Below are 144,179 nucleotides of genomic sequence, written 5' to 3'. Positions count from 1 at the left end.
AGACTTTGAACTCCCAACCCAAGAGAGACTCATATATATCAATATTTCTAGAAGGGTTGCTGGACAAACACCTCAAGAAGGATGTTTACTTAAAGAGATGTACCACACTAGAGCAATGCATCCTTGAAGTGGTCAACTTAGGGAGAGGTCATTATTAATTATTTTTTAAAACAATTGTCCTCATGCAAGGTCACACATGCACCAATTATTTGTCTTAGGCAGTGGTCACATGATGCATAGTTATCAATCACTTTTTGAAATAATTGTGCCTTTGCAGGGTCATGCATGCAACATATATTTGTCTTATATGAAACTATGTAAGTGTTTTTGTAACCATGTTGATCTTGGCATAGTTGCATCAAAAACATATAGCTGATAACTAATCCATGCATGATCACATGGTTATATGAAACATGCAAGGACTCTTCAAACTATGCCAATTTTGGCATGGTTGCATTGGTAACATCTTATTGATAGCTATGCTTTTCACAACCACATCTTTAATAGTAGATATTTTGACATATGCAAGGACACTAATTTGGGTCTTGATACTAAGTATGCATGCTCAAAAAGCAAGTTAATGCGAAAGCAAACCAATCTTTAGGACATTTGATCATAAGAAAGATGATTGATTTAGTCACACTCTCAACACAACACGATCAACCACAAGCAAGATCCCAGGGGTATGAGATTGAACCTACTGATGGACGTTTAGTTATCTAGCACTAACATAATGTCAATACTCAGGGAAGTGACTTGGAGGGGGCACAAAGACTCTTTGAGGGTGTCAACCTCAAAAAGTGAACGTAGCAAGCAATCACATCAATACAACAAGCAACTCATCACTCACTGATCTGAAAACCTGCCTATGTCCTACCTCACTGCTCTAGGTCATCATGCCATTTCGTCGACTTATCGAACTTGGATTGTCACAAAACTTTAAGAGAAGTTGTATTACGTCTAAGAACACTAATCCACAAAGTTTGAGTTCCAGATAGGTCGCCTAAAGGTCTAATAACACTCTTCTATGGTCAAAATAACAAAAAGCAATCATTTAAGCACTCAAATCTACGAATAAGACTCACTGACACGTAGTCGCAAACCACAACAAAACTAGAAATGATTATACTTAATTGAAAGAGCAAGAGACAAGGAACACAATGCAACTTTTGGAATTGAATTTGGATTGCCAGATCTTGAGAAAAATTAATTACAAGTTGAAGCTCAGTAGCCACTCACAATTTACGTACGAAAGCTCTTCCTAAAATCAGTTAATATTACAATGATGTTTAAACTAAGGGTTTTGTCACAATTATGGAAGCGTGAACTAATAACTTTAGAATTAACATATGAAATTCCAGATGGATAAAGCACTAGGGACCAGAAGATGGGCCGGTACCCCCCCTTGAAGGAGTTTTTAAATTACTTCCAAACAATTATAAGCACATAAATTTGAGACAGCAAATGCTATTTGTATCCCAAGTATTATTATGATGTAGAAGAATGCATGAAATTCATAAGCCTATTGGCTGAAATTTTTCATACTTATAGCCGTGAACGGCTAAATCTGCTTTGTACTGAGAATTGCTACATGGGAGTGGCTTCTTCAGGTATCTGCACGTAGGGGATGCCCACACGAATTCCCCTTGGCTAAATTCTACTTTTGGATAAGCACTGACATCCAAGGGAGATATGCAAGATATTGAAGAGAAAAAAGAATCTACAGATGCTAGGGATGAGCACAAGAGATGGATAGAAGACATTCGAGAGGGCTCTCACAAAGAGTACATGAAATATGAGCTAAAAGTGCTAGAATCAGTAGCCCTCTTGATGCTCAAGTTTGACGAGCATGTCAAGAATTTTGGACATGAAATGGTGGCACTCCCTTTAACAAAGCAAGAAGCGTTGTTATGGAAAACTTGAGCCAAATGCCAAAGGAAAGTACTATTAAGTATGGAGCCTGATTTACCCTTGTAATTTTCTGTGGTAAAAGCGCACATTTGTAAGGCCCCCATTATGAGGAGAAGCCATCGTGCGTGAAGGAAAATCACTCACTGGAAACCAAAATTTTCACGGACAAGAATCAGGGGCAACTTTAAAGGCCTCGGGGGCGGAGGCCCTCGAGACTTTTTTTTTCGCCGGAATATTCTTTTTCGCCGGAATATTATGGCCGGACGGCGGCCGGAAAGTGGTCGGAAAACAACCGGTCGGTTGGCCGGTGGCCGGTAGTCAATGGCCGATGGCCGGTGGTCGGAAGTCAATGGCCGGTGGCCTGTGGTCGGAAGTCAATGGCCGGTGGCCAAATTCAAAAGCGGACTTGTCTTCTCAAGGGCGGCCACACATGGGCGGATTGGAGGGTCCGATTTGGACTTATTCACACAAGGGCGGCTACACATGGCTGTCTCTCATAAGAGAAGGCAACCCTTTTGGCCTATAAAAGGAGGCCATTTCTACACACATTTCAGAGTGTGAAGTTGATGCAACAAGGTGAGTGTGAGGTGGTGAGAGTGAAGCAAGGCGGGAGCTCCATTAAGGGTATAATCCCTTTGTAAACTACTTCTTGTTTTGAAGTACTAAAGCCATTGAGTGGCTGCTTTCCCGTGGACGTAGCCCACATTGGGTGAACCACGTATATCGTGTGTACTCTCTCTCTCTCTCTCTCTCTCTCTCTCTCTCTACTCTATAATCTCTTGTGTGTGAAATCTATCTCTCTCCATTAAGTAATCTACTCAAAAATCTATTTAGCTACGTCTTATTTCCTAACAACTGGTATCAGAGCAAGGTTTGCTCGTAGCTAAATTATCTCAAGGAAAGGATTCCTTGAATTGAGTGGGTGTTATGGAGGAGGAAGGGAAGCTCAAGATTGAGAAGTTCAACGGCAAAAACTACCAACATTGGAAGATGCAAATTGAAGACTATCTCTACCAGAAGGACCTCTATTTGCCACTAGGCGGTCTTGCGAAGAAGCCCGCAACAATGGCAGATGAAGCATGGATTGTCCTTGATCGAAAGGCACTGGGAACAATCCGGTTAAGCTTGGCGTCAACGGTGGCCTTCAATGTTTCGGAGATGAAGACCACGCAGGACTTGATGAAGTCACTTGACGACTTCTACGAGAAACCATCAGCATCCAATAAGGTATTTCTTATGAAGCGCTTGTTCAATCTAAAGATGGCAGAGAATGGTTCAATTGCAGAACACCTAAATGACTTTAACACAAACATAAGTCAACTTCGATAAGTGAAAATCAATTTCGATGACGAAGTGCGAGCTCTCCTTATACTATCATCTCTACCGGATAGTTGGGACAGCCTTGTGATGGCTGTAAGTAATTCTATCTCTGGCACAAATACTCTTAAGTTTGATGATGTTGTGGGTGTTCTCCTAAGCGAGGAAATGCGAAGGAGAAGCACAGGAGAATCATCAAGTGTTGCACTATCAGTGGAAACAAGAGGAAGGCTTAAGGAGAGGTTCAAAAACCAAAAGGGTCGTGATCGGTCAAGGCGGAGCAAGTCACACACAAAGTCAGTTCTTGAATGTTGGAACTGCGGCAAGAAGGGCCACGTCAAGAAGGATTGCTGGTCCAAGAAGAAGAAGGAGACAGAGTCTCAAGACAACAAGCCAACATCGGAGGCCGATGTGGCAGATAAAGTAGAGCAAGATTCTCTAATTCTCTCATTAGACAATGTGTCTAATTCTTGGATAGTAGATTCCGGGGCTTCATTCCATGCGACACCACACAAGCAACATTTCCAAGACTACACCAAAGGTAATTTTGGATATGTATACTTGGGAGATGATGAAGCTTGTGAGATTGTCGGCAAAGGTACAGTTTCTGTCAAAACTGCTAACGAAAATGAATGGAAGCTTAAAGATGTTAGGCATGTTCCTTCTCTTTGCAAAAATTTGATCTCTACACGACAATTGGACGATGAAGGTCACAACATTGCATTCGGAAACAAAAGGTGGAAGATCTCAAAGGGATCTTTGGTGGTTGCCAAGGGTGAAAAAGTCGGTACACTTTACTTGTGTACTGTTAGCACGCAACCTTCAGCTTGTGCAGCAACTACAGAAGTCGACAGTGCGGTGTGGCACTACCGACTTGGGCATATGAGTGCCAAAGGAATGCAAATCCTTCAAACAAAGAAGCTTCTACCAAGTTTGAAAGAAGTGTACTTAGAGTTCTGTGAAGATTGTGTTTATGGTAAACAAAAGAGGGTAAAATTTCAAAAATCAGGAAATGAAAGAAAAAATAAAAAACTTGAGTTGGTTTATTCTGATGTTTGGGGTCCTGCAAGTACACCATCACTTGGTGGCTCATTGTACTATGTAACATTCATAGACGATGCGACTAGAAAAACATGGGTTTATGTCATGAAGAATAAATCCGATGTATTTTCCATATTTCAAAGGTGGAAAGCCTTTGTGGAGAATGAAACAGGTACCAAGGTTAAATGCCTCAGATCCGACAATGGAGGCGAATATTGCAGCCAAGCTTTTGAAAGCTTTTGTGCTAGCAATGGCATTCGGAGGCAAAGGACAACCCCAAGGACACCTCAACAAAATGGGATTTCGGAAAGGATGAGCAGGACAATCATGGAACGAGCACGAAGCATGCGGCTACATGCAGGCCTACCGCTTGAGCTTTGGGCGGAAGCTGTAAGTACGTCTGTGTACTTAATCAATCGGTCACCCTCAACGACATTGGATGGGGGAGTTCCAGAAGAGGCATGGACAGGTAAACCGGTGAATTATGCATTTCTCAAAGTGTTTGGGTGTGAGTCTTTCATGCACATAGATAGAAGCCTAAGATCAAAGCTAGATGCAAAGTCCAAAAAGTGTTTCTTCATTGGCTATGGAGAAGGAGACTTTGGGTATCGCCTATGGAATCCTGAAGATGGTAAAATCTTAAGGAGTAGGGATGTAATTTTTAACGAACAAAATATGTACAAAGATTACTTGGAAAGAAAACAAACAAAAGAAACAGGTGATGAGTACATGGAGCTTGAGGACGGTGAAGACTCAAGGACTGCAAACGGTGACAATGTGCAACAACGTCAACCAAATGAGGAGCCTCAACCTATTCCCCGAAGATCTACAAGAGCAAGTAGACCTCTAGAAAGGTTTGTTCCTTCCTTCAACCATCTCTTGATCTCAGATTCTGGAGAGCCGGAATCATATGAAGAAGCTATGCAACATGAATCCAAAGAAGAATGGACGAAGAGCATGCAAGTGGAGATGGACTCACTACATCGCAACCAAACATGGGAGTTGGTTGAGTTGCCTAAAGATAAGCGGGCACTTCAAAACAAATGGGTGTACAAGCTAAAGGATGAAGAAGGTGGGAAGAAAAGGTACAAGTCTAGGCTTGTGGTAAAAGGTTTTTCTCAAAAGAAAGGTATTGACTTCAATGAAATATTTTCTCCTGTTGTAAAAATGAACTCAATTAGGCTTGTCTTAAGCCTTGTGGCTGCTCATGATCTAAATCTCGATCAAATGGATGTAAATACGGCATTCCCTCACGCTGACTTAGAGGAGGAAATCTACATGCTTCAACCAAAGGGGTATGAAGTAAAGGTAAGGAGAAAATGGTTTGCAGATTAAAGAAGAGCTTGTATGGTTTAAAGCAAGCATCAAGACAATGGTACTTGAAGTTTGATCGATGGATGTTGGATCATGGATTCACAAGATGCAACTCGGATCACTGCGTCTACACGGAGAATTTGGGAGATGGGAAATTCATCATCCTAATGTTGTATGTTGATGACATGTTGATTGCAAGTGCTAACATGCAGGACATCAAAGACCTAAAAGAGGAGCTATCCAAATCTTTTTCAATGAAAGATTTAGGTGCTGCAAAGAGGATACCTGGTATGAAAATATCAAGGGACAGGACGAAGAAGACAATAAAGCTATCTCAAGAAGATTACATCAAGAAGGTACTAGAAAGGTTTGCAATGCAAAATGCAAAACCAGTTTCTACACCTTTGGCTGGTCATTTTAAACTAACGAAGGATATGTGTCCAAAGACACAAGAGGAGATAGCCTATATGTCTAAAGTTCCATATGATGCAGCGGTAGGTTCTCTAATGTATGCTATGGTCTGGACAAGGCCAGACATTGTACATGCAGTGGGAGTTGTGAGTAGGTTCATGGACAACCCAGGTAAAGAGCATTGGCAAGCTGTGAAGTGGATACTTAGGTATCTAAAAGGGACAACAACAAATGCTTTGTATTTTGGAGGAACTGATATTTTTCTAGAAGGGTATGCTGATGCAGATATGGCAGGTGACAAAGATACTCGAAGGAGCACTACTGGCTATGTGTTCACGGTTGGAGGCACAACCGTAAGCTGGGCTTCAAAGCTGCAGAAAGTGGTTTCACTTTCTACCATGGAAGCAGAGTATGTAGCAATGACGGAGGCAAGCAAAGAAATTCTGTGGCTTCACAGATTCTTAGAAGAGCTTGGATTCAAACAAGACAATTGTGTCTTGTACAGTGATAGCCAAAGCGCTATCCATCTTGCGAAGAACTCAGCCTTTCATTCAAGGACAAAGCACATTGAGGTGAGATATCACTTCATACGCACTCTTTTGGAAGAGGGACAACTAAAGCTAGGAAAGGTGCATACAAGTGAAAATCCTGCAGACATGTTTACAAAGGTGGTCAACAAGGAGAAGTTGAGCTTTTGCTCATCTTCAATCAACATTCAAGGATAAGAAGCTAGAATGGAAAGTAGTCACAGGTTTGGTTTGGAGATTAGTCTCCAAGTGGGAGATTGTTAAGTATGGAGCCTGATTTACCCTTGTAATTTTCTGTGGTAAAAGCGCACATTTGTAAGGCCCACATTATGAGGAGAAGCCATCGTGCGTGAAGGAAAATCACTCACCGGAAACCAAAATTTTCACGGACAAGAATCAGGGGCAACTTTAAAGGCCTCGGGGGCGGAGGCCCTCGAGACTTTTTTTTCGCCAGAATATTATGGCCGGACGGCGGTCGGAAAGTGGTCGGAAAACAACCGATTGGTTGGCCGGTGGCCGGTAGTCAATGGCCGATGGCCGGTGGTCGGAAGTCAATGGCCGGTGGCCTGTGGTCGGAAGTCAATGGCCGGTGGCGGGTGGCTGAATTCAATGGCCGGTGACCGAATTCAAAAGCGGACTTGTCTTCTCAAGGGCGGCCACAAATGGGCGGATTGGAGGGTCCGATTTGGACTTATTCGCACAAGGGCGGCTACACATGGCTGTCTCTCATAAGAGAGGGCAGCCCTTTTGGCCTATAAAAGGAGGTCATTTCTACACACATTTCAGAGTGTGAAGTTGATGCAACAAGGTGAGTGTGAGGTGGTGAGAGTGAAGCAAGGCGGGAGCTCCATTAAGGGTATAATCCCTTTGTAAACTACTTCTTGTTTTGAAGTACTAAAGCCATTGAGTGGCTGCTTTCCCGTGGACGTAGCCCACATTGGGTGAACCCCGTATATCGTGTGTACTCTCTCTCTCTCTCTCTCTCTCTCTCTCTCTCTCTCTCTCTCTCTCTCTCTCTCTCTCTCTCTCTCTCTCTACTCTATAATCTCTTGTGTGTGAAATCTATCTCTCTCCATTAAGTAATCTACTCAAAAATCTATTTAGCTACGTCTTATTTCCTAACAAGTACGAAGATGTTTCAATCATGGCTGAATGAGTACTCCTCATCCTTAAGAATTAAAAAAAAGAACTCCCAGCATGAGATTTAGAAAACGCCAGTGCTGGCAGTTTTAGAGCAAATTCTCTCTCTCTCTCTCTCTCTCTCTCTCTCTCTCTCTCTCTCTCTCTCTCTCTCTCTCTCTCTCTCTCTCTCTCTCTCTCTCTCTCTCTCTCTCTCTCTCTCTCACACACACACACACACACACACACACACACTTTGTGTGGCGATATCTGGCAGGCAAAATCCCACTGCTAGGCATCAGAGGAGGAAACGCTACACATTAAGCACTCTTTGTAGCATTTCTCATCCATGGTAGTGAGATTAACTTTAGCCTTTGCCAATTGCTCTTGGAGGTCTTTGATCTCTTTTTCTCTTTGGGAGTTGGTGGTGAGAAATTTGGCCATGACTAGTTGTCGTTTGCTCCAACTCTGCCTTCGAGGCTTCAATCTCTTCCGCAATTGTAGTAGGTGCTAGAGAGGCTGATGCATGTGCAGGTACTTCTTGGATTTCTAAGAGGGTGGAGAGTGTGTGCTTCACTAAGTTGTAATACTCGACAACTTTGAATATAGTTTTTTTCTCCGACCTTTGTAGAGCCTCTTTTAGGGTCAGTTGTTGCACTTGAACCTCCGAGTTAGCTTCAATCTATCTTTCCAAGTCTAAGTAAATGATGGTAGCATCTTCTTTCTCTCTTTTTATGGTGGCTTGAAGCTGCTCTTTGTCTTCTTATAGATTGCATACATGCTACTTTAGTCTCTCTATGTCTTGGTTGGCCTTTAGAGTTGTCACATTGGCATTCTCAACATCTTCAAAGCATGACATCACCTTTTGGCACTTGAATTGAAGCTCAATTATTTTGAGGTGCTCTTTAAGATGAAATTCTTTAAGGACTCTTTCCGCTATAGCTACATCCTCTTATTTGAGAGGTGGTACCTCCCTCTTGCTTGTGTTTACCGTTGTTGTGAAGTACCAGCAACTTGATTCGTCTTTGGATGATCCTTTTTGCTTTGCTCTTCAGGTTGTCTTTGCTCTCTTTCAATGCGGTCTTGATCCTTCTTTTCCATCTTAGACTCTTTCTTTTCATTGGATCTTCAATTTTCTCTTGATTTTGATCTGCAAGAGGAGGGGATGGTGGTTTAGGAGAGACATGTTGCTCATTTTCCCTAGTGTTCTCCTCATCTTTTGTTGTTGTGGCCGTGTTCTTAGCAGTTTCTTCATGGATAGACTGTTGGCTTCTTGGAGAGTCCATGGGAGATTCCAAATCCATCATCTTCTATTTTTTGAGTCCTCCTCCTCCCTTTGATCAGCTTTCCTTTTTAGAGCATCGTGGATTTTCTGACAAAAGGACTCTGCTAGCCTAACATCTGCTTTAGCCTTTTGGCATCTTTTCTCTTTAATCTTCTCAAGATTTTTGTCACGCTTGTCATCACCTTCTTCATCATCAGAGGGTGGTGGATCTTCCTCGGCTTCCTCCATCTTCATTTTTTCTTCAGCTAGCTTTGCCAGTCTTTCTTCTCAAAGCCATTGTGCTTCCTCCATTGATCGTTGTGCTTGAGATTTAGGGTCTGATCAACTGGCTATGTTCTTTTTCTAATCAAAGTCACCTCCACTTCTTCTTCTTCTTCAATTGATTGATATTCCAATGGGATATCTTGCTTTCTTTTGATTTCTCCACCCAATTCAAATTTTGATTCGGTGGCCTCACTATTAGGTGTGCATGTTCTTGAGCTCTGACCCCTTATTCTTCTTTTTAGAAGTGGTGGATGAGCTTCCCATTGTTCTCATTGCATGATTGGCTTTGTGTATAATATTTAGCTAAGAATCAGCTTTAGGTAGATCATCAATCATCCCCAGGGCTTGATAGGCTATTTTGGTTAGCATCGGCCCTGCGTTCATGTATGTCTTGTTTCTAGCAGTGCCCTTCATATTTGCTTCCACTAGGTTTTCCAAGATGTAATTTCCCAAGTCGCACTTGATCACTCTTCTTTTAGCCAACCCGATGGCCCATCACCACTTCCACATGAAGAGTGGGCTCTGTGTACCGAGGTGGTTTTTAAACCTTTAAATGCTATGAAATCAACCTCAGGAGCAATTCCATTTTTTTAGTAAATGAGGTCTTTGTAGGTGAGTTTGTGCCCCTGCTACTTTACAAATGCCTTGTCATTGTCTATAGCCTTTGTCTTGTGTAGCAAGTTGTGGCTTCCTGCATGCAAATGGAAAGTTTCACAGATGAGCTCATTGGTGATTTTGATTCTGATAGTAGCTCCATATTTTTCAATCAATGTGGCCTCTTTGTTGTACTCGATGAGCTCATAAGTTCGTGGGCTCTTTGGAAATTTGTCCCCCATGATGGAGGTAGCTTGAAGAAGCTATCCAGTTGAAGGCATCTTGCACTCTCCAAGACCAAGTTTCTAATGTAGCATCCATAGCTCTTTAGGAAAAATTGTTGCTACAATGGCCGCTTGCAACTTATCGATAAAGATGTTGGTTGGTATTTGGGCAAGCTCTTCATTTGTTATGTGGGCTTTCTCGTTAGAGGAGATATCTATAACCTTGTACGGTGCTGCCTCCCACTCCTCCTAAAATTTTCTGCACGGCATCTTGCTACCCAAAATTCAATAGTTTAGGGCCTAGAAGTTGATTCAAAAGTTGAAATAAAACTTGACCATAAAATGAAAAATGAGCCTAACTTGAGCAAAACAGCTCCAAATTCAACCAAACTTCACCAATGTGACTATGACAACTAAAGACACTATGTGGTACTCGTTCAAGTCAACAGAGGCACATGGATCACAATCCATGTTGGAACACATTTTGAGGTGTCATTTTCACCATTTGATTTAGCAAGCTTAAGAGATTCTATGGGTGAAATCTTTTTTGATTTGGATCACTAGTTTGTTTTCTAAGCTAGATTTTGGAAATTTCTCGCATACTTATAGATTTTTGGCATTTTCACAAGGGTTGGATATTCAAATGACTTGAAACTTCAGGGTTAGGCTTAAAATAGCATATGGACCTGATGGCTTGATTTTGGTCTAGAAAAATGAAAAAAGTACATGGATCGTGGTGCATGTTTGGTCACAGTTTGAGATGAAACTTGGTGAGCATGTTCCTATAGCCTATCCTAGCACATTGGTGGAATATTTTCAAATTTGGATCTATTTTTTTAAAATTTATCCAATTTCTTAGGTATGGCCCAGTTTTTTCCAAATTTGACCATGTTAGATATTTGGAGCCCAATTTGATTGATCCCAGTATGGCTAGTGGATGGGATGCTTTTAGCTGATATGATACTTGGAGATTGGCTAGCATCCCCATTTCTACATGTCTATCAAGTTTCACTTTAATTTGAGTCTAACTAACCTTCTTGACAGAGCTGACAAAATTTTCATTTTTTGCAGCATTTCTAACTTCCTTTTGAAACTTTCAAGTGTATCACACGTTCACTTTTTCAACATAATTTTCTTTACCATTTGATGACACTTAGCTGCACATACTTTGGACACTCAATTTTGCCAAATATGTCGTTGGGGTACATGGATCGCAATCCGTGTTTTGGGCCCAAATTGTACCAAATATGAGGGAAAGTTTATAGACAAGTCCCCTAAGATGTTGGTCATTAACTTTTAGTGTTTGGATAAAATTTGCATGTCATGGGTCAAAAGGACCATTTAAGAATTCAATCTCAAGATTATGGGGTTTTTGGGATACCCAGAGACTACTTGGGTGCCATGTGCCGCACATACTTCTAATTTGCTATTAAAAGACAATGGTAAAATGACCGTCATAAAACAAACGCTACTAGATGCACATCATGTGGTAAAATTCATTAGAAAGCATCAATTTTTGTATGCTCTTTTTCAAATAAAATCACCCAACAATACTTTACAGATATTTTGTGCGGCAAGGTTTGCAACCGCATACTATGTTATTGCCACCTTGCAAGAAGTGAAGCCTGCTTTGATTGAAATGGTAGCCGATAGACGATGGGATGCTTGGCTGAGCAACTATCTAGCTACCAAGAGGCAGCTACAAGATGTGCACAGCTTGTCAACTCGCATGTTTTTTGGTGCAATGTAGAGAGAATTGTCACCCTGGCCAAACCATTTGTAGATCTTTTGCGAATAGTCAACAAAGACTCTTTTGTCGTTGGTCAAGTTTATTGGTATGTCAGAGGCATTACGCAAAGTAAGAGAGCATCTTGGATTTGGTGCAAAGGACAAATCTTCCATAACCATGGCTGCCAGCAAGCGATGGGTGCAATTGCATACTCTGTTGCATGGTGCTGCATTTGTATTGGATCCAAATTTCAAATGCACCAAAAATCGGCCAATAAAGAAGTCATGATTCACTTCAAAAAAGTGTGTTGGGACAAGAGGATGGGAAAACTGCTTTTCATCATTGAGTTGATTATGCTAGCATGTTCCAAGATCCATGGCATATAGATGCCATTGCACACACAAGTGCGCCTCTATGGTGGAAGGAGTATGGTGGGGGAAAAGTGGAGCTGCAACATATTGCAGTTAGGGTTATATCTGTTACAACATCAAGTGGAAGCTGTGAGAGAAATTGGTCGGCTTTTGACTCTATGCATACCAAGAAACGAAACCGACTTTACCCTAAACAGGCTGCTAATTTGGTTTATGTTTTCTACAACATGAGACTTATCCATAAGCCAGTGAACATTGCATCAAGAGCAGCACAAAAGCACTACGGTGTCTTTCAAACCCATCAAGCTATAGATGTGAAAGTAGACGATGACGATAATATGGAATGGGAGATAGCTTCAAAATTCTTTGATATAGGATGAAATAGATGGTATGATTGGTGTGTTTGATGGAGATGAAGACTTATGATTAAACGTCTATAAGTTTTGCTCAGTGTGATAACGTGAAAATTATAACACATCGTCATGTTACACTACTTAACGTTCATCTCTCTCTCTCTCTCTCTCTCTCTCTCTCTCTCTCTCTCTCTCTCTCTCTCTCTCTCTCTCTCTCTCTCTCTCTCTCTCTCTTTACTTTTGCAATAAGATTCATAATTACAATTAGATACGATACATTTTGTTTGATCGAGAATACAAAAATGGACAGCTGAGAGGATAAATGATAAGATGTGATTACAAAAACTATAGCACTTTGCAAAAGCCAAAGATTGAGTCAGCTCGTTGAGTAGTTCATCTATGTTGAAATCAGTAATTCAGACACGGGAGATGGGCCAGCAGGTTCTTGTTGTGAAGGACCAGTCTGATCTAGAAATGGTTTGTATAGTGATTGCGTGTTGTTGCAGCTTGGCTTGGGCCTCTGATAGCTCTATCTCAAGCTCAAGGATTCTGTCGTGCACAATGTTAGGTGTCTCTCCTTGGCTTGCAATATCTTGCCCTTGGCTTGCTAATGCAACGGGCATCTCTGATTCTTTGGGAAGCAGAACTATGGGACGTTTGGGTGCAGGCATTATATTATAAGCGAGACTTGCTACCACTTTCTCTGCAATCCTACCATGCCCAACGCCACAATTCTTGGGGCGGTCTGACCAATCTACACGTCTCCCAAGGATGTCATAAACAGAGCACTATTGTATAAAGTAGAGTGCCGTTTGGTTATTGTTTGGCATAACTCTCTCGTTGTATGAATCATCGTAGAAATACTCGTGCGAGTCTTTTGTGCTACAAATCTGATAGCTTTACGGCAGCTGATTCCTTTGCATTGCCGCTGATTCAAAATAGTTGATGGTGCACACTATGGTTTGGACATAGCTTCCTGCACTCCTTAAGGCTGAGAGGCTCGCCTTACAATCCGGACTCGTCCTCTTTGATTCTATCAATAGCTTCGAGGTATTTCTCTTGGCCATAATGCTCTCTCTCTTCTTTGTAGATGACCTGTATTTCAGCGTGGTTAAGTTCTTCTTCCATATCTGCCAATCAAGCAAATATGTCATCATTAAAAAGACTTATCGTGAAGTTAACAAATCACTTTTAAATCATGAAAGAAAAAGACAGGATAACTTAATCATGTTGCAAGAAAGAGACATAATATTTATCACATGTCGTTGGAAAGAAGCAAGATTGAAGGAGTACGAGCGGAAGTGCGATGTGAGAGAGAGTGCGAGAAGAAGAGCGCAACGATATGGTGAACTCGCTCTACTGTAATGTGTAGAGCATAGTGAGTTCTTATTAGGTTTTTACAAACGAATATGTGTACATACCTGGCGGCCCGCCCACTTACCTGGGCGACCACATTGGGCTTTATACCCCAACAACCTCCCACTTAAAGTCCAATGTGGTACTTTAAGTGTGAGAGAAGCTACTATACAAGCTAATATACAAGAGATGTAGAGAAGTGATGTACTACCCTACACCTAACTGCTTGCGAAAATGCGCAAAGCTCTCTGAGGGAAGTCCTTTTGTAAGTAGATCAGCAGGATTTTCTGTGGTGTGAACTTTGACAAGCTGAAGTTGCTTATCCTCGAGCATTTCCCTGATGAAATGATACTTCACATCCACATGCTTTGTCTTTGAGTGATAAACTGGATTGCGAGCCAATTGTATAGCACTTTGACTATCACAATATAACACAGGCATCTCTTCTTTGATTCCCAAATCTGCTACTAGTCGATTAAGCCAAATTGATTCTTTGCATGCCTCTGATGGTACAACATATTCAGCCTCTGTAGTAGACTGAGTAAAACAATCTTGTAATCTAGAACACCATGATACTGCTCCACCAGCCAATGTAAAGACATACCCTGACGTAGACCTTCGGTTGTCTAAGTCACCTGCATAATCTGAGTCTGTAAAACCCTTTACACTTAGCTCCTGACTCCCATAGCATATACGCATACTCTTTGTAGCTTTCAGGTATCTCAATATTCCTTTCACTGCCTCCCAATGTTTCTTGCCTGGGTTTGACATGTATCGACTTACTACTCCCACTGCAAATGCAATGTCTGGGCGAGTAGCAATCATTGCATACATCAAACTACCCACTGCAGAAGCATATGGAATCTTATCCATTTCAGCCTGTTCTTCCTCAGACACAGGACAATCTTGTTTGCTAAGTTTCACATATGGTGGCAATGGAACACTCAATGCCTTTCCCTTCTCCATATTGAAACATTGCAAAACCTTGTCAATATACTCTGTTTGAGATAACCAAATCAACTTCTTTGATCTGTCTCTCTCAATGCACATACCAAGTATATGACTTGCCTCACCCATGTCTTTCATGTCAAACGATTTTGCCATCTTTGACTTCAAAGCTGAAATTTCTTCCAAGTGCTTGCCAGTAATCAACATGTCATCCACATACAAAATAAGGATCAGCCAACTACTGATAGCCGTTTTTCGGCTCTTTGTAATTGCCACAGTGAGTTACCTCACCCTACCAAAATCACCCAAACACTGTGGCTATCCCTACCATTTCACTGTACATAGGCGTGCGTGAGTCACGGGACTTTTCCCATATCTCCTTACTGAAATAAAAAACCCTCGATTAGCTAGTCATTGGGTTAGTTGAGCCAAAAATATAAAAAATATAAAAAATATAAGTATATTATGGCCCATGCGTATGTAAATATTTTTTTGTATATAGGGCCTAAATAAAAGATTTTTTCATAATTATTTTGGTATTTATTTAAATATTTTTACCTAGGTGTGTGTTATTTATGCTCTGTACATTGCCTCACCATTACCACAATTTTTCTTACCATTTTTCATACTCTTTATTCCATATAGAAATATTTTCATGTAAGCTTCTCTTATATTTGGTGTAACTCCACCCCAACAAAAATCCAAAAAAACTAGTTTTATTTATGTGTATATTTTTTCACTATTGTGATTTTTCCCTTCCTACATCTATTTTGTTTTTTTTTCTAAAACATTAGAACACCAAAAATATTTATCTTTTTATGGTAGCTCATAATGAGAGAGATTTCTTTTGACCCCTTTATATTTTTTTCCACTTATATTATTTATATTTGACATGTACATATTTTTTAGACCCCTCAATATTTGATTTTCTTAGTTGTACTATTCACTTATATCATAATCTCAACAATATCTTCAATTATAGACCTACCAAATAAGGTCAAGGGTAGGTGGCATGCATACATGCACTATGGAGGGCTCACTCTTGGAGGTATTCAAAAGAATCATCCAAAGAAGGACCCCACAAGGACCTTGTGCAGTGGAAAAAAACGATCGGTTTTGCTGAATTTTTAAAGTTCACTTGCTCTCCCAATTTGAAAAGGTGATACAGACAAAAGTTGTAGCTCGTGGGCTGAACTTTTGCCTCAAATTTTTTCATATTTTTTTGAGCTACGAGCTGTGAGCTATGATTTTATTAGTGGACCCCAGTTTTCCCATGCTATGCAGCCACACTCTCTCTTCCACTTTATCATTTTCCTCTTTCACACACACTTCTCCACTCATCATCCCCACCTCTCTCACCACTCCTCTCTGCACCCTACTCACCTTCTCCTCAACCTTGAAGAATAAGAGAAACCATGGTGAACTCATACCTCCCACACACAATTCCATTCCAAAATTGACCACCTAGTCTCATTTTTCCTCCTCCAATTTACCCATATCTATCAAAAAAACCACAAAATTCAGCCTCTTCTCTTAAAAGACAGCATCATGGTGGTTGATTACTCAGCTTCAATTACCTTGTCTCTCAAGGAAGGTCAAGAGTGGAGAAAAAATGTACCGTCAAAGCTAGTGGACCGTCAACAAGCGTCAAGATTGGCCCTACTCAAGACACTTGGAGCATCAACCTTGTAAGAAATCCACCTTTTCTTACCTCTTAAGAGTTTTTCTTCCTTATTTGTATCCTACATGGATACTCCCATTGTAAATATCCAATTCCATTTGTAAATTAATACTAACTCTACTAACACTAACCCACTATGAAAAGTCCTATCACCTCCATTTCTCTCCTCTCTCTTTCCCCACCAACTTCTTGATAATTCCAAGCAAAAGAAATTAGATAAATGGCTGAAAATCTAACCCAACCATGGTTAGAGGAGTAACCCTAGCCTTCAAAATTGCTATAAAAGGAGGGTGTGGCTAGCACAAAAGGGGGAGCCATAAGCAAGAGCACTATGCTATAGCTTGAGAAGCCAAGCTCAACCTCTCTAGAAGGAGCTCTGAGTGGAAGCTCATTGTCTTATGCATGTGCATGTGTTGTAATAGGGGATTAGCAAGGGAACTCTATGCCATTGTAAGAGAGAGAGTGATCATTCAATTGAGAGTAGGAAATCTATCATTTCTCCTACTAGTGTAAGCCCAACATTTGTTGAATCAAGGAGGGTGGATTTGGACTAATCTTGGATACTTTGTCTCCCTTCCAACGTGAAGTAATGGAAAACAATGATGCGTAGGTGTCTTGGTGTTTTTTGTTAAGTTCTTGATAGCTTGTTTTTGGTGTTGTCATCAATCTAGCCATAAATCCCACATACTGTAAGAGGGCGACAGGGTGGAGAGGACTCCCCTGGCTTTAAGACAGTGATTGGGGTGGCTTTTCTTGTGATGTGTTGTGGTGAAATTTACGCAAGCTATGTTGAACAAATACTAATCTCACTTTGATTTGTCATGATAGATTTGTAAGAAGGTATTAATGCAACAAGCACCCCCTCCCCCTTTCTCTCTCTTTCTTAAATATATAATTTTGTTTGCTTGATCATTGCCGATACGTTTCAAAGCAGCCCGAGCACTATCTCTCTCCCTCTCTCTCTCTCTCTCTCTCTCTCTCTCTCTCTCTCTCTCTCTCTCTCTCTCGTGTTTTAGTATGTGAGAGTGTTCCATTGGTGTTAGGGTTAGTGTAAATTCCTTGCTTGTTTGTGGGTTGCTCTAACGATTCTCCTCTTTTGCGTCCTAGTTCGCTCTTAAACTAGGTGGTGCCCCTTGTGTAGTTGGGATTTGGCTGTGGGTTTGTTGTTTTGGTTTGTGTTGTGTTGTGCCCCAGCCCCATTGAGCAGCACGGGAGCCTTGAAGGGTGTCTAGAGGTTGCTCTTCTTGTTGCCCGCCCCGGACCGCCTCAAATTGGTGCCCCCACTTAGAACGGCTTGTGTATTTTGTGTAGAATCAACCTTTAGCATAGTCAAGTAGTTTGCATGAATCACGAAAATTTGTATGATCCCTTCATTCCCATTGCAAGGCAAAAGGTACACATAATCGTTAGTACTAAGTTGCAATTTCAACGTGTCATTCGTAGAATTTTAGGTCCTCTTAGGTTGGCCGAGATAAACGCTTCAGTAAATCCTTTTATTTTGCCTCTCATTAGGTACGACCTTAATTTGGACGTCTATATTTTTGTTTTGTTTTAAGCATTAGGTCATGCATAGACCATGGATAATGGCCCAGGAATAGAGGTTTTCCCCTTCCATTTCACTCCACACATTAGAATAAACATTGCAATTAGTAGGAAAATCCATTTTCAACAACGTATGGTGTTCATGTTTGGTGCCCAAAAAGTAGGAGAAATTCTCGCATCACCAAACCCTGTCATCCTACCTCTTATTGATTATCATAGGTCGTTTGATGTGAATATCTTTATTTTGTTGTAGAATAGATTGCAAGCTAGAAAACATTATTGTGTAAATCTTTTTAAGAAAGAAAAACAAAAACGGGTGTCACTTTGAAATCAATTCAATGGAAAGCCAACGCCAAATGTTTGGGTATCCTCTTTTCTTTGGAGAGCCTGGAGAGGATGCAGAATTATTTTTAGCGAATTTCAAAATGTCTTGCCGTATCAAGAGGATAATAACTGATCAAGAATGTATAGAAATGTTTGAGGTGGTCCTTAGGAAAGATGCTAGCACTTGGTTTGACTCTTTGCCTGAGGAAGTTAAGGGGAATTACACAGAAGTTTTGAATCGTTTTAAGAGATACTTCTTTGATCCCCAAAACACTCAAAAACTATGGCAAGACATTGTTTCTCATAAGCAAAAAGACTTAGATGACTACTACTTGTACAAGCAAGAGTTTCTACGTCTTTGGGCTCTATGGATACGAAATGTTGCTAACCCTGGTGATGGTGCAGAATTTCTAAAGAAGGAGAGGTTCATAGCCGGACTCTTTCCTAACCTTAAGGTAAAAGTTGAGGCGGGTGCACCTGCTACCTTTGATGCAGCTGAAACTAGGGCTGCTGAGAAATATAGGAAACTCAAGTGCTTAAGGGGAGAGGTTCCAATAGAAGGTCTTAGACCCAAAGGTAAGTCACAAGCATCAACATCGAGGGAGCTTCCTGAGGTAACGACGGAAGTAATTGAGAAGTTAAACGAATCTTTAAGCAGCCTGTCAATTCACCTTGCACAAGCTGTAGGTCCAAAGGGACAAGCAAAGAAGTCTGAAGAGCGAGATCCACGACCTAGGAGAGTCTTGCAATGTTGGAATTGCGGAGAGTTTGGACATGGGATGTATAATTGTCCTTGGCCCCGTGGGGAGCCAGGGAGACCTAACTTGAATTACCCAGTGATGAATGCAGGTGAAGGAACTGGTCAACAACCAAGGCTTCTACAAAGACCAAATGGACCAAGACCACCTCCACAAGGGGTAGAAGGAGTTCCATCTTTGCCAGATCCAAATGTGCATGTGGTAGAGGTGACAAACTCAAATGAGGTTGACATGGAAGCAAATGGCATTAAGCGTGGCCGAGGAAAAGGTAAAGAGAAAGAGGGTGTCCCATCACAGAGTGACCATGGACAAGGCAAGAAGGCAAAGGAGACCAAGGAAGCTAAGAGGACTCGACGTCGTATCAATCTCCAAGACTTCCCTCTTGGACATGGTATGGCTCCATACAACCTGTTGGAAGACATGCGAGGTAAGGGTCCTGATATCTCATGGCCTCAGTTTCTTGCATTATGCCCACAAGTTAGGAGGGATTTAACAAAGGCAGTTAGCACTAGGAGAAAGGTAAAAGAGAGTTTTCCTGTTGTAAAAATTGCACATGCTGAAATGAACGAGGATATTACACCTGTGCTAGATTGTTACATAAAAGGAAGATTGGTTAGGAAAGGTCTAGTGGATGGGGGTGCACAAATTTGCATCATGACAGAAGGGCTCATGCAAAGACTAGGCATGCACATCCATGAGACACCTGAAATCAAAGTGAAAATGGCAAACAATAGCAAGGCTAGGTGCGTAGGCATTTGTAAAAATGTTTTTGTGGAGGCCTTTGGCATTAAGAAGGCAGTGGATTTCTATGTCCTGTCTACCAAGGGAAATGGTTACCCATTTATCCTAGGAAGACCATGGCTAATGAAAATGCGAGCTTTGCAGGATTGGGAGAGTGGAAAGCTAATTTGCAGGAATGACAATCACAAGAAGGTTGTCTTTGACATGAAGGAGCAACGCCAAGAGGAGCTCCATGAAGAATCATCTCAAAGTGAGACGGAAGAAGGTTGGACCGATAGCACTTCAGAAGAAGAAAGTAGCGGCAGCATTACTGAAGAGGAGTCTTCCATCGAAGTCATGGGGGTAAGGTTTAAGCCAAGCAACCAAGAGACCTCTTGTCAAGGCTTGGAGGAGGTAGGTCCTCAAGAGAACCAAAAGGTGGAAGATGAAGGAATGTTAGAAGGTATGTTGTCTACAACACTTACAAAGGATGAAAGAGAGGAGTTCAAATGTGTGCTAAGGAAATTTCCGAGGCTTTTTGCTAAAGACTACACCGATGTGCGTGGAGTAGATGTTGTTCAACACAAGATTGAGTTGAAGCCAGAGGCCACACCTAAGGCTCAGAAGCTACGAAGGCTAGGAGTCATCAAGGAGCAGGCTTTACTCAAGGAGGTAAGAAAGCTTCTAGCAGCAGGTTTCATTTATCCAGTGGAGAATTCGGAGTGGGTCTCTCCCGTTGTTGTCACTCCTAAGAAGAACGGCAAGTGGAGGGTGTGTGTGGATTACCGTCCACTCAATGAGGCAACAAAAAGAGATCACTTTCCCCTCCCATTTCAGGATGAGATACTAAATGAGGTAGCTGGTCATGAGAAGTACACTGTGTGTGATGGCTACTCAGGCTACTTTCAAATAGGTATCGCATTGGAAGATCAATTGAAAACAACCTTTATCACTCCTTGGGGTTGTTATGCTTTTAGAGTCATGCCATTTGGTCTGACAAATGCTCCTACAACATTCCAACGTTTCATGAACATGGTGTTTCAAGCATTCTTTGGAAAGTCAATTAGGGTGTTCATTGATGATTTCTGCATTTATAGCTCAAAATCATTGCATCTACAAAGGGTAGAAGAAGGTTTAAAGAAGCTCTACGACATGGGAGGTCAACTCAACCCCGACAAGTGCCACATAGGTGAGGATGAAGTGATCTTGCTCGGTCACAACGTTTCCTATAAAGGCATTGAGGTGGATCCTTCAAAGGCAAAGGCTCTTATTGAGCTCCCATCACCGAAGAGTCTTAAGGAGGTCATCTCTTTCATTCAGAAGGTGAAGTATATGTCACGCTTCATTCACTTAGCCTCGGAGTTGCTTCATCCCTTGCAAAAGTTGACACAACAAGTAGAATTTGCATGGTCTGATGAGCTTGAAGAGTATTTTTGTAACATTAAAGTCATTTTGTCAGAGCTACCAACACTCATGCCTCCTTGTTGGGAGTACACATTCTTTGTTAGCTCTAGTGTTGGGAAGGAAACAATTGGTGCAGTTTTATTACAACAAGATCCCCACAGTACCAGGATGCGACCCATCTACTTTTCTAGTAGGGTCATGAATGCTTTGGAGAGAGGCTACATGGAGGCAGAACTCATGATGCTTTCTCTCATGTTTGCGATAAGGAAGTTTAGATCCTACTTGCTCCCAAAACCTTTTGTAATTCTCACTGCAGAAAATTTGTTCCCTTGGGTGTCATCTCAAATGAATCTTAGTACTAGGATCTCAAAGTGGATTATGGAGTTGCAAGAGTTTCAATACTCTTTCAAGGTAGAAGATAGTGTGCGTGCACAATTGGCAGGGATTCTCACTTATAGGGTGCATGAAAAGGAGATTAAGGTGCCTGAAGTAAAGACCCTACCATTGCCACCACCAAAAACTATTCCTAATGCTTTTACCTTGTTCTTTGATGGAGCTTTTCGTCGAGCCACAGGAAAAGCAGGGGGAGGGCTAGTGTTGCTCAACCCAAGTGGAGAGGTGATCATGAAAGAGAAGTTCAATCTACCAAGTTCAGCTAGCAACAATGAGGCAGAATATGACACACTACTTCATGGTTTGAAGATGTGCATTGGCCAAGGGATACAACGCCTCATGGTAAAGGGAGATGCACTTCTCATTGTTAAACAGATTTTAGGCATTTGGGCATGCAAGAATGAAAGCTTACGGACAAAAGTTCATGCCATTCGTAGATTGTTTAATCAATTTGAAGAAGTGCAACTATATCATATTCCTAGGAAACAGAATGAAGATGCCGATTTACTTGCACAGCAAGTAGTTACATGTGTTGAGAAAGAAGTGCAGGTCATCATGGTGGCAGCAACTGTCAAGCAACCGAGATACCAGGGATTGGAGTCATTGACTCCCATTATTAGCTACATTTTGGAGGGCGAGTTTCCACAAGACTTCACGAAGGCTCAGAAGAGGAGACTCATGAAGAAGGCAAGCGCATATCTCTTCCTAGAAGGCTCCCTCTATCAAAGAGGGAGGGATCAAGTATGCAGAAGAGTACCAACTATTGAGGAAATTCCAGCCATTCTAAAAGGTTTGCATGAAGAAGCATGTGGTGGTCATTTTGCCCAAGAATTAACTGTGAAGAAGATTTTGCTTGCGGGGTATGTTTGGCCAAGTCTGCATGTGGATGTCCAACATTGGTGTAAAAGTTGTCACAATTGTCAGGTAAATGGGAATAGAAGATTGGTTAATGGTCCAAGGCAAATCGTGCTTGCAAATGGACCCTTTGAAAAGTGGGGCATTGATGCTATGGGTCCTCTGCCTAGGACAAAAAATGGTAAACTCTACATTCTAGTGGCTGTAGACTATATGACTAGGTGGGTGGAAGCACAAAGTGTGGCAAAGGTAAATGAGAGGACAGTGAGCAAATTCGTCTACACTCACATTTGTTGTAGATTTGGCACACCTTTGGAGATTGTTTCTGATAATGATCTAGGGTTTAGAAAGGGATTGCTCACAGAAGTCTGTGAAGAACTTCACATTCTACATCGTCACAGTACACCCTACTATCCCCAATCAAATGGTTTGGTAGAAAAAGCTAATGGTGTCATTGCAGGCATCATTAGAAAGATGGTGAAAAACAAGACAAAGTTGTGGGATGACTTCTTGGATGGTGCCTTGTGGGCGTATCGAACCACATATAGGGAAGCCACGGAGTTCACACCATTTCACTTGGTCTATGGTCAAGAGGCTTTACAACCAATTGAGCTCAACATTCCAACAATGCGACTTCATGGCAAAGTAGCACAAGATGATCAAGAAGCATGGATGGATCGACTTCTTACCTTAGCTGAGCTTGAGTGGAAAAGAGAAGCAGCATACGAGTGCTACAAGAGGAAAGCTACGCAGGCGAAGGAGAAGCTTGACAAGAAACTGAAGGACAAAGGCATCAATGAAGGAGATCTTGTGCTAAGGTATGACAATCGACTCGATAATCGTTTTGATGCCAAATTTGAAACAAGATGGCAAGGGCCATACATAGTCAAGAAGGCTTTCAATTCAAGTTACTATCAGCTTATGGACTTGAATGGTGAAGAGCACTCCAGGAAAGTAAACGGGTATCACTTGAAGCCCTATTTGAGTCGCCTTCTACCAAAGGATCTACCAAAGATTTGTCAAAAGGCCACTGTCTCATGTAAGTATTGTTACATGAAGCATGAGTGTAACTCTAGCCAAAATTCCGAGGGGCCAAACAATGAAGATCTTGTCAAGGACTCTGAAGCACTCTCTTTGGAAAAGATGCTCTATGATGGTACATGAATATACCATCATCCAGGGGGAGGGCTAATGATAGCCGTTTTTCGGCTCTTTGTAATTGCCACAGTGAGTTACTTCACCCTACCAAAATCACCCAAACACTGTGGCTATCCCTACCATTTCACTGTACATAGGCGTGCGTGAGTCACGGGACTTTTCCCATATCTCCTTACTGAAATAAAAAACCCTCGATTAGCTAGTCATTGGGTTAGTTGAGCCAAAAATATAAAAAATATAAAAAATATAAGTATATTATGGCCCATGCGTATGTAAATATTTTTTTGTATATAGGGCCTAAATAAAAAAAAATTTCATAATTATTTTGGTATTTATTTAAATATTTTTACCTAGGTGTGTGTTATTTATGCTCTGTACATTGCCTCACCATTACCACAATTTTTCTTACCATTTTTCATACTCTTTATTCCATATAGAAATATTTTCATGTAAGCTTCTCTTATATTTGGTGTAACTCCACCCCAACAAAAATCCAAAAAAACTAGTTTTATTTATGTGTATATTTTTTCACTATTGTGATTTTTCCCTTCCTACATCTATTTTGTTTTTTTTTCTAAAACATTAGAACACCAAAAATATTTATCTTTTTATGGTAGCTCATAATGAGAGAGATTTCTTTTGACCCCTTTATATTTTTTTCCACTTATATTATTTATATTTGACATGTACATATTTTTTAGACCCCTCAATATTTGATTTTCTTAGTTGTACTATTCACTTATATCATAATCTCAACAATATCTTCAATTATAGACCTACCAAATAAGGTCAAGGGTAGGTGGCATGCATACATGCACTATGGAGGGCTCACTCTTGGAGGTATTCAAAAGAATCATCCAAAGAAGGACCCCACAAGGACCTTGTGCAGTGGAAAAAAACGGTCGGTTTTGCTGAATTTTTAAAGTTCACTTGCTCTCCCAATTTGAAAAGGTGATACAGACAAAAGTTGTAGCTCGTGGGCTGAACTTTTGCCTCAAATTTTTTCATATTTTTTTGAGCTACGAGCTGTGAGCTATGATTTTATTAGTGGACCCCAATTTTCCCATGCTATGCAGCCACACTCTCTCTTCCACTTTATCATTTTCCTCTTTCACACACACTTCTCCACTCATCATCCCCACCTCTCTCACCACTCCTCTCTGCACCCTACTCACCTTCTCCTCAACCTTGAAGAATAAGAGAAACCATGGTGAACTCATACCTCCCACACACAATTCCATTCCAAAATTGACCACCTAGTCTCATTTTTCCTCCTCCAATTTACCCATATCTATCAAAAAAACCACAAAATTCAGCCTCTTCTCTTAAAAGACAGCATCATGGTGGTTGATTACTCAGCTTCAATTACCTTGTCTCTCAAGGAAGGTCAAGAGTGGAGAAAAAATGTACCGTCAAAGCTAGTGGACCGTCAACAAGCGTCAAAATTGGCCCTACTCAAGACACTTGGAGCATCAACCTTGTAAGAAATCCACCTTTTCTTACCTCTTAAGAGTTTTTCTTCCTTATTTGTATCCTACATGGATACTCCCATTGTAAATATCCAATTCCATTTGTAAATTAATACTAACTCTACTAACACTAACCCACTATGAAAAGTCCTATCACCTCCATTTCTCTCCTCTCTCTTTCCCCACCAACTTCTTGATAATTCCAAGCAAAAGAAATTAGATAAATGGCTGAAAATCTAACCCAACCATGGTTAGAGGAGTAACCCTAGCCTTCAAAATTGCTATAAAAGGAGGGTGTGGCTAGCACAAAAGGGGGAGCCATAAGCAAGAGCACTATGCTATAGCTTGAGAAGCCAAGCTCAACCTCTCTAGAAGGAGCTCTTGAGTGGAAGCTCATTGTCTTATGCATGTGCATGTGTTGTAATAGGGGATTAGCAAGGGAACTCTATGCCATTGTAAGAGAGAGAGTGATCATTCAATTGAGAGTAGGAAATCTATCATTTCTCCTACTAGTGTAAGCCCAACATTTGCTGAATCAAGGAGGGTGGATTTGGACTAAGCTTGGATACTTTGTCTCCCTTCCAACGTGAAGTAATGGACAACAATGATGCGTAGGTGTCTTGGTGTTTTTTGTTAAGTTCTTGATAGCTTGTTTTTGGTGTTGTCATCAATCTAGCCATAAATCCCACATACTGTAAGAGGGCGACAGGGTGGAGAGGACTCCCCTGGCTTTAAGACAGTGATTGGGGTGGCTTTTCTTGTGATGTGTTGTGGTGAAATTTACGCAAGCTATGTTGAACAAATACTAATCTCACTTTGATTTGTCATGACAGATTTGTAAGAAGGTATTAATGCAACAAGCACCCCCTCCCCCTTTCTCTCTCTTTCTTAAATATATAATTGTGTTTGCTTGATCATTGCCGATACGTTTCAAAGCAGCCCGAGCACTATCTCTCTCCCTCTCTCTCTCTCTCTCTCGTGTTTTAGTGTGTGAGAGTGTTCCATTGGTGTTAGGGTTAGTGTAAATTCCTTGCTTGTTTGTGGGTTGCTCTAACAATTCTCCTCTTTTGCGTCCTAGTTCGCTCTTAAACTAGGTGGTGCCCCTTGTGTAGTTGGGATTTGGCTGTGGGTTTGTTGTTTTGGTTTGTGTTGTGTTGTGCCCCAGCCCCATTGAGCAGCACGGGAGCCTTGAAGGGTGTCTAGAGGTTGCTCTTCTTGTTGCCCGCCCCGAACCGCCTCACTACCATCCTTAGCCTTCTTTGTATATAGACAGTGATCGAACTCACTACGTTTGTAGCCTTGAGAAAGCATAAACTAGTGGAATTTATGGTACCATGCCCTCGGTGATTGTTTTAAGCCATAAAGACTCTTTAACAACTGGCATACCAAATCTTCCTTGGCTTTCTCAACAAACCCTTCTGGCTACTGCATGTAAATTTCCACATCTAAATCACCATGCAAGAACGCTGTCTTGACATCCATTTGGTGCAACACCAAATCTAATATGGCAACCAATGCAAGAAAGCATCTCAATGTAGTCATCTTGACCACCGGAGAGAAGACTTCATCAAAGTCAATGCCTTGTTTTTGCTTAAAGCCCTTGGCAACAAGCCTTTCTTTGTACTTTGGCTGACTATCATGAGGGGTGATCTTATACCTGTAAACCCATTTACAAGGTAGAGCCTTTTTGCCCTGTGGTAATTTAACTAGCTTCCATGTCTGGTTTTTATGCAGAGTTGTCATCTCTAACTACATGGCCAATTGCCAATTCTCGGAGTCCTTCATTTGCACTGCTTCCTTGTAACATGAAGGCTCATTGCAATCAGTCAACATGACATAGTTCATAGATGGAACAAATCGATCAGGAGGTCGCGTGATACGTCCAGATCTACGCACAATAGGTGGCTCAGGCTCAGCCACAACCTGTGGTTCCAATCTATCCTGTCCTTGCTCCTCTTGAGCCCTGACATTTTGTCTTGCACGTGCAGGTCCATCTTCTTGGAAGACAACTCTTCTAATCTCCTCAACCCTCTCTGGTTTAGAATGATATTTCGCTTCATTAAAGTGAACATCATTGCTACGGATAACCTTTCTGGATTCGGGATCCCAAAGTCTATACCCCATCTCACCAGAATTACCATAGCCTAGAAAGATGCACTTTCTACTCTTTGGCTCAAGTTTGTTCCTAAATTCCTTTGCAACGTGAGTATATGCCTCATAGCCAAAGACTCTGAGATGCTTGTATGAGGGCACCTTGCCTGACCATACCATCTCTGCCACTAAATCCTTCTGCAAAACCTTGCTAGGAGATCTATTTATAAGATGAACAGCTATTGATACAGCTTCAGCCCAAAACCCATTTGGCAGTTGTGCATTAGACAACATACTTCTGACCTTCTCTTGTATGGTCCTATTCATCCTCTCAGCAACACCATTTTAAGGAGGATTGTAAGGAGCAGTAAGTTCACGTTTTATACCTTTTGACTCACAAAAGTCCTGAAAGGCCTTTGAAACATACTCTCCACCATTGTCAGTACGTAAGCATTTAAGCTTCTTGCCACTCTGATTCTCCACAAGTGTCACAAACGTTTTGAAAACACTAAACGTTTCATCCTTGTGCTTGAGAAAGTAAACCCATACTTTCCTCGAGTAATCATCTATAAATGTCATAAAGTAAGAAGCTCCCCCTAGAGATAGGTTAGGCATAGGTCCACACAAATCACTATGAACAAGTGCCAACTGTGTATCTCTTCTACTGCTTCTATGCTTATGTGGCTGTTGTGTTTGCTTACCATATAGACAATGTTCACAGAATTCAAAATCATTAAATGACAAGCCAGGCAAATAACCAGAACGAGACAAGATTTCCATTCCCTTCTTGGACATATGTCCTAACCGGCTATGCCACAAAGAAACGTTCGGCTACTCGGTTACATTGATTACTTTTTTAGAGACATTTGATACATAAATCATGTAAAGTCCTCCAGACTTTACTCCATGTGCTACTGTCATAGAACCCTTGGATATCTTCCACATGTTATGTCCAAAAGTGGTGACGTAGCCAGCATCATCAAGTAAACCTGTGTTGATCAAGCTCTTTGTAATTGCGGGAACATGTCTCACATTCTTCAGCGTGAAAGAAGAGCCATTCTGAAACTTCAATTGAACATCTCCAACACCTAAGATCTCACATGTCTGCCCATTGCCTAGCCGAACATGATCTTTAGTGGTCACATAAGAGGTAAACCACTCCTTGTTTGGAGACACATGAAGTGAAGCCCCTGAGTCTATAATCCAGTCACTCAGTGCATTTCCATCAGATGCTGGAAGAAGACCTAAGTCCGTTGTATTTTTCAAGAAGTAGATGTCTCCTGACACTAGACTGTCATCCTCTGCAACAGTGTTTGTCACATTTATTTCTTGAATCTTCACTGAGGACTTGTTCTTCTCACCATGGTCTTCATCTTTCTCTTTGCCTTTTTCTGCTTTCCATTCTCTGCCGTCTCTTTTCATGTGACCCTTCTTGCCACAATGGTAGCATTCTATGTCACTCTTGCCTTTAGCACTACGAGACTTGCTACGAGACTAATTCCTCTTTCCACCTTTGTACTTTTCTTTGGTCCTTCCTCTGACAACTAAGGCTGTTCGTTTGCCTTTGTCCATTGTCTTTCTATTGGTTTCTTCAGTAAGCAGACTTCCTTCTACACCTGCTATGTTCAAACCATCTGGAGGTGCAGAATTACTCAAAGCTGTGCGAAAAGTGTCCCAACTTTCCTGCAATGTGATCAACAGAAACATAGCTCTAACAGGTTCATCAAACTTGACACCTTGAGCTGACAACTGACTGTAGATTGTGTTGAATTCATTCAGATGATTGGACATAGGTGTCCCTTCTTTCATCTTCAAGTCAACAAGCTTCTTAAGCTAGTATACCTGTGAAGCTGCACTCTGCTTCTCATAAAGATCACTCAGCTTTAACCATGCTTGATAAGCCGATAGCTTGTCTGCTACATTGAAGTAAACGATTTCTACCAAAGTCAGCATAATGGTAGAAAGTGCCAATTCATCCATTTCGCTCCATTCATCTTCGTCCATATCTTCTGGTTTTATCCCCTTGAGCTTTATAGGTTTTATCTGCTTCTTTTGTACCAACACGTTGTCGAGAAATTTGCGGTCTTGCCAGGAAAGCACCGGGCTTATGGCTGTGAGAGTTTGTGAGAGAACTCAACAAAAACTATATGAAGGAGTTAAACCATAGATGCCATGAAGACTAGGGTTTGGAAAGAAGTGCAATCAAAGAAGACTCACTCTTTCTCTCTTGCACTCACACACACACAAAGAAAGAACGCAAAAGAGAATGTCAAAACAATACGAAGATGAAAACATCAAGGCTATGGTCATATCGTATCATGGGTAATATGAAAGGGTTAATGGATGAGTTAATGGCATTCAATCTTGAATGACCAAATAGGCTACGAATTGTTCTTTGGAATTGTAGTTTTGTGCTTACCATAATATAGATATTTTGTCTAGTGATTGGGATTAATTGTGTGTACAAATCCTCTTGGTTCATAGCAAGAGTACAATTAGGCATTACTACTCACTCCCTCGAGAATTCCTCTCATCAATGGCTTGAATGCTTGAGTTCCTTCCAAGGAAGAAGAGGTCCCCTTTTATAGGTGAAGGGAACCCCCAAGGGTTTACACAAGAAGAGAGGAGCCAGTGTGAACAGGAATTGGAAAAGTTGGAAATGAGCTGCCCTGCATGATGTGGGCAGACTGGGGTCCAGTATTTTGATCATATCTCCTCAACCGTGGCTCCAAATAAAAAAGTAAAAATATGGGCAAAAACTTCAGCTCATTAGCTACGATTCTCACTTTAAAATCGTTTTCCAATTCGGATTGGAACCTTGTGTAAAAAATTCATCAAAATAGGGTCCATTTATGGCAGCAAAAGTCTTCATGTGGTCTCCTTAGCTTAGACTTTCATTTAATTCCAAAGGACACCTCATGCCATATGAAAGCATGACATTGCTCCTTGACAAAGTTTTGTAATCATGCTTGCAATAATGCATTAAAATAAGTGTATCTTTGAAATCATGCCACCTAGTGTCCCACTAGGATTTGATTCTCTCCTAGTAGTTATTTTTAAAAAAATATAAGAAAAGTATAAAAAATACATAGAATATATATATATTGGAGTTTACCCTAGATATAGGATCTAGCTAGGGTGTGAGATGATATGAAATAGTAGAAATAAAGAATCAATGCTTTTTGCCCCAAGTTAAAGAGGCGGAGCTATTGATGCTTTTCCCATAGTATTTTCTGATGGTAAAGTAAGGATATGTTACCCTTGAGAAAAATAATAGGATGAGATAGAAGGCTTATTATTATACTTAAATATGCATATGTACACTATAGGAAATATAATTATGTATCTAAAAAAATACAAGATAGATCTTGTAGCATGCGTTCCCACTATGTACATGTCACAGCACGACAACGTGCCAAATCTGCTTCTTCCACAATGGGAAATTGGTTCCATCTAGCTTCTTGATATTGTAAAGAGCAGTGTCCTGTGATCCAGCCATAGCTATGCTTCACAGTAGTTTACTTTCCTGGGAAAAATTCGGTAGAGTTTCCCCTGTAAACTGACCTCTGAACCAATATCAACCTATCAAATGAACCAAGAAAGCTTCAGATTCTGCAGAAATTTCGGCAGAGTCTCCTTTGTAAAATGGCTCTAGTGTACTCAAAAACAGACCAAAAACAGCTCAAAAAACCATTGTCTCTCTAACACTGTAAGCTGTGGGTAAACCTGTCCTGCACCTGTACTGTCTCTCACTGTCTTGTCACTGTCCTGTAAGCATAGACTGCGGCAATGCCTCAACGGCAGTAAAGCAAAGATGCAATTCCAACTGTCTAACTCACAGTCAATACATCCTAGTTGCCTATCTAAGGGTGCTCGAGGGATCGCTCCAAGACCTGTATCACCGAAAGGATCTCAACATTCGAGAATCCCCCAGCTCAATAAAACCTCACTAGACCCTCAACAAAGGCTGCAGTAAATTTGACAGTACATAGACTTCCCACAAAGTCATACATCCACAAATTTCCCAATGTATGTTGTAACCGCTGCAGCGGTTGTTTGCTACGTGACTCACAGCCAGCAAACCCTCAACAGACATACATCATCTCTGACAATAGATCCCATGTGGAAGTACCTGCAATGTCATGATGAAATCTGGAATATCAAGCAGCAAACACAAGCTACCTGATGAACTAGTGGATGTCGCCTGCAATCTGTGTGTAGATGCGTCCGTGTCGTATGTGACACGCCTCCAAGAACTGTGAGCCATCCTTTGTTGTGTAGACAACCACAAATCAGCACTCTGGAAGTGCAGATATCCTCAGCACTTGCAGTCGTAGGCCGAAACCCCAAATTTGCAGAGTCAGATATGCTCCCACTGAGACCACGTAGTCAAAAATGGCCTGCGCAGAACTTTGTCGAAGCCGAACGGTGGCCGAGATGACCTCAGAATGGCCGTGTCTTTGCCTGTCGAATCTCACTCCAATCTGAGCAGGTGACTCTAGCTTCCTGCAGTGCTGCCCCGAGCCTCGAATGAGCTCTGATACCAGTTGAAGGAGTACGAGCGGAAGTGCGATGCGAGAGAGAGTGCGAGAAGAAGAGCACGACGATATGGTGAACTCTCTCTACTGTAATGTGTAGAGCATAGTGAGTTCTTATTAGGTTTTTACAAAAGAATATGTGTACATACCTGGTGGCCCGCCCACATACCTGGGCGACCACATTGGGCTTTATACCCCAACAAAGATAACTTGATCAATTATATAATTTACAAGCGCAACTAAAGAGGACAATAATCAAATCATCACTTTAATCATCAGTTGGTCGTAGACCAAAAATCATAACAATGTCATAGCCCACTCTATGGGCATCGTTTAAATAGAGAGAAAGATCAAATGCGTTAGGTCGGGTTGAGGGATTGTTTCGCGTGCCACTCTCAAGGTAGGTAAGTACATTGTTAAAAAATTCCATTTTGTTTTGCTCTTGTGGCACTGACATGTACTTCAAGAGTCGTTTACAAGTATGACACATGGAGAAGATGTCCATGGCTTTATTCCAGGGAGCGGGATTAGTAGATATGCATTCTGGGGTAGCCCATGGAAAATCTCTCTCGGTTTTCTTTCTAGTTTCTCTTTGCAAGTCGCGGAGAGGAGGAAAGCATGTCATTGTTTTGGTCTTTGTACATGACCCCCCATTCCACAATGCCTGCATAGACCCCCTTCTGTCCAAAATGAAGCATCATGTTGCGGCAGTGAAGTTCATTGTGGAGATAGTCGGGCGCATGTCGATACTTCAGGGTCTGAAGAAGAGTGTTTATTATCTATAAAATGTCATTTTTGAAATAGCTCTATTGTTCCGTCAATGGTTACATAACCGCGAATGGCAGATTGACTGCCATCTGTAGTGCACTGTTTTATCCACTGCTCTACATGGCCGCCATTCCAAAATCGTGAAATGAGCATTGGACGCTCTATGTGGTGGACCATGGAAAGTGGATAAATAATGATACGATGAGCAATGTCCAAAATCGTGGCTTCGTCTTTAACGTGTTGATCCACTGTGGGTCCATGCAAGTGGACTTTGAAGATCTTCCCCCCAATATATTGGATCTTTAAATGCAGGAGGTGTGACACCTACAGGCTTCACGTATGTCCATCTCCCTTCTCCCAATTGTGGAGCCTGTATATTGAAGATTGCAATTTCCTGGTAAAAGATGCAATACAGGGGGGAGTTGAGACTGATTGAGAGCGAGAGTGTGGCACTAGAAGTAGATGTTACCATATACATGTGGTAGTGATGTGTGTGAACACACTAGGACCGCCGGGGCATTTTTTTCCCTCTTTAGGAGGTTTTTTCCCCCGAGCATTGTATATATGCCCATCACTCTAGGGCTATCTATCTTTTCATTGCACACTAAGTAACACACTCTCTATTGTGTGGCTTGAGCTTCCTTTATCTTCTCCAAATTGTGTGCGTTTCTTTGCAACCCTAATTCCAACAATTGGTATCAAAGCAGGTTACATCCTCCCGGGCTTAGTCACCAACTGCTCCAACACACGCCTGCTCACTTTCTCCAATTACAATGAGGTTTGGCGAGCGTTCTATCACTCGAGGGCTATCTATCTTTCCATTGTACATTAAGTAACACACTCTCTATTGTTTGCCTTGAGCTTCCTTCATCTTCTCCAAGCTGTGTGCATTTCTCTGCAACCCTAATTCCAACAATTGGTATCACCGCAGGTTACGTCCTCCGGGCTTAGTCGCCAGCTGCTCTAGCACACGCTTGCTCACTTTCTCCAATTTCAATGAGGTTTGGCGAGTGTTCGCAGGTCAACAAATATTTCAGGAGAAATCATAGAGCTTAGTTTTCTCAAATTTTTGATTCGGGCTCAAACTTATTTCTGCAGGTGAAGTCATTTCGGACAGTTCCCTTGTGCAGACTGTTCTTGATGCCTTACCAGATTCTTACCAGACTTTTGCTAGTACTTGGAGACTTATGAGTCAAGTTTGATACATTATGCACATTGCTGTTGCAAGAGTCACTTTTCAGAAAAAACAGGATTAGATAGTGTGCTTCTCAAACAAAGGGTGGTAACAGCAATGCAGCCACTTCTTATGGTTCTACTGTGAGTGACAAAACTTCTGTTCCTAATGCTTCTGCTGGCAAAAATTCTTCTGGAAATTATGGTGATAAGGGCAAAAAGAAAATGTATTGCCATTATTGTAAAGCTAATGATCACTTGATCAAGCAGTATCCTAAGTTGAAGGCCAAAGAGGCTAAGAAGAAAAAGGGTGGTTCCACTACAAATGCTGGTTCCACTACAAATGCATCCATTGTTGAGTCCTCTGTGAAAGGAGACTGTGTTGCTGATGTTGATGCAGAATGGGCTTTTAATGCAGAGTGCACTTACAATCGTGATGTCCATGATGCATGCTTGTCAATTGCTATGGATTCACATGTGTGGTATTTCGACAGTGGTGCTACAAAGCACATTACCTCATATCGTGAATTGTTCACCTCTCTCGAGTTTGTCCCTCATGGGAATTCAGTCACTTGTGCCAACAATGCCTCTTATCCGGTTCAGGGAGTTGGAAAGATTGTGCTTACTGCTGCTAATGGTAGTTCTTTCACACTTGTTGATGCACTTTATGTACCTGCGATCAAGAAGAATATTTTTTCTGTATCTGCACTTGCTAGACTTGGACTTGTAGTCAAATGTGTGGATAACAGATGTACAGTTCATGATCTCAGTTTTGGTGATGAAATCGTTGCATCTGGACTTTTGTGCCGTGGGCTGTATAAGCTCACTTTGTATGACAAGTGCGGACAAGACTTTGAAAATGCAGTTGCAAATTCAAGGGCTATTTCAGATGCAAAACTTTGGCGTTTCTTCTTTGCCGCCTCTTGAAGCACCTGTCAAACATGTTTGTGAAGGTTGTATTTTGGGTAAGATGCAGCGTTCTAAGTTTCCAAAGGATGATTCAGTTCGGGCCACATGCATGTTGCAACTTGTGCATAGTGATGTTTTTGGGCCCATGCAAACTCCATCCTTGGGCAATTACCTTTACTTTTTGGCTTTCATTGATGATTACTACAGGCATGCATGGGTATTTCCGCTTAAAGCGAACTCCGAAGTTTTTATGTGCTTCAACAATTTCTAGCTATGGCTGAAAATGTCTCAAAATGTACTATGGGCACCCTCCATTCCGATCGAGGGGGGGAATATATGTCTCATGAATTCAATGCATTTCTGGCTAGTCGTGGGATAAAACATCAATGTACAGTGCCTTATACACCTCAGCAAAATGGTGTTGCTGAAAGGAAAAACAGGTCACTTACGGAAATGGCTCACGGGACATTTATGAAACTTTGTTGCCTCTTTCAGTGGTGGAAATACGAATGTGAGTTCCAATGAGGCAAATGTACAGCCTATGGGGGTTTCTGAAAATGTTACAAATCAGCCTATTATTGATGCAGATGTACATGATGTACTTGATGAGGAAAGGGCTGAAAATGAGCAGGCTAGAGGTATGCCAAAATGGCTCGTGCACACTTTGCGTGACAGTAAATTGAATGCACCTTTGTCTTGTCGTACTCGTTTAGGCTCTCACCATGCATCTTATGCATCAGATTGTTATGCTTTGACTGTGTCGAGCTTACATGATGTTGAGGAACCTCTGTCTTTTGATGAAGCACATAATTCAAAAAATTGGATGGCTGCCATGCAATCAGAATATGATGCACGTATAGAAAATGATACATGGACTTCATGTGATTTGCCTCCTGGCAAAAAGGCCATTGGTACGAAGTGGGTTTACAAGTTGAAACGCAAGCCGGATGGTGAGATCGATTGCCAAAAGGCTCGACTTGTTGCAAAGGGTTATGCACAGCAAAAAGGCATAGATTATGAAGAGACCTTTGCTCCCACTTGTCGTATGACTACTATGCATTTTCTATGTGCATTGGCAGCTCATTTTGGCTGGGACGTACATCAATCAGACATTGTTACTGTTTTCTTGAATGGTGACATATTTGAGGAAGTTTATGTAACGCGTCCTCGCGATTTTGTCAAGAAAGGACAAGAGGACAAAGTGTGCAAATGTAACAAGGCTTTGTATGGGTTGAATCCATCTCCTCGTGCTTGATATGAGAAAATTGACACTCATTTAGTCAAACAAGGCTTTCGTAACACTCCAACAGAAAGCACATTGTATGTAAAGCGTGAGGGTGATGTACTTGTCATTGTGGTTCTTTATGTAGATGATTTGATGATCACTGGACCAAATGAGAGACATATTGCTGAATTTAAGGCTAATTTGAATGCTACAGTTTGGGCATACAGTTTAAGTAGTGTGATGGTGGTATTGCCTTGTGTCAAAAAAGTTACATAGAGACATTGCTATGTAAGTTTGGACTTGAGGATTGCAAAACTTATTGCCACTCCCATGGAAATAGGTTTAAAGTTGAGTCTACATGATGCTGGCGATCCTGCTGATGTCACTCTTTACCAAACTGTTGTTGGCTGCCTCATTTATGTATGCAACACAAGGCCAGATATTCAGTTTGCAGTCTCACAGGTCAGCAGATTTATGCATAGCCTAGAGTCTAAGCATTGGTAGGTTGTCAAGAGGATTTTTTGCTACCTTAGTGGAGCTTTACATCTTGGCTTGTATTATCCCAAGGGGGGATCATTGCCGCCAGATTTACATGCTTTTTCATACTCGGATATTGGGCTAGTTGTTTTGACATGCGAGTGTCCACGAGTGGTTTTTGTTTCATACTTGGCAGTTCATGTATATCATGGTTGAGCAAGAAGAAACCTAATGTGGCTAGTTCGAGTTGTGAGGCTGAGTACAAGGTAGTCTTACAGCTACAATTGAGTGTGTATGGCTCAGACGCCTTATGGCTGATTTGGGTGTTGGACAGGACACTGCCAACACTATCTACACTGACAGTCAGAGCGCATTGGCAGTTGCGAGAAACCCAGTTTTTCATGCTTGCACAAAGCACATTGAGGTGCATTACCACTATGTCAGGGAGACGCTCTCAACAAGAGAGATCAGCTTGGCTTATGTGCCAACACAGGAAAACCTTGGAGATCTTTTCACAAAGGCATTGTCTCATGAGAAGCTCAAAGCTTTCCGCAAAGCTTTGGGATTACTCCCCTTTGTGGACTGATCATGTCCTCAGCGCATGACACTTCCCTTTACTCATGTGCCAGCTCTTGTTCACCGCATCACTCCAGGGGGAATTTGTTACCATATACATGTGGTAGTGACGTGTGTGAACACACTAGGACCACCGGGGAATTTGTTCCCTCTTTAAGAGGTTTTTTCCCCCGTGCATTGTATATATGCCCATCACTCTAGGGCTATCTATCTTTCCATTGCACACTAAGTAGCACACTCTCTATTGTGTGCCTTGAGCTTCCTTCATCTTCTCCAAGATGTGTGTGTTTCTCTGCAACCCTAATTCCAACAGTAAGACCTCCCAAATTATCATTTTTTTGTTCTCAAGTCCCTTTTTTGTTATCACTTCTCATGAGGTTACTGGGTACACCTTAAACCCAAGGTTTGGCAGTGGACCAAACACTCCATTTTGGTAGCTTTTTTTTTTACCTTCACCCTATCTCTTCAAGGGGGGGCTCTACTATCATAGCACCAGGTTATGGATACACCAGAAATCCTTGGTTGTGAGAGAACCTAAAACTCACGGTTATTGAGCATACCAAAAACTCGAGGTATCATGAGAGGGTCTGTCTAGTTCGGGCTTGAGGGGGGGATTGTTAGGTTCTTCAAGCCCAATAATGTCCATGGGAAATGCCTCTTAAAGGCATGCAAATCACTTCTAGTTTGCATGGACAAGCTATATATGTTGTAAGGTTTTTAGAAAGAACATATCAATCAAAAAATAGTTTTTTTTCCTCTCTCTCTCTCTCTCTCGCTCTCGTCCAGCACCTCGCCTTGCTAGCCATGAGCTCTACAGAGTGTCAACCACCATAGCCGGCATAAGCCTATGCCTCGACAGCGTGTATGATGCACCACTGGGCAATGACAAACAAACATCTCCTGGACCCTCTATATGCCAAACGCCAAACCATCGGCCAAGTGCACACAACCAAGTCTCTCACTAGAAAATGTGTTGAACCACTCACAACATGGTGTGATGTGGAAAGCAATATCACTATCTAGTAAACACTGTGGAGAATGTGTGCTATCTATAGACATATTGGCAAGAGGTATACTCGAGACAAGCATGACATCACCATCATTGGCATAGACTGCCACTGTGACTGCCTCTCTAACATGTGTCAAAGTCGTATGTGCATCACACATACATCTCCGATGTTGTCTCATACATCTGAAACAATAGCGCCTAATGTGTCTTGTGTGACCACAATGCCAACAATGCATGTATCGGCAAGAACTAGACGGCCGTCTCTCATGAATTTTCATTGTCGACTCATTGTCACACATGATGTCAAATCAATGAAGAAATCGCATATATGTCAAAGTGGGAGATCACTCGACCACTATGCTAATCAACCATGAAAAACTGCATCTATCGGATGCTTGCATATGCAAAATCGTAGCTCAATCAAGCTCTTGAGCATACAACAAGTATCAAGTGATAACATAGACCCAAACTGGGATTAACAACTCTTAATTGAGTAGAAAGCGCATGACCATATATGCAAATAGTGAGCAGACACCGTGCTCAAAATGCATCCCAAAGATATTGTTGCGAAGCTGCACTTGTAAGCACATCAAACCTGTATTCAATGACTACCTGTAAGTTGTATGCAAAAGACATACTATCCAAATTGTCATTGATGTGAGACTTTGCATACGAGAAATCTACCTATAGCCACTATGATCATATTATAAACGCACTCCTGTGAGAGTGGATACAAGAACACTAAACCTATGTCCAAGTGAGAGTAAACACTCAATCACTGTCAAAGTGGGAATATATCGACCACTGTACAAGATGGCATAACACTACAAACTTTAAGGCGAGAAGAAGGGGAAAAATGGACACAGTTTCCTTTGTAAAATGAGCCAAAACTCAATGCAAACTTCAAGCCAGAAAACTGCAGATAACTATCAAAGTGGGAGTAAACTCGACCACTAAACCATCATAGAGCAAACCGAGGATATGCATAAACTATGGCAAGAATCTGGGAAAAATCCAACAATTTTTTCCTTGTAAACAGAGTAAAAACTCAAAAAAATCTCACCAAATTGCACGAAAAACAGACACTCAGTGTCTCAGTAAGCAGATCCACTAATGGTCTACATGTACTGCCAAAAGCTTGGCAAACTGGCTCACTCCGGAATGAGTGGCTCTTTGGATGTGTACCTATCCAAAAATGCTCCAAACTTATAAACCCACTCTCTGCAAGATACACCTAGCTCAAGCGGTATCCGCAAAATTCATACATAGCATGAAACTGCGCTAAAACAGCTCTCTGGAATGTCCCACACAGTCAACAATGCACATAAAAATGCATGTGGATGTGTAAAGATTCAAAAGTCACATCCCAAAGCATCACTCGCATATGCAAAAACAAGGTGAATTTTCTCTCAAATAGCGCCACATTGTGCCATACATAGCCAAAGATGCAAACCGCATCAATCTCTACAATGTAGGAATCAAACTGCAAAACTTTGATATGTCAAGATGGCTGATAGGCTGCTGCAAAAAAAATTAGGGCTCAAAATTTCAAAATTTTGATATGACCAGCACATCCGGAATGTGCCAGAACCCCAGGGTAGACTCTTGGATTACATATATCCGAGTCGGGGTGTGAGAGATGTGCCAAAAACATTTGTTTTCAATCCAAAAACACATCATAAACTTTTTGCTATTGCACCTACTATAATTTTGATCAAAATTACTAAAACTTTACATCACCATCGCATCCGGAATGTGCAAAAACCCGAACCTAGGCTCTTGGATTATATCCATTCGACTCCGTGTGACGGAGATATGCAAAAATTACTGTTTTGGAAGCCAAAAACAGCAAAAACAAGCTGCAACACTTCTTGTTCCTGTTGTTTCTCTGCAAAATTCAGCATTAGCTTGCTACACAATCTCTATACAAGCTGAATATACATGCCTAAGATGAGATCTAACACCGTCGAGCTTGATACACTACCGCCGAGCTTAAGCCGCCATAGCCGAGCTCCGTTGCTTTCGTCTCGCCGGGAAGCCATCGCGCACGCATCGCAAAGCTCTGATACCAATTGAAGAGTGCATGTGCATGGATGAGTGTGTGCACGATGTGGTGTGCATGTGGGAGGGAGAGAAGGAGAGCGTACACAGTGTGTGGGTGGAGCAAGACTCTGGTATGAGCTGCCCCTTATTCTTGTATATGTGCACAAGAATAAAGTGTCAGTGGGCGGGTACCCATAGCTTGGGCGGTCGGGCAAGGCATAAACGCCTGTACCCCTTAAAAAAATTCACTATGTTGGAATCCATGAGAAGGAAAAATACATTGAGCACATGAAATTAAAAGAAGATGCTTGGAAGTAGTCTATGTAGCTATTAGACTAATGCAAGTGAAAGTTCTGCAAATTTACAATACCGCCATTTTTGTGACCTCAACACATGCAAGCTGTATGGCATATTAGGACAAGGAAAAATGGTTTGCACAATGATGTCATTGTTTTAAGAATACAACTAGTTTCAAACGCAATGGTTTGTTTCACATATACCTCAAGTGTGATGTTGTGTTGAGGTGCCACACAAAAAGTTAAGGTTCTTATTTGGAGTGTCGCTTGGAGGCATTGTAGATGGATATTTGAGAAGCTACTTGAAGATATTTCAAGTTAATTATTGGGGTTATGATGATGATCTTACAGAGAACTATCCACATGAGAATGCAAAATACGCACGTCTATTTTGATCTTTTGGGCCATTTCTCTGAATGGGTTGTTATTGAGAGTATTCCAATATGCAATGTGGTGCATAGACAGTTCCCTCATCATGGGGTTGAATATTGACGAGTAGGTTCAAAGAATCCTGTCATGAATGCCTCTTCAAAAGTTTGCATGTACTGTGAAGGGAAAAACATGACTCGTGCATACAACCCCATGATTATGTTTCTGCTTGGGACTTCAGTTTCCAAATTCCAGCACAACCCTTTGGTTCCTTCCACAAAGACTTTCCCGGGGTGGTCAACTGGTTTGATATCTTCAAACACTGTGATGCAAGTAACTAGCATTTTGGAAATCTTTACAAGCATCTAGCATGCAAGATCCGGAACCTCCTTCATTTGGTTGATGACTCCATTGAGAGTGTGGATCATATATTTCTCTGAGGATGGGAAGTTTTTAGCTAGATTTTTTAGTACAGGGTAGTTGAGCAGCACTGGTCTTTTGTGCTGCCATGAATAGAAACTATACGAGGATCACCTTCTATTGATGGGACAATAGGTTGGGTCGATCCTGAGATGCTGTGGGACATTTTTGTAATATGTTTCATCTATCACATGCTTTTAAAACCAATTTTTTCTCCATAGGGGTTTGGTTATCAATGATGGTTTGAACTTGTGTAGCAGTTACAAGAACATTCCTGTAATCCCCTTTGTGATTTGGCTCTAGGGTAGGTAGCATTTTCCTTTTCCATAAGAGAGCTTCATGTCTCATCAATGGAAGTGCAATCATTTCATGCCCTAGATTTTTCACATCCTCATCAGGTGTAGTCATGAGAAGAGCATCTAATTCTAACACCTTGAGTTCCTATTGCAGATATTATTTGTGTGAAGGATCATGCACTTTCAAGATCCACCGTTGAATTTCTAGTTTCAAAAACTTGCGCATCGGTTGGATTTTCAAACTCAGGCAATTCTATTTTTGTGCTAATATTGGGCATCTTGATATGTGAAAAATCCTATGCCATCTGTCCTTGTCATGTTGTGTGAGAGACTTCTACAAGAGCTGGTTGGACATGAATGGCCTTAATGGCTAGAAATTTTTGTTGTAGTGCCGCTTGATGTGATGCACTTTGAGCGGCCATGTCCTCCTTTGCTTTGGCCAATTGTTCTTGGAGCTATTCAATCTCCTCATCTTTGGCTTTTTGTATTGCTCTATGCCTTGCTATTAAGATTTGCGTGTCATACTGCTCTAGAGCTAGGGCAGCCTTTAGATCCTTTAGCTCTTGTGTCAGCAAATATGGTTGTGCTGATGTACTTGCCAATGTTGGTATCTATTGCATGGCTAAGAGATGTGTAAGTGTTTTGCTCACCACTGCATATGATTCTCCAAGTTTGGCGTTCTTTGCTTTTCTTTAGCTAACTCTTCCTGTAGGTGTTGTTGCTCTACCTGCAAATTTGTATATACCTCATTGAAAGCTTGGACTTCCATGTAGTAATATGCAGCGTTTTCTTGTTCTTTTTGCAGTTCCAACTGGAGTTGTGTTTGCAATGTTTGTAATCCTTCAATCTTTTGTTGCAATGCCAGGTTGTCCTTAACTGCTTTAGCAGCCTCTCTCTTGGTATCCTCCAGCTCCAAGTCGTGCAGGTTGTAGAGTGCTCTTTGACATTGAAACTATAACTTGATTTGTTCCAAATGTGCATCAATGTCAAAGGACTTGATCAATTGAGTCCCTTCATCTACCATTTCCTGTGAACAAGGCAACCGGGGCTTTTGTTGTGTCCCTTGAGGTTGGTTAGTGGTGCCAACTTCTGTTGTGTTTGTTTCCACTATCTTACCTTTATCATGTTGTGCTTTAGGTGCAATTGAAGTTTGTTCAATCGCTTGATCTTCAGCTTTCTCCATAATTTGAGTTGTATGTGTTGTTGGCAACACTTCATCTATTGTTTGCTTGAACACATCTGTTGTGTGCTTTTCCACTATCTTACCTTTATCATGTTGTGCTTTAGGTGCAATTGAAGTTTGTTCAATCGCTTGATCTTCAGATTTATTCATAATTTGAGTTGTATGTGTTGTTGGCGACTCTTCATCTATTGTTTGCTTGGACATATCTGTTATGTGCTATTCCCGTTGATTCTCAACTGCATGGTCAGTTGATTCTTGAGTAGGAGGAGGTGCGGTTGCATCTATTGTTGATGGCATATTTTTTAATGAATTTCAAAATGCTCTATGACATCCTCCTCCTCTGTATTTCCTCTTTCCATATCAATTTTGTCTGCCTCCTCTGCTTTAGTAGAATCATCAGATGATTCAAGATCATCGACATGTTGGCGCTTAAACTCTTCCCTTTCCCTTTGTTTCGCTTTGCGTTTGAGCTCGTTCTGAATTCGTTGCCGCATGTCGCTGGCAATATTCAAATTTTTTGTTGCTTCTTTTCTTTTGTGCTGTTTGAAGAGCTTCAACCTTCCAATGTTCTAGCGGTCGGTTCTCATCATCCTCTCTTTCATTGTCTGCCTCAGTGCCAAGGTTTCTTTTTTCCTCCCTTCTCTATTTTGAAGGTAAAGTTTTTGAAGTCTGAGGTTTGTTGTCTTTCGACATCTCTGTCCCTGCATCATTGTATAGTGATCAAATATCCGTGGGGCAGAACTCATGGTCTAGATTGATCTCAGTGATATGGACTGACTCAAGGGTCGCACTTCCATCTTTTTTGTTTTTGATATCCTCCCATAGATTCTGTGACCAAGGTTCTTCTACTTCTGGAATCGGTATCACTGCTTGTGAGCCAACCCGTTTGTGGTATTGGCTACTTCCCTCATATCTAAATGCACCTCAACTCTTGACTCTTTCTGGTCTCTGTTTTACAAGGCCTTGGTTCCCCATTTCATGGCTTCTTTTGCGGATTAGTACCTCCATTTTTGGAGCATCTGCAATATCTGGTTCCATAAGAGCTTGGGCCACTTGGATGAGCTTCTTGCACATCTGTAACCTCTCTTTCTCATACCCTAGATGAGGATACATTAACCATCTATGCTCTTGGGTTTAATTGGGCTTTAACCTAGTATCATAAGCTTTCAAAATTGCATCTTGAGGCTCAAAGATTTGTCCACCAAGACCTAACCTCTCGATGGTATTTTTAATGGTTTTGCTGCAACAATTTTTTCCTTATGGTCCGTTCCAATCTCAATTATTCTTCAGTTTGCTGCAGCTTGGTTTCTAAGGCCGGTTTTTCTTTTATCCTTTTGACTTTCATCTTGTCCCTTCTTTGCTTTCCAAGATTTTTTGGGGGTCCTAACCGACAAACTCTGTATTTCAATTTGATTGGGTGGAGTGTTCTTGTCTCTCATAGGCATATTTCTTGCAGCTTCATGGGCTTGTGTTCTCATTACAACATTCATTGGAATTGTTGGTTCCGTTTCTCATCCATTTGAGCTTGATACAACTTCGATTTTGTTTATGATAGCTTTCCCCTTGTTATTAGGATTTTTTTGATAGTGTGGAATTAGATGGCTCATTTGTACATCCCTCATAGTACCCAAAGATTTTGATGCACTCTCCTTTGTGTGGACAACTTCTTGTCCTATGATCACCTCCACATTCATAGCATGGTCCTACTGGTGGTGGGGAAGCTTGTGGAGCTCCCATAGGTTGTCCTGTTCTAGGAGGGTATCCCCTAGGTCTATAATTCTGATTTTCCTTGAACATGAACATATTTTCATCAATCAGGTAATGTTTTTTTGTTGGTTGTGTTATGTACAATGGACCCGTCATCCCCTCGAAACCTATCCATGGAATTTTTCCTTCAAGAGCATAAGCACTACTATCTAACCCTCTCTCATAAGTGTTGTCTTAATCTTCAAAATTTGAAACTACCAAAATCATTCTTTGATCTGCAGGTGCTTCTACGGGTTGTGACATTCTCACCATGGCTCTATTTTCATGGGGTTTTTTGCCCCTTGGACTGTGTTGTTTTGTCCTATTTGGTATCTTGGTGGTGGTGAAAAATGTTGCACTCTAGGAGGTCAATATGGTCTTTCCCTAACATAGTTTTTGTTGTAGAAACATCTGTGGGTCTAATGGTTTGTCCATTTTTTCTCGATATCACACTATTTCAATACACGTTGTACGTTTTCTCCTGGTCTCGATTTCATGTTGCACCACTGAGTCGGATGGTCTCCTTCACAAGTGTCACAAATGGTTTGTCCATTTTTTCTTGATAGCATACCACTTCAATACACACTATACATTTTCTCCGAATCTCGGCTGCATGTTGCACCACTGAGTTGGATGGTCTCCCTGATCGTAAGTACATGAAGAAATGACTTTGCAAAACACCATCCTTGTTACCTCATTGGTTGCTTTTTGTTCTCTCCGGTTTGACTTACTTGTTGAGCCACACCCTCTAGCTCCTGTACCCTGTAAAAAATGCTTGATGGCTATGAGTTTATAGCCACTCTGTTAGTCCAAGCCTACTATCGACAAAATTTTATCCCTCATTTTCACCAAATTTATAATTTTGCTTGTAACACCCACAACTTAAGTCCAATTTCAATTTTGAAAAGACCACTAGGGTCCTGGAGACTATCTCTAACTGTGGTGAAATTCTGGTTTCAGTGTGTCTCACAGGAACACGGATCGCAATCCATGTACCTCTGTGGAAAAATGGGATGGTTTTGATCCCACACCTAGTCCTTGGTCTAAAGATGTCAAGTCTATGTTTTTTTGTAAAATTTGGGTCTATTTAGGGCAGAAAAAAGTCAAACCCTAGCCTTGTTTTTGGCCCTTTTTAATATGAACTGATTTTGCCATTTTTGACCCCTTTTGGAACTTGTTTTGACTTCCTTGCTTCGGAAACTTTTGTTCCAATGGTTTAAGCTCCTCTATGGTCCATTTCTTGTTTAGGATTTCAAGGAAGGTACATGGATTGCAATCCATGTTGGGAAGCCAATTCTTTGTACCATTAGGATCAGGTTGTTTATTGGATGCTAGGGTATCAAAGCTTTTGGATTTGAACCAGTTTTTGTGAGCCAAAAGTGAATTCTCAAGTCTGTTTTGGCGGTTTCCGACTATCTGCTGTTTTGGGCCCTTTTCACCTCTTTTGTAAACCTTTTTGCCAATGATTCTTTTGGAAAATGTGTTTTAATTTGTATCAGTTATCCACTTGTCAATTTTTAGCCCGAAATCATGATGAGGTACATGGATCGCGATCCATGTTTGACCTCATCTTGACACAAGATTTGGTCAATTTTTCCAAATATTTTTGAATTTGAATCACTTTTGCCCAGCTAAAAGCAAAATTTTGTGTCTGCTTTGCAATTTTTTGTTATCTAGCAAAATTTTGGTGTTTTGATTAACTTTTTGGACTTGTTGCTGTGGCCTCTTTTGGCAAAGTTGTTCAGTCCCAAATGTCAACCAGGTACACGGATTGCAAGCCATGTTGGAAAGCACTTTCTCATGACTTTTTGTCTTGCTGGTTCCCTATTCCCTGTAGAAACCAAATCTCACCCCTTTTTGGATTTGGAGCACTAAAAGTTCAATTTTCTCAAATTTTAGATTTTCGAGGTTTTTTGCAGATTTGTCCAATTTCTTGATTTTGGATATACTTTAGCAGTCTATTTATGGTCACACTCAGGATTCTAGTATCTGAGAGCAAGCTTAAGCAATGGGTGACAATTTCTAGTCAGTTGGTCACAGAGATACATGGATTGCGATCCATGTTCCTCAACAAAACTGGAAAGGAATTTTTTAGTTTGTTTCCTACAAGCTTGTTTATCCCCTTTTGTAAGGGGTGTTTTGTTGGGATTAAAGCCCAAGTGGCCTCTTACACGGATATGGTCGACCGCCCGCCTAACTCACTTATCACTAACTCTTTGTATATACTCACATATACTTTTGTGAATAATAAGGTTTTAGGAGATAACCCTTCAAGCGATTCTCTGCGTACTGTGTAAGCTCTCTGTGTATCTCTGTGTGTGTATGTGTGAGTCGATCCACACTCCGCTCCGTGACTTCAATTGGTATCAGAGCCAAGTTCAGTGCGTTTTTGCGTAATCACGCGCGCGTGCACTTTTCAGGCAAATTCTGGATCCGGAGCTTGAAAATTCACACTCGACGTCCCGGGAGCATTTCCATTAGGCGGCCTGGGGTTTTACCACCCTTTTGAAGCCGTTTATGCCCTCAGAATTTCGTTTTGAGCACTACATCAAAAGATAGGTTTCAGCCCGCAAAGAAACCTGTCTTGTGTAGATTGGCAAGCAGGAGGTGGTCGGCATCAATATCGGCATCGACATACATCACTCATTCGTCTTCAAAGCATCATCTATAGACCAGGTACACATATATATCATCAGATATATATATTGCAGTCTGCATTACTACTTCTTGTGCTTGCTAGGTTCCAGGGGAGGTGTGGCCATACGACGGCTTGACACCACTAGCATGTATTGCAGATTGATGTACTATGATTGTGGGTCTGCTAGTTGTGAGTCATGCTAGCAGTCAAACCGCCGCAGCGGTTATAGGACAGTGATTGGTCTATTGTAGGATGTATGCTAGTTCTGGGCAGTTTGCTGAGCCATCTGTGAGGGTCGTGTGTGAGGTTTTTTGAAGCCAAGCACTGGGGGCTGGGTTACCCAGTGTTAGGTGGATTAGGTTGCTGGAGTTCCCCTCTACACGCATCCTCTTCGGCGACTTTTATCCCATAGGATGTATGAATTTGTGTAGACATTGGATTGCATCTTATACGTCAAGCCGTTGAGGCATTGTTCAGGGTTCAGTCTTGAGACAGATAGAGGTTCTGTGATCGCCCAGACAGGAGACAGTGTATGCTTACAGGATAGCATATTACAAATATTCTTAGATTTGTCAGTGGGGTCAGCTATTTATGGTTGTTTTTTGAGCTATCTTTTGGTTTCCAGAGCTCAGTTTACAGGGAAGACTCTGTCAAAATTTTTCAAAATACTGACAGTTCTTGAGGATAGGTGTTCAACTTGTTGTTTACAGCATGTTTATTGTTTACAGAGGCCAGTTTACAGGGGAAACTCTGTCGAATTTTTCCCAGGAGTAAACAGTTTGGCATATATGGCATCTTCTCAAAGTGAGACTCTTTACAACATAAAGAAGCTGGATGGCACAAACTTTCCATTCTGGAAGAAGCAGATTTGGCAGGTTTTGGTGCAGAAAAAACAAGTGAAGCCACTGAAGCTCAAAGGGGAGAGACCAGAAGGTATGGTTGAAGATGAGTGGGAAGAGCTTGATGAGTTAGCTTGTTCCACAATCATTTTGACACTGGCAGAAAATGTTTACTTCAACGTAGCAGAAGAGACTACAGCGTATAGTGTATGGCAAAAGCTATGTGGTATGTACGAGAAACAAAGTGCTGCTTCTCAGATTTACTGGCTCAAGAAATTGGTGGATTTGAAGATGAAGGAAGGGACAGCCATGTCAAATCATCTCAATGAATTTCACACAATTTTCAGCCAGTTAACAGCACAGGAGATAGTCTTTCCAGATTCAGTGAAGGCTATGTTTCTCTTAATCACTTTGCCAGACAGTTGGGATACTTTTCGTACAGCGTTAAGTAATTTTGTCGCGCCAGAAGGTCTTACAAGTGCCAATGTAGAAGGCATCTTGCTCACAGAGGAAGTGAACAGGAAGAACATTGACAAAGGCAAAGGCAATAGTGCTTTGGTCGTTCGAGGGAGACAACAGTCTAAAGAGAAGAAGGGTAAGAAGGCACAAAATCGAAGTAAGTCTCATGACTCGAAGTCAAAGGATGACATAGAATGCTACCATTGTGGTAAGAAGGGTCACATGAAGAGAGACTGTACGAAGTGGAAACAAGAAAAAGGCAAAACAAAGAGTTCTGAGCAAGATGAAAAGAAGAGTTCAGTGAAGATTGAAGAGGTGAATGTCATAGGATCTGGTTCAGACAGTGATTCTGGTATAGCAGCTGGTGGCATCTTCCTCACAAGCAATCTTGATCCTGTTTTCTTGACTGCAGAGGATGGACATGCTATGAGTGATTGGATTATCGACTCAGGGGCATCTTTATATGTTTCTCCGCACAAAGAGTGGTTTACATCATATGTGACTACTAAAGATTATGTCAGACTTGGCAATGAGTAGGTTTGTGATATACTTGGAGTGGGAGATGTGCAGTTGAAGTTTCAGAATGGCTCTTCTTTATGACTCAAGAATGTCAGACATGTTCCAGCAATCCGAAAGAGCTTGATCAGTACAGGGAAGTTGAATGATGCGGGTTATGTGACAGTTTTTGGGAACAGTGCTTGGAAGATCTCCAAAGGTTCGATGATTGTAGCACATGGTAGCAAGTCAGGAACTCTGTACACTTTACATATTTCAGAGGTTAAAAACCATGTAATCAATGTGATTGAGCATCCAAGTGTGTCACTGTGGCATTGTAGGCTGGGATATATGTCAAAAAGAGGAATGGAAATACTTTCTCATTATGGTTATTTGCCTGGCTTTTCATTTCAAGATTTCGAGTTTTGTGAGCATTGTGTTTATGGTAAGCAAACACAGGAACCGCACAGATCAAAGAGGAATCGTAGGGACGAACGGTTAGCTCTTGTGCACAGTGATCTATGCGGACCAATGCCTAGTTTGTCACTAGGGGGAGCAACGTACTTTTGTACATTCATAGATGACTATTCTCGCAAAGTATGGGTTTACTTCTTGAAGCACAAGGATGAGGTGCTCAAGGTCTTTAAGACATTCTTGCAGCTTGTGGAGAATCAGAGTGGTCAAAAGCTGAAGTGCTTGAGAACTGACAATGGTGGAGAGTATGTTTCCAAGGCTTTCCAAGACTTTTGTGAAGCAAAAGGGATAAAGCAGGAACTTACTGCACCATACAATCCTTCACAAAATGGAGTTGCAGAACGTATGAATAGGACCATACAAGAGAAGGTCAGAAGCATGTTGTCAAATGTTGAGTTTCCTGATGGATTTTGGGCGGAAGCAGTGGCTACGGCAGTCCATTTGATCAACAGGTCTCCTAGTAGGGTTCTGGATAAGAGTGCAGTGGCCGAGATGCTATGGTCAGGCAAGGCACCTTCGTATAAGCATCTCAGAGTCTTTGTTGTGGAGCTTATAGCCATATTCCTAAGGAGTTCAGGAATAAGTTAGAACCAAAGAGCAAGAAGTGTATATTTCTTGGCTACGGAGAATCGGGCGAGATGGGTTACCGGCTTTGGGATCCTGAGTCCAAAAAAGTTATTCGTAGCAATGATGTGCATTTCAATGAAGCCAAGTTTCACGCTAAGCCAGAGAAGACAGAGGAGATCAGAAGAGTTGTCTTCAGGCAAGATGGACCTAGTCCTAGCACATCAAGACAGCATGGTTAGGCTCAAGAACAGCCTATAGTGGCTAGAGAGGCAGAATCAATTGTGGTGAGACGTTCTGAGCGTGTCTCCAAACCACCTGATCGTTATGTGCCATCTCTAAATTATGTCATGCTCACAGATTGCGGAGAACCATCTTGTTACAAGGAAGCATTACAAGTGGTTGACTCGAAAAAATGATAGTTGGCCATGCAATCAGAGATGACAGCTCTGCATAAAAACCAGACATGGAAGCTAGTTAAATTACCACAGGGCAAAAAGGCTCTACCTTGTAAATGGGTCTACAGGTATAAGATCACCGCTCATGATAGTCAGCCAAAGTACAAAGCAAGGCTTGTTTCCAAGGACTTTAAGCAAGAACAAGGCATTGACTTTGATGAAGTCATGACTACATTGAGATGCTTTCTTGCATTGGTTGCCATATTGGATTTGGTGTGGCACCAAATGGATGTCAAGATAGCGTTCTTGCATGGTGATTTAGATGTGGAAATTTACATGCATCAACCAAAAGGGTTTGTTGAGAAAGGCAAGGAAGATTTGGTATGCCAGTTGTTAAAGAGTCTTTATGGCTTAAAACAATCACCGAGGGCATGGTACCATAAGTTCCACCAGTTTATGCTTTCTCAAGGCTACAAACGTAGTGAGTTCGATCACTGTCTATATATAAAGAAGGCTAAGGATGGCAGTTGGCTGATCCTTATTTTGTATGTGGATGACATGTTGATTGCTGGAAAATACTTGGAAGAAATTTCAGCTTTGAAGTCAAAGATGGCAAAATCGTTTGACATGAAAGACATGGGTGAGGCAAGTCATATACTTGGTATGCGTATTGAGAGAGATAGATCAAAGAAGTTGATTTGGTTATCTCAAACAGAGTATATTGACAAGGTTTTGCAATGTTTCAATATGGAGAAGGGAAAGGCATTGAGTATTCCATTGTCACCATATGTGAAACTTAGCAAACAAGATTGTCCTGTTTCTGAGAAAGAAAAGGGTGAAATGGATAAGATTCCGTATGCATCTGCAGTTGGTAGTTTGATGTATGCAATGATTGCTACACATCCGGATATTGCATTTGCAGTGGAAGTGGTTAGCAGATATATGTCAAATCCCGGCAAGAAACATTGGGAGGTAGTGAAAGGTATCATGAGATACTTAAAACATACAAAGAGTATGCGCATATGCTATGGTAGTCAAGATTTGAGTGTCAAAGGATACAGTGACTCAGATTATGCAGGAGACTTGGATAAGAGGAGATCTACATCAGGCTATGTCTTTACATTGGCTGGAGGTGACATACCATGGCGATCTCGATTACAAGATTGTATTACGCAGTCTACTACAGAAGCTGAGTATGTGGCAGCAAATGAGGCATGCAAAGAAGCTATTTGGCTTGGTAGATTGGTAGCAGACTTGGGAATCAAAATAGATATGCCAGACTTATATTGTGATAGTCAAAGTGCTATACAATTGGCAAAGAATCCAGTGTTCCATTCGAAGACTAAGCATATTGATGTGAAATATCACTTCATTAGGGAAGTACTTGAAGACAAGCAGATACAACTTCATTAAGGAAGTACTTGAAGACAAGCAGATACAACTGCTGAAGATCCACACCAAGGACAATCCTGCTGATCTACTCACAAAGGGACTTCCAGGAGAGGGCTTTGTGCATTGTCGTGAGTTATTGGGCATTGGATAGATGGTAGCCATGTAAATCTTTGTACATTTATGTTCATAGATTTATAGTTACTTAAAGTGCCACATTGGACTTTAAGTGGGAGGTTGTTGGGATTAAAGCCCAAGTGGCCTCTTATACGGATATGGTCGGCCGCCCGCCTAACTCACTTATCACTAACTCTTTGTATATACTCACATATACTTTTGTGGATAATGAGGTTTTGGGAGATAACCCTTCAAACAATTCTCTGCGTACTGTGTAAGCTCTCTGTGTATCTCTGTGTGTGTATGTGTGAGTCGATCCATGCTCCGCTCAGCGACTTCATGTTTTTGAGTTTGAATCAGCTTTGATGCTATGACCATCAAATTTTTCTTTTTTTTAGATTTATGGTCTTTTGTACCAAGATATGGTTTCAGACAGTTTTTACCCTGATTCCTTTAGCCCCATTTGATGGTTGAAATTGTTATTTAACCTACTCCTATGAACTGAAATGAATCTATGAATAGAAATGAATAAAACAGTGCAAAAATAACAATGAAATGGATTGTGAAACAGACCTTTCCAAGAATAGAGAAAACCAAAGAATGAAATGCCTTTTGTAACTCACTCACGGCTCTCTTTGCTCATAAAGAGTAGAACTCGTCAGAGTCCTCGACTCTAGTCTCTACCAAGCACTAAACCCCCGTCTAGCTGCTTTACTGCCCAAGTGTAAATGGAATGGACGTCAAAATCTCTAAAAAGGAGGCTTTTTCATACGATTAGGTCACTCGCCACCCAAGGATCAAATCCCTGACAATGGCGCCAATGTTAGTGGGTCACCCGTGACAGACATCTGCAACATAGCTATCTGGAACTTACATATGTCAATACTCAGGGAACCGACTCGGGATGGGTCATGGAGACTCTTTGAGGTTGTCGATATCAAGAAGTGAACCTATGAAACTACGCAATCGACTACTATAGAAAATATATCACTATCTAGTCCAAAAATCTACATGAGTCTCACGCTCTAGGTTATCATGCCTTTTTGACATCCAAACAGAGTTTGAATGCAACAAAACTTAAGGAGGAGTATTACAACACCTAAGGGCACAATCCTACAAAGTTATGTGGTCATCAGAGGAGGTACCAAAATCACGATCCATCCCAAAAAATGTGCAAAAAGCTGCAATAGAACTATTAAAAAAGGTATGTCTATGGCTTGGAAACACTCTTTCAAGGTCAAAACATTAAAAAATAACCATTTTAGCACTCAAATCCATGCATTTAGCTCACAAACAGGTTGTCGCAAACCATCAAAACTAAGAATGATTACACTTAGATTCAAGAGCAAGAGACAAGGAACACAATGCACTAATCAAAATTGATTTCTAATTTCCAGACAAAGAGAAAGACTGATTACAAGTTGTAGCAGAGTTGCAGCTCACAATCAACACTCAAAAGATCTTTTGAGATAATGATAATGTTACTTTAGAAACTAGGGGTTTTGACCCACAAACTTGGGACCCTTTCCGACGGCCATTGGTCACTTTACAAGGCTTGTAGGTTTTGAGCAAAAAATTGAGAATACTAGGCTTGATAAATACACTTCAAGAATCATTGCTCTCTAGTTACAAGGCTTCTTCGAAAAAAGGATAGAGTACAATGAAGGGTGGCATGTAGCCGGCTCTTTCGGTGCCCGTCCGCTGCATCCTCCAAACAATGTGTAAGAGAGATGTAAGAATGGTCAAAGGATGCACTTTTTACCACAAAAGGAGGAAATGTTTTTTAGGATTTTTGGCCTTCCACAAGTCCAATACATCATCTCCGATTTGAGCGGAGATTATAAAATCTACGATCTACACATTGAGCTCTTTCCGTATATGTTACATGATGATATGGTTTTATGCATTGGATTTCAAATTTCATTTTGGGAGGTAAATTTGAATTCAAATACGATATTATGAAGGTCAGTACAATGTTGTAGCACATGCTTTAATTTGCATGCGTGAAGTAAATGCTTTCACATGGACAAAAATTCAAAGCGAATTTCTACAATCTCTTGAGGGTTAATTGCAAGAATGATCAGTCTTACTCCATGGTGTAGAATCATGTAACAAGAGAGATCTTGCCAAGTCTTACCCCATGGTGTGGATCTTGCGAACACTCAAGACAGTGTTTAAGAAGTCTCTAACAAGGTTTCACTTTTCAAAGCGAGGAACTCAAGACAGTGTTTAGGAAGGCTCTACACAAAGTTTCACTTTTCAAAGTGAGGAACTCAATTGAATTAATCATTTTTCAATTGATAACAACAAGTACCTACTCCACAAGGGGAGAATATGTGTACCATCAGACTCTGACATCAAGTCCCAAATACTTGATGAGTGTCATCAAAGCCATAGTACAGGTCATCCTAAGATACAAAATACATATGCACTCATTCATTGAAAATTTATTGGCAACATTTGCATAATGAAAAACAAAATTATGTGATTGACTGCCAAAAAGTACCAGGTTAATAAGGCAAAAAAACTCAAAGCAATAGGGGTGCTTCATCCTTTAGAAATCCTTGAACGTAAGTTGGAAAGTATCTCTATGGATTTTATTGTTGGACTTCCACACTTGGGCATTATTTGACCATCTTCCCAAGCTGTGTAGATTTATTCCTATTAAGATTAAAACTCCATTACTGGACAAGGCTATTCGTGGAGAATCTTTACAAACTATATGGTTTACCCACTAAAATTATAAGTGATCATGATTGTTATTTCAATAGCCATTTTTGGCGAGTCATATTTGAAAATTTGGATACTAAGCGTACCTTATGTATGGCCAATCATCCTTTTAACAGATAGTCAAACCAAAGAGTTAAATTAGTTTATGTGAAGATATGTTTTAGGCCTATGTAAGCAAGAAACACTCAGATTGGGAGGGCTATCTACAAATTTTAGAGTTTGCTCACTTTTGTGCCAAACATGTGTCTAAGAAATTTAGTCCCTTTATTTTAATGTACGGCTTCCAACCACATTCACCAAATTTTGTTGGGTTAGCCAAAGAAAAGATCCGACATGTCGGGGACTTTTTATAGGGTCACATGTCTATGCTACATTATACTCGTTTAAATGCTAGACAAATTCAAGCTAGATATCAAAAGTGCACAAATGGTAAACGAAGTTTGCTTAATTTTGAAGAAGATAGTCAAGGTTTTCTACATGTATCAAAACATTCTCACAGTCTCAAGACTAGTCCACTTTCTAAGTTATCTCCTTATTATTGTGGTTCATATAGTATCATCAAATGTATTGTTGTAGGTGCGTTTAAGTTGGAATTCTTGTCTTCTTCTCACGTTCATCCAGTGTCTCATTTTAGTCACTAAATAAACAGAGCTAGGCACTAATGATAAAGTTGTGGACCACGCGCCTTGGTGGTCGATTTCGTTGAACCACCTCGATTGCCTCGTAAACTAGAATGTATTTTGAATTTTGATGGCTTATGTACACATTATCATTGAGCTTTGTCACCCATAAATGTGGTCTCTTAAAATGCATTGATTGCAAGATATAGCCACTAGAGGGATGACTATGAAGCACTCAACGATTTTCCAAAACAAACGTGTGGTAAGGGTAACATCTCAAGATGAACTTTGGCCTAGTGGACGTTCTAGTTGATTTTTTGATAACCATAAACTCACATCAGCTGATCTCTACCACGGAGTCTAGATGCAACAAGCCGTTGTGACAGCATGGTTGTCCATAAGAGCTAGGCATTTCACTTGTGTTGATATCCTGCTCTCTCTACAACACTACGAGTGTCTATGGAAGCATCGTTTTGGGGGTAAGACCCAGTAGGTGCTTACTAAATCACCCCATAGGCATTGAGGATCACAGTTTAATCTATTCCCGTTATACTTTCAAGGAAAGAATTCTGCAATCTACCACGCGATAGCGAGAAACTTCAACTTTTCAAGTTGATTCTCATCATTCTGTACACGGTTAACTATGTTGGTTACCGTTACCTTCTAGTTGAGCAGTTTCTCCAAAGGGTCTTACCAAGGGGTTTGACTATGTAGATTCTACCCAACGGGCTTGGATTGTGAAGGCAAAACCCTTGGTTTCCAGTGCAATGTTGCTTGGTCTTTTCACAGGTGTGAGAAGTAATCCAGTGCATTTGAATACGAGTAACTGAAGTTTCAGTTCAATCCCCAGGGCCATGCCAAGGGCATGTCGGAACAAGTATTATGGGCTGTACTGTCCAATGTACATTATGTTGTTATGAACCCAATCGTCGGATTCGATTTGGCACATGTTGTCACATGGGATACAACATGGTCTAGGGACTCAAGGAGTTTGGTTTATCCAGTGTGGAGCAAGGCTAATGAGGGTCCCTCTCACTCCCGTTGTAGAGTGTTTGCAGTTACCTCCACACACAAGTACATCTTGTACTTGTAGGATGTTCTTTTTTCAGACATCCTTAGTTGAGACATATTCCACATGTGGCGAATATGAGTCTCTGGGACTGACACTGGCTCCCACTATTTCAAATATGTGTCACGACAAAGTCCCTAGGTGCTGGTACATCTATTTTCTAGACCATTTTCAACACGACATATCAGGAGCAATTTCGGTGGCCAAAAATTGTCGGATGCTTAGAATGACTTGTTCAGGTACAAATACTACTAAACAACATTACAGATGGTTGTTTATACATATAGCAAGGCTCTAAGTTGTTAATGAAAAATTTTCATTGTTTGTACCTAGAAGTGATTAATGTTTCACCTTCTGTTATGGTTCAAACGTTTTAACAAGGCTTACAAATGATTGCAACAGAAAGTATTTAGTTTCTTTCGAAACTATTTAGATTCCTCTTTACTATGTGCTACGCACATCACATTCACCATAAGTATTGGCAAGGATGATCATGGATATCCAGGTTCGGATTTGTTTTTTGCTAAACGCATGCACACTAGGTGTTATGGGCCTTAGTGTTTAGCAAAAGCTGATTTGGAACGGCATGCGTATTCATCAAGTTGTTGCTTATGAAGCATTTTACACTCTAGGTACAATATCTCTATGCGATTAATTTTAGTTCTACCAATCAATACAGGTCATGGCTCGGTTTGGGTTCTTGTGGAATGTTGCACGATATTGTGATCCTCGTTTACCAGTCATCTGGGAAGACTGTCTGTAAACCATGGAGGAAACACACCTCACTACTGTCAGTTATCCAAGGGGATAGGCAAATTACAAAGTGTAATCTTGGGCTAAAGGATATGCAAAGTGCGTACATTAGCACCAAGCACTCAAATTAATAAGCATTTATTGCTCTTCTTGGAGTTTACTTACTATCAGTTAACGCATGTTTGCGACTAGGTTTAGTCTCTTCATGTATAAGTCAGGTTCTCAACCTTGAATACTCGTTAGGGTGGGGTTGTTTACTGATGATGAAATTTGGGAACAAGTCAAGGACTTAAACTTGACTAATGAGTTATGTCAGCAAGTTACTTTCATGGAAAGTGACAAGAGATACTCTTTTTGGTACATCTTTGTTGTGATAAACTCATTTACCATGCTCATGAGCCTTCTAAATGGAGTCTACACACAATGTTTGGAGTAGGAACCGGTACCATCAGATGGTTGCAAATGGACAACAGTGTAGAAAATCAAGATGTTACTCTTGGTTTCATTGAACCTCCTACTAAACCGGGTTCCGCTCAAATGAACCGTTGGATCCATGAAGGATGTCACGATGGAAAACATTAGTGTTCTTATGAAGATACCATCACTTGTATTTTCGCGGACGAAAATGCTTCTCCAAGGGGGGAGTAATGTCAAGCCAATGGTAGGATTGGGCAACAGGCCAAGGGCCAAGGACGGAATGGCTCAGTACGGCTAGGAGCCGAGGGCCATGCATGCATTAAGGGGACCTACTTGCAAGGGCCAAGGGATATAAGTAGGGAGATTGGGAGGAGAACCACATGCTAGTCTACCCTTTGCCCTTTCAGATCTAGGTTGAAATCAATATAAAAGCATAAATGGACTAAACCTTTTAGTCACATGCTTTGAACTATTATAAGCAAATTCCAATATAAGTAGTGTTCCCAATTGGTTTTCTTCTTGCTAGTGTACGCTCGTAGCATCTCCTCTAGCACTTAATTAACTCTTTCTGTTTGACCATCCGTTTTTGGATGATCAGCCGTACTTAGATTAAGTTTAGTTTCCAAATTTTGGAACACAGCTCTCTAGAAGTGATTATTGAACTTTTGATCTCTGTCACTAATGATACTAGCTGGAAGACCGTAGAGTTTATATATATGCTCTACAAATAGCCGTGCTTATTTCAGTGTCTTAACCATAGTTTTAGTGGAAATGAATCGACCCTTCTTGGTGAGACGGTCTATAATTACCCATATAGCATCATGGCCACGATTTGTAGTAGGTAGTCCTACTACAAAATCCATAGAGATACTCTCCTACTTACCTTGTGGAATCTCTAAAGGATGTAAAAGGCCACCTACCTTGAGGCACTCTTCCTTATTAACTTGGCACTGTTGGCAATTTAGTACGTACTCTTGAACATCATGATGTAAGCCCGACCAATAAAATTGTCGTCGAACTAAGGCATACGTCTTACAAATACCTGGATGACCAGCACTTGGACTATCATGACATTCAAATAAGATTTGGCGCCTAGTATCTGAGTCCTTTGGCACACATACTCTACCCTTGTGGAGTAAGTAGCCATCATCAATGGAAAAATTCTTCTATTACTGCACTCCACACTTTAGCATATGATTGATCTTGTGCACACTTTCCACGTAATGACTCTAAAACTCCACTCTTTATTTCCATGAAAGCAAGTGAATTAATCTGAGGCATCCGACTTAGTACATCTGCTACTACATTATATCGCCCCTTGCTATATCATAGCTTACAATCATAATCTTGAAGGATTTTGGCCCATCTAGCTTTACGGACCTTCAAGTCCGTTTGAGTAGTAAATCATTTGATACTCTCATGGTCAAAAACTACTCCAAACTCGACGCCATATAAATAGTGTCGCCACTTTCGCAAAGCGTGAATTATGGCATAGAGCTCTCTCTCATAGACAGAATAATTTTGTTTGAGCTCTATCTAACTTTTTACTTTCAAAGGCTATAGGTCTTCCCTCCTGGAGAAGTAACGCACCAATTGCTTTATCACTAGCATCAGTCTCTACCACAAACGGCTTAAGTGAATCGACAATTGCTAGGATGGGAGCAGTGGCTATAGCTACCTTGAGTTGTTCAAAACTGCACTTTTGGGCTTCTTCCCAAGAAAAGGTCTTACCTTTTGCTTTAAGTTGATCCGTCATAGGAATAACAATTTTGGCATAATCACGGATATACTATCGATAAAATCCAGCCATGCCTAAAAATATTTGAAGCTCCTCAACCGTGTTGGGATGTGGCCATCAAAGAATGGCAGCGACCTTGTCAGTGTCCATTTTGATGCCAAAATAAGAGATCACATGACCGAGGTAATGTATCTCTATTTTAAAGAAATCGCACTTGCTTTGCTTAGCATACAACACGTGAGCTTGTAGCTATTCGAACACTAATCGTAAGTGCTCTATGTGTTCATCTTCAGTCTTACTGTAAATGAGAATGTCATCAAGGAAAACCACAACAAATTTTCCAAGATAGGGACGTAAGACACTATCCATGAGTGTCATAAATGTAGCTGGAGCATTGGTTAGACCAAAAGGCATAACCAAAAATTCAAAATGCCCGAACCGTGTTCTAAAGGCAGTTTTGGAGATATCTTGCAAAAGGATACGCACATGATGGTATTTTGAACGAAGATCTATCTTTGTATAGTATCTTGCCCCATGGAGTTGATCAAACAACTCATCCACTCGAGGTAGAGGATACTTGTTCTTGATGGTTATTGCATTTAATCCGCGATAATCTACGCACATGTGCATAGTACCATCTTTCTTTTTTACCAATAGAATTAGTGATGCCCAAGGTGAAGTGCTAGGTCTAATGAAACCACGAGCAAGGTAGTCAATCAACTGACTCTCAACCTCCTTGGCTTCTTTAGCACTCATACGATAAGGTGGTTTACTCACCGGCTTAGTGCCTGGTAAGACATCTATGCCATGTTGCACATCATGTGTAGGGGGTAAACTCTGTGGTAAATCACTTGAGAACACATTACTATACTCCGTGAGTAAGTGAGTCAGCTTTTGCCGTGCAAAAGGAGAAAGTAAACTAGAGTTATGCTGGGATGGAGAATCTTGTAATTCGTGTAATGTTTGTTTTACAACAGTTGCACGTTGCTCTATAGAATTAAAATTTTCTCGTTAGATTTGTTAACACTTTGCTTATCATTAGAATTCTTTGCACTTTCCATACCACTACTAGAATTCACCGCACTTTGCTCTTGAGAATTCACAAGACTTGGAGACAAGCAGTAACACAAAAAGACTTCATCTATTAAATCTGCTTTTTGCAAAATAGAAAGCTCGGTTGTACATATAAGAGTTGTAGATGGTATATTTTTCTCACCAAGAAAAAGCACATGTTTACCATTGGCCATGAAGGATAAGGAGTTGTGTTCATAACTAGTGTGCAATGTGTTTCCTAAACCATGCAGACACTCCAGTCCTAAAACTACATCAGCACGGTCCATGTTCATAACTTGGAAGTCAAGGGTCATCGTATGATCTTGAACAATAATCTCAACCCCTTGAACTACCTTGTCCCATACTTCTTTATCATTCCCAGACATCTGCTCCACCACATACTTGTTAGAGCAGCGAGTCTGTGTAAGCTTCAATTTCTTCACTAGCTTATAGTTTAAGAAGTTATGAGTTGCACCATCATCCACTAAAATACGAACACGTTGTCCGTTAATAGTGTCATGCATGCGAATCAAATCATGGGGGCCAAAGGTGGGCTGCCACATTGAAGCAGACACACAACACTTGTGCTTTTCTTCCATATGAAGAACCTCTACAGCACAATATTTAGGAGATAAATCTAATGTGAGGTGTTGCACAGTGTGCATGGACTTTTCTTTGCCTTGCAAAAGAGGACAATCTTTCTTGTTATGTTGGTCTGAAAGACATCTAAAACAAAAACTGTGTTTCTTTGCACGCAAAAAATCAGCCGTGCTGAGAGACCCACGTGGAGTATCTCGTGAGAGCTTAGGCTTCTTAGCCTCTTGTGGGTGTGTAGAGGTAGATTGTCTCTTATTCCTCTTGGAACGTGTGAGAGATCTACCTCGCCATTGGCTCTTAGCCACATTGCTCTTAGCAAAAGTATTCTTAGAGTAGGGAACATTTCCTTTCCTCTCTTTGTCATCATCATATCTTTGGGCATGACTGATGGCTTCTTCCAAATTTTTTGGATGTTGGGTCTTGACATGAAGACAATAGTCTTTGTCAAGACCCCTATTGGAACCCCATATCTTTTGGAATTCATCTAGACCTTCTAGTTTTAATATGATTTCTCGATACTTCAAAAGGTACTGTGTGAGAGAGAGGCCAGACATGCGGCATGCATCCCATGCTAACCAAGTCTTATCTTCTTCATTGGAGTCCAAAAACTCTTTGGAAAAAGAAGCTTGAAACGCAGCCCAAGACGAAGGACGAGCATCTATTGGAAATGTTATCCACCACTTATAGGCCTTGCCTTTAAGAGATAGACTTGTTTTCACAGCTGCCTTTATATCCAGGGTGTGTCTCAATCTCTGAATATCACTCCATTTTTGTAAGAACGTATTGACCGCATCCTTGTTGCGATCACGCTCTTCCCCGTGAAACTCAGGAATGGTGATATTCTTAAGTAATGCATTGCTATCTTCTGCATCACTTGTTTCTTGGACTCCTTGAGTCGTGCGAGCTTGGTTCCCTTGAACCATGCCACTTGTGGCTCCTTGAGTCGTCTGTGAATTCATAAATTTCATAAGTAACTCCGTAAGATTGGTAACATTTGCATTGAGTGCAGAGAGGTTGCTTCAAGTACGCTTTGGTGATGTTCCAAAGTCTTGAAAAAAGTCATATCTACAAGCCCATGATCTCCTAGATCATCATCATCATGCATATTAGTGTCAGCAGCACCCGTGGTGCCCTGATTTTAATCTACGTGCTCAAAATCAAAAGTGTGTGTAGGTGGGATATCCTCACTATCCATGGTAAACACGCACTAATGTAAAGAGAGAAAAAACGTCAACTTGTACCTTGTGAAATTGAAGTCTTTGTGTTTTATATGCTTTGCGATTTGCGTTGCTTGCATGCGAACCTCACCTTGCGGGAATTGTAGCGCTTCACGTGTCGTTCGTCATATAAAAATACCTTTGTTGTCTCTTCACAAAAACTCGTCGTTTTTGTAAAGGTTTTTGCTCACTTTGAAGCTACCTCTTCGAGGAAAAAAGAATTTTTGGAAGAAAATTTGCCTTCCTCCAATAAGTGAAAAGGAAGGGTGAAACTACTTCCTTGAAGTTTGAAGCTTTCTCTTTCCTTCTAGCTTTCCTTTCAACACAAGTATGCTATCTTTCCTTGTTATACACTACAAGGGTCAATAGCTTGATAGTAAAGTGTTGGCCTCTTACCCTCATGGGGTGGGTTCAACCCTCCTTCATGCAAGGGTTAAGTAGGCCTTCCTACGCGCGCGCAGCCAACGACGCCAACAAAAGCCTTCGGAGCCTCGATGCCATCGAATTTGCTTGGGTCATAAAATTTCAAATCTTTGAACGGTGCCCTCACACTAGAGAGGGTGATTTGTTAAAGAAGAAAGAAGTGAAACTCAAGCCAATAGCTTCCTCACGCAGACACAAAAATAGAGAGCAAGTCAAAAAGCTAAAGCTAACTACACCTCAAAAGGATGCATCCATTTGAGAGAAGGGGTGATAACTCTATAGGAGTAATTCCCTCACGTGTGGGCCCCTAGGGCTCTTTGCCCATTTTTATGCAGGTGTGAATATATGTGGGAGCATAGCTCTTAGAAGGGAGGTGAGCTAAAATATATACCAACCTCAGTAAAATACGCTACCCAGACTTTGCCAAATAAGTAAAATAAATACCTAAAAGCCAAAATAAATAATGGGTTCACATTGGGCAGTTCACTTGAGATGCCAAAACTCTAACAAGCATCAAAAAAACACTGCCGGTTGTAAAAACCCGCAGGAGAAAAACACGGAAAGAGGTGCCACAATGCACCAAGGGATCTTCGGATTGGAACAATGGCCTACCTTGAGTGAAGGCAAGGAACAAGAGTTTTCTATTAGTGAGATGGAAAACTTTGTTTGTCAATGGAAGACACCATCACATGAAATTAATGCTCTACGATTTGGACATTCCCTATGCAGGAGGACACCGGGTTTAATATCCTCAAGACTAACAACGCAAGATTACACGCAAGCACAGATACCTATATTGATTTTTAGGAAGATAGTTCTTCTCAAGGTTGAGAAGGCGGAGTTGAGTTAACAAATTCTCGGATAGGGAAACTTCCAATCTGTTGGAAAGACGTGAATAAAGACTTACTACGTGATTCGTATGATTGATGATTGGTAAAAGATATCCTCGAGGTACTAGAGAAAGGACATGAATTTCTCATAATGGAGTTTAGCACCCCATCCACTTTCAAAGCAGTAAGCTAAGTATTGAACTTTCAAACTAACTTCATGTACCCATGCTAACGTAAGGGGTGGTGAATTACAAGGTTAGACATTCAATTGACCATGCACATTCAGTCTTGTCAGCATGGCGTTTGTTTTGAATCAAATCTTTTAGTCTCATTCCCACCATAATAGCTAATATTGCAATAGCTATTGCAAATCAAAGAAAAACGAGCCAAAACTGACACGTAACTTCTTTTGGCTGGTTCTAACTCTCTCTCTCTCTCTCTCTCTCTCTCTCTCTCTCTCTCTCTCTCTCGTGTTATCAAGAAAAACTTAGCTTAAGATAAGGAGAAGTTTAAGTTTGCCCTTATTTTCTCTCTCTGTTTTTTCCCCTAATTTGGCACTACCCTGATTGTTTCTTGCTTTCAGCTAAAACCGCCTTTGTCGCCTCTGCCTTGAGGGGTGTACTAGGTAAAGGGGCCAATACAAGGCCACTTAAAACGTAGAACCAATAGTGGGACATTTTGAATTGATATGATTCAATCTTTTGTTGTGATAAATAGTTTTGAGCACAAGTGGCATGAAAAGAAATCTCATTTAAAGAGCTCCTCATTACCAATGCTATTTACACAATGAGTCTCAAGAATCTTAAAGATATTTGATGTTTAATTTGAAGGTGTCCCAGTAGTGGACCCTGGCCCATTATTGGCCCCTTTACCCTAGCGACCCCATCTCTCTCTCACGCACACACATACAACCACAGCCACTAAGGCTCTTTCTGTTATAGAAATGGACTTCTTGTTGCTCACGAAACCACGCTTCAATTTGTGCAACTACTTTATCCCACACTACTTGCTTTCACAGGCCATAGTTCCCTGCAATACCTTCGATTAGCTTGTGCCATTTAGCTTAAATAACTATAATACAACACCTTTTTTTTTGCAAAACTCACAATTGTGAGTGGATAGTATTAAGAACATCAACAATATACAACAATCTCGACCTCAGACTGAACCTCGAGGGTCTCAGGATTGCATGTTATCTGCTTGGCAGAAAAAACCACTACCACTCCTAGGCTTTCCTTATTACAAGACGTTATGTATTGTTCTAGACCAATCCTCTGACGCTTGTTTGCCTCCGATCATGTGAATCGTCACTTTTTGTGAAATGCACATGCTACCTTAATCTACTACATTCTCACATCAAGCTGCCCATCACACATAATCTCAATAGTGGGTTCACTTTGCAGCGATACTTGTACCACACAATTTCTCAAAAACTACAAGCCAGTGACAGCATTAGGAATCGTAAGAAAGAACATCCACAGGTGCATCCACAAAGGACTTCATGGATTCCAACAAGATGGCCGACACTTTTACTGAAGGAGTTTCATCTTCCCAGGTTGGATTTCAATTATCAAGGACATACAAGGTTAGATTTAAACTTGAGTTATTTCACTCCTGGACACTAACTATTTATTTTATGTCAATTAATTTTTTTGTTGATTCATTTATTTGCCAAAAATCTTGGTTCTTAAATGATTAATTAGATGATGAGTCTAGTGGAATGTTATGTCCGAAATGGCAAGGCTTGCATATCCCATTGCGTCATCTTTAATTGATTGGAGTCAAAGGAAAATTTTCAAAATATTGGAGAGAAATATAAAGGGACAAATACACACACACACACATTGGTCATTAACAGAAACTTGTTTTAACTCCTATTGCCATACATAACTATGGACTTTGAGCAAGGGAGTTAAAAACACACACATTAAACTGCTAGGTCAATTTCAAAACTACTAGGTGCGATAGTGGAATCGTACCTCTATTCAGATGAAAAGCTCTCGGTCTCTAAGTACGCATACTTAGAGTGACATAGAGACGATTTATTTGAAACATATGTATAGAAATGTATTTTAACCAGCTGAAATTGTCAAAATCTCGATTAGATTTTGAAGATTGCCTTTAAGAAAACCGGGAAATTTACACAAGTTTTAGTATAATTATCGACAGAAACTTCAAATTTTGACCTAAAGATCGAGAGCATTTCAAGTTTCCCCTTATTTTCATTGATTAGAAAAAATGTTATTTTCTAATCCTGAACTCGACTACTATGGTGGGAACGACACTAAAATATTTGATTCAAAACAAACGCCATATGCTGGCAAGACTGCAGGCCGTTGAGCTATTGCAGATCAAAGACAACCGAGCTAGAACTTGCACGTAACTTCTTTCGACTGGTTCTAGCTCTCTCTCTCTCTCTCTCTCTCTCTCTCTCTCTCTCTCTCTCTGTGTGTGTGTGATTTGTTATCGGGAAAAACTTAACTTAAGATCGGGAGAATTTTAAATTTGCCCTTATTTTCTCTCTTTGTTTTTTCCCTAATTTGACACTGCCCTGACTGTTTCTTGCTTCCGGATAAAACCGCCTTTCTCACCTCTGCCTTGAGGGGTCTACTAGGATAAAAGTGGCCAATATAAGGCCACTTAAACGATCTAAAAGTGGGAGATTTTGAATTGATACGATTCAATCTTTTGTTGTGATGAATAGTTTTGAACAAAAGTGGCATGAAAAGAAATCTCATTTAAAGAGCTCCTCATTACCAATGCTATTTGCATCATGAGTCTCAAGATCTTAAAGATATTTCATGTTTAATTTGAAGTTGTCCCAGTATTGGACCTTGGCCCGTTATTGGCCCCTTTACCCTAGCAACCCCATCTCTCTCGCGCACACACACATACAATCACATCACTGTGGCTCTTTCTGCTTTAAAAGTTGACTTCTTGTTGCTCACAAAACCACGCTTCAATTCGTGCAATTACTCTATCCCACACTACCTGCTTGCACAGGTCATAGCCCCCTGCAATACCTTCGATTAGCTTGCGCCATCTAGCTTAAATAGCTATAATACAACACTTAACTTTCTGTGAAATGCATATGCTACCTTAACTTTCTCACTCTTAGTATGCGTACTTAGGGACCCAGAGCTTTTCATCTGAATAGAGGTATGGTTCCACTATCGTAATGTCGATGATCTCCAGTCTAAGTAAAGAGATGTTTTGAAATTGACCTAGTACTTAAGTGTGTGTTTTTTTAACTCCCAAGCACAAAGTCCATAGTTATGTATGTCAATAGGAGTTAAAACAAGTTTCTATTAATGACCAATGAGAGAGAGAGAGAGAGTGTGTGTGTGTGTGTGTGTCCCTTTATATTTCTCTTAAATATTTTGAAAATTTGCCTTTGGCTCCAATCAAGTAAAGATGACATTCCACTAAACTCATCATATAGTTAATCATTTAAGAACCAAGATTTTTGGCAAATAAATGAATCAACAAAAAAATTATTATTTCCTTGACACATAATGATTTCGATAACATTGTTTTGTGCATGGTCAACTGAATGTCTAACCTTGTAATTCACCACCCCTTACGTTAGCATGGGTACGTGAAGTTAGTTTGAAATTTCAATACTTAGCTTACCGCTTTGAAAGTGGATGGGGTACTCAACTCCATTATGAGAAATTCATGTCCTTTCTCTAGCACCGCGAGGATATCTTTTACCAATCATCAATCATACGAATCACGTAGGAAGTCTTTATTCACGTCTTTCCAACAGATTGGAAGTTTCCTTATATGAGAATTTGTTAACTCAACTCCGCCTTCTCAACCTTGAGAAGATCTATCTTCCTAAAAATCAATCTAGGTATATGTGCTTGCGTGTAATCTTGCGTTGTTAGTCCTAAGGATATTAAACCTCGTGTCCTCCTGCATAGGGAATGTCCAAATCATAGAGCATTAATTTCATGTGATGGCCTCTTCCTTTGGCAAACAGAGTTTGCCATCTCACTAGTGGAAAACTGTAGTTCCTTGCCTTTACTCAAGGTAGACCATTGTTCTGATCCGAAGATCCCTTGGTGCACTGTGGCACCTCTTTCCGTGTTTTCCTCCTGCGGGTTATTACCACCAGTAGTGTTTTCTTGATGCCGATCGGCGGCTGTTACTCGAACTGGTTGTTAGAGTTTTGGCATCTCAAGTGAACTGCCCAATGTGAACCCATTATTTATTTGGCTTTTAGGTATTTATTTTACTTATTTGTCAAAGTCTGGATAGGGTATTTTATTGAGGTTGGTATATATTTTTGCTCACCTTCCCTTCTAAGAGCTATGCTCCTACATATATTCACACCTGCATAAAAATGGGCAAAGAGCCCTAGGGGCCCACACGAGAGGGAATTACCCCTATAGAGTTATCACCCCTTCTCTCAAATGGATGCATCCTTTTGAGGTGCAGTTAGCTTTAGCTTTTTGACTTGCTCTCTATTTTTGTGTCTGTGTGAGGAAGCTATTGACTTGAGTTTCACTTCTTTCTTCTTTAACAAATCACCCTCCCTAGTGTGAGGGCACCGTTCAAAGATTTGAAGTTTTATGACCCACATCATTCGTTTGACTACGCGTGGTGTGCAGTTTTTGACGGAAAAAATACAAAGAGATTAAAAGTTGCATGGCTTCTCGAGTTTTTGGCATACTCAATGTGTGTGCTTGGTTGAGGAGAGTTGGTGCCATGTGGAGTCTATAAATGCGAGTGCAACTTCTTCAATGTCAACTGAGTTTGGCAGGTAGATTTATCTATTTGGAGTCTATAACCTTTTGAGAAAAAGAAAACCTTCTAATTTGAGAATGTGAGGGGTGATGCGGATTGTTAATGTTCAAACAAACCACACGAGCGTCGGGGTGGATCGATTGAGTGGCTAGGCTCGATCGTATATCTGTGAACAGGCCAGAGTTCGAGTAAGTCCAGAATTCTTTTTGGCGGTAGGTACTGCTTTCTGGTGTTGCGCTGTGGCAAAGCATTCTGCTGCAACGAGCCTCTCCGCCCTCCTTTCAAGGTTTTGCCATGCCATGTACTTGCGATCTCCTGCTTGCTTGATCTGACAAACATGGGTTTAAGAAAACCGGGCTTGCCGAGGTTGGAAAAGTTTTAGTTTGTTATTTAGCAAGAATGTTGAAAAAAGCCCAATGATGCAGGAGGATGAAAACTTAATTCCTCTCTCTCCCCCTCTCTCTCTCTCTCTCTCTCTCACATCCACCATTGTGTTAGCTTGCATATGTCATATGGCAATCCACCATTTGAGCTCTTTGCAAACTACACTTTGCTTCATGTGAATCAGACGGAAACCATTGGAATATGCATAGTCAGCAAGAGCATGGTGATTGACTAGAGACTTCTTCAGGATGCGATGATTTGAGTTAGTTCAATAGGTAAATCAAAATGTAAAATCCTGGATATATAAGCTATCTCTGAGCTTTTCCAATTCAAGGATTTGTAAGTTATAAACGTCTTTCCCCGCTCTGGAACACATTGGATGATGCTCATGATGCTACCACCTCTCAAAAGTGCAATTTGGTGCAATTAATGAGTGAAGCTAACGATTGATATTTGCTTGAATGGACATAGTCTAGCAAATACTGAGCCTCAGTATAGCCATTAGAGAGGAGTTGGCCCTATTTACTTGACATTTTCTCGTACTGTAAAGGTTTTCTTAATTTGTACTCTCAATTATGACCGCAACCCAAAGTTTTGCGAAAAAAAAGTTTACACGGCACTCGTCGAAAGAATTGAAATTTCCACTGTAATTCGAGAATAAAATTGAAATGCAGGCAAACTTTCCAAACTTGGATTGGGAGAAGCTAAGGATTGGTAGCAAAGAAGGCTTTCTAAGAGTGAAATTTATACCATTTAATGTTGCCTTTTTACAAGGCTCTCAAGCTCCACAGGATTACAGCATACAATCCTTAGTTGTAAAGGAAGGGGCAGAGAAGTTAACAATGGGCAAGATTGCATACCCATTACAGTTTTTAAGTGAATTGCTCAAGTGGACATCTAAAAAAGTAACGAGGTAAATAACTTCTGGGACGTGCCAGTGAATCTTTTAATGTTGCAGGAGAATAGCCTGCACTTACATTTCTAATTAATTACAAGCATTTCTTTTGAATTAGAAGCTTATCCATGTTTTAAAAATTAACCTCTCTGAATTTGCAGCTACGGAAAGTAGGCTTGTTAGAAGGGAGTCGACCAATGAGCAGGACTGCGGGAAATACACGAGGTCGAGTGGTTAAGCAGCAGGCTTATAATTCATACAAGATGTTCCTCCTCGCAAATCAGCGTTCACCAAGACGAGCTCCATCCAACACCGAGTTCCATTACATGACCCTAGGATTGACAATTTAGAGGATGTGTGTCTCAAGCATAAAGCAATGTTAAGCTGAGAGAGGAATAAAATACAATTAAGATTTTCCTTCACAGCTTTACTTGAACTGGGATTTAAATTAAGCATATACTAGCATGACAATTTCATGAATGGGTTATAATAATAGCGATGTTACAACCCCATGCACTAGCAGTAAGCATGGTCTTTAAGGGTAAACACCGTGGTCTTTGGGCAGTCATGTTTCGATTTGTATTTGTTTCTGTTAACTGGCAATTCAAATAGTTGTCTCTCATACCTTCATGAATCTGGCTTCAATGTTTTACTACAATGATAGGCATCTCGCACCTTCTGGCAGCATCCTTGGCATTGGCACTGCGACAACATACTTCTGTGGGGGGATTTTTCGAGTCGGAGGACCATGTTTGGTAATAGCATGTTCTCCTGATCTATTTTCTGATAAACTCATCGGGAAGTCTGGTCCATGTTGCTTTCCCAACCTATGTACAATCGACAATCTCTCGAAGTCGTGACTTTTGCCTCGAACTTCTAATACAGACATCGAACAATCAAGTCTGTACAGCAAAAACAACAAGGAGTTATACATGACTGACGGGATTGACAGCAAAAACAGCTGAAATTCTTGGGCACATTGAATGGTTAACGCTGACATAGAAAAGACCAAGATTGCCAAATAAGAAATGTGCAACTTTTAGACTCATGATAGGCATTCACACAAGGTAAAAGCATCAGCTCCATCATACATAGATTGACTAGACAACAGAAAAAAAACTAATGCTTAGACCTAAATTAGCTCTTATGGATAAAAATTATACTTCGCCAGTAGGTGCCAGGCCCCGAAGAAGCTTCAGTGCTTCAGTGCTTCAGTGCTTTTTAGTGAGAAATGAGCACTCCAAACTACATGGAGGAGAACAAACACTTTTCAGACACCTCCATTGTCTCAAAATGCACATTGCTGCCAAGTTTCAGAAAGCATGGTACAGCTCGTTCTCCATGGTGCCCATGTGTATGCCATACATGGTCAGCAGAACCCAATAGGAGGGGGAGGAGAAACAGCCAGAGCATACCCAGTGAAGCATTCAGGGCAAAGCCAGCAAGACTTATCAGATGCAGGTCCCAAAAGATTTCCAGTATCAGCAGGTCTACAGGAGGAAGAAGAAATAGCACCAGCTAAAAGACCCATCAAGGAAGCCTGAATCACGCCACGGAGTGATCTTCACCAGAGAGAGAAAAGCACCAAAAACAAAGTGAAAAGTATATAGATTAGGGTGGATAGATTAGGCTAGCATTCATGATGATGGTGAGAGGATCATGTGCAGCCACAACAAGCACAATTAGGAGACTCAATGCACAAAGAGAATAGGCATAAACTGGATTGATTATTGAACACAAATGCTAGTACACAGTGAGCCATTATATAGGCTTCTCAGGAAAGCTTTGGATGACATCACAAGTGATGGGAGGCATCAAGATCAGCCCAAATCAGCTCTTGGTCGTGCATACCTCTCCATGGGTGTGTATGGGTGTGTGTGTAGCATGTGGAGTTTATGCAAGCATCAACTAAATCAAGTAGGCAAGTCTAGTAGGCAAATACACTGAATCTAGACAAGGTAGAGTAAGGGGAGAGCTCCATGGCGTGGGCTTAGGCACAAATTCCTAACAATCCTCCCCTATTTGTGTCTGAGCACATCAAATGTCAAAGGTACCTTCTAGTGGGGTCTAAGTCTCCCATCTAGATAGGTGTACAAAAGAGTGCCTCCCCTAGAGAGTAGTGGCAATAGGGTGTCGGGCAAAATCCCTTCCCTTGAGAATGGTAGTCAACAAGGGTGTAGGGCACAAGTTCCTCCTCTAGAGAGTTGTAATCAACTAGGGTGTAGAAAAAGAACAAATTGAGTGCATCAAAGTACATCTAGTAGCAAACTGCTCCATTGTCTTCTTCATTTGATTCTTCAAAAATATTGACTTTGCCTTCATCTTTGTTTTTATCTTTTTACAGAAACCAATTAGACCCATGATTGTTTTTACCACAATGCGCACAAGGGTTGATTTTGCAACATTTGTCGGATGTGTGATTGGTGCGATTACAATGTCTGCATCTTTGCTTTGTTTGGTTCCTTGAGATGTAGTGATGAAAGCTCCTCCTGAAGACTTTGGATCTCGGATCTTCTTCCATGCTCTTGGAGCGAGTTGATGACGTCCTCCAAGTTTGGTAGGGGCTCTTTTTCCTTGAGCACTGTGACAATCTGACCATATTCTGCGTCTGGTACCGCTTTGAGTAGAATGGCTACTTGGTCTTCATTCTCCACCGGGCATTTAATGTATACCAATTGGGTGCATATGCTCTTCATTCGGTTCACAAGAGAAGCAAGATCTTCTCCTGGTTCCATGGTAAGACCATAGAGCTGCATTTTGAGAGAGATTTTGGAGTGTTTGGCTATGGCTCCAAAGTGTCTCTCAAGCGTGACCCATGCATCATATGTAGTGCATTCGTCTAGGTAGTGGATGTAATTATCTCCAACAGCGGTGAGAAGGATCCCCAATGCTTGCTCATCCCGTGCTGTGAATTGTGCATGAGATCCTCTAGTCTCGATTCTTTCTCCCTCTCCCAATGGCTTGACCGTGGACCTAGTTGTTTTTTCATTAGGTAGCCCTTGATCTTTATCTGCCAGGTATGGAGCCCCTGGCCATCAAAAACCATGAGATTATCCTTGCCCACAGTGCACCCCAAGTGTCATGAGGGAAAGGTCTTACCCTTAGTATAGGGCAGCTATTCCCTTGTGCGTTTTTGTGCACTAGCTTGCAAAGAGCCCAGCCCAAAGTTTGTCAGGCTAAAAAACAAAACTACTCAAAGGGATAGGCTTCTCCCACTATTTAGAGAGCTTTCTAGAGGTCAAGATAGTACAAGAACATACAATATGGTATGCATAGAACCAACTCTCGGATTTCAGCCCATCAACTCCTTGTACCAGAAGCAAGCGTGCCCTCTTCTTTATTTTTTTTACACTTCTCAACCTTCTCCTTTTTTTAACGAATCACAGCATTAAAGCATGTTTTTGCGTAAAATTTTGGGTGCATGCTTTATAACCTTAAAAATAACGATTTTAAGAGAGGAAAACTTTGTTTTAGAGAAAGAAGAACAAGTCCAGTTCTAGAGAGAAATCTGCAGATTCTAGAGAGAGAAAATCAATGCACGGCATAGAGGATTCTAGCTCTGTTGGCATGGACCACCTTGAGAGAGAGAGAGAGAGAGAGAGAGAGAGAAGAAGAAGAAGAAGAAGAGAATTTTAACATCGTAGGAAACTATCCCAAGAGACCTTAAAGATCTATCCGACAAGGAGAGTTGAACTCAAGACCAAACAAACGCAATGATCAATTCCATCTAGGCCCTCCGACACAGAAACCCTAACCTTCACATACAATGCTATAAAATCAAAACAATCGTCCTTGATTGCAAGAGAAAACAGAAGAAAGAAAGTAATAAAAGAATGTCCACACTTTTTAACACTTACACAATGTTTCCCAAGAGATAGTCTATGACTGGCCAAATGAACGCAATGATCAATTCCATCTATGCCCTCACACGCAGAAACCCTAACTCTCACATACAGTGGTGTAAAATCAAAATAATCGTCCTTGATTGCAAGAGACAGCAAAAGAAAGAAAGTAATAAAAGAATGTCCACACTTTTTAACATTTACACAATGTTTCTCTGATTGAAATCCAACAGTCATCATTCAGTCATGCATACGTGTGCAATGATGGCAATGTGCATAAAAGGGATAAGCTAGCTACAACCACCTCGAATGCGGCTGAAAATCAGTCATGTAGCCAGTATCATAGCCAATGCCTATAAAAGAACATTGGATTGTGCTTGGATGTCACAAGCTTGGAGGCTCCCAAGTAAGAAATCAATAGCAGCACGAATAAAATCTACAATCAACTGAACTTGAATAGAGAGACTCGCCCCAAAGACTAGCACCCCTTTCGATATTTCCTTATTATTGCTTCACAAAGGTACAACTCCCCGAGGGTCCAGCTCTCTTCGAGACTCTGCGTCCAGATACTCCCTGCTCCTTGAAAAGTGGCCCTCGAGACTCTTATAAATAGTACAAGGGATCTCCAAAAGCAAAGCCCCAAAAGCACTTAATCTCAAAAACATCTAGCACTCAAAAGCATACACCAGAACCTCCCAAAAGCAACCAACATAATTGTGAAAATCCATACAACTTGCCATGCCAACATGTCAACGCAATTTGTGGAGATTCAGCCCAACCTTTACGCTTTTGGTAATTGGGGTTTAAGCCCCTTGGCCAGTTCTCCTTAAGTTGGCAAGGGGTTAGGTTTTTAAACCCTAACCCCATAGGCTTCTCGATCACATCTTCTGGGTTCAAATCTTTTAGGTTAGAGTTTTTAAACTCTACCCCTTGTCCTCTCTGTCATTTCTGCAAGTTGGGTACGCCACATCACCAACTTGTGACATTCCCCTTCTTGAAAGAATTGTTATCGCCCTCAATTAACCCGGCTAAACAACCAAAGGACAGAAACTTTCTTCAATAGACACTGACTCTATGTACGCATGCACTTCTCACAAAGTGATGACGTAGCATAACCATTCGAGCAAGATGCGACGTGGCAGGCAATACAACGCTAACGTGGCAGATGCTGACGTGGCACGCTGTACGGATTTTCGGATTCTGCGTTGGCATGTTGACGTGGCAAGCTATACGGACAATCCCGGATTTTGCGCCGAAAGATTGTAAGGAATTTCCGTAATTTGCATTGATTGCTTTTGGTAATTTTTGGGACCAGTAGCTTTTGGGAAAATTTACTTTGGAGTTTAGAAGCTTTTGGGGCTTTGCTTTTGGGCATCCCTTGTAAGAATAAATAAGCCCTAAGGGCCTCACTCTTCAGAGCATCTGGACGCAGAGTCTGAGAGTTGAGGACCCGTGAAGTTGTACTTTGCTCAAAGATTAATACAAAAAGAAATACTGAAAGGGACGTAAGTCTTTGGGGCCAATCTCTCTTGGCACGGAACTACGTTGGGCTATGTCGACCAAATTGAACTGTGATTTTAAAGTTGTGAAGTATTCAAAGTGAATCTCTCTCGTGTCGGAACAGATTCTAGACTTGGGGTACCGAAGCCTGTGACAACACTAAACTCCACAAATCCAACCCTTCTACAAAAATTTCAGTCACTAATCAATCACATTTCTCTCGAGGGTCCAAATACAAATCATGATCATTGTAACATATAATCACATCCAGAATGCGATGATCTCATTAATGTCTCGATGTGCTAAATCTCGTTGCTATTAGATTCATATCCGTTCGTTTCACATTACAAGCAAAGCATACCCATGACCATCCCCACAAGACAGTACATTCACAGTGTCGCGAGACTGACAACCACTATATATATTTGCTGGTTTCTTTCCCTTGATTTTTATTTAATTTTTGGGACTCTCTTGTTAAAATCACAAATGAAAGGACATTGAATGGCCAATGTGAAACGAATGTTGGCCAAGAGTTTCACCCGCAGTCAAGAAGGGCAGGTCGCCACGAGATGGTCGGAGCAGTCGGCATTGAAATCTGAGCAGTAAAAGGATAGCTAGGCTCAATTCAAAGTCATTTAGACCCCTCGGCAAGACTTTTAAGTTGGTGGGTACTAGGAAATTAAACCAAAGGGAGTCAAATGGACACTCGGTGTCACAAAGTGATGACGTGGCTACCGACAGCAGAAACCCTAATTTCTGCCAGAAACCCTAAAAATCCTGCAAACCCTAATTTCTGCCAGAAACCCTAATTTTCAGAAACCCTAATTTCTGGAAACCCTAACCCTAACTGCTGGCTGGAAACCCTAATCAAGGGGGGGGGGGGGGGGGGGGGGGGGAATGCCACGTGGCAGCAAGTACCGATTTCCGGGATTTACGGAAGTAAAAAGCAACTGCAAGGGCGACGCAAATCCACTGCTTTTTCTCTACGCTTGGCGAGAGAGAGAGAGAGAAGGATTATTTGCTTGATTTACTTGCTCTCATGGAGAGAGAGAGAGAGAGAGAGAGAGAGAGAGAGAGAGAGAGAGAGAGAGAGAGAGAGAGACTGCTTTTGATTTGAAGCTTTTGGGGCTTTGCTTTTGGGCATCCCTTGTAACATTTAAAAACGCGGATTAGGGCTCACTTCTCAGAGCATCTGGACGCAAAGTCTGAGAGTGAAAGCCTAACCGCTCTTTGTACTTTGACAATTGATTTGATACATAAAGAAATACTGAAAGGGGCGCCAGTATTTGTGCCAATATCTCTAGGCACGGAACTCCGCCGGGCCAGTGCAAATCTATTGTGATCTGTGAATTGTTTTGAAGTGGTTATTTGGTGCTATCGCGATTGATTCTTGACTTGGAGTGTCCAAGTCTGTTACAATGGTATCAGAGCACGGCCGATTACTCTTCTACGGGAAATCCGATCCCCAATTTTTTTTTCCGCGGCACCTATGGCTTCACTGTAAGGTGCAGCGGAATGAATGTTGTATTTTCTCAAGATTAGTGATCTTTATTGCTCAAGGTTCCTTTTAGTTCTTAGGGAAAGAGAGAGCTTTCCGTCTTATGGAGAGTGCTATGATCACGAACAAAGTGAGTGGATATTGTGTGTGTAAGTGAATGAGACTGAGAGAAGGAGAGAGAAGAGATACGACACCCGAGAGGTTGTAAAACCCTCCTCCGAAGGCCCCACTCTCGTCGGTGAGAGTGGTCTACTTTGATTGCACAAAAGTGTACAATGCGAATGCAATGGACTAATGCAATTTGGACTATGCCGATGACGACGACGGGGATGACTTTAGGGCTGATTTGGGTCTTCTTGTATCTGCTGTCCACAAAGGGGCAAGGCTGAGAATCGGTGCTACTTTGGGGCTGAAATCGACTACTTTTGTCGGGCTGAAATGGTGAGGAAAAAACGCTGATGTGTCTAGGGTAAGGCTGCGTTTTTGAAGAACTGCTGCCGGCTGAAAACGCTGAGAATCTGCTGCGTTTTCCAAGGCTGAACTGATGGTAAAAACGCTGGTTTGGCTTCAGGCTAATGGTGCGTTTTTAATGGCTGAATTCGCTGCTGAATATCAGGCAAGGCTAGCGTTAGTGGGATCTTGGGGGCTGCTGCCAGTTGGGAGTGAAAACGCCAGGCAAGAGAGGTTGAGGGATGGCCATGGCTGGCTCTGGAAACGCCAAGGAAAGGGATCCCTATGGCGATGATGAAAACGCTGGTGGAAGGAGAGGCCTCGCCAAGGGATTGGAGAGGGTCTTGCTGAGAGAGGGAGGGACACCTGTTGCTTGGGGAAGCCTGCTGTGCCTTTGCTCATCTGCCAATTTGTGTTAACTTGCGTTTGCTTATATATTAACTTACCCAATTTGCCCTACTGAGTACCCAACAAAAGTCACTTAATAAATAAGTGAAAAATGTCAAAATAGGGAAAAATGGGATAAAGTCATCTAAAAAATCCCAAAACTCACTCTGATGGAATCTGATGGAAATGCTTATGCTTATGCAATGTGCAACCAGAGGATATGCATCTACACTGAGTGACTGGGCATGCACGGTCTACGAATAGACTGACAAAAGTGCCAGATCACTTCTAATCTAACTTGACTGGACTTGACACAAACCCTGCTATGGTGTAGCTTGTCCACGGACACATAGGGTTGGGATGTGTCACGTGACATTCCCGCAAGGATCAATCGACTCCCTCTGCATCTGGAGATGTGGGCAGTGATCACAACGAAGGTTCAGACAGAGAGTATGGCCCGCCTCGGCCTACTCATGCAGAGCAAAGAGAGATGAAGCATCGTCAATTGATTGGCGATGCAACAAAGATGATGAGTTTTGCGAAGGATCGAAAATTCGCAAAATATAGAAGCGAGACTTCTTTTCAGGAAGTGCATGCGCAGTGGCAGAAAACCACTACACCACCCCTGATACCCGCTCTCAAGAAACCTTCTGATCAAAAACAGTATTCAGAGAAGGAATTACAAGAGGTGTGAAGAAGAGTGGGGATCGTGCCCAACCCCACGTAATTTGTCCACCTTCAAGTGTGAAGAAGAGTGGGGATCGTGCCCAACGCCGAAGGAAGGCAAATCGGCGAGCCTCGGCTGCTCGAGACACAGGTAGGGTCAGAGTGAGGCCAATGCCACTCTCCTGGGTCCCAATAAAGCTGAGATAGGACACGACCCTCCCACACCCAAAGCCTCCAAAGTGCAGCATCAGCGGAAGCGAAACGAGGGTCAACACAACGACGCTTCCCGCGGGAGCCAACTACTCTAATGGCCTCCCATCGAGCTCCGGGAAGGATAGGGTGCGGAAAGGTGGCATCATATGTCAATCTAGCATGAATCCCCTCAGACTGGTCAGTATCAATCGTAAACAGCATGGTGTCTAAACGAACTAATAATAGAGTGCTCTGAGCAAAGAGGCCTTCCCAGCCACAATGGGGAGGCATCTGAACCGTGCCTCTCATGACTGCATCCCACTGTGAAGGAAGGGCGGAATCAATCTCAAGCAATCTGTCTGTCACCCCGCGACCAATGTCATAATGTTCTGCCACTTCAAGGATGGGGGTCAAGCAATCAAGTTTGACACGTTTTCAAGCTATCATGACACACATCGAGCCCTTGAATTTATACAACAGTTTGACATCGCCTTCTCAAGAGGTCATTTCTCGAAACGCTTCAAGGTACGAAGGGTGGCGTCTTATTTGAAAGCAAACGCGCAGACATGATGGTCTACTCTGTTGTTGCAAAGAGAAGCACCTAAGAAGTGGGTAAATATAACATACTAGGACACTCCAAGTCAAGAATCAATCACGACAGCACCAAATCACCACTTCAAAACAGTTCATAGTTCACAATGGATTTGCACTGGCCTGGCGGAGTTCCGTGCCTAGAGATATTGGCCCCAAAGACTGGCGCCCCTTTCGGTATTTCTTTATGTATTAATCACTGTTCAAAGTACAAGAGTGGTTTGGGTCTCACTCTTTAACTCTACGTCCGGATGCTATGCAGAGTGGAAGCCCAAACCACATATTTAAATTACAAGGGATGCCAAAAGAAGAGCCCCAAAAGCTTCAGATCAAAAGCCTAAAAATAAAAGCAAAGGCTCTTTTCCTCTCTCAAGCTCTCTTGAGCTTTAGAAAATAAAACAAGAGATTCTCTCTCTCTCTCTCTCATAATTCGCATTGAGCAAAAGGCTGCTTTTTCCCAACGAAAAATCCGAAAAGCTTCCATACGGTGTCACATAATCATGTCAGCGCTTTTTCCAGGTTCAGCCTGCTGTCCTAGATTAGGGTTAGGGTTTCTGGCAGTTTTTAGGGTTTGCAAGTTTTAGAGTTATGGTTAGGGTTTTTGGCAAATTTTAGGGTTTGTACGTTTTAGGGTTAGGGTTTCCAGAATTAGGGTTTTCAACAGCAGTTGGGGTTTCGGCTCTCCAGCAAACACGTCATCACTTTGTGACATACCCCCCTCTTGAAAGCATTGTAATCGCCCTCGATTACACCTACAAAACAGACAGACGCCATAAACCGTCTTAGCAGACACTGACTGTTAGTACCTACGTACTAGGAACACACATCTAGCACATGTACCAATCGACAGTCACATCACACGACATCACAGGACATCACATGACATTCAACATTCATTCGGGTCTTAGACCATCATTTATCGGCAATGTAGCTAGCAATCGCATCTCGATCCAATCGGGACCTCATCAATGTCCTATTGACTAACCCCTATTGCAACCATGTCTATTCGAGATCAATCAGACCAAAATGCTGCAGTCATTTCGTCTATCAGTTCCTGCACTTAAAAGAAGTCAAGAACAAATCACTATCATAATTAGGAATTCCATTTCATAAAGTCATTCAGCAGAATACTGTCAACTCTCGATATCTTGAAGCTCAAAGAGACATCAGTGACTTTAGTATCAAAATCAAGGCATCTGTTGACAAAGGAGCGGAGTCACTCCCCTCTTGTGCATCCCACTGCACCAGATCTCCGGCCAAGCTGAATTATGGGTTCCATTTGAAGTAGACTATGCTCAACCAAAAGCCTCGAGGTAAAGTTTCACCTCGAGGTAAAGTTTCACAATCTGAGGAGTATCTGCTAGGTCCTTGTAACAGACTTGGACACTCCAAGTCAAGAATCAATCAGCACAGCACCAAATAACCACTTCAAAACAATTCACAGATCACAATAGATTTGCATTGGCCCGGTGGAGTTCCGTGCCCTAGAGATATTGGCCCGAAAGACTGGCGTCCCTTTCGGTATTTCTTTATGTATTAAATCAATGTCAAAGTACAAAGAGCGGTTAGGGTTTCACTCTCAGACTCTGCGTCCAGATGCTCTGCACAGAGAACCCAATACCACTTATATAAAGTTCTTACAAGGGATGCCCAAAAGCAGAGCCCCAAAAGCTTCCAAATCAAAAGCAACTCTTTCTCTCTCAAACCCTCTTAAGGCCTTTTAAGCAATGGAACTCTCTCTCAATCTCTCTAGCTCAAATTGCGTCGCCAAATGTTGAGATTCTAGCGTCGTAAAACCCGGAAATCCGTTCTACTGCCATGTGGCATTCCTGTCGCCAAATTTAGGGTTTCAGCCACATTTAGGGTTCCAACCAACAGTTAGGGTTAGGGTTTCCAGAATTAGGATTTCTGCAGATTAGAGATTCTAGCAAAAATTAGGGTTTGCAAGTTTTAGGGTTTTTGGAAGAAATTAGGGTTTTTGCGTTCGGTAGCCACATCATCACTTTGTGACATACCCCCCTCTTGAAAGTATTAAAATCGCCCTCGATTACGCCTGCAAAACAGACAGAAGCCATAAACAGTATTAGCAGACACTTACTGTTAGTACCTACGTACTAGGAACACACATCTAGCACATATACCAAATCGACAGTAACATCACATGACATCACAGAACATCACAGGACATCATAGGACATGACATGACATGACATGACATTCAACATTCATTCGGATCTTAGACCATGATTTATCGGCAATGTAGCTAGCAATCGCATCTAGATCCAATCGAGACCTCATCGATGTCCAATTGACTAACCCCTATTGCAACCATGTCTATTCGAGATCAATCAGACCAAAATGTTGCTGTCATTTCGTCTATCAGTTCTTGCACTTAAAAGAAGTCAAGAACAAATCAATATCATAATCAGGAATTCCATTTCATTAAAGTCATACAGCAGATCAGCTTTCAGTATCCCTGAAGCTCAGAGAGACATCAGTGACTCTAGTATCCAAATCAAGGCATCTGTTAACAAAGGAGCGGAGTGACTCCCCTCTTATGCATCCCACTGCACCAAATCTCCGGCCAAGCTGAATTCTGGGTTCCATTTGGAGTAGACTATGCTAAACCAAAAGCATCGAGGTAAAGTTTCACAATCTGAGGAGTATCTGCTAGGTCCTCCTCCTCCATCCACTTCGCATCCAATGCAGGATAGTTCTTGAACTTAACCAAGAACTGCCTTCATAGTTCACCTTTATTCTTTGTATCCTTATGTGCCAAAATCTGTTCAGGAACAAGGATCTCCTCGTTTTCTTCCACTTCGGGTTGCTCATCAAGCTTCCCATTATCAGGCACATTACCCTTAAAAGGTTTCAAGAGACTCACATGAAATGCATTGTGAATTCTCCAAGTATCAGGCAGTTTCAGTCGGAAGGAGACGTCATTTATCTTTTCAGTGATCTGGAAAGGTCCGTAGTATCCCATACTAAGCTTTGGAGAAAGACTCTTCTTTCCCTTTTTCTTTCTCAGGCGTGCCTTCTCAAAACGTAAGAGCACCCAATCATCCTCCTTCAATTTCAAGTCACAACGATGGCGATCAGCTGCCTTTTTCTGTCGTTCTTGAGACTTCTGCAAAGTCTCGCGAACCTTGGCAAAAGCCGTATCTAAGTCTCGAGTATATTCATCCGCTTCAAAAATCTTATCTTTCGTGCTTAGGAAGGGTGGAACCTTCGCAGCACCTTCAACAATCTCAAATGGCGCCTTCCCCGTCGAAGAGTGTATCGTGTTATTGCAGGCAAATTCCACCAAAGGTAGGTACTTTTCCCATTGAGTCTTTTGATCCGAGATATAAGACTTAAATAAATCTAGAATCCCTAAGTTGGCAATCTCAGATTGCCCGTCAGTCTACGGGCGAAACGATGACGAGAACTGCAACCGCGTGCCAATGTTCTCCCAAATTGCCTTCCAAAACAAACTGGTAAATCTGGGGTCTCTGTCAGAGACAATCATCTCAGGCATGCCAGGTAATCTGAAGATCTGGGCCACAAACAGTCTTTCTAAGTGATCCGGCTTGATAGTTTTCTTCACTGGAATGAAATGAGCATGTTTCCTAAATCTGTCAATAACAGTCCAAATAGCATCGTGACCACTCTGTGTTCTCGGGAGATCAAAAATGAAATCCATTGCAATACTTTCCCAAGGGCGGGTGGGTATGGGTAAAGGCTGTAACAATCCTTGTGTTTTGTGCCTATCAAACTTGACCTCCTAGCATACTAAGACTCTGCGCACAAACTCTTCCATATCCTTCTTGAGTCTCGGCCAAAAGAAGTATCTCTCTACCCCCTTCATGGTGGTAGCAATGCCGCGATGACCCGTAAAAGGTGGACAGTGGCATTCAGTCATAACCTTTTCCTTCAACGGCTATGTCACGCACAACATGGTTTTCCTCATCAAGTAGCCTTCCCGAATGGAATATCCCGCTACTGTCTCCCCATCCCGTATCCGTGTGAAAACGTCTGCAAAATCTGTATCTGTGGCATACTAGTCGACCATATCCTCGAAGCTTCTACGATGTATCGCGGAAATAGCCAGAACCAACGGCTTCCGAGACAAAGCATCTGCCACCACATTCTTCTGTCCCTGAACCTGGACAATCTGGAGGTGAAACTGTGACAAGATGTTCGCCCACCACATCTGCTTTTCCGAAAGCTACTTTTGTGACAAGAAGTAGCGCAAACTCTGATGGTATGTAAAGACAGTGAAATCCGCTCCGAGTAGGTAATGCCGCCACTGAGTAAGAGCATGGATAACCGCCCAAAGCTCTTTCTCATAAATCTGTGTTGTCATCTCCGGCCTTGAGAACAATCGGCTCTCGTAAGCAATGACATGGCCTTCTTGCATTAAGACCGCACCCAGACTACGACCACAAGCATCACAATATACTTCAAATGACTTCTGTAAGTTCGACAAAGTCAAAACTAGTCTCGTAGTCAATTTCTCTTTCAATGTCTGAAAGGCAGTCACCTCTGTGGATCCCCACGAGAAAGGGACTCCTTTTTGTGTCAAGATATGCAAAGGGGAAGCAACCTCTACAAACTTTCAAATGAACCGCCTGTAGTACGAACACAGTCCCAAGAAGCTTCTAACTTCATGGACATTCTTCAAATCGGGCCAATCACGTAAAGTCTCAATCTTGGCTGGATCCATTTGCACTCCTGCTCTGCTGAGACAATGTGTCCCAAAAAGTGTATCTCTGGTGTCACAAACGGGAGCGCATAACAATATAATATACATTCGGATAAATAGGATTTATCACTTAATACTGAAGCCAGAGGATATAGAGAGAAATAAATAGAGAGAGAGAGAGAGTGAGAAGATCGACAGAGTACTGGGGACCAGAAGATGGGCTGGTCCCCCCCCTTAGAGAGAATCCTTTATTAGGGAGAATCTTTTTACAAGCACAAGATCCGGAGAAAACCCCTCCGTTCTAAATCTCTGACTCAATGGTCGTTCCTTCCCGCAAGGGAAATCCGACAGACGAGCTCTCAATCCTTGTTCCCTCTGTACTCGGAGTCGACACTCCGCAGACAATTTCCGAATTCCGTTCCCGGAATTCCCAAGCGTAGGCCGAAGCCTTCTCGCTTCTCCTTCGCGATGAAGTACCTGCAAACACACACACAAACACGCGACAACAATTCGTATGGCAAATCCACAATACATACCTGTTGCTCTTGCGCATGAAAAGCGACTTCCGTGCTTCGTAGTCTCGCGATTTCTTGCGTTATCTGGCGGCAGAGTCTTCTCTTGCCGACGTTGGTAACTCCTCTTTCAGTGAGGGCATGTGGTGCTTTTATAGCTCCTTCGCCACGGCACGAATAGCTGCTCGCGTAGAAATCGCGGCAGTTTTTTTTTTCCCTTTTTTTTTCTTTTTTTTTTCTTTGCGCTGCTCTATCCGAAATAGGGAGAGAGAATTCGTTGGCTGGTTTTGTTGCTTTATTTTCTAAGTGGCTGCCCACTTATTAAGTGGGCAGCCGACATATTTTAAATTGGTATGAACCTGCCCAAAAATTCAATAAAACCTTATAAGTTTAAAACAATGCTTTTCACAACACTTCCCAGGCGTCCCTGGATGCAACCACATGCACAAATGCAATGCAGACATAGATTCCTCGCGGGATAGCGTTTTCTCTTCCCGGAAAACTCGTTCAAATTTTCCGCTTTTTAAGAAAAGCTTCTCAGAACCCATCTTTATTCTTGTGCTTGCGTCTTTACGCGTATTCCTCTTTTCCAGTTCGGATTTCCTCTCGACTATGGATATCCCCTTTCCGATGCACCCGTCACCCACCTTGTGACGCATCAGGAATACCCATCACCTAGTCCTTTCCCACCGAACTTACGGTACAATCTCCTTCACGATGCTCTATGTCACCCATCCTATGACGCATCAGAGATGTTCGTTCCTGGGTGGTCGGATACTTCTTCCCGATGCTCCCTGTCACCCATCCGATGTGACGCATCAGAAGTACCCGTTCTTGGTGGCCTTACAGATATTCCCGTTCACAGTGCTCCCGTCATTACTTTGAATGACGCACTAGGAATACTCTGTACTCGGTTGTCTCCAGTGTGAAAAACCCTCTCACTTAAAATTCCATATAATTCATTGAGAATTATTTTTCCTTGGTGTTCCAAGCGAGAAAACCCTCTCACTTATAAATCCAATAATTCATTTAGAATTATTTTTCTGTCAGTTAAAGCCAATTTAGCAACATCTAGTAGAAAAATTTCACTTTTCTTTGCATTGATCACTAACTTGTGATCTCGCAATGCCTGAAAGACCTGAAGCAGATGATCTCTGTGTTCTGCCTCATTCTTGGAGAAAACAATGATGTCTTCAAAGAAAGTGCCAACAAATAGCCTGTACTCTCGAAAAATCCTGTCCATCATCCGGCTAAATGTCGCAGGAGCATTGATTAAGCCAAAAGGCATCACCAAAAACTCAAGTAGCCCAAAAGTAGTCTGAAAGGCTGACTTGTAGACGTCTCCATACGCGATTCGGATCTGATGATATCCACTCTTCAGGTCAATCCAGCTAAAGCACGAGGATCCCTGTAATCTGTCGAGTATATCATTGATCCTAGGAATCGGAAATCTGTTCTTGATGGTGATTTTGTTGAGAGCTCTATAATTGATGCAGATTCTCCAAGATCCGTCTTTCTTCAAAACCCACAACACTGGAGAGCAATACGGTGAAGTACTAGGCTGGACAAGACCCTTTTCCAAGAGGTCTTTCACTTGGTTCATAATCTCTTCATTCTGTGCTCGGCTCAGACGGTAAGGTGGCCGGTTCGGTGGTGTGCTTCCAGGTATCAGATCAATGGTATAATCTTCAGGCCCTCTAAAAAGCAATCGGAATGAGTGGAGAAAAATCTTGGCGTTCTTTTGTTCAAGTCAAAACATATTCGACGTTTATCCATCGTTTAGTTCTCTCCCAAAAGAATGAGTAAAGAAACTGAAGTTCATCAAGTACGATCTCTGAGCCCTTCATTTGTCAAAGTCGCTTTCTCGGCCCAGTAGTCATCCTTGGCTCCGTCAAAAGAGCTTCCTGATGCCCCAAAAAGCGGTAAAGTTTGTACTTTCATTCATTTGATTCGGTGCAGGTCCCACACCATGTGGTACCAGTTCTGCTTTTCTATCTGCCTTTTCTGCCACGTTCCTCAGCTGCTCTCGAACTCTCAGGCCTATCGTCGTCCTTATCATTCTATTCTTTCGGTGCCTTTTTAGGGAACTTCGCGGAGATATGTCCATGTTCACTTCCCCTCTCTGATGAAGCGAGCTCTCTCCTCAGGAGTAAGCATGGGTCGTGCATCCTTTTTCTCTGGGTTGCACCTTTCCTTTCTACTTTCATTCCCAGAAGTCTGTTCGGCTCGTTGTGTCATGGCCTCATCTGTGGGGTAGGTCAGACTGCCAGAGTGAATGGCAAAGCCCCACTTCGCATAACTCATCAACTCCTGAATAGAAGCTGACTTCTGCTCCAAGCAATGATCTCGAATCTCTATAGGTAGACCCAAAGTGAACCGCTCAATCTGTTCTCTGAACGAGATCTTCTTAAATGAAGAGGCGGGTAGAAAAGAGCTCCAGAATCTCTCACAATAAGCATTTATTGTATCTTTCTTGGTCATCCGAAGATGGTTCCAAGCAACTCGTATATCTCGTTCATACTCTTGCGTCAACCAAGAAGAAATGAAAAGCTTCTTAAATTTCAGTCATTTAACTGGCGTAGTCTTGTTTAAAAGAAGAGTGGACCACCAAGTGCGAGCATTCCCCTTAGAGTAAGAGGCAGCTCTCCGAATCTTGGAGTGCTCTAAGTAGCGTCCTCCCACGAGAGCGATGTCAAACTACTGTATAAAAGACAAAGTCTTCGATGCATATGAGTATCCTGAAAAAGTATCAAATTTGATCGAGTGTCCACCTTCCTTAAACTCTCGGACTTTCTTGCTTTTATCTTCTAGAAAGTCATACTGGTTGGCTTTATAAAAATTCTTCTTTATAAAAATTCTTCTGGTTCGATAAAATTTTCCGTCATCGGAGTCTGAACTGTCTGTTGACGAGTCCTCAGTAGAACTGTCAATCTCTGGGCGAGATTTAGCCTTCTTTGCCTTTTTCTTGCCCTTTCGGAAGCGTTGTTTCTTGCTTCGCTTTTTACCTTTTCTGTCTTCTTCGCTCGAATCTGAAGAGCTAGAAGAATTGTCAGAAGAGGAAGAAGAAGAACTGGGTACTCCTTCAAAGTGAACGCGCTTCTTCTGATTCTTTGCTTTGTCAAATGTCGACTGACGACCCAAATAACCCGGGGAGTCAGTGCCTTTCTTCTACTTTTTGCCGTGGTTTTTGGCTTTCTTCTGCACGTCAAAAAGCTGAGCAATCCGTGCATCAACCACCTCTTCTAATTCCTTCTCTGAATATTGCTTGTGAGCAGAAGATTTCTTGAGAGCGGGTTTCAAGGGTGGTGTTGTGGTTTTCTACCGTGCACTTCTTGAAAAGAAGTCTCGCTCGTATATTTTGCCAATTTCGAGTCCTTCGCAAAACTGAGCATCATCTTTGCTGCATCGCCGATCAATTGACGAAGATTCATCTCTAGTTGCTCCGCCTGAGTAGGCCGAGGCGGGCCGTACTCTCTACCGGAATCTTCGTTGTGATCCTTGTCCGCATCTCCAGATGCAAAGGGAGTCGACTCATCCTTTCGTGAAGCCATAGGTGCCGCGGAAAAAAAATGGGGATGGGATTTACCGGAGAAGAGAATTCGGTCATGCTCTGATACCACTGTAACAAACTTAGACACTCCAAGTCAAGAATCAATCAGCACAGCACCAAATAACCACTTCAAAACAATTCACAGATCACAATAGATTTGCATTGGTCCGGTGGAGTTCCGTGCCCTAGAGATATTGGCCCGAAAGACTTGCGTCCCTTTCGGTATTTCTTTATGTATTAAATCAATGTCAAAGTACAAAGAGCGGTTAGGGTTTCACTCTCAGACTCTGCGTCCAGATGCTCTGCAGAGTGAACCCAAAACCACTTATTTAAAGTTCTTAGAAGGGATGCCCAAAAGCAGATCCCCAAAAGCTTCCAAATCAAAAGCAACTCTTTCTCTCTCAAACCCTCTTAAGGGCTTCTATCCAAAAAAAAGCAATGGAACTCTCTTTCAATCTCTCTAGCTCAAATTGCGTCGCCAAAAGCTGAGATTTCAGCGCCGTAAATTCTGCCGCAAAACCCGGAAATCCGTACTGCTGCCACGTGGCATTCCTTCCGCCATATTTAGGGTTTAAGCCAACATTTAGGGTCAAGGTTTCCAGAATTTGGGTTTCTGGCAGAAGTTAGGGTTTTTGCTCTCTGTAGCCACGTCATCACTTTGTGAGAGTCCTCCTCCTCCATCCACTTCGCATCCAATGCAGGATAGCTCTTGAACTTAACCAAGAACCGCCTTCGGACTTTACCTTTATTCTTCGTATCCTTATGTGCCAAAATCTGTTCAGGAACAAGGATCTCCTCGTTTTCTTCCACTTGGGTTGCTCATCAGGCTCCCCATCATCAGGCACATCACCTTTAAAAGGTTTCAAGAGACTCACATGAAATGCATTGTGAATCCTCCAAGTATCAAGCAGTTTCAGTCAGAAGGAGACATCATTTATCTTTTCAGTGATCTAGAAAGGTCCGTAGTATCGCATACTAAGCTTTGGAAAAAGCGTCTCCTTTCCTTTTTTCTTTCTCACGCGTGCCTTCTCAAAACGTAAGAGCACCCAATCTTCCTCCTTCAATTTCAAGTCGCGACAATGGCGATCCGCTGCCTTTTTCTGTCGTTCTTGAGATTTCTTCAAAGTCTCGCGAACCTTGGCAAAAGCCGTATCTAAGTCTCGCGTATATTCATCCGCTTCAAAAATCTTATCTTTCGTGCTTAGGAAGGGTGGAACCTTCGCAGCACCTTCAACAATCTCAAATGGCGCCTTCCTAGTCGAAGAGTGTATCGTGTTATTGTAGGCAAATTCCACCAAAGGTAAGTACTTTTCCCATTGAGTCTTCTCATCCGAGATATAAGACTTCAATAAAACTAGAACCACTGAATTGGCAATCTCAGATTGCCCATCAGTCTGCGGGTGGAACGATGACGAGAACTGCAACCGCGTGCCAATGTTCTCCCAAATTGCCTTCCAAGACAAACTCGTAAATCTGGGGTCTCTGTCAGACACAATTGTCTCAGGCATGCCAAGTAATCTGAAGATCTGGGCCACAAACAGTCTTTCTAAGTGATCCGGCTTGACTGTTTTCTTCAATGGAATAAAATGAGCATGTTTGTTAAATCTGTCAATAACAGTCCAGATACCATCGTGACCACTCTGTGTTCTCGGGAGATCAAAAATGGAATCGATCGCAATACTTTCCCAAGGGCGGGTGGGTATGGGTAAAGGCTGTAACAATCCCTGTGCCTTATGCCTGTCAAACTTGACCTTCTAGCATGCCAAGCAACTGCGCACAAACTCTTCCACATCCTTTTTGAGTCTCGGCCAAAAGAAGTCTCTCTCTACCCCCTTCATGGTGGTAGCAATGCCACGGTGACCTGTAAAAGGTGGACAGTGGCATTCAGTCATAACCTTTTCCCTCAACGGTTGTGTAACGCACAACATAGTCTTTCTCATCAACTAGCCTTCCCGAAGGGAGTATCCAGCTACTGTCTCCCCATCCCGTATCCGTGTGGAAATATCTGCAAAATCTGTGTCTACGGCATACTGATCGACCATATCCTCGAAGCTCCTATGATGTATAGCAGAAAAACCCAGAACCAACGGCTTCCGAGACAAAGCATCTGCCACCACATTCTTTTGTCCCTGCACATAGACAATCTGGAAGTGAAACTGTGACAAGATGTTCGCCCACCGCATCTGCTTTTCCGAAAGCTGCTTCTGTGACAATAAGCAGCACAAACTCTGATGGTCTGTAAAGACAGGAAAATCTGCTCCGAGTAGGTAATGCCGCCACTGAGTAAGGGCATGGATAACTGGCCAAAAGCTCTTTCTCATATATATATATATATATATATATATATATATATATATATATATATATATATATATATATATATATATATATATATATATATATATATATATATATATATATATATATATATATATATATATATATGCTGTCATCTTCGGCCTAGAGAACAATTGCCTCTCGTAAGCAATGACATGGCCTTCTTGCATCAAGACCACACCCAGACTACGACCACAAGCATCACAATATACTTCAAATGACTTTTGCAAGTCCGCCAAAGTCAAAATTGGTCCCGTAGTCAATTTCTCTTTCAATGTCTGAAAGGCAGTCACCTCTGTAGATCCCCACGAGAAAGGGACTCCTTTCTGTGTCAAGATATGCAGAGGGGAAGCAACCTCTGCAAACTTTCATATGAACCGCCTGTAGTACGAACACAGTCCCAAGAAGCTTCTAACTTCATGGATATTCTTCAAATCGGGCCAATCACGGATAGTCTCTATCTTGGCGGGGTCCATTTGCACTCCAGCTGCTGCTGAGACAATGTGTCCCAGAAAGTGTATCTCTGGTAGGAAAAATTCACTTTTCTTTGCATTAATCACTAACTTGTGATCTCGTAATGCCTGAAAGACTTGAAGCAGATGATCTTTGTGTTCTACCTCATTCTTGGAGAAAACAATGATGTCGTCAAAGAAAGTGCAAACAAATAGTCTGTACTCTCGAAAAATCTTGTCCATCATCCGGTTAAATGTCGCAAGAGCATTGGCTAAGCCAAAAGGCATCACCAAAAACTCAAATAACCCAAAAGTAGTACGAAAGACTATCTTGTAGACGTCTCCCGGCGCGATTCGGATCTGATGATATCCACTCTTCAAGTCAATCCTGCTAAAGCACGAGGATCCTTGTAACCTGTCGAGTATATCATCGATCCTAGGAATCGGAAATCTGTTCTTGATGGTGATTTTGTTGAGAGCTCTATAATCGATGCACATCCTCCAAGATCCTTCTTTCTTCAAAACCAATAACACTCGAGAGCAATACGGTGAAGTACTAGGCTGGACAAGACCCTTTTTAAAGAGGTCTTTCACTTGGCTCATAATCTCTTCATTCTGTGCTCGGATCACACGATAAAGTGGCCAGTTCGATGGTGTGCTTCCGCATATCAGATCAATGGTATGATCTTCAGGACGAGCAGGGGGTAACTCTCTTGGTAGGCCCTCTGAGAAGCAATCGACGTGAGTGGATAAAATCTTGGCGTTCTTTATCAAGTCTAGACATATTTGTCCTATCCTTATCGCTCAATTCTTTCATAAAGATCAGTAAACAAACAGACTGCATTTCATTAATTTTGAAATGGCGGAAGCCGATACAATAGGGACAGACTCGCCCTTCAGTTTTATATCAAGTACAATTGTTCTGCCCTTTTCTGTAGTCGAAGTCGCTTTTCTCACCCGATAATCGACCACGGCGTTGTTCTTGTGGTACCAGGGAATCCCTAAGAGAACATCACAACCCTCCAAAGGCATTATGAAGAAGTCCTCATGCCCCAAATACACCTTACAATGCAACCGAAGTTTGCCAATGACAGGTGTAATGGCTATGTCCCGACCGGGTGCCGCTAGAACTGCCTCTACAAGTGGTCCCATCCGATCGGGAGTAATCTCGAGCCGCGCCGCCAATTCTGTTGAAATGAAGTTGGCCTTGGCTCCTCCATCAAAGAAAATCAGGGCCTCTTTATCTTTCACTTTGCCCCAAGCTCGGCAAAGTTCTGTACTCTCATCCATGGTGTCGAGATCGGTACCCACACAATCTGGAACCAGTCCTGTTTTCATCTTGCCTTTTCGTCCACGTTCCTCAGCTGCTCTCGAACTCTCAGGCTTGTCCCTTATTATTCTCTTCTTTCAGTGCCTTTTTAGGGCACTTCGCGGAGATGTGTCCCTGTTCCCCGCATCCAAAGCACTTCCCCTCCTTGATGAATCGAGCTCACTCCTGAGGAGTAAGCTTGGGTCGTGCATCCTTTTTCTCTGGGTTGCTCTTTTTCTTTCTACTTTCATTCCCAGAAGTCTGTTCGGCTGGTTGTGTCATGTTCTCATTTGTGGGGTAAGTCAGACTGCCAGAGTGAATGACAAAGCCCCACTTCGAATGACTCATCAACTCGTGAATAGAAGCTGACTTCTGCTCTAAACAGTGATCTCGGATCTCTGTAGGTAGACCCAAGGTGAGCTGCTCAATCTATTCTCTGAACGAGATCTTCTTGAATAAAGAGGCAGGTAGAAAAGAGCTCCAAAATCTTTCACAATAAGCATTGATTGTATCTTTCTTGGTTATCCGAAGATGGTTCCATGCAGCTAGTATATCTCGTTTATATTCTTGAGTCAACCAAGAGGAAATAAAAAGCTTTTTAAATTTCAGCCATTTAACTGGCGCAGTCTTGTTTAAAAGAAGAGTGGACCACCAAGTGCGAGCATTCCCCTTAAAGTAAGAGGCAGCTCTCCGAATCTTGGAGTGCTCAGAGTAGCGTCCTCTCGCGAAAGCAATGTCAAACTGTTGTTTAAAAGACAAAGCCTTCGAAGCATCTGAGTATCCTGAAAAAGTACCAAATTTGATTAGTGTCCACCTTCCTTAAACTCTCGGACCTTCTTGCTTTTATCTTCCAGAAAGTCATACTGGTTGGCTTTATAAAAATTCTTCTGGTTCGCATAAAAGTTTCCGTCATCGGAGTCTGAACTGTCTGTAGACGAGTCCTCAGTAGAACTGTCAGTCTCTGGGTGAGATTTAGCCTTCTTTGCCTTTTTCTTGCCCTTTCGGAAGCGTTGTTTCTTGCTTCGCTTTTTACCTTTTATGTCTTCTTCGCTCGAATCTGAAGAGCTAGAAGAACTGTTAGAAGAAGAAGAAGAAGAAGAACTGGATACTCCTTCAAATCGAACACGCTTCTTCTGTTTCTTTGTCTTGTCAAAAGTCGACTGACGACCCAAATATCCCGGGAAGCCAGTGCTTTTCTTCTGCTTTTTGGCTTTCTTTTGCGCGTCAAAAAGCTGAGCAGTCCGTGCATCAACCACCTCTTGTAATTCCTTCTCTGAGTACTGTTTGTGATCAGAAGGTTTCTTGAGAGCGGGTTTCAGTGGTGGTGTAGTGGTTTTCTGTCACTGTGCATGCACTTCCTGAAAAGAAGTCTCGCTCAAATATTTTGCCAATTTCCGATCCTTCGCAAAACTGAGCATCATCTTTGTTGCATCGCCGATCAATTGACGACGCTTCATCTCTCTTTGCTCCGCCTAGGTAGGCCGAGGCGGGCCATACTCTCTGTTAGAATCTTCGTTGTGATCCCTGCCCGCATCTCCAGATGCAGAGGGAGTCGACTGATCCTTGCGTGAAGCCATAGGTGCCGCGGAAAAAAATTTGGGGATCGGATTTCCCGAAGAAGAGAAATCGGTCGTGCTCTGATACCACTGTAACAAACTTGGAAACTCCAAGTCAAGAATCAATCGCGACAGCACCAAATAACCACTTCAAAACAATTCACAGATCACAATAGATTTGCACTGGCCCGGCGGAGTTCCGTGCCTAGAGACATTGACCCCAAAGACTGACACCCCTTTCGGTATTTCTTTATGTGTTAAAAATCAATGTCAGAGTACAAGAGCGGTTAGGGTTTCACTCTCAGACTCTGCGTACAGATGCTCTAAGAAGTGAGGCCCTCACCACATATTTAAATGTTACAAGGGATGCCCAAAAGCAGAGCCCCAAAAGCCTGAAAACAAAAGCAACTTCTCTCTCTCTCTCACTGAGAGTCAAAAAATAAAGCAATTTAACCCTTTCTCTCTCTTAATTTCATGCGTAGCCAAAAAGCCAACGCAATTGCGTCGCTAGCTGCTTTTCCCAAGCTTTCGTAATTTCCGTCGCAAAATCCGGAGCTGCTGCCCCCGTGGCACTAGCACCAGTTTAGAATTTCCAGCCAACAGTTAGGGTTTGCAAAAATTAGGGTTTTCTAAAATTAGGGTTTCTGGTAGAAATTAGGGTTTCTGCTATCGGTAGCCACGTCATCACTTTGTGACAAGGGATGCCAAAAGCAGAGCCCCAAAAGTTTCAGATGAAAAGCCTAAAAATAAAAGCAAAGGCTCTTTTCCTCTCTCAAGCTCTCTTGAGCTTTAGAAAATAAAGCAAGAGATTCTCTCTCTCTCTCTCTCTCTCTCTCTCTCTCTCTCTCTCTCTCTCTTAATTTGCGTTGAGCAACAGGCTGCTTTTTCCCAGCGCAAAATCCGGAAAGCTTCCGTTCGGTGCCACGTTATCATGTCAGCACTTTTTCCGGGTGCAGCCTGCTGCGCTAGGGTTAGTTTTAGGGTTTCTGGCAGTTTTTAGGGTTTGCATGTTTTAGGGTTAGGGTTAGGGTTTTGGCAGATTTTAGGGTTTGCAGGTTTTAGGGTTAGGGTTTCCAGAATTAGGGTTTTCAGCAACAGTTAGGGTTTCGGCTCTCGGGCAGACACGTCATCACTTTGTGACATACATAAAGAAATACCGAAAGGGATGCAAGTCTTTGGGGCCAATATCTCTAGGCACGGAGCTCCGCCGGGCCAGTGCAAATCTATTGTGAACTGTGAACTGTTTTGAAGTGGTTATTTGGTGTTGTCGTGATTGATTCTTGACTTGGAGTGTCCAAGTCTGTTAAAGTTAAATTCAAGAGAGTTTTCACTTCTACATGGTTAACAGAAGAATATGAAGAAGATGTCATCACGGCTAGGCATCATTTGAGAATAAAGGAGGAAGACACTTTGGATTACTATTACCAAAGGTTTCGGGATATCTTTTTTTCAGTGTCCTCATTTAGAAAGATCACTTTGAAGGACCAAATTGAGTTGTTTGTTGTGGATTGCCAAAAGAGATTCGACAATATTGTCTACAAAAAAAGTATGACTCCATTCAAAGACTTATGGGACATGCCAAGGAAGGTTTCCGTATGCATGTCAACTCATTGACCTCAATAGGGCAAGAGTCTTTCAATGAAAAAAAGAACCAAGGGAACCAGCTGATAGTTTCATCTTTAGACTTTTTCTTATATCTACTTTTCTTGCTTTTCCTCCGCTTCTTCTCATCCTCACTAGAACTAGAGGAAGACGAATTGGCAGAACTCTCTGAAGACGAAGAAAAATTTAGGTCGTCCATGAAAAGAACGCACTTCTTGGATCTCTGAGCCACCTCGTAAATCGATTTCGGCCCAAATAACCGAAAAATCTGGTGATTTGCTCTTCTTCCAAGATTGCTTTAAGCTTTTTATCAATTGGTTTGTCTTCTTCTCAAGAGCTTCGTCAAACTCTTGCTACGAGTACAGTTTTTGCTTTTCTGCATTTGGCGTTTTTTTTCTGTTTCATTACCAACTTGTCAGGAACATGGACGGCCTCTTGCCATCTAGAGTAAACCTTGTCAAGTGGGTGATTCTTCAAGTGATTCACATATTTCGGGTCCTTGGAATACTTTATCAATCTTTTAATGCGCGTGTCAATCTGCAATTGACGTTTATACTCCGCTATGTCAAGATCCACAGTCGAAAATTTACCAAAATCTCCCAACTCCTCATAAAATTTGTCTCTACGTTGGTTTCATCTATGGCTCCGTTGGGATTTTGCCTTTCCTCATTTCTCCACAGCCCATTAGTCGAAGGGGTGCCTTTTCTATCAGATTCTCCATGAGAACCCATGTGTGCTACAAAAAGAATCAGATTCTCCGTAGAAGTAGGAACTCCGATATCCCTCTCACAAGCTTGGACACTCCAAGCAAGAAATCAATAGCAACACACGAACAAAATCTGCAAATAACTAAACTTTAAGGGAGAAAGCCAGGAGAGTCGACACAGCACGACGGAGTTGCGAGCCTAGATGTACCGGCACCCCTTCCGGTATTTCTTTATTATTGCTTCACAAAAGTACCACTCTTTGAGGGTCCAGCTCTCTTCGAGACTCTACGTCCAGATGCTCCCTGCTCCCTAAAGAGTGGCCCTCGAGATTCTAATAAACAATACAAGGGATGCCAAAAAGCTCTAACTCAAAAGCACTCAACCTCAAAAGCATCTGCAGTCAAAAGCATACGCGGAACCTCCCAAAAGTTTACGCTTTTGGTAATTAGGATTTAGGCCCCTCGGCTAGCGCTCCTTAAGTTGGTAAGGGGTTAGGTTTTTAAACCCTAACCCCTTAGGCCTCCCAGCCACATCTTCTCGGTTAGAGTTTTTAAACTCTAGCCCCTTGTCCTCTCCGCCCTTTCCTCAAGTTGGACATGCCATGTCACCAACTTGTGGCATTGGATAACAATCGCACACCCAAGATCATCATAATCATCATTGGTCATAAATTCTACAATTCATAAAATAAAAAGAAATTCATGGTTCTTGTGCTCATTCCAAAAATTATAGGATGCATATTTAAGTCATCGTCGCTCCCCGATCAGCTGGTATACTCAAGTCCCAAGAATAACTCCTTGTTTTTGTGCTTCAATTGGATCGTTCTCTCTTTTGTGTGCGTCAAGCCTGACATAATACTTATAAAACCAAGGCATGCCCAATAAAATATCACATCCTGCCAACTTCATTATGTAGAAATCAATTGGATCCATGAATGCGTGAACCTAAAGTCGAAGTGATCCAATCAATGTGTGGATGATATATAAGTCCCATTGGCCATTTATGCTTCAATCTAAGATTCTAAGTCCCTTTTGCATATTCTTCAATGCCCAATCTTGCACCTAACTGTGGGGAGATGAAATTTTGCATGGATCATGAATCAAAGAGGATAAGGGCATCTTGATCTCTAACTTTTCTCATAGCTTTACGTGGTTCATTGGATGGATCAAAAGTAAGGACATCTATCAAGTTGAAAATCAACCCATCCGAAGGTCGAGGCTTCCTGTTGTCTGTGTTTTAGGTAGAAGTGGTCATTAGTTATTTGGGATTGTCAGACAATCCCAGAAAATATATCCATGAATGCCACACTCGTAACGCTTTCCTTTGGATCAGTACTTTGTTATCTTTTCGAGAGTCAACGTCGCGTAGAATTGTCAAAGGATGTGCTAGTTCTCTAGTGTGAAGTATCTTGAGTGGAAGATCGAGAACTTTCGTTTTTTTTCTGAGAAGTCATAGCAATGTCTGTAAAGACTAGCTCTTTCTTCATGATGTGATAACCCACTCTTAAATGTGACATAAGTTGACGTATATTTGAAGCCACTTTTCCTATGCAGTAATCCCACAATGGAAAAGGCAAACGTACTATGTACTTCTCAGTTTGATCTGCAAAAGTAATGTCTCTGAGGTGGAAACTCGGAGATAAGCATCTTAGTTTCTTTGGTTGTTTGTTGCAAGGGTGTCCAAGGGGTACATCTTGAGGCTAGACCTCACTGAAAGTATGTTTACTTCAAAGGTTTCATCAAGGAAGCTCAGATAAAAGGCGAGTTTAAAGTCATGCCAAGTTTTGAGATTGCCAGGTTTCTTGGTTAGGGCAGCCTACCATGTCAAGGCACTATCTTTGAGGAAAGACGTAACTCGCAGTAACTTGGATTCCTCTATGACATTTCCATTGTTGAACAACACGTTGGAGAGCGTTGTGAGAATCTTGGACGCCTGAGAAGGTGAAAACTTTAACTATAGCACCACCATCCTTGAAGTGCTTGGGACCACAATCCGCCGAATAGTAATAATAGTGATGATGTTGCCCATCAAATGAATAAGAAGGCGGAGGAGTACTAGCAGGTGGTGGTGGTGGAACGTAGGGTGGAGGAGAAGAAGATAACGGTGGTGGTACTTCGAAAGCAACATGTGGACATCCTCTCCAAGCCATATGCTTGGAAACATCTCTCGAGCTCTGACGAGAAGAGGTAACAAAGGGATTAAGGGAGAGGAGGAAGAGAGTAGTAGATCTAGGAAGGTTGTTGAGGGATAGTAGGGGTAATAAGAGAATTAAGAGAGCATAAATAATGGTGCAAAGCCTCCAAATCAATCCGATCATCCCACTTATTATTTAATAAGTGACTGTTGGAAAACCGAGTAGGGCAAATTTGCTAAGCTACTATAAAAGAAACCTAGTGCTAGCACTTTCTGGCAAAAGAGGCAAAAGAAGTTCCAGCAACTCGCAGTGCACCTTCTCAGTAAGACCGGTAGGAGGCCTACATTTCCAACCAATAGAGCAAATAGAGTTTTTGGCTACTCTAGCATTTTGCTCCAGATCAGCCTAGCGTTCTCAGTTTGCAGCACTTAGCCTAGCGTTTGCAGATTCCGGCGTCAAATCAGCCCAAGCACATCAGCGTTTTCAGTTTTCAGCACTTGGACACCGCAGATTCAGCCCTTAGCCTCGCAGATCTCACCTACCCGCAGCAGATTCTCGCCATACCGTCAAGTCAGCCAGCGTTTGCAGGTTCAGCCCACTGTTTTCAGTTTTCAGCATCTGCATTTTCAGCGCATCGTCGTCGAGGAGTCATCATCGCCGTCCTCGCCGACCACGACTCGACGACGATGCGCTGAAAACGCAGAAAGTAAGCAGTTATCAGATTTCAGCAGTTCAGACCTAGCCTTTATTGATTTCAGCCCGTCCTCGTCGTCGTCATCATTGTCGTCAACATCGTCGGCAAGTCCATTGCATCTAGACCATTGTACCAAATTTGTGCAATCTATAGCATAGACCTCTCTCGCCATAGAGAGGGAGGCCCTTGGAGGAGGGTTTGAGAACTATCTGGTGTCGTATTCTTCTCTCTCTCTCTCTCAGTCTCAGCACCTTCATTCACAGTAGTATTCACTTTGTTTGTAATCATTGCACTCTCTCACTAAAGGAACGGAAGGCTCTCCCTTCCGTAAGTAAAAGGAACCCTTGAGCACAGTTCGGAGCACTCATCTTGAGCAAGATCAACATTCACTTCCGTTGCACCTTACAAAAGATGTCAAAGCGGGATGCCCCTATACACAGTTGGGGCCCTGAATTGCCACTATCAACGCCCCCCTTCATATATTTTTGTATCAATTGAACTCTTCTTGTATGTGAAAACACATTAAAAGTGACCTAGTACACACATTTAGTAACGAAACTGCTTAACACCTGGCATGGGACGGGACCCCCGCTCCTAGGGTTTCTCGGGGGGTGGGCAACACCATGGAATTCACCGTCGAAAAGGTAAAGCGAAGGGCAGTCCATCCCCAAGCTTGGAGGGTGTAGGTAGAAGACAATGGGTTCCACTTGTAAAACATGTTGATCTATGTTTTGCAATAACGGGATGAAGCGGCTGCCTCACTTTGTGAGGCCATTCTATGACATGGTGGATGTCCCTGGGGTCGCTCTTGTGGACGTACGCGAAGCCCGAAAAAGTGGTGTCCAAGTCCAAAGCCACCATGACCTTAGCCGAGACCTCCATGCCTCGGCAGACATGACTCTGGGATGGAGATCGAGAGAGAGAGAGATAGAGTGAGAGAAATAGAATTACTTATTGGATTACATTAGAATTGTAATGTTACGATCAATTGATCACTTAGATGTTGAATTTAGAAGCAGCCAACACAAAACAATAGCTACATTTACAACCTTAACATATATATGTGTGTACATATATATCTGTTTATGTATGTAGGCACTAAGTACGGGAGCATAGCATCCGAAGGTTAGACATTTCCTCTTGGGTATAGTCCTTTCTTAATCGTGGTGTTGGGTCATTGATCCACTCATGCATGGATTACCACAATGTACCTTTGGTTTTACCACGGTTGAGACTGCGATGATATCTAAAGAGGTGCAGTTGACCTTTGGCAATACTAGCGCCTACTTAGGTCTACTAGTATGTGTATGTATCTACGTGTTTGTATGCTAATATATATATCCTCTGGGAGAGAATTGTAATGTTACGATCAATTGATCACTTAGACGTTGAATTTAGGTGCAGCCAACACAAAACGATGGCTACATTTACAACCTTAACATATATATGTGTGAACATTCTGTTTATGCATGTATGTACACGAAGCCCGAAAAAGTGGTGCCCAAATCCAAAGCCACCATGACCTTAGCTGAGACCTCCATGCCTCGGCAGAAGATGTCGTCCATGTTTGGCTTCTCATCTCTGAGAGTGCTTGCTTTACATGGAGACGCAGACATGACTCTGGGATGGAGAGAGAGAGAGAGAGAGAGAGAGAGTGAGAGAAATAGAATTATTTATTGCATGGGTGCTACTACAGGGTTAAATATGGCAGGGAGGTTGATTTCGGCACAACACAGGGCAGAGCATTTCGACGCCATCTACAAATTCTTATACATTCAACGTATAAAAATTGTTTTATAAAGTTCAGAGACCAACTACTCGATCATGCACGATACATTGAAGACGCTCTGTTAGCTAGATTTCTAAACGCCCCCAATCAACGTTTTTCACAACAATGGTTGGAGGGCTACATAAAGACATATCTCTGATCTGCTCCTAGGAGATATTGAAGCCACCACCGGACAAGAATCTGAACTCTAACAATTCTACCTAAAGAGAGACAAAGATATTGTCTCAAGCAGAGGTCTTCAAGTACACGACGACTCATGGAACATGTGTCACGTGCGCACTACACTTGCGCCACGTGGACAAGCTTCTGCTACAGTCTAGCATCAGTCTCAGTCTAGCTTAGGGCCTAGCCTGGCAGTTTGTGAGCCCAGGACCAGCATGCCCAAGCAAGTCATAGTTGCATACCCTCTCTTGCACAGTACAGGCAGCCAGTGTCGCTCTCCTTTTTCTGTCCGCCGTAATACCGCATGCGAACCACCTCCTAGCATTGCATTTTATAATAAGTGACTTTTTAGCTTCCAAAACGTGGGGTCTCTTTTATGCACTGCTCGACCCAGCCTTTTGGAGCTATTTAGGCAGCATGGGGCAACGCTTGAAGGCCAGGAGGAGGCAAAAGAAGTTAGGACCACAGCACCAAGTACCAACAGGACTCAGCATTAGTGGCCTCTTTTCCAACGTTTTCCAGCCCTCAGTGTTTCAGCCCTTCAGCGTTCAGCACTCAGCCTGTCATCACCAGCGTGTGACTACTATCTATCCTTTTTGTTGATTTCTTTCTTATTATTTATTTACTTTCACTTTTTGGAAACACCCCTCGGAAAATCTAACTACCCTGCATTGCATAGCCAGTGTGGAACTGTCCAGAGGGAGTCCAGGCCTGAGGGCAAGAGAGCACTAAGGTTGGACAAGGACTATGGTTAGCCAAAGTGGGGTCATTGACTAGCCAAAGTGGAATCCTTTGCTACATAGGCTACATTTCAGTTTTTGATATGGCTGCAATGTACAAAGAGGGTCGGATGACCTAGAAAGATACAATGGCAGCATCTCCTAAAATTTAGGGAACTGCTATTTTGGGACCTGAAAATATATTCACGTCATTACCTCCGGAATGACAAGGGGAACATTTTATTACTCTGCCGCGAAGTCAACTGGGCAACCGGTCAAGATATTTTTAAGCAGCGAACCCGAAACGGGAAAATGCTTGTAAATGCGCCAAGTGGGACATTTCTGTGCACTTGCCTCCTCAAGGAAGACGTGGCTCTGAATTTGAAGGGAAGAGGGCTCATTTGGAGCTTCTGTCACAGGTTAAGAGCTATGGAGTGCCTCCTTTCCCTCTTATGTACAATGCGGTGCCAGGAGTGATGCCCTGCACGCTACGCACTGCCCTCTCTCTCCCCTATGGCAGTATGTTATGCCCCTCTAGTGGGCTTTTCAATTGACCAATGTACAGTTGTGTGGGTTCATGCGCGATTGCCAAGGCAAGAGCCTCTTGCACAGGTACTGGGTTAGCTAGCAGCTAATCCCCCGCAGGTACAGGTGATTCGGAGAGGTTTCACGTCCGAAATCTCGTCCGATTCAAAGGGCAAGTAGCCCTACAGGTGCGGGAGCTCGAGGACTTGCTACGGATGCGACCGGCACGCGAAACGAAGCCCGAAACAGTAAATTACAACCTGCTGTGTATTTTTGCAGGTTTAGGGTTTTGGCCCTAAACGGACCCTAATATCCCCAGGAGGTTCGGGGATGCGAGGGGACCGCTGTACAGGTGATCTGGCGCATTTTCGGGGCTGAAAACAGAGAATTCATGGTGCTGCAGATTCTCGCCAGGTTTTGCAAAGTGCCCGTATGCGTCGGGAAAGTCATTCAATGCGTGGGAATACTGACTGTGAAGGGTCCTAGTACAGTTATGTTGCCGAAATCGGGCAGGAACAGTTGAAATTCAGCCAAGCTTGTGCGGGGCAGCTTGTAGGGAACCACAGCGTTTATCCCCTCTTTTAAACAATAAAGAAATACCGAAAGGGGCGCCTAAGTTAGGGGCCAATCTGGTGTCGGTCTTCTCATACAAGTGCATTCTAGCAGCCTGTATCCCTTTCCCCTTTGTTGTTTGTTGTGTCTTGAAAGTACAGGTAAAGTCGGCGACAAATTAAATGAGTGAAAGCAAATAAGGTGTAAGTCTAAGGTATACCGCCCTTTTTGAAAGTACAGGCGGGTTACATGGTTCCATTGCCATCGCCATGTAGCAGATCTAGCTTCAAAGTTTTTCAAACAAGCATCGGTATCTCCACAAACACCAGCGTTTTCAGCCCACAAACGCCAGTGTTTTTCAGCATCAGATCAGTCCCCCTTCCGCTCCCAATTGGTGGCTAAGTACCCGTCTATAGCACCCGCATCAAGCACCTACAGTTCCCTCAACATCCATCACAACGAATTCAGCCCAACGGTCCATTTCCGGCATTCCGGCATATCCTCGTAGTACAAGCATCAAGTATCGTCTTCGTCTTCGTCGTCGCAGTAACAAGCATCTCCAGCAATACCCACAGTACCAAAGTACCCCGCAATACCAAGTACCAAAGTACCCGCAATACCCAACACTTAGCCTCTCAAGTACCCAGTATCACAGTACCCCTTACTACCCAGCACTTAGCTTCTCAAGTACCAGTACCCAGTATCCACCGCAGTACCCCTTAGCATCTACCGCAGTACCCTTTAGTATCTCAGGAGTACCAAGCATTACCAAGTCATCCACACTTTACCCATATTTGGCGCCTTCTTATCAAGGTTGTGAATCGCGAACATAACGGGCATCATTACGTGGTATGCATCCATTACACTTCTCCACCAATCAGCCTTGTTTATGGATCCACGTAGACAAGTGCTTTTCTCTTTCACTCTTTCAAATATGTCAAGCTGCCATTCGTCAAAAGCCGTGCACTTGAAAGTAATCACAGCGCACTGATTGCGTAGGAGTGATTCCAATGTGTAAAAGTGTGTGCAAAACAGAGTATCAGTAGGCAATTTCAACATAACTGACCTGTGCATCCTGTACAAATCAAGCACTCTTTGTCGGTTCAGATAAACTTCACAACTTGCTGTGCTATGTCAATTATTTTGGCAAACCATGTAGTTTCTTTACTATGCATCACATGATGGGTGACGGGACCATGGGAAAGGGAATATTCCATTCGTTTGGGAGGAAATCCAAACTAGAAAAAGGAATATGTGTAAAGACACAAGCAGAAGAATAGAGATGGGCTCTGAGAAGCATTTTCTAAAAAACGGAATATTTTTAAATGCTTTCCGGGAAAAGCAAATGATTTCCCACAAGGAATCTATGTATGCATTGCATCTGTGCCTGAGAACTGCATCCAAGGACGCCTGGGAAGTGTTGTATGGCATCGGTTTTCATCTTGCTGAGTTTTTACTGAGCTTTTTAACAGGCTCAAATCATTTTTAAAATTGACCGGCCGCCCACTTTCAATATTTAAATAATGCAAGGCTCTACCAAAATAGACCAGCGCTACCAGCGTGGGCTGAAAATATACATGCAATATCTCTCTCTTTCGCGTAGCCAAACTTTCGTCAGCCCTCCCTCTCCTCTAGAGCCCCCTCTGCAGCTATTGTTGTGGCACCACACAGGCCAATACCTCTGGGCACGGAACTACGTCGGGCCGTGTCGAATCAAGTCTTAAAGTTGAGAGGGATTTTAAGTGATTTACTCGTGTGTCATGTCCAATTCCCGACTTGGGGTGCCCAAGCCTGTGACAGTGGTATCAGAGCATCAGACGTGTGACAGTGGTACCAGAGCATCAAGCGTGTGCTTTTCTCAAAGCATACCGGTCCTACCAAAGAGCAAACAGAGCACCTTGGGCACTTTGGGAATTATTACTGAAGAATCTTCGTGTCCGGACCCCAGACTTATTAGGCACTCCCACCCTTACTTCATAAAGCGCATCGGGCGCGCTCCAATCTTCATCGCTCCGTCTTACATGGCATAAGCCATAAAGAATCCCAGATTACATGTCATAATAACTAATATCTAATTCTCCTAAATGATTTTCTCATGTTAAACTGATCATTTAATATTGGAAAGCGCCAGGGGAGAAAAAGCTAGAATATTGGTTAAGCTGGTAGACCGGCCACAATAGGGATCCAAAGGAGGGAAAATAGGGATCCAAAGGGGGGGCCATCTACAAAAGAGCAATGTGCAATAATGGGCTTAAAAGACCCTAAGGTTCAACCCATTAAGACTTCCAAAATGCTAAGGTTCCAAAATTCAAAGGTTGTGTTCAAAGGTCAATCACTAGGAAAATTGGATGCTTAGTGTGTGCGCCAAAAAGTCTTCAAAGAGTCCTACTTAGGAGGGGGCGAGCCCTAGAAGTAGGGGATGAGAGAGAAACACACGCACTCACAAGCTTCCTTTACACAAGGGGAAAGAGGGACACAAGTCAACTCCCTAGCCCAGATGCCCACAAGGTGTACTCAAATCCTATTGGATGGCCATGGAGGTGGACCAATGAGAATTAGACTAGAGTAAATCTAGTTTAATTAATTTTAAAACACTTAATAAAAGAACCAATAGGAATTAAGCTCTCTAGAAGACTATTGGACAGTCTCCCAAGGGGTCCAATGAGCATTCAACAGCCCAATGGCTTGCCTGATTCCTATTGGCCAGGAGACAAAGGGGTCCAATGAGAGTTTAGTTGCATTGATTAATTACCTAAAGCTCTCACAAAAGGGGAAAGGGGAACACATGTCAGAAGGCTATCACTTATGCTCTTGAAATTCCATTGGCTAAGCCTGGAGAGGTCCAATAGGGTGTGAGCATGAGCAAATAGCAAGAGGAGTCGACCAAGAGAGAGGGGGGGCTGATTTTCTCAAGGCGTTATTGCACACACACTCACACTAGTCCATGTGTGGATAAGAAGACTCTCTCTCCTTCTCAAGCTTTAATGGAAAGCTTATCACCTACTCCAAGCTGGTAAGAAGGGAGGCCTACACCAACAACTCTTGGCTTTGTGATGACAGCCCTAGACTGAACCCGATCATGATAAGAATCATAAATTTAAAATGAATGATGATGATTATAGTGCATCAAGATTCCCATACGAATGAGATGACTATACTGTTGTGAGCGCATCAAGAGTTCCTGCGGGATGAGATGGCTACACAGGAATCTAGGTGCATCAAGACTTATGGACGGATGAGATGACTAGATGATTGAAACACTGTGAACTAAGTATGTGATTTATGAACTGCATGGAAATTCCCCAAGATGAATTTGATTTATGAAATTAATATTCTCTGGAAGAACTTGCTAGATGTGTGCACATAATAGGTGAAATCGATGATAACGGATGACAAATTCGGAGCAATGACAGCTCCAAAATGAACTTGACAACGGTAAGTATCATGAATTTTGAATGAAACTAATGGAAGAACCTGCTATTTGTGAACAGATGACAGGATTAAGAATGAGATGATGACTTTGGAGCAGTGACAGCTCTTGAATGAACCTGAAGTGGAAGAGAACGAGGAGATACTCGTTCCGGAAAAGATACTCGAAAAGAAAGAGAAAGGTAAAGTGAACGTGGGTTCTTAGATAAGAACCAGCTGGCATTGGATGCAAAATGGATGGAGGAGGAGGACCTAGCAGATACTCCTCACATTTGGAACTTTACCTTGACGCTTTTGGTCTAGCATTGGCTATTCCAAGAGTTCCCGGAGATCAACGGGTTGAATCTGGTGCAGGTGGGACTGCACAAGAGGGGAGTTACTCCGCTCCTTTGTCACAGATTACCTAAATGGAATAAAGTCACTGATTTCCCTTTGAACTTCAGGGATACTGATGGGCTAACAGTATTCTATTGGATGACTTTACGAAAGAAGTACTTCGAAATGGGATCCCCGGAAATGATTACTCGCACACGACAGTGCTCGAGCGGAATGATTGACGAAATGGCTGCAGCATTTTGGTCTTGAAAATCTCTATAGACATGATCACAATAAGGATTAGTTAATTCAACACCAGTGAGGTCCGGGATGGATCTAGATGTAATTACTAAATACGCTGCTGGCAGTCATGGTCTGACATTTGGAATGAATTTTTCGGTGATTGATTTGATCTGTCATGTGATATAATGTGATGTGACGTGACTGTCGTCTTTGTACAAGTGCTGAATTTGTTTCGTTTAGTGCGTCGAGTTAGTGTCTTCTGAACTGGTTTATGGCTTATGTCTGATTTTGTAGGCGTAGTCGAGAGTGATTACAATTCTTTCAAGAGTAGAGGGGGGTATGTCACAAAATGATGAGATGGCAACACTGCCCGGACACACACACACACACACAAGATGTGATGACGTGGCAGTACGATATAAGTGCCACTCTTGCAAAACACGACGCACGTTAGCATGCTGACTGTACGGAATTCCGCTTTTTGCGCAAGCTGATGGCGTGGCAGCCTATACGGATTTCCGCAATTTGCGATGATGCTTTTTGGCAGATTTTGAGGACCAGTTGCTTTTGGGACAGCTTGCTTTTGAGTCTATGTCTTTTAGGGCTCTACTTTTTGCATCCCTTGTAAGAATAAAAAGGACCCAAGGGCCTCACGAGTCCCTCTTCAAAGCATCTGGACGCAGAGTCTGAGAGCACAGGACCCCTCGGGAGTTGTACTTTGCTCAAGCATTAATATAATAAAGAAATACCAAAAGGGGCGCCAGGTTTTGGGGCCAATACCTGTGGGCACGGAACTACGCGGGGCCGTGTCGACTCAAGTTTTTTAAGTTGTGAAGTATTTTAAGTGATTTACTCATATGTCGTGTCTGGTTCCCGACTTGGGATGCCCAAGCCTGTGACAGGTTTTGTGACGAGGCCCTAAGACATGGATATCCACTTATCTCATGGGATACGATGCGCTATTGGCCAGATACGCACATCTTCACACCAACTTCGGATCGAGACTCGTAGATACCACGGAGTACCAGCAGAGGCCAGGACATGTCCCCTATGTCACATGGAGCCGGAGACAGAGTTGCACTACCCATGTCAATGCCAAGTTTACTATAAGATACGAGACCGCTTTCACTGTCTGTTCAAGAAGGGCTTTGGACCACTTTCTTGAGTCATCAGGTATGAGGATAAGATATGTCTGGGGCTGTTTTTGCTCGAGCTGCATAGACACAGAGAGAGCCTAATAAGAGGAGAGGCTAGCAAGTCTCAGAGACGGATCACACACTTCTTTAGAGCGAACATTGCAGGAGGAGCAGCTACCACAACAGAGCTCACATTCTCCTTATACCACAGGGACGTTGCGATCGAGCTTGGAAGATCCAGACGCCCACGACTACAGAGGACTAAACAACACCGCCAAAGACTACAACAGAGGATTTGGGTCACTTTGGTCCAGCATGCACGCCGCCCGGTCGGACTACTGACCATGGAGAAGATTGATGAGATCCCCCAATGATCGATGATGGGTCTCCTGTGATTTAGCTCTTTTGAAGATTGTACACCCTACTCATCTTGTACCACACACATACCCACATTGTGTCATATTAGCCCTCATTCACTACTCTCACCCCCCCACCCCCCTCGTGCCTTTTGAAGACGTTAATATAACAATTCGTTTCATCTCTCTCTCTCTCTCTCTCTCTCTCTCTCTCTCTCTCTCTCTCTCTCTCTCTCTCTCTCTCTGTGTGTGTGTGTGTGTGTGTGTGTGTGTGTTCAGTTCGGTTCCTCTCGAGTAAAGCAGCCTTGTTTTTGTGCGAAGTACTAGATCCAAGCTAAATCTTTAAACCACTCCGCTCCACCTAACAACCACATATGGATGCAGTGTTAGGGCACAAGGGAATAAAGTTTCTATACCGCCTATCATTGGTTCTAATGCTACATTGTCAGGGTTACATAGGGCACGAGGACTTCAAATTATGCTTTGGAATGGTGTAATGTTTTGTTAGGGATGCCTTGGCAGAAGGCATGCCTAGAATGGCGTTGTAGTGGATTATGGAGCTAAAAAGACTCGCCTCAAGGACAGTAACGGTAGGGAAGTGGTGATTGCTGTAAAACTCAAAGGCGAGTCAATACCCCTGTATTAGCTTCGAACGTTTCCGAATTTACTCGATCTTTCTCGATATTCTGGATGACCGTAAGGCTTCCAATTTGTCGTAGTTAAGAGTCAAAGCAGACAAAATTTCTTCAAGCTCATGCCGATTTATTCTTAGAGGGCTGGCGAGTTACCGCCTAAAAGACTAGATGATCACCCTATAGAACTAATCCGTAGTGTTGAAATTAGGGTTGTAGGGAAACACGCACAGCTTGGAGAAGACGAAGGAAGCTCAAGACACACAACAGAGAATATATTACTTAGTGTGCATTGGAAAGATAGCTAGCCCTAGAGTGATGGGCGTATATACTATGCACGAAGGCCTAAAGGGGGGAAAAATGCCCCAGCGGTCCTAGTGTGTTCACACACATCACTACCACATGTATATGGTAACAAACCCCCCCTCAAGTCATGCGGTGAACGAGAGCTGGCACATGAGTAAAGGGAAGTGCATGCCCCGAGGACATGATCAGTCCACAAAGGGGAGTAAGCCCAAAGCTTTGCGGAAAGCTTCGAACTTCTCACGAGACAATGCCTTTGTGAAAAGATCTGCAAGGTTGTCCTGTGTTGGCACATAAGCCAAGTTGATCTCTCCTGCTGAGAGCCTCTCCCTAACATAGTGATAATGCACCTCAATGTGCTTTGTGTGAGTATGAAAAACTGGGTTCCTTGCAACTGCCAATGCACTCTAACTGTCAATGTAGATAGTGTTGGCAGTGTCATGTCCAACACCCAAATTAGCCATAAGGCATCTGAGCCATACACTCAACCGTAGCTGTGAAGACTGCCCTATACTCAGCCTCACAACTTGAAGTGGCCACAGTAGGTTGATTCTTGCTCAGTCATGATATACACAGCTTGGAGAAGACGAAGGAGGCTCAAGGCACACAACAGAGAGTATATTACTTAGTGTGCGATGGAAAGATAGGTAGCCCTAGAGTGATGGGCGTATATACTATGCACGGGGAAAAAAACCTCCTAAAGAGGGAAAAAATGCCCCGACGGTCCTAGTGTGTTCACACACATCACTACCACATGTATATGGTAACAAATCCCCCCTTGGAGTGATGCGGTAAACGAGAGCTTGTACATGAGTAAAGGGAAGTGCCATGCCCTGAGGACATGATCAGTCCACAAAGGGGAGTAAGCCCAAAGCTTTGCGGAAAGCTTCAAACTTCTCACGAGACAATGCCTTTGTAAAAAGATCTGCAAGGTTGTCCTATGTTGGCAACTAAGCCAAGCTGATCTCTCCTGCAGAGAGCCTCTCCATGAGATAGTGATAATGCACCTCAATGTGCTTTGTGCGAGCATGAAAAACTGGGTTCCTCGCAACTGTCAATGCGCTCTGACTGTCAGTGTAGATAGTGTTGGCAGTGTCATGTCCAACACCCAAATCAGCCATAAGGCGTCTGAGCCATACACACTCAACCTTAGCTCTGAAGACTGCCTTGTACTCGGCCTCACAACTCGAAGTGCCCACACTAGGTTGCTTCTTGCTCAACCATGATATACATGAACTACCAAGCATGAAACAGAAACCACTTGTGGACACTTGCGTGTCAAAACAACCAACCCAATCTGAGTCCGAAAAAGCATGTAAATCTGGCGGTAATGATCCCCCCTTGGGATAAAACAAGCCAAGTGTTAAAGTGCCACTCAAGTAGCAAAAAATCCTCTTGACAATCTGCCAATGCTTAGACCTTGGGCTATGCATAAATCTGCTAACCTGTGAGACTGCAAACTAAATATCCGGCCTCGTGTTGCAAACATAAATGAAGCATCCAACACTAGTTTGGTAAAGAGTGACATCTGCAGGATCACCAACATCATGAAGACTCAATTTCAAACCTGTTTCCATGGGAGTGGCAATAGGTTTGCAATCCTCAAGTCCAAACTTACATAGCAATGTTTCTATGTAACTTTTCTGACACAAGGTAATACCAACATCACACTGCTTAAATTGTATACCCAAGTAATGATGCAACAGCCCCAAATCAATCATCTTGAAAGTAGCATTCAAATCAGCCTTAAATTCAGCAATATGTCTCTCATTTGGTCCAGTGATCAGCAAATCATCTACATAAAGAACCACAATGACAAGTACATCACCCTCACGCTTTACATACAATGTGTTTTCTGTTGGACTGTTACAAAAGCCTTGTTTGCCCAATGAGTGTCAGCCTTCTCATACCTAGCACGAGGAGATTGCTTCAACCCATACAAAGCTTTGTTACATTTGCACACCTTATCCTCTTGTCCTTTCTTGACAAAACCGCAAGGCTGCGTTACATAAACTTCCTCAAATATGTCACCGTTCAAGAAAGCAATAACAAGGTCTAACTAATGTACATCCCACCCACAATGAGGTGCCAATGCACATAGAAAACGCACAGTAGTCAAACGACAAGTGGAAGCAAAAGTTTCTTCATAATCTATGTCTTTCTGTTGCGCATAGCCTTTTGCAACAAGTCGAGCTGTATGGCGATCAACATCACCATTTGGCTTACGTTTCAACTTGTAAACCCACTTCGTACCAATGGCCTTTTTGCCAGGAGGCAAATCACATAAAGTCCATGTGTCATTTTCTATAAGTGCATCAGCTATCCAATTTTCTAAATTTTGTGCTTCATCAAAAGACAGAGGTTCCCCAACATCATGTAAGCTAGACACAGCCAAAGCATAACAATCTGATGCATAAGAGGCATGGCGAGAACCTGAACGAGTACGACTAAACAAAGGTGCATCCAATTTACTGTCACGCAAAGTATGCACCAGCCATTTTGGCATACCTCTAGCCTGCTCATTTTCAACCTTTCCTCATCAAGTACATCATGTACATCTGCAACAGTAATAGGCTGATCTGTAACATTTTCAAAAATCCCCATAGGCTGTACATTTGCCTCATTGGAATTTACATTCATACTTTCACCACTGAAAACAGGCAACAAAGTGTCATAGATGTCCTGTGAGCTTTACATTATTGTCTCTAGTACATGACAGCAAAGGCTGAACAGAATCTTCCACAAATACAATATCACGTGAGACCAAAATACGTTTTGTTTGCGGATAGTACAACCTGTAACCTTTGCTTTCAGCACTATAACCAACAAAAATACATTTGACAGTCTTATCATCCAAATTTTTGCGTTGCGCTTGCGTCACTAAACCATAAGCCAAACAGCCAAAAACACGCATATGCTCAATAGATGGCTTTCTATCATGCCATGATTCATTTGGAGTCATAGACTGCAAAGCTTTCGTAGGACACTTGTTGAGTACATAAGTGGCACACATGACAGCCTCGAGCTAAAACGAATGTGGTAAATAAAGCTTGACTCTTAACCATATATCTTGCCATTTCCGTAAGAGACCTGTTTTTCCTCTCAGCAACACCATTTTACTGAGGCGTATACGACAATGTACATTGGTGTTTTATCCCACGACCAGCCAGAAATGCATTAAATTCATGAGACATATACTCTCCTACCTCGATCGGAACGGAGGGTGCCCATAGTACATTTCGAGACATTTTCAGCCATAGCAAGATATTGCTTGAAGCACATGAACACTTCGGACTTCGTGTAACAGACTTGGACACTCCAAGTCAAAAATCAATCGCGACAGCACCAAATAACCACTTCAAACAATTCACAGATCACAATAGATTTGCACTGGCCCGGCGGAGTTCTATGCCTAGAGATATTGGCCCCAAAGACTGGTGCCCCTTTCGGTATTTCTTTTTATATTAATCAGTTCAAAGTACAAGGGAGTGACTCGGGGTTCACTCTCAGACTCTGCGTCCACATGCTCTGAGAAGTGAGGCCCTCACCACTAATTTAAAGGTTACAAGGGATGCGCAAAAGCAGAGCCTCAAAAGCTTCAAATCAAAAGCAATTGCTCTCTCTCTCTCACAGAGAGTCAAAACTTGAAAGCAAAAGCATTCTCTCTCTCTTTCTCATTGCGTAGAGAAAAAAGCAAAATTAGCGTCGCTCATCATTATTAAAAAAAATTAGCAAATTAAATAAATAAAAAATAAGCCTCCGCGATTTCTGGAAATTAGGATTACTGGCAAAAATTAGGGTTTCTGTTGTCCGTAGACACGTCATCACTTTGTGACATACCCCCCTCTTGAAAGCATTGTAATCAACCACGATTACGCCTGCAAAACCGACAAAAGCCATAAACCGTCTTAGCAGACACTGACTGTTAGTACCTATGTACTAGGAACACACATTTAGCACATGTACAAAATCGACAGTCACATCACATGACATTCAACATTCATTCGGATCTTAGACCATGATTTATCGGCAATGTAGCTAGCAATCACATCTAGGTCCAATCGGGACCTCATCAATGTCCGATTGACTAACCCCTATTGCAACCATGTCTATTCAAGATCAATCAGACCAAAATGCTGCAGTCATTTCAGCTATCAGTTCCTGTACTCAAAAGAAGTCAAGAACAAATCAGTATCATTATCAGGAATTCCATTTCATAAAGTCATCCAGTAGAATACTGTCAGCTCTCAGTATCCCTGAAGCTCAGAGAGACATCAGTGACTTTAGTATCAAAATCAAGGCATCTGTTGACAAAGGAGCGGAGTAACTCCCCTCTTGTGCATCCCACTGCACCAGATCTTCGGCCAAGCTGAATTTCTGGATTCCGTTTGGAGTAGACTATGCTAAACCAAAACATCGAGGGAAAAAGAGCTTACCTTTGGTGGAATTTGCCTACAATAACACGATACATTCTTCGACGGGGAAGACGCCATTTGAGATTGTTGAAAGTGCTGCGAAGGTTCCATCCTTCCTGAGCACGAAAGATTAGATATTTGAAGCGGATGAATATTCGCGAGAGTTGGATACGGCTTTTGCCAAGGTTCGCGAGACTTTGCAGAAGTCTCAAGAACGACAGAAAAAGGCAGCGGATCGCCATCGTCGCGACTTGAAATTGAAGGAGGATGATTGGGTGCTCTTACGTTTTGAGAAGGCACGCCTAAAAAAGAAAAAGGGAAAGGAGAGGCTTTTTCCAAAGCTTAGTATGCGATACTACGGACCTTTCCAGATTATTGAAAAGATAAATGATGTCTCCTTCCGATTGAAATTGCCAGATACTTGGAGGATTCACAATGCATTGCATGTGAGTCTCTTGAAACCTATTAAGAGTGATGTGTCTGATGATGGGGAGCCTGATGAGCAACCCGCAGTGGAAGAAAACGAGGAGACCCTTGTTCCTGAACAGATTTTGGCACATACGGATACAAAGAAAGGTAAAGTCCGAAGGCAGTTCTTGGTTAAGTTCAGTGGATGGAGGAGGAGGACCTAGTAGATACTCCTCAGATTGTGAAACTTTACGCACTTTACATCTTGGCTTGTTTTATCCCAAGGGGGGATCATTGCCGCCAAACTTACATGCTTTTTCGAACTCAGATTGGGCTCGTTGTTTTGACACGCGAGTGTCCAGAAGTGGTTTTTGTTTCATGCTTGGCAGTTCATGTATATCATGGTTGAGCAAGAAGCAGCCTACTGTGGCCACTTCGAGTTGTGAGGCTGAGTACAGGGCAGTCTTCACAGCTACAATTGAGTGTGTCTGGCTCAAATGCCTTATGGCTGATTTGGGTGTTGGACAAGACACTGCCAACACTATCTACACTGACAATCAGAGCGCATTGGCAGTTGCGAGGAGTTGAGTCTTCTAATCCGAGATACAAGACTTCAATAAATCTAAAACCACTACTGAGATTGCCCGTCAGTCTGCAAGTGGAACGATGGCGAGAACTGCAACCGCGTGCCCATGTTCTCCCAAATTGCCTTTCAAAACAAACTCATAAATCTGGGGTTTTTGTCGAAGACAATCGTCTCAGACGTGCCATGTAATCGGAAAATCATCGTGATCATTCTGTGTTCTCGGGAGATCAAAAATGAAATCCAGTTCAATAGTTTCCCAAGGGCGGGTGGGTATGGGTAAAGGCTGTAACAATTCCTATGCCTTATGCCTGTCAAACTTGACCTTCTGGCATACTGCGCACAAACTCTTCCACATCCTTTTTGAGTCTCGGCCAAAAGACGTATCTCTCTACCCCTTCATGGTGGTAGCAATGCCGCGGTGACCCGTAAAAAGTGGACAGTGGCATTCAGTCATAACCTTTTTCCGCAACGGCTGTGTAACGCACAACATAGGCTTTCTCATCAAGTAGCCTTCCCGAAGGGAGTATCCAGCTACTATCTCCCCATCCCGTATCCGTGTGAAAATATCTGCAAAATCTGTATCTGTGGCATACTGATCGACCATATCCTCGAAGCTCCTATGATGTATCGCAGAAATAGCCAGAACCAACGGCTTCCGAGACAAAGCATCTGCCACCACATTCTTCTGTCCCTGCACATGGACAATCTGGAAGTGAAATTGTGACAAGATGTTTGCCCACCGCATCTGCTTTTCCAAAAGCTGCTTCTGTGGCAAGAAGTAGCGCAAACTCTGATGGTCTGTAAAGACAGTAAAATACGCTCCGAGTAGGTAATGCCGCCACTGAGTAAGAGCATGGATAACCACCAAAAGCTCTTGCTCATAAATCTGTGCTGTCATCTCCGGCCTAGAGAACAATCGGCTCTCGTAAGCAATGACATGGCCTTCTTGTATCAAGACCGCACCCAGACTACGACCATAAGCATCACAAAATACTTCAAATGACTTCTGCAAGTCCGGCAAAGTCAAATCTGGTCCCGTAGTCAATTTCTCTTTCAATGTATGAAAGGCAATCACCTCTGTGGATCCCCACGAGAAAGGGACTTCTTTCTGTATCAAGATATGCAAGGGGAAGCAACTTCTGCAAACTTTCGAATGAACCGTCTGTAGTACGAACGCAGTCCCAAGAAGCTTTCAACTTCATGGACATTCTTCAAATCGGGCCCATCACGGATAGTGTCTATCTTGGCCGGACCCATTTGTACTCCTGTTGAGACAAAGCATCACAAAAAAAAAAAGTATCTCTAAAGCATATGATCTCTGTGGTCTGCTTCATTCTTGGAGAAAACAATGATATCATCAAAGAAAGTGCCAACAAATAGCCTGTACTCTTGAAAAATCCTGTCCATCATCCGGTTAAATGTCGCAGGAGCATTGGTTAAGCCAAAAGGCATCACCAAAAACTCAAATAACCCAAAAGTCGTCCGAAAGACTATCTTGTACACGTCTCCCGATGCGATTCGAATCTGATGATATCCACTCTTCAAGTCAATCCTGCTAAAGCACGAGGATCCCTGTAAACCGTCGAGTATATCATCGATCCTAGGAATCGGAAATCTGTTCTTGATGGTGATTTCGTTGAGAGCGCTATAATCGATACACATTCTCCAAGATCCGTCTTTCTTCAAATCCAACAACAGTGGAGAGTAATACGGTGAAGTACTATGCTAGACAAGACCCCTTTTCCAAGAGGTCTTTCACTGGGTTCATAATCTTTTCATTCTGTACTCGGCTCACACGGTAAGGTGGCCGGTTCGGTGGCGTGCTTCCAAGTATCAGATCAATGGTTTGATCTTCAGGCCCTCTGAAAAGCAATAGGTATCAGTGTGGAGAAAAATATTGGCGTTCTTTCTATCAGGTCAAAAGATATTCAACCTTTATCCATCGTTCAGTTCTCTCCCAAAAGAATGAGTAAGAAACTAAAGTTCATCAAGTACAAACAAAGTCGTTTTCTCGGCCCGGTAGTCAACCACGGCGTAGTTCTTGTGGTACCAAGGGATCCTAAATAGAACGTCACTCGCGTGCCCTGAACACCCTGTCATTGCAAACGAAGTTTGCCAATGCTCGATGTAATGGCAACATCCCATCCGCCAGTCGAACTACCTCTGCCTGTGGCGTCAGTCTGTCAGGCGCAATTTCCAAATCGAGCCGCCAATTTCAAGTGAAAAGAAGTTGGCCTTGGCTCCTTCAAAAGAGCTTCCTGATCCTTCACTTTGCCCCAAAAGCGGCAAAGTTTGTACTTTCATTCATTAGATTCGGTGCAGGTCCCACGCCATGTGGTACCAGTTCTGCTTTTCTATTTGCCTTTTCTGCCACGTTCCTCGGCTGCTCTCGAACTCTCAGGCCTGTCGTCGTCTTTATCATTCTGTTCTTTCTGTGCCCTTTTAGGACACTTCACGGAGATATGTCCATGTTCCCCGCATCCAAAGCACTTCCCCTCTCTGATGACGCGAGCTCTCTCCTCAGGAGTAAACTTGGGTCGTGCATCCTTTTTCTCTGGGTTGCTCTTTTTCTTTCTACTTTCATTCCGAGAAGTCCGTTCGGCTTGTTGTGTCATGGCCTCATCTGTGGGGTAGGTCAGACTGCCAGAGTGAATGGCAAAGCCCCGCTTCGCATGACTCATCAACTCCTGAATAGAAGCTGACTTCTGTTCCAAGCAGTAATCTCGGATCTCTGTAGGTAGACCCAAGGTAAACCGCTCAATCTGTTCTCTGAACGAGATCTTCTTGAATGAAGAGGCGGGTAGAAAAGAGCTCCAGAATCTTTCACAGTAAGCATTGATTGTATCTTTCTTGGTCAGCCGAAGATGGTTCCAAGCAGCTCGTATATCTCGTTCATATTCTTGTGTCAACCAAGAAGAAATAAAAAGCTTCTTAAATTTCAGTCATTTAATTGGCGCAGTCTTGTTTAAAAGAAGCGTGGACCACCAAGTACGAGCATTCCCCTTAGTAAGAGGTAGCTCTCCGAATCTTGGAGTGCTCTGAATAGCGTCCTCCCGCGAAAGCAATGTCAAACTATTGTATAAAAGACAAAGCCTTCGAAGTATCTGAGTATCCTGAAAAAGTATCAAACTTGATCGAGTGGCCACCTTCCTTAAACTCTCGGACTTTCTTGCTTTTATTTTCGAGAAAGTCATACTGGTTAGCTTTGTAAAAATTCTTCTTGTTCGCATAAAAGTTTCCGTCATCGGAATCTGAACTGTCTGTAGACGAGTCCTCAATAGAACTGTCAGTCTCTGGGCGAGATGTAGCCTTCTTTGCCTCTTTCTTGCCCTTTCCGAAGCTTTGTTTCTTGCTTCGCTTTTTACCTTTTCTGTCTTCTTCGCTCGAATCTGAAGAGCTAGAAGAACTGTCAGAAGAAGAAGAAGAAGAAGAACTGGGTACTCCTTCAAATCAAACACGCTTCTTCTGTTTCTTTGCCTTGTCGAATGTCGACTGACGACCCAAATGTCCCGGGAAGTCAGTGCTTTTCTTCTGCTTTTTGCCATGCTTTTTGGCTTTCTTTTGCGCGTCAAAAAGCTGAGCAATCCGTGCATCAACCACCTCTTCTAATTCCTTCTCTATATATTTCTTGTGAGCAGAAGGTTTCTTGAGAGTGGGTGTAGTGGTTTTCTGCCACTGCTCATGCACTTCCTGAAAAGAAGTCTCGCTCATATATTTTGTCAACTTCGTATCCTTCGCAAAACTGAGCATCATCTTTGTTGCATCGCCGATCAATTGACGACGCTTCATCTCTCTTGGCTCTGCCTGAGTAGGCCGAGACGGGCTATACTCTTTGCCGGAATCTTCGTTGTGATCCCTACCCGCATCTCAAGATGCAGAGGGAGTCGACCGATCCTTCCGTGAAGCCATAGGTGCCGTCGAAAAAAAAAAATGGGGATCGGATTTCCCGTAGAAGAGAAATCGGCCATGCTCTGATACCACTGTAACAGACTTGGACACTCCAAGTCAAAAATCAATCGCGACAGCACCAAATAACCACTTCAAACAATTCACAGATCACAATAGATTTGCATTGGCCCGGCGGAGTTCTGTGCCTAGAGATATTGGCCCCAAAAGACTGGCGCCCCTTTCGGTATTTCTTTTTATATTAATCAGTTCAAAGTACAAGAGAGTGACTCGGGGTTCACTTTCAGACTCTGCGTCCAGATGCTCTGAGAAGTGAGGCCCTCACCACTAATTTAAAGGTTACAAGGGATGTCCAAAAGCTTCAAATCAAAAGCAATTGCTCTGTCTCTCTCACAGAGAGTCAAAACTTGAAAGCAAAAGCATTCTCTCTCTCTTTCTCATTGCGTAGAGAAAAAAGTAAAATTTGCGTCGCTCATCATTATAAAATTTAATTTTAAAAAAATTAAATTTTAAAAAAAAAAGCCTACGTGATTTCCGAAAATTAGGGTTTCTGGCAGAAATTAGGGTTTGCAAGAATTTTAGGGTTTCTGTTGTCCATAGCCACGTCATCACTTTGTGACACTTCGCTTTCAACGGTTACACCCATGCATACATGAAGTAGTCATCAATGAAAGTCACGAAGTACAAGTAATTTCCCAAGGACTCAGTTTGCATAGACCCACAAACATCACTATGCACAAGTTGCAATCTGCATGTAGCACGAACTTACGCATCCTTTGGAAACTTAGCACGCTACATTTTACCCAAAATATAGCCTTCACAAACATGTTTGACAAGTACTTCAAGAGGCGACAATGACGCAACCATATCAGATTTTTGCAAACGCAACAAACTGGCAAAATTCAAATGTCCAGAACGTGCATGTCACAGATTTGTATCTGAAACAGCCCTTGAATCTACAACTGCATTTGCAAAATTTTGTCCACACTTGTCATGCAAAGTGAGATTATACAGCCCACGACACAAAAGGCCAGATGCAACAATTTCATCACCAAAACTGAGATCATGAACTGTACATCTGTCATCCACAGATTTGACTGCAAGTCCAAGTCTAGCAAGTGCAGATACAGACAAAAGATTCTTCTTGATCCCAGGTACATAAAGTGCATCAACAAGTGTGAGAGAACTGCCATTTGCAGCAGTAAGCACAATCTTTCCAACTCCTTGAATAGGATAAGAGGCATTGTTGGCACAAGTCACCGTATTCCCATGAGGGACAGACTCAAGAGAGATGAACAAATCACAATGTGAGGTAATGTGCTTTGTAGCACCACTGTCGAAATACCACATGTTAATCTGCAGCAACTGACAGGCATGCATCATGGACAGCAGGATTGTAAGTGCACTCTGCACTAAAAGCCCATTCTGCATCAACATCAACATCACATTCTCCTTTCACATAAGACTCAACAATCATACAATGGTTGCATTTGCAGTGGAACCAGCATTTGCAGTGAAACCACCCTCTTTCTTCTTAGCCTCTTTGGCCTTCAACTTAGGACACTGCTTGATCAAGTGATCATTAGCTTTACGATAATGACAACGCATCTTCTTTTTTCCCTTATCACCAGAATTTCCAGACGAATTGTTGCCAACAGAAGCATTAAGAACAGGTGATTTTCCACTCGCAGAAGAACCATAAGAAGTGGCTGCATTGCCGTTACTACCCTTTCTCTGAGCAGTAATAAAAGCCTATTCAACTGCATGTTGTCTAGTCCTGTTCTTTCTGGAAAGTGACTCTTGCAACAGCAATGCACAATGCATCAAACTTGACAACTTCAGGATTTCCTTGGGTCATGAGTCTCCAAGTACTAGCAAAAGTCTGGTAAGAATCTACAATGCCCTTGTTGGTTACCGGCAAACAAGAACCTTTGTTGTCCCAACTCGAATAGTGTGAAGCAAACTGCAAACCAGATGGATGCTCGTAGAGCGGATGACTCGATATGCAAACTCCAATGTCCTCACGAAGGTTACCGGCCGGCCTATGTTGCCCCTACACGGAAAGATTGGCGAGAGCAATGCCGAATGGAAGGTGAAGATGGATGTGTCCTTTGAAATGCTCACGAACCATGGCAAGTCCTTAGTATCATGTCTCATGAAACTGCTAAGTAACTCCTCAAAGATAGAGGCTCGTCTTGGGGCTTCGACTACATTGTCATATGATGGAAGCTCTAGATGAAGCCTTGTCTCTGCAATAGTGCAATAGATATGGATGCGAATGTAGGCTCACAATGCCTGTGAACTCTTGCGGTGGTTACCTCGGATTGGAACCTTTTGGTTCCGGATTGATGGTTACCGATTGCTAAGAAGATACAAATGGTGTAAACCCGATGTGTTGCCAAAGATGTGTACAATTCAATGACAATGCAATGTCTCTTCTGGAATGATGGAATTCTCTATGCAGATGGGAGAGATGGGTGTGCAAACAATGCCAATACTCCAAAGCTATTAGGTTGATCTGGATCGCGCCTTCCTTTGTCGTCATAGGCCGCTAACAAATCTTGGTACTCGCAAATTCATGTTTCCAATGCATGTCTTCAATGATGCGATCGGTCATGTCGAAGAAGTTACGACTACAAATATCCATGCTAGGATTTCTTTATGTTGAGGTGGTCGTAGGCGCACCACAACTGTAACCCCGGTATACAATGTAACTCCTACGCACAATGGCAGGTCCGACAGTTCTCTGAATGAGAGAAGCGTCCTTATGCGAAACGCTACAACACACACTCGAACACTAGAGTGAGAAAAAAAAAATCAAAGATTAACAGATTAGTGACAAAATCACAAACATCCGATACCAATGTCAGGTGCAACGGAAATGAATATGGTGAAGATCTATGTTTTTCACTTCTATAAATCCTGTTCTTTCTTTCCTTGCGTTAGTGATTCCTTTTAGCTTGGCTTTATAATAGAGTTGTATCCTACTTGATCACAATGCATCCATGCACTCAAATTAGACGTGAAAATGCCTGTTATGGAACAGACCCCTAGGTCAAGGCGAAGGAGAGGTAATTAAAGCAATACTAAATATTTAATAGTAGTTAACAGAAAAATTGTACAAACTGGAAGATTGCATCCGTCTGTCGAGTTTTATCCTACTTCATCAGAATTCATCCATGCACTCAAAATAGACATGAAGATGCCTGTTATGGAATGGATCCCTAGGTCAAGGCGAAGGAGAGGTAATTAAAGCAATAGTAAATATTAAATACTATTTATCAAAAAATTGTACAAACTGGAAAATTGTATCCACTTGTTTGCACTCGTGAGCGACACTCTGAGAGCCATTGCGACTTGCAACCACCCCTGCTGAAATCTCACCTCAACCCTAACAACACACTTTCAAGAAAACTAGACCTCTTTATATGAAGTTTGAACCTCACTTTGAGAACTAGACTTTTGATGTTGATGCCTCCCGCAAACAGCACACACTAATGTAGGTGGTCAGACCCTGAACGTTTTTACATTGAAATAAATAGACGTATTGTGAGGGGGAGTGAATTTTAATGTATAATAGCAAAAACCAAGCCACATAAACATGATGTAAACCATGATGAAACACTCTACCTTGCCAGCTCAAAATCCAAGCGCTTTATCCTTTCCATGAATCTTTCAACAAGTTTCGTCATAGCTACTTCCTTTGCCATGTTCCATGTTCTCGTTTGCCCAGTTGAGGGGCTAGCAGCAACACATTAAAAATGTTCTCTTTCAGAGTTGATGGGGAAAAAAGTGAATGGATATTCTTTAAAGTAGGAACCTTACATAATTTTAATGTCTCTGATCTTTTGAGCAGATTCATTTTCTCTCTCTGTACCTGCCATCAGCCTGCAAGCCTCTCCTAAGGCCGACTTAGCAATGTTATAAACTCCACATTCAAGATTAAAAGGCTGCTTTCCATGCATGAGCAGACTAGGGAGTGGAGAGAGAATTTGCTGCATCAATTGAGTCGTCAATCTAAGCCTGCTCTCTGCTCTGAATATGCCTACGTTTGAGACCTCTCCTCCATCCTAAGCAAAAAATCAGAAGCACAACCTCTATAAGCTAGAATTATTTACGGAGGAAGACAAACACATCAGAGATTATATTCTCATAAATTAAGCACCTTATCTAAAAGCCTGTTTGTAGCAGTAGTCCACATCAGCTCAGCCTTGCTGTTTTACATCAAAACATGTCAAATCATTATTTATAAATCAATCTGCCTCAATAACTTCCACCGAAAAACAGCTTCAGCACAGTGATTTCTGACCTAAGGGAGGGAAGCTGGCCTCTAGGCTGTGCTGTTAGAATATGCCAGGGTATGAGACATGGCACTGGCTTCTTCCGTTTTTTTGGCTGCATTGTCCGTGGAGCCCGAGCATTGGCTTTTAAAGCCTGTTGAGGAATCTGTTCTGATAAAGTCTGCCCAGATGTCGCAACTTCTCCATCTATCGTAGTTGAATACTCCTTGCTGACAGTGTGAATCACGCCGTAATGTGCTGGTGGAGGGTGTCGATCCTCATTTGCCTGCCTCAAATTTCTACCGGTGGCTACAGGATCAGGATATCCAGATGGCTGTGATGATTTTAATGTCTCATTATCGTTCAGGATTTGTGTAGACCCAGCTGATCCTTGTGATCCTATGGTGATTGAACTTGAATGTGTATGGCTTGAAATAGTGTTAGATGGAACCTTGCCTGGTGCATGAGCATAAAACACAGCATTGCCTGGCTGTTGCCTGCTCACATTTCCAGAGGAGACAGGCAGCTGGTGCACTTGTCCCGATTCTGATAAAACTGAGCCTCTCTTTGTCATTCCTGATCCATCAGCCGCTGGATAAAGAAATCCCCCATTAACCATGTATCCAGCACTTGCCTTGTAGTTTACCAGCTGTGAAGCTCTCTCCTTCATTTCACTGGTTAGAAGAGCTGTTTCACAATTCTCCAAAGCTGTTTCACCCTCTGAGGGTGTATTTGCACCCCTTACAAATTCTCTTTGGATGTGTAAAGGATGGCTGTGAAAGGGAGGAGGGAGATAAAACTTTTCCAAAGTTGGCCAGCTGGATTCTCTCAGCTGAGCACCAGTCTCTGATGGACCCGCTTTAGAATGGTCAAACGGTTTAATCTCTGTTTGAACTGCAGGCCGCAAGTGACTTGGGTAGGCACTAGTAGACATGAAGTATAAAGTTCGTTGTTGCTCAGCTTCAGAATAGAGGTTTGAAGTGAGATATTCATCTTTGTCTACTATAGATGAGTAATTGTGACCAGGAGTGCTGTAATCAAAGTGTTCAGTGTGTATATCCCCATAGCTTACATTTGACGCATTTAGAGTTCCTGGACCCTCACCAATGTTGGAAGGCTTAAACATGGCACATTGGGATTCCTCAGGCAGTTCCTGTATTGCAGCACCGGATGACACCTGAATTCCAGAAAACGCACTCTTTGGAGCTAATGCTAGCATAGGTCTTTGCTGAAAAGTGGAAGTTTTAAAGGGTGAGTGTGCTCCAGGAGGGCTAACTACTTGAGCTCTACCTCCTAACTGTCTCATGAGAAGATCGGTCGAAAATTGGTCATGAGCTCCACTCTCACCGATAATAGTTCTATTGGAAGAAAGTTCTTCCTTGTAGCCATCATGAAATCCTCCTGGAACAAAAGCGTTTCTTTCATGTTCCTGCATCTGTTGAGCACCAGGAAGAAAGCTGACCGCATGAATGGAATCACTTTGAGGAAGCCCTGACCCAATTTCAGAAGAGTACACAAAGGAGGTAGATCTGGTATGGTTTCTGTAGAAACTGTGTCCTGCTATCAAGTTTGCTGAAGTCTCAGCCTGTGTAATATCTTTTGTCCCCAAATGAGAGGGCGTGCCGGATTTCTGAAGCATCCTAGAAGCTATTTCAGAAGATCGACCTTGCTGCTCTATTCCACTTTCGAAACCGCAACCTTGAGAGAAAGCCTGCGATTGGCGACCCTTGATAGAAGAATGAAGTGCACTACCCTGTACATCAGAAGAATTTCGACTGCTGCTAGGTGTACCATCTACCCCTGAAAGCTCCGCCACATTAATAGACGATGATGCTCCTGTCTGAGGGGAGACTTGACAAGACTTCAGATGGTAAGCACCAACTTCCGAATACTCCCTCATCTTTTTTGCCTGAGGACCCTGTACACGACAAAGGAGCAAAATCACCAAACCTTGTCAACTACACTACCTTCTAGCAAAATGGAATATGAAAATTGTTTGACCCTCTATATAAAATCATTTACCTCAAGCTCAACATCCTTCTCACAACAAGCAGTTTCTTTGTCTGCAGCATTACCATTCTGGACTTCCTCCTCTTCCCTAGACTTCTTGACAATATTGGCAGATTGACTAGGATCCTCACAAGTGCTCTGAAGTTGTCGAATCTGCCCACCTGTATTTTCATGCCTTTCATGAAAAGATCTAAATCTGGTTGGAAACTGATTGGCTGCTGGGAGAAAGACCCCAGGTTCCTGATAATGATTATTGTAATTCACAAATGCAGGGGGAGCTGCATTGTTCTCTCCAACACCATTAATGTTATTACTGCATGAGTAATAGCCCTCAGGATAATAATGAGAATATGGAGCTGTCATTGTTCTAGCGGATTGAGTTTGCCAGTTGCATGATGCAGGATTGGCTCCAATCTGCATATGACCTGAACCATAAGGTAAATAGGGTGTATGCTGCACCGAAGGATGACCCTCCAGCCAGGCACTTGTATCCCACCTGTTATAGCCAGTATCAGATGGATGTTGCATATGACTTCCACTAGTTCCACCCATGCTTCGGGTGTCCATAACATTCCAAGCACTGTACTGTTGTGGATCAAAACCATTTGGCACCTGCCCTGGTGGCATTGCTCTTGATGGCAAGACCGTGCCTTCTTGGTGTCTAAAAAAACTTCGATCTGCTATATCTTGTTGAGGTTGAGCATGGGCGTAGATCACATCATTACACTCCAAATTAAAGTTCATCGCACACTGCTGTGGCTGCATAAAACTTGGCCCGTTGTTTGGTAAAGAGGCATCCTCTCTCTCACAAGGACGAAAAGATTTTCGATTCTCTCCAAACCACTTCTGATTAGCAAGCTGTTGTTGGCTGAAACTTGGACCATGAAAGCCCTGTTGAGGGTTCAATTGATGAGGACTGCCCTCCCTTTTTCCTGAATGACGAACAAGGTGTTGTATCTGGCGTACCACGTTCGGGTGGAAGGGTACTTGTTCTTTAGCATCTGCACCTCCAAAATTAGAAGTGTCCTTTGTCAGAAGTTTTTGCTCAGTTCTCCACCGCTGAGGCCAGAAGTTCTGGGTAACAAAAGTTGCAGAAGGCCCTTCACATTCATTTGAAGAGGCTCGATCCTTTACAGTCGCACCCTGTGAAGACCAATTAAAATACTCTGCTGCCCTGTGGTGCTCTCCTACTACTGCGGTACCCCAAGCTGGCTCAGAGTTGAAAGGGGGTGTATCTGGTCCATGTAAGAGAGCAGAATAAGAAGTCTCAGCATGTGCCAATTGTTGCATATTACGCTGTCTGGGACAGTCTAAATTCTGACTGACATGCTGCTGATGTTCACTAACTCGGAATGTGACCCACGAGATACTTGCTGGAAAGTCTGTTGCTGATGTGCAATCTTCAAATCAAAAAATCCTATTCCTTCCTTGTTACCTACCAGTTGCTGAGCAGCAGGCTCTTACTGCCAAGTAGCTGGCCTTCGGGGAGGCCACGACTCAAAAGCTCCTGTCTTGGTCCTTGAAAAAAACCATCGTCATTGCCACCACATAATCATACATCTAAACCAACAACAATAGAATTTTTTGGTTGCTGAGAAAGCATAGTATCACTGCTTGACACACAATTATTTGATGGATAGATTGTTGACCTGTTTGATATGCAGGCTGTTGTACCTAGAATCCTTGCTAATTCAATTCTGAAGACAAAATGAGTAACGACTTCTTTTAATTCCAAGAGAAGTGTTTATACAGGTCCTGGTCCACGACTATGAGAGCACGATAGCTCACATTCAGGTTAGGTCTCTGAAACTGATACTCAAAACAGTGGATTGTGCCACCCAAATACACATCTTTGGCCACAGCATTTACGTTCTACAACTCAAACTCTATGGAGAGAATGAAATTTCATCACAGCTCCTGCAATGGTAGAAGTTGAAAGTTCCCATATAACCTACAATGAAAAAAGGGTTATTGAAGAATGAGTTTAATCATTCGAATATAGAAACCTGCAGTAAAGCAATGCTTTTTGAGTGAATAAATGGCCACATTGTATTCATAGAAATACAGAAGGGTCTCATGTTGGCATTAAATAAGACAAGGTGTTAGAAACAATTTTGTAGTCCGCGTCCCGCAAATCAGAGATGCACAAGAAGGGATCAAACATATGCTCCCTTTAACTTAAACCATACTCGGTTCCACTGAGACATTCATTAATTTCCACCTAAACAAGGCTTCCAAACTATGACACATGAGAAGGCACAACAGGACTAGAGTGCGGCTGTTTGCAGCACAAAACATCAAAGAATGAAAAGTTCAAACCACAGGTGTTGTGAGTTTCAAACATGTCTGTGAATGTAACATTGCAGAAAGCGCTGCCCTGAAATTTCTGTGGGAAAAATAGAAATTGGAAGCTACTTTCAGTGGCACTAAACATCCTTGCCAGAGCTCTCAAAATGTGCAACTGGTGTACTTGTGTTGCACATCTTCAGAGCCCTATCATGTGGATCCACAAGGCAGTGTCTCTGCTTCGAGTGCCTCTGCTTCTAGGTTCTATAACATTGCAGAAAACTTCAACAAAGGTTAGCATTTACATACTGCAAGAATAGCTTGAGTCCGCCATATACGTGACAAGTCTAGGGTCCATTCCAATGTTTGAACGCGAGAGAGTCTATTTCGCAAAGCCGTAGTGGAGTTTGAGTGAATTCTGTGCGCATTGTACACGAAGGGCGTTGATCGGCAGAAGGAAGGAATCACTGAAGGTCCCCGGCCCAAAGGAGGAGACTAGGGTTACCTGCAGAAAGTAAAAGATGCGGATCGACCATAGCCGAAGCTCCTGCAGCTGCAAATCACGAGAGGAGCACACATTTGTAACATTTGGTATTTGTTCTCTCTCTTTCTCTCTCCCCCCGAACTTCCGACTTTCCGACAAACTAAACAGGTCCCCATATGGTCCACAGAGCTGGCCAGTCCCATTGACACATTTTGGTTGTAACTTGTAATACTTAAATGACTGCTGGGAAAACCCGCAAAGAAGAAGGTACATAGGGTAAAGGGGAAAATAAGAAGCGGGGTCCCACTAGAGGGACACTGCCACCCCCCCAATTAATATGAAAAAGCTTCTTCGATCGAAGGACACAATATGACGGGTGCGTCTGAGCATGAATCCTAGTTGTTTGATCATCGGTTTGAGCCTCGTTGGTCGTATGGCTCTAAATGCCCCCTACCTCGCATTGCTTCTCACTCGCATTTTTGTTACACGTGAAAAGACTATTGTTGTCATACGCCATCTATGTATCGTCGATAGCACTGCCCTTTTTCCTACTCGTACGGTGGAGCCTCAGCTTTTGTTTGCGCCTCTGTACGCTTGATTCTATGCACCATGGCTCCAAAAATCTGTTGTGTAGCTTAGATGGCTTTATGTGGCCCCTTTACCCTAGTAAAGTCCTGCATTCATACCATGAAGAAAAGAATAGAGGTTGTGAAGAGCCAAAAACACTCAAAAAACAACTCTAAGTTATGTTGAGAGATGCCAAATGGTGAACCAAAAATGTAACAACTTATCTAAAGGACATCTGAAAGAACTCTCTTGAAGTTTAAAGGAACAAAAGTTTACTCCTAAATCTCAAAAGAGACCACAAAGCCCAATAATGGGTCCAAGTGAAGAAGATTGCAGCATCCATGAAAGGGTAGGACTACACACCAAACAGCGAGAACACTTCCTAAAGTGAAGAGAAGGGAATATGACACGAAGGCATATGGACATGTGTAAAAGCAACACCCGATAGGAAGGACAAAACCAAAGCACATGTACATTGTCAGGCCCAAGAGAAGAATGGCCACCAGGCCAAGGACGTGCAGTAAAGGGGCTCCTATAAATAGCGTGGCCAAGGGCATGGTTGGGTGGCGATTCACATGGGCTAGTCCCCTCTGTCTTAGATTGGTATCAGAGCTCATAGCTCTCTCGAACTCTCTCCTTGAAGAAGGAGGAAGGGTTCCGTAGGAGTTCATGAGGTTGTGGAAGACCATGAGGAGGAGTCCATGGAGGGCTTAGTCACCTTGCATGGTTGCAAGGAACAAACTTAGGCCCGATGAAGAGCAAGACCATGGGATCGATAACTTGCGAGGCATGGAGGCAATAGCGGGTAGCGTGGAAAGCTTGGTTGATTGGCGTTGTTGAGTAATCCTAAGTGGAATATGGACAACCATATATGGAGCCAAAAATATAGACCAAAAATCATAACCTCGAAGGAGGACTGCCAACTGCCAAATGCAAACAAACGTAATCCATCACACATAAATGCCAACAGCTTAGTCGAAGGTTGCTTTTGAGTAACAAATTCGACTAGTAACATGGCCTTGCAAGCTAACACATGAATATGTATATTCAAGAAGCTCAATCATCCAAAATGCTTAGGAGAGCACGGTCTATGAGACTGAGAGGACTGGAGCATCCCACTTTCCACCCAAACGTGTCCTATATAGGTCATGGTTTGCAAATAATAGGGACCCCTTGGACCGCATGTTTGTCCTGGCCCTTGGCCTACCCGGTCTTACCCTAGGCCTTACATTACTCCCCCCTTGAGCGTTTTCGTCCTTGAAAATAAAAGTGGTTGTATCCTCGTGTAATGGAAATGGCCTATGAACTTTGAGAGTAGCGGAAATTAGAGATAGCACTTTTGTGGAATTACTTTTGTGAGCATAGAGGGTGAACTTAATTGATGGTAGCAACATAAACATAGCATTAAGTTAACTTGGCATGAACAATACTTTTGCAAGAGAGAGAGTTTAGAGAACATGACAACAGTTGAGGACCAGATTTATGTGGAGCCGGTCCCCCCTCTAATAGGCATTTGTATTATAGTTTCTTCCATCAAGAGAGACTTGGTACAATACAGTCTTTGTGTTCCTTGTGACTAGCTGATGCTATGAAGATGGAAAGCTCATGCATCACGAGCATAACGTGAACTTTGTAAAAAGCTTTAACTATCCCAAGCCTCAATCCCAAGGCCTCAAACACCTTCGAAGGCGGAGAGAGCTAGCAAGGAACGAGGGTAGGGAAGAGGAAGAAGAAACATTTCATAGGAGAAAGAATCAATTCCTCACTTATCATTACTCTTCTTGCTAGCATACATAATAGCATAGTAATGAAGATGGAGAAGATGGCAAGCTTAAGCATTGAAGCATGGCTCTTGGTTGGATCTACATTCCATAGCCAAGAGTGTTGGTGTAGGCTCTCAACTTCTCTACTTGCTTGGAGAAGGAGATGGAGCTCTTGCACTTTGCACTACACACAATGAGGGTGTGTGTGAGTGTGTGTGAGATAGTATACCCCTCAAGCAACCCCTTAGTTTGCTTTGGTCGACCCCCCCTTGTAGCTCATGCTTGAATATCAATGGTCCTCTCCAGGCCTAGCCAATCACATGCAAGGGATATCAAGCAACAAGGGTAGCCTTGGGACAAGTGTCCCCCCTTTCCGCTTTGAGAGAGAGGACTTGATAAATGCTAAAACAATTAATTAAATCTACTTATCATTGGACCCTTGAGAGGCCAACCAATAGGCTTTGGACACTCCTTGAGGGTAACCTAACTAGAGGCTTGACAGGTGTCCCACTTGCCTCTTGACCAAGGGGTGCCCTTTGAGAGCGAGAGTGGTCAAGCAACCACCCCCCCTATATGATTTGACTTTTGTGACACCTCAAGCCCCTCAACCTTGGGCCCAGTTCTCACCACAAGCTCGGCCCTTAAGCCCCTCAAGCTTGGGTTGGGTTCCCACCTCAAGTACAACCCTAGCATCTCAAGCATGACAAGCATCTCAATCATCAAGCACTTCAAGCATCTCACTCATCAGGCACGACAAGCACCTCAAGCTTGGACCGGGTTCCCACCTCGAGCACAACCCTAGCTTACCTAAAGTCAAAGGACTTTTAACACTAACTATTGTAGGTCTTCAATGAAGCTAACCCTAAGGTCTTTAAGCTCCATCGGTTAGCCTTGCTCTTTGACAGACCATCTCTCATTTGGACCCCTTTACCAATGGCCCCGTGTTGAGATAGATCTGTAAGCACATGTCTATATCCTAACCCTTGTTCCCGTTTATTCTCCCACATTAAATGATCAGTTTAATATGAGAAAATCATTTGGGTTGATTAGATATTAGATTTTATGACATTACCTCTCTCTTGAAATCATAGTCGTCCTTGACTATGAGGTAGAAGAGATAAAGCCTTAGTCATTAGTCAATTTTGCTTAGCAGGTAGAGCATCCCTTTTTACCCTACGACATCTTTCCAAGATGGATGACTAATTCATTTGGTGTTTCGGAGACATAACTGCCGCAAGAATGTCTGCTCGTTAGTCCATTTCATTCTCCCAAGTAGAGTGACAAATTCTACTTGGTGTTTGAGAGACGCCGTCATCACAAACATGATTCTAAGCATGCATACCATTTAAATTTGTGCACAATAAAAAGAGAACTAGTCTTATAAGACAAAAACATTGGTCATTTAAAAGAAATTTGTACATTTGGTAACTCTAATGTGGCATTGTAAGCATTGACAAGGTTTGTACTATCCTTAAGTTGTATTCCTTGCATCCATCTAGCATCTTGAAAAAAATAATTTTTAAACTTAATAAGATACCGTTGAATAATCTTACCACATCGTAGTACCTTGTCTTCATGCCGAAGGATAGCTTCAAGTTGTAGCACCTCTTCTTGGTCTTCAATTTTGGGAGGATCGTCAAAATTGATTCACTTGTTGGCTCTCCTTTGTAGGGCTTAAGTAGGCTCACATGAAAAGCATTTGTGTATGAGCCAATGGATTGGAAACTTGAGTTGATAAGCCATCTCATTGATGGGCTTCAAGATTTGAAAAGGACCATAGTATCTTTTTGCTAGCTTATCATAATACTTTTGATGGTCGTAAGATTTTTGCCCGTCGTTTGTCTCAATCGAGCCTTGGGAAACTTAAGTAAGGACCAATCATTTTCTTTAAACGTTAAGGCCCTTCTGTGCTTGTCAGCAACAGCTTTTTTCCTTTGTTGAGAGATGGATATAGCCTCCTTAATATTTTGAAAAGATTATTGTAGGTCACGGCTATACTCATCGGCATCGAAGATCTTCCCATGTACTTAAAGTAGTAAGGGACTTTTAGGCCTTCCCTCAATTATTTCAAAAGGTGCTTTTCTCATAGAAGTATGTACAATATTATTGTGGGCATACTCTACAAGAGGTAAGTACTTTTTCCATTGTGAGCGTTGATCTACTTCGGTAACATAAGTCTCTAGTAGATCGAGTATCGTAAGATTGGCTATCTCACTTTGGCCATCCGTTTGTGTGGATGATAGGCCGAAGAGAAATTCAATCTGGTACCAGAGAGACCTTTCCAGAAATTGATGGTCATTCTAGTATCTCTATCTGACACGATGGATGTTGGTAATCCATGGTGTTTGAAAATTTGTGATATGAAGAAAGTTGCCATTTGGTGTGCCTTAATAGTCTTTTTGATATGAATAAAGTGTGCTTGCTTATTAAACCTGTTAACTATTGTCCATTTTCCCGTATTTCCATGGATAGACTTGGCCAATCCAAAGATGAAATCCTTGCATATACTCTCCCATGGTGAATTTGGGATAGGCAATGGCTGGAGTAATCCAGGTTGATTCCCTCTATCAAACTTGGTCTTTTGGCATACTACACGTTTTGAAACATACTCTTGTATGTCCACTTTCATGGTAGGCCAATAGAAGTATGTTTCTACTCCTTAGAGAGTAGGTTGAATGACTATATGCCCCACATAGGGAGGAGCATGGGATTCATACATGACTTTCTCACAAAGGGAGTGGGTAACACATAGCCTATTGTGGTGGAGAAGATAACCATCCTGCAAGGTAAATGGTTCCTCTTTCTTCCATAAAGCAAGGGCTGGCATTATGTCTCTAAAGTCAAGGTCAACAGACTCATCTACCATAGGAGATAGATCATTGTGAGTTGCTATAGACATTGCATTAACTTTTGGTCATTGTGAAAGTGCATCGGCCATTTGATTGTGCTTACCACCAGCAATGTGAGCAATATGAAAATTAATTGCGAAAGAAATTTTTGCCCACCTCATTTGTTTGTCGAACAGCTTGGTTTGCATCGTGAAGCACTTGAGACTTTGGTGGTCGGATCGTAGATTAAATGGAGTCCCCAATAGATAGAGCTTCCATGTGTCTAGGGCATGTAGAACAACTAATAGCTCTTTCTCAAATGTCTAAGACATGTTCATATATATTGAGCCTTCGACTTTCATATGCTATGGCATGTCCTTCTTGAAGCAAGACTGCTCCAAGGCAATCACCACAAGCATCACATTGGACCTCAAATGGCTTTGAGAGATCCGAAAGCATGAGGACTGGTTGGGAGGTAAGCTTCTCTTTGAGCTTGTCAAAAGCATTTTGCTCCTTAGCAGTCCATAAATACTTAACGTTCTTCTTAGTTAAGTCATGTAATGGTCTTGCTATTTGAGAAAATTTTGCTATGAAGCGTCTATAGTATGCACACATACCAATAAAGCTTCTTAGCTCATGTAGATTCCTTAGATTAGGCCATGCTTTTATTACCTCTAACTTCAATGGATCCATACGGATACCATCTTGAGAGATAATATGAGTTAAGTATTGAATCTCTTGAAGGAAAATTTTGCTTTTCTTTTGGTTGAGAAAAAGCTTGTTCCCCCTCAATGCTTGAAAAATCACTTGGAGATGTTGCTTATGTTCCTCCAAAGACTTGGAGTAGATGATGATATCATTAAAGAACACTCCAGTGAATTTGCGGTAGGGTCTAAAGATTTCTCCATTAGAAGATTGAACGTAGCTAGTGCATTAGTCAAGCCAAAAGGCATGACTAGATGTTCATAAAGGCCAAACGCTGTACGAAACGCGGTCTTTAGGATATCTTCATTCACTATCCTTATTTGATGATAGCCACTTTTAGTAGGTAGAGCCTCGTAGCTTATCAAACAAATCTTCTACCCGAGCCACAAAAAAATTGTTTTTGATAGTGATATGGGTTAATGCTCGATAGTCCACACACATACGGTATGTACCATCTTTCTTTTGCACTAAAAGGACTGGAGAACAAAAGGGAGAGGAGCTAGGCCTCGCCATCCCTTTGTTTACCAATTCTTGTACTTGCCTCATGATCTCCTCTTGTTGAGCCTGAGAAACTCAATTATGAGTCTTGTTAGGCAGTGAGCTTCCTGGTAGGAGCTCAATTCGAGGGTCATCATCCCCTCGTTTTGGAGGTAAGTCCATAGGGATATCATAGATGAACAAACCTTGAAATCCTTTTAGAAAATTAGACAAGTCTAACTCTTCTTGATTCCTACCATTTACATTTGATAAAACATTAGGACCTTTTAGGGACTCTTGACAAAAATCATGTACGCAAAAACTTAGCTCTTCATTGATTTATCAAAAGTAGGTGAATTTACAAGTGGTATAGTACGACCAAACTCTCTAGCATCTATATACATGTTCTTTGCCCTGTAGTAGGTGAGGTAGATTCTCCTTTTGGGGAACTTCATGTTGGCAGCCATGCGGTTGAACCATGGTGCCCCTAGGATAGCATCCTCATGTTGGAGAGGAAAGTCTTCTTTGTCGACATAGCTTTGGACATGGAGCCTCAACTTCCCAATCAAGGCAGTAACGGAGGCTCACCGTCCCTTGAAAGCAGTGTTGGACATGGAGCCTCAACTTCCCAATCAAGGGAGTAACGGAGGCTCGCTGTCCCTTGAAAGCAGTGTTGGCTGTTACAACATCTCCCATCTCGAAAGCTTGAGTGCCCAATTTGGTGGCCAACACGTTGATATGAAGTGAGTAGATCCAGGGTCAAACAAGATGAAGGCATCGCGCTTTCTTACCTTTCCCCAAGCATAGGAGAGAGGTGCACCTTTGTAATGAGCTTCCTCTTTTGGAACTTCGATGGTGGAAGCCCTAAGAGTCTCATTGCAAGCATTTTTCTTGGGGCAAGAACGATAGCCATGTCCTTGCTCCCCACACTTAAAACACTTATGGTCCTTGCGAAAAGATTCAAGCTCTTCAGGAGAGAGTTTGTTTTTACCTTTGTAAACTCCCTTCTCCTTGGACCAATTGTTGTTGTGCTTGTTGTTGTTGTTGGAATCGCCTTGGGAAGAATTTTGGGCATTGGTTTTTCCCTTGGCATCACTTTTGTCTTTATTTTCCATGGGCTTGACATTCCGTCTAGCCCCTTTTGTCTTTATTTTCCATGGGCTTGACATTCCGTCTAGCCCCTTGTTGGAAATTGATGCGTGAAGCAACCATGGTGTGGTGGATTACTTCGGTGATAAAAGCAGGCCATTGAGAGTTGACATACTTGGCCATCTCTTCAGGTAATCCCGCACAAAATTGTTGCTTTTGCTTGGTAAAGTCTATCTTTTGGAAGACAGTAGCCTGGAGATGTAAGTTCGAAAACTTGTCTACATATTTGTGGATAGACTCATGAGAGAGAAGCTTCAAATTGCACCATTCGGTGAGCACTTTGTCCTTTGCATCGCTTGCAAGGAATTGCTTCATGATGGAAACTCGTAGAGTTTTCCATGTCTTACTTGTTGTTAAAATTATTGGATGGGTTCTCCTTGTTGGAGACTTGCTCCTTAATCCATACATATTCACATGCCTTGCACGGATAAACTTTCAAGGGAAAAGTTATGATAGCCATAATACGTACCAACCTGTCACACATGCTTGATCATGTCGATGATTGACAAATAATTGACCTTGTCAAGTTGTACCCCCTAGCAGAAACATAAAGGAACGTGCAATTAATTGTTACAATTACACTAACGAAGCGTACTTGTAATTTTTCAATGTTGAGAGAAAATATTTAAAGATAATTGGTGGCCATGCTTTACCCGACCGCAAAAGCTCATTGAACATAAGCAACTTTTTCTTATCGTGCTTATATCGTGGAAAGATCTGCAAGATTCAATAAGTTCACAATGGAAAAGTTTAAATTCAACTTGCTTATCGAGCCTCACAAGCCCTCTTATCGAGACTGTTTAATTTCAAAGTCAAAAGCCATGGCCTTGCCCTTGCCGATTGTCCAGGCAAATTGTGATCCTAGCCATGCTTGATTCCCTGCTGAGGATGAGGCAATATCTAGCCTTGCCTAAATAAGAGTCATGCTTTGAGTTTCAAATGGAGCTTCTACATTGAATGAATAGCACCCCCTTTCGGTCGACTTTCGTTTTGGTTGATTTGAAGAGGTTTTTTTTTTTGTAATTTGCTAAAATTCACTTGCAAATTGGTGGGGAAAATCTTCTTTTGTTCCCAAACCGTAGCAAGAGGATATACATCCGTAAGCAAAGCAATGACGGCGGGTATACACCCTTAATCAAGTGAGACCAAACCAAGCTTAGGGGCCTTGGGCATGCTAAGGTATGAAAGCGTGCACCTTCTAATTGAGCTATGGTAGCTCTGCAGGCAATGAATGAGGGCAACGGAGAGATATTGGGTGTCGCGTGGTGCTCTAATAACTGCGCGGCATGCACGTGAATTTCTTCCCGCAGCCGGGCAACCCCAACGATGCCACTTGCCCTTTGTTTGGCGATGGTCGACTCCAGACCCTTCTCGCTCCAAGGGCTCCTACACACGACCTCCTTCCACTCTCCTTCCTCGGCAGCTTCTCCACACCTTTTGCATGGATGTGCATGCTTCATGTATAGATGCAAGAAAATCTCCTCTGCCTTAGAATCCTTCACGCACGCACGAGAGAGAGAGAGAGAGAGAGAGAGAGAGAGAGAGAGAGAGAGAGAGAGAGAGAGAGAGAGAGAGAGAGAGAGAGAGAGAGAGAGAGAGAGAGAGAGAGAGAGAGAGAGAGAGAGAGAGAGAGAGAGTCCCTTCCCCTCCTCCATAGCTGCCTGCTCCCTAAGCTTTGATACCAATGTGAGACTGAGAGGACTAGAGCATCCCACTTTCCACCCAATCGGGCCCTATATAGGACCAACCTTGCTAATATTAGGGACCCCTTGTACCGCATGTACGTCCTGTCCCTTAACCTACCCAGTCTTACCCTAGGCCTAATACAGTCTTTGTCACATCATTGAGAACAATCACAAAGCTTTCATAGAATGCTTATTACGCCAAAGCAGTTCTAAGGATTTTGAAATGAGAGCATCAATAGAGATATCTAACCTAAGCAGTAATAGCAAATTGAATTGAATGTGAGCAATCAAAACACATTGCACAATCCATAAATGAACATATAAAGTCATGTGGAAGGCTTCCGCTAATGCTATTTGTGATGTATATTATGAAGCACCCACTCCAATTGCTGAGAAGAAATGATACACCAAGCCAAAGGATACCCTTTCTAGCTTTGATTTACAAAAATTGACACGTAAGTTTCCCACAAGAGCATACAAATCTAGAGTGTTCATCATCATCCATACATCAAAGGGGTCAATATGATGCACAAACATAGAGTTGTCAATATAGGCTTATCCAACAAAATGAGTGTTAGTAGGTAAAACCAACCAATGTAACTTATATGTAGTGGTTAAATGATCATTATAAAGTAATGATGGAAGGGAGGAAATTAATTACAATAGTACACTCAGAGGACAACTTTGATGCATAGAACATCCAAGAGACCAAGATTTAGTAAGATCACCATCAATAATGCCTCTAGTGACATTATGATCATGCAACCAAAAAAACTACATTTGGCATACAAGGACCACATCCCAAGTTGAACACTACTTTTGCTATTAAATCCCACTGAAAAGGATAAGAGGCTTTTTCAGTGTGTACTTATCACCAAATTTAATTTTGGTGTATTTAAATTATTTTCTCTCTCTAGAATTGGCCATCTCAAAGAGAAAAAAACAAAAGAGTGGAAGGACTAAAATTATGAATGTGGGTGTAAGGTGCGTCTCGGGCCTTAGGATGGCAAAAGGATGAAGCAACTTTCAGAAGTGCCAATGCAATTAGTCTAAGATGCATATCAAGACCTTAACACTAGTTTGGTAACCTTATAGGACAAAAAAGAGTTCTTTTCAGGAATCAAATACTCCTATCATATGTGTTTGTTTGTAGAAGTCCTTGGGAAAAAATAAGAAACACTCAACTCTTGACTATACGGTCACGAGGAGCTCTCAAAGCCAAAGGAGAGCGCAATTTGAGCAAAAGTGGCATATTTGCTAAGTGAATCCCATTTAATACAAAAATCTCCAGACAACAAGCTTATTTGTCCAATAAACATTTATGAGTTCTTGACCAAAGTCTGTGGCTAATGTAGGCCCAAAAAAATTCTTTTGAACATAGAATTAAGTACAAAAAAGTGCATTTTTTGCATTCTGCTAGCCTATCATCAATGTTTCTATGCATGTATCTATCATTACCTTTAATAATGCTTCCACTTTACAAACTGTGGTTCGTCACTCGTGCTCAAGCATAGAAAGCATCAAAACATGTCTCCCTTAGACAATTTGGAACACAACTATGAAGCGCAAAAACTTCACGGATGAAAAAATTGGCTTCCACAATGTGGCCTTCCATATGGCGTATAAATTTATCAAGTTTGCACCAAATTGGAATTGTATGCTTATATTTGGACCTAAGCTTGAAATGTACCATGCTTGTTGAGTGAAATTTAACAACTTGAAGACAACATAGTATTAACTCAAAATGAGTCCGATTTTGGTTTTTAAAAAAATCACTCTCTCCTTTGTGTTGTTTGCTATTTAAAGTATTAGGTGCCTCAAAACTCAAGGAAGGAGAGCTACATAGTGGGAACTCCATAAACACACTCAAAATTGCCTTTTGATTACAAAGACACATCCAAAATATTCATCAAAATATGAATTTTACTAGCAAGTTAGCACAGAGAATTTTCAAAAAATGGATCATTGCTTCCAATACATGGGCTTTCCATTTCTTAGAAACATAACAACACCTTTATAACTACCTATACTAGCTATGTAGCAATTTGGAGGTCACTAAATTATGTTTTAGGGTGATCTAATGCGAATTTCGTGAAAAATTAAAAAAAAACACACCTTTTTTTGGTTCGAGTTAGGGTCAAAAATGTTATTCAAACCCAACTCTAATCGTGGAATTTGTAGGCCAAAAAATTTTCAAGTTTTTTTAAGGTCATAAGCTAGCTTTGTGGATATAGATCACTTTAGAACTTCCTTGGCATCTTAAGCAATAATTCTAGGAAGCCGCTAAGTTACAAGGACACAAAAGTATGCAAGGATATAAAGTGCCTTGTTACTAATCTAGTGCTAAGAGTTCCAAAAGGATAATGCATCCTTTAAAAGTGAAAATGGTATTCTTTCTGGAATCAAATGTGCTTTTACGAGACTAAGATGAATTAAAAAATGGGTCCCAAATGCTCTAAAAGTGTGCAAGAATGCCATATGTGGACTAGCTTGAATAAACCTTGAGGACCCCTCGTTATCCATGCACACACACATCTTAAGGAGGAGGGGTGTATACTCCTCAAAAGGAAAGTAGTGGGTACAGAACTAAAGGAAAGGTCCGAAACTAGTTGAACTACCAAAAGGAGACCTAGTGAGACTCTTTTTGGAATATGTCATGATAGAGAGATGATCTTTAAAAATGGCCACTTTTTGAATCAAAAACATCAAAACCTACAACTTTTGTGTGGAACACTTATTTGTTAGAGGAGCGAAAGAGTATGATAAAGTTTTATCTTTTTCACGTGCAAAAATCAAGTAAGCAGAAACGCACTTCTTTATTTCCTTTTTAATGGAGATATGACTTACAATAGGGAATAGCCAATCCCCTGATCAACAAAATTTTTAATGTTCTTGCCCTCATGCTCAAAAGCGAGGAGGGTCTTTTCTACATAATCTGGGACCGGTTGCATATGGTAGTGCCATCAAAAAGCATTCGCGGTCCTTGTACTCGCCAATCCAAAGATTGAGTTGTCCTTGGGAGGCTAATCACAATCTACAAAGGAAGGCTTCTCACTCTCAAAACGTATTTCTCTCTCTCTCTTTAAGTTTCTACTTATAATTATGAGATTATGTTCTCTCTTCCTCAAAGATGTCCATAGCTACTATGCTTTGCTATGGCTCTTTTTGAGCTCTATGCATCTATGGTATCAGTTTCATGTTCTAATCATGTCTACTAGCTTCTGCAATAGCATCTTTGCTTGCCAATCTTGGAGAAGATTATGGAAGTTATTTGTCATGCATGAACCATGCATAGAACTTTGAAAAAGAAGAGATATCAAGAAGAAGGAAGAAGATGACGCTTTTTCAAAGAGAGGACTCTGTGAGTCTATGTTTTCAATCAAAGAAGGCTTATGTAATTCAAAAAGCCCGAGAGGGGGGAGAGGGGTTTCAGCCATTCCGACCCTCAATATTGTGTTGCCTCCCTTTCCCTCTCTCTTTAAGTTTCTTCTCATGCTTATGTAATGGCCTTTATGTTTGGATCTATTTTTATTTCAAATATGTTGTTATGAAACTCTTATTTCGATGACGTTCAAATGATGGTGGCAGTTTATTCCTTTGAAATTTTGTTACATCGGTATCAAAGCCCAAGCTGGCTTCTTCTTCTATGGAGCTGGCCGATCTAAGAGACTCCACCATTGTAAGGCATGTGTTGTGCCATACTCATGTGGTGCATTAGTTTTCTTCTCACCACAAAGTTGGCTTGCAGGTTATAGGCCACTTTGTGGTGTGTAGCCATCTGAATCACTCCAGAAGTGAATAGAAGCTAGTCGCTTTTCTTGTGCTGTGCAGCCACTTGGCTCACTGTAGGGAAGGGTTTTAGGACAGACTTAGATTCTCACTCATGTGGTGCAGTAGTATATCTCTCACCACAGAGCTGAGTTAGAATTTAGTGGTCGACTCGTGGAGTGCAGTAGGCATGATGCTACACCTCTCACTTCGGAGTGACCTATAGGTTTTTCAATTTTAGATCAGCTCAAATCATCATATGTACCATGTAGAAACGCAAGAGTTCTGCTCGTCAAACAGAGAGTGGAGAGATGCATAGTTTATGCCCTCTTCATCTCAATGTGACACATCATTGTTCATCCCTAGATGACTTGGTGCTGTCTGGGATGTAGATACATACAATATCTAATATGCATATGAGATTGTTAAGTTGTCCGCTAATGTTTGTGTTGTGAGTTCCACACACTTCATTAGGGATTAAATTAAGTCACATCATTGTTCTTACTACATAGAAATATGAGGGTTATGTTTGTCTACCTAAGAGTGGAGAGATTCATACCTATGCCCTCTTCATCTTAGCATGACACGCCTTGTCCTTGTACTTTCTAATCCATAGATACGCCACTCATTAGTAGATGACTTGGTGTTGTCTTAGATGTAAATATGTACGATGTTTGTTAGACTGTCCGCTGATGGTTGTGTTGTGTGTTCCACACACTTCATCATGGACTAGATTGATTAAACTATCAATCAACATTACAACAACGTTTAGGACTTGTGCTGAGCGTACCTCACACAAGCTGGGTTGTCCACATGTACGCTCCGATCATTTACGTGTATTATGTAATGCACATAACAGGGTCCAATTTTTTGTGATGAGTGCCCCTCACACTCTTGGCCAGGGGTGTGAGTGTCCCTCACACTCCTGGCCTATTCACCTCTCTCCATCTCTCTCTTTGTGTGTTCCCCTTTCTATTGCACAATGTATGGATTGCGATCATAATATATCTTTGTTTGTTACAAATTATGTAAATTGTTTATGGATTAGGGTCATGACACTATTTTGATAATTTACCCTCTCCTCTGACAATGTTTATGGTTTACAATTATATCTTGCAATTATGCCAGATACTAAGCTAGCAGAACATCAACAAATATTTGCCTTTGAAGTGATAGTACGTCACTTTCATCACAAGTCAGAGCCTGAGCTTCATTGTTGCCTTAACCCCTCTGCTTTGGAGCATTATTACCAGTTCACAGAGGCCTTAACGAAGTCTGTATTTAAGTAGCTTCAGCTCGTATTTACATCCGCTGCCTTTGACATATCTCTAATGACATCAAGTTCATTATTGAACATGGTAAAGTAGTCTATTGGATAGATGGCAAAGCACACGAGAGTGGAAGCCAGCTCTTCTGATGCTACTGAAGAGCCAGGAGATACCGTTAGAATAGAGTCTACTGTTGGAATTAGGGTTGCAGAGAAACACACACAGCTTGGAGAAGAGGATGTTACCATATACATGTGGTAGTGATGTGTGTGAACACACTAGGACCGCCGGGGCATTTTTTCCCTCTTTAGGAGGTTTTTTCCCCCGTGCATTGTATATACGCCCATCACTCTAGGGCTATCCATCTTTCCATTGCACACTAAGTAACACACTCTCTGTGCCTTGAGCTTCCTTGGACTAGGCAGCGTGCAGTTGAACACGCTTTTATTGCTTCTCAAAGAAAGGGTGGTAACAGTAATAGAGCCACTTCTTATGGTTCTGCTGCGAGTGGCAAAAATTCTATTCCTAATGCTTCTGCTGGCAGTACTTCATCTGGCAATTCTGGTGATAAGGGCAAAAAGAAGATGCGTTGCCATTATTGTAAAGCCAATGATCACTTGATCAAGTCGTGTCCTAAGTTGAAGGCCAAAGAGGCTAAGAAGAAAGACGGTGGTTCCACTGCAAATGCTGGTTCCACTATAGATGCAGCCATTGTTGAGTCTTCTGTGAAAGGAGACTGTGTTGCTGATGTTGATGCAGAATGGGCTTTTAGCGCAGAGTGCACTTACAATCCTGCTGTCCATGATGCATGCTTGTCAGTTTTGCTGCAGATTCACATGTGTGGTATTTTGACAGTGGTGCTACAAAGCACATTACCTCACATCGTGAATTGTTTACCTCTCTTGAGTCTGTCCCTCATGGGAATTCAATCACTTGTGCCAACAACGCCTCTTATCTAGTTCAGGGAGTTGGAAAGATTGTGCTCACTGCTGCTAATGGCAGTTCCTTCACACTTGTTGATGCACTTTATGTACTTGGGATCGAGACGAATATCTTGTCTGTATCCACACTTGCTAGACTTGGACTTGTAGTCAAATTTGTGGATGACAGATGTACAATTCATGATCTCAGTTTTGGTGATGTAATTGTTGCATCAGGCCTTTTGTGTCGTGGGCTGTATAAGCTCACTTTGTATGACAAGTGTGGAAAAATTTTTGCAAATGCTGTTGCAGATTCAAGGGCTATTTCAGATGCAAAACTTTGGCATGCACGTTTTGGTCATCTGAATTTTGCCAGTTTGCTGCGTTTGCAGAAATCTGATATGGTTGCTTCTTTGCTACCTCTTGAAGCACCTGTCAAACATGTTTGTGAAGGCTGTATTTTGGGTAAGATGCGGCATTCTAAGTTTCAAAAGGATGGTTCAGTTTGGGCCACATGCAGGTTGCAGCTTGTGCATAGTGATGTTTGTGGGCCCATGCAAACTCCGTCCTTGGACAATTACCTGTACTTCATGACTTTCATTGATGATTACTCCAGGCATGCATGGGTATTTACGCGTAAAGCGAAGTCCGAAGTTTTTATGTGCTTCAAACAATTTCTGGCTATGGCTGAAAATGTCTCGAAATGTACTATGGGCACCCTCCGTTCCGATCGAGGGGGGGAGTATATGTCTCATGAATTTAATGCATTTCTGGCTAGTCGTGGGATAAAACACCAATGTACAGTGCCTTATACACCTCAGCAAAATGGTGTTGCTGAGAGGAAAAATAGGTCACTGACGGAAATGGCACGATGTATGGTCAAAAGTCAAGCTTTACCGCATTCTTTTTGTCTTGAGGCCATCATGTGTGCCACTTATGTACTTAACAGGTGTCCTACGAAAGCTTTGCAGTCTATTACTCCATATGGAGAATGGCATGATAGAAAGCCTTCTATTGAGCACATGCGTGTTTTTGGCTGTTTGGCATATGCTTTGGTGCCACAAGTGCAGCGCAGAAAATTGGATGATAAGGCTGTCAAATGTATTTTTGTTGGTTATAGTGCTGAAAGCAAAGGTTACAGGTTGTATCATCCGCAAACAAAACGTATTCTGGTTTCACGGGATGTAGTGTTTGTGGAAGATTCTGTTCAGCCCTTGCTGTCATGTACCAGAGACAATAATGTAAGCTCACAGGACATTTATGACACTTTGTTGCCTCTTTTCAGTGGTGGAAATACGAATTTAAGTTCCAATGAGGCAAATGTATAGCCTATGGGGGGTTTCTGAAAATGTTTTAGATCAGCCTATTACTGATGCAGATGTACATGATGTACTTGATGAGGAAAGGGCTGAAAATAAGCAGGCTAGAGGTATGCCAAAATGGTTGGTGCACACTTTGCGTGACAATAAATTGGATGCACCTTTGTCTAGTCGTACTCGTTCAGGCTCTCGCCATGCATCTTATGCATCAGGTTGTTCTGCTTTGGCTGTGTCTAGCTTACATGATGTTGAGGAGCCTCTGACTTTTGATGAAGCACAAAATTCAGAAAATTGGATGGCTGCCATGCAATCAGAATATGATGCACTTATAGAAAATGACACATGGACTTTATGTGATTTGCCTCCTAGCAAAAAGGCCATTGGTACGAAGTGGGTTTACAAGTTGAAACGCAAGCCGGATGGTGAGATCGATCGCCATAAGGCTCGACTTGTTGCAAAGGGTTATGCACAACAAAAAGGCATGGATTATGCAGAGAGCTTTGCTCCCACTTGTCGTATGACTACTGTGCGTTTTCTATGTGCATTGGCTGCTCATTTTGGTTGGGATGTACATCAATCAGACATTGTTACTGCTTTCTTGAATGGTGACATATTTGAGGAAGTTTATGTAACGCAACCTCACGGTTTTGTCATAAAAGGACAAGAGGACAAAGTGTGCAAATGTAACAAGGCTTTGTATGGGTTGAAGCAATCTTCTCGTGCTTGGTATGAGAAAGTTGACACTCATTTGGTCAAACAAGGATTTCGTAACAGTCCAACAGAAAGCTCATTGTATGTAAAGCGTGAGGGTGATGTACTTCTCATTGTGGTTCTTTATGTTTATGATTTGGTGATCACTGGACCAAATGAGAGACATATCACTGGAAGCTCAAGGCACAATAGAGAGTGTGTTACTTAGTGTGCAATGGAAAGATAGATAGCCCTAGAGTGATGGGCGTATATACAATGCTTGGGGAAAAAAACCTCCTAGAGAGGGAAAAAATGCCCCGGCAGTCCTAGTGTGTTTACACACATCACTACCACATGTATATGGTAACAAATACCCCCTGGAGTGATGCGGTGAACAAGAGCTGGCACATGAGTAAAGGGAAGCTCCATGCCCTGAGTACATGATCAGTCCACAAAGGGGAGTAAGCACAAAGCTTGCGGAAAGCTTCAAGCTTCTCACAAGAAAATGCCTTTGTGAAAAGATCTTCAAGGTTGTCCTGTGTTGGCACATAAGCCAAGATGATCTCTCCTGCTAAGGGCCTCTCTTTGACATAGTGGTAATGCACCTCAATGTGCTTTGTGCGAGCATGAAAAACTGGGTTCCTCGCAACTGCCAATGCGCTCTGACTGTCAGTGTAGATAGTGTTGGCAGTGTCCTGTCCAACACCCAAATCAGCCATAAGGTGTCTGAGCCATACACACTCAACCGCAGCTGTGAAGACTGCCCTGTACTCAGCCTCACAACTAGAAGTGGCCACAGTAGG

General features: G+C 42.2%; 1 protein-coding gene across 2 annotated transcripts; it reads right to left on the bottom strand.

Annotated features, from left to right (window-relative positions):
- Positions 1 to 69,339: 69,339 nt before the first annotated feature.
- On the bottom strand, positions 69,340 to 126,426 carry LOC147457562 (uncharacterized). Of its 2 annotated transcripts, XM_086512425.1 has the most exons (8): positions 126,063 to 126,426; positions 125,117 to 125,418; positions 123,480 to 125,027; positions 121,487 to 123,375; positions 121,343 to 121,391; positions 121,003 to 121,247; positions 120,808 to 120,918; positions 69,340 to 69,940 (listed from the first exon to the last, which is right to left on the bottom strand). In XM_086512425.1, the coding sequence occupies exons 3-8, from the start codon at positions 124,755 to 124,757 to the stop codon at positions 69,691 to 69,693; spliced, it is 3,822 nt and encodes a 1,273-aa protein (XP_086368551.1). In that variant the 5' UTR covers positions 124,758 to 125,027; positions 125,117 to 125,418; positions 126,063 to 126,426; the 3' UTR covers positions 69,340 to 69,690. The 2 variants fall into 2 exon arrangements, with proteins under 2 accessions (XP_086368551.1, XP_086368550.1); XM_086512424.1 differs by having other exon boundaries at positions 123,480 to 125,418.
- Between the last annotated feature and the right edge of the window lie 17,753 nt (positions 126,427 to 144,179).

Source organism: Adiantum capillus-veneris, chromosome 5 (assembly GCF_014529385.1).
Source record: "Adiantum capillus-veneris isolate H3 chromosome 5, ASM1452938v2, whole genome shotgun sequence".
Classification (NCBI taxonomy): Eukaryota; Viridiplantae; Streptophyta; class Polypodiopsida; order Polypodiales; family Pteridaceae; genus Adiantum; species Adiantum capillus-veneris.
Note: the sequence above shows the minus strand (reverse complement) of the source record. Positions and strands in the feature narration are given on the sequence as shown.

Excerpts from the sequence above, each read along its gene's own strand:
- LOC147457562 (XM_086512424.1), bottom strand. The coding sequence starts at position 124,757 with ATGCAACAATTGGCACATGCTGAGACTTCTTATTCTGCTCTCTTACAT. Across the intron at positions 123,376-123,479 it reads AGAAGGATGTTGAGCTTGAG|GGTCCTCAGGCAAAAAAGAT; the intron begins GTAAATGATTTT and ends TGTCGTGTACAG. Across the intron at positions 69,941-120,807 it reads TTGGATTTTGAGCTGGCAAG|ACTTGATTGTTCGATGTCTG; the intron begins GTAGAGTGTTTC and ends TTTGCTGTACAG.